This window comes from Euphorbia lathyris, chromosome 10 (assembly GCF_963576675.1).
Source record: "Euphorbia lathyris chromosome 10, ddEupLath1.1, whole genome shotgun sequence".
NCBI lineage: Eukaryota > Viridiplantae > Streptophyta > Magnoliopsida > Malpighiales > Euphorbiaceae > Euphorbia > Euphorbia lathyris.
In genome coordinates, this window is record NC_088919.1 from 50,675,875 (window position 1) to 50,820,053 (window position 144,179).

Consider the following 144,179-nt stretch of genomic DNA (forward strand, 5'->3'; position numbering starts at 1 on the left):
AAACAAACACATTAGTAGCATAAATCAAAGCATTTAAACTTAGTGTGTTTAGAATATGTATTTTAAGTTATACTTAAACAATTTTGTCAAATCAAAATTATGTGGAAAAGTGTTTCAACAAAAGTCCCCCATTTTGATGTTGGCAAAACTATTCAGCAAGGAACTCAGTATGAGCTCCCCCATGATAGTTGACCTAGTATAATTTAGCGAACTCCCCCGTAAGGGTTGAGCTACTGACTTAGTTTTACTTAAAACATTTAAAGGTTTAAATGAGTAAGTCTAAGGTCAGTTTTCAGATATAGGTCAGCTATTTCAACATATTCTATTTACTCAGTATAAAGCGGAAGGTTTAGTCATATAGAGTGCGCTGAGTAATTTATTGTTCAATGAGTTCTTATCAGAATGTTTTATAAACACATAGGTTAATGTCAAACATGTTATCAGCATTTGATTTAGTAAAATAATTTTACAAGTGTTAAACATGGCTGATTTAATTGAAGATACTTAATAACTCAGTATTTAGCAACATATATCATAACTCGGGATTTGAATAAGAAATGCAGATATGATATATATATGATAGAAGTCAGTAATTACATATTAACATATATATATATATAGATACGACAATAAAAAGATTACAACTGTTTTGGCCTATGCTGAGCTAGCCTATCTATTTCTTTTTCTTGCCTTATGACTGACTTCGCTCGTACTGACGTCGCTCATGCTGAGCTCTAGCTGCTTGCGCTTTCTCCCCCGTTTTGTCAACTTCGGGGAGCTTGAATGCATCGGTTAGGATAGCGCGAGTCAGTTCCTGAGAAAGCTCCTTTAGCTTCTCAGCGCTTTCATTTACTCCATCAAAAATGGCAACTCCATCTGCTGAGACCTCTGCGGGTATGCGGAGATCAGCAGCACTGAGCATATTGACACTGAAAGCTTGAGCTTTGGCTTGCCAGATAAGAGCTTCAGAAAGGCCAGCAAAGATTTGGTGGAATGTCTTCAAGAGAGCTGAGTCATAATGATGACGTTGGATATTGTTATGACGGATGTGGTTGAAAGATTGTTGTGCGAGAGACAGCAACTCATTTTGCTTCAACGTGTCAGTATCCATCTCTTGCTTATTTAGATTAAGCAGCCTTATAGCCTCACCGATTTGCTCTACTGAGCACTGACTGTATGACACCATTTGCTCGTTGGTCTTCAGTTGCTCAGTGTGAAGCTGAGCAAAGAGCATTTTGAGTTCAGAGGAAGTGGCGTAGTCAGTGTTCACAGCGGACAACTTCTGGACTTGGTGATGGAGAGAGTTCAGATGTTGAACTGTTGTCAGCTGTATCTCTGCCAGCTTGGCAATGGAATCCTGCTTAGCTTGCTGGGCTTGAAAGGATAAGACGACATTCAGCAGATCCTTAAGTCCCTTAACTTCGTTTAGAAGCTGAGTGACCTGGGATAGCTGGGTAGTCTCAAGAATTGAAGAGCCAGCAGCAGTAGGAGTGGAATGTTGAAGATCCCGGATTAATGTTTGCACTGAGTCGATGATCTTTTTGCCGGACTCAGTGGCATTCCGATGGACATCAGTATGACCTGAAGGAAGTGGAGTGAAAGGAGTACCCTGGTCAGTGACTGGAAGAGTATGCTCAATCTGCACTTGAGTTGGAGGAAATGTTGATTGATCAGCAGAGAGTTTAGTTGTGGAAGTTATAACCCGAACACTATCTGTGCTGACGGCAGAAGGATGGGGAGTCAGCACCATGCTTGAGGAAACAGCATGAATAGTAGACGGCTCAACCTGACTGGTTGATGTTGCTGAGGCATTGGGGTCGGCATGTTCCTGTTGAGAAGAAACAGAGGCTTGTTTTTCTAATTGCGCCGATGTAGTGGAAGTGGATTGGCGATTGAAAACCTTAAGTTGGACGGTAGAAGGGTCCTTAGATGTTTTAGAGAGGACAATGTCAGGAAGAGTTGGAAGTTGCACAGGAAGTTCAATGACTGGCTTTTCACTGGCCTTGACCAACTTTCGCCTTCTACGAGGTGGAGTGTCAGTAGGAGCAGGTTCTTCTAAGTGAGTAGGAGAGGATTCCTGTTGCTCAGTATGAGTCTGGTCAGCTTGCTCTTCAACTTGATCAACAGTGTGTTGGTCAAGTACTTGCTCAACTCCCGCAGCCAACTCAGTGTCGACATACACATCTCCACCAGCTAACCCAGTGTTAGCATCCTCAGCTTCATGTTTGCTGGCAGTTTCCTCAGAATCCTCAGCGTCATCCTGACCGCTGGCTTCTTCTTCTTCTTCTTCCTCAGTACTATCTCCATCAAGTTCTTCCTCAACTTGAGAGATGAAGTGATCATCTAGTTGGACCTCAGGCTCCTCAGACTCAGCACCTGTACCTTGACACTGGGTGAAGTGAGAGTCACCCGGTACAATGAAGTCGGTCGGTATGGCTTCCAGAGGAGTCAAGGTTGAAGTTTTCTGCTTCTTCTGAGGTTGCTCGGCAGCTTCCTCAGTTCCAGGCTCACCTTGCCTGGTTCTCTTCTCAGCTGACTTACCAGCTGACCTCTGCCTCTTTGCTGGAGACTCAACGTTTTGTGAAGGAGTCTCAGCAGTTTTCCTCTTGCGGGAAGCTGGGGCCTTAGTTCTTCGCCCTTTCTTGGGCTCAGCAGCTTCCTCAGCTTGGCCAGCAGCAGCAGCAGCAGCTTTGCCTTTCTTCAACGGCTGTCCAAATTTTAGTGCCCTCAGCGAGGATGCTGTTATCTCAGTTCCTTTAAATTTCTCCTCACCTTCGAGGTCAATTTTGTGGTCAATGAGGATTCTTGTTATTATTGACCCGAGCCTCATTGTACCAGTGCTGCGAAGGAACCCAGCAACGAGAAAGACATACATGTTGATGGGGGTGTACGTCAGCATGTGCCATATGAAGCACTGTTCAAAGTTTGTTGCTGATGTAGTGCAGTTTATCTTTGGGTAAATAAAATAACTCAGCAGGTAGTGAGCCATCTTCTGGTGCTGACCCATTGAAGAAGCTGAGACTTCTCCTGAGTAGCCATCAGGTTTGCAGAAGCTGTGTACATAATTAGTCTTGTCCTGATCTCCTGATCTTCTCAGCCTTGCTCCCTCAGTTTTTAGCTGGAGAAGATTTCCTATGTAGAGAGGGTTGACGAAGATGGTTTTGCCTTTTACCTCAGTGCACAGGTAGTCAGCGTTGTCATTGGCAACCTTGAGGTTGTGGTAAAACTCTCTCACGAGGTCAGGATAGGTTTCATCCCTGACCGAGAACAGCCCAGTCCATCCATTCTGTGAAATCCATTCGCAGAACGGCTGTTCATTCTGTACGAAATGTTCTGAAACCCATCTGGAGGGTTCAACTTTCCATTCTCGCACATTCTCAAAGACTTTGGAGTAGGTACGAATTTTCACAGTCTTTCCTTGACCAGAGTTTGAGTTTTGGCCAGTTTTTCCCTTGCTCGGCGTAGGGGGAATTCCAGTAGGTTCATCGGAGCTGGTCTTTTAGTGGCCGGCACCGGAGACATTGAAAGATAACTTAGTCATTCTTCGAAGATGGGAAGGTTTAGAGGAATTTTAGAGAGAAGGAGTTCAAAGCAGTTTCTTTGCCTTTAGAATTGATTAAGCGTAAAAAATAAAAGATGGGGAAATTCCCATAATTTATAGACGGAATGAACGGTGTGGATCTTAATCGAATCCATATGTCAGTTTTGCCTTGGGATTGTGTACCGACAAAGATCCTGGCATTTATGACACATACAGCGAATACGTCATCCTAGGGCTATACGCGTGCTTTGCATTTATGCTAACGGATCTAACACTCAGCATTTAGAATGTCAAGCGTTTGATATTCTGAGTGGTCAGTAATGCATTTACGGATGATTTTAAAGTTTAAGTTTAAATTAATTTACTCAGTGTGCAAGTTACTCAGTATTTGATGTTCAGTCAGTTTTGATGAGTTACTCAGCAAACAATCAATCATTCAGCATAGTAATTCACTCAGCATTCATATTCATTTAGCACAGGAATTTACTGAAGAGGATTAAACATACCAATTGCTTCTCTCAGTATGTTGAATTGCTCACGGGCCAGTGGCTTCATGAAGATATCTGCAAGCTGTTCGTCCATTGGGACAAAGGTCAGCTTGATCTCACCCTTGAGTACATGGTATCTAATGAAGTGATGTCTGATGCTGACATGCTTCATTCTGCTGTGTTGAATTGGGTTCTTGGAAAGATCAATTGCACTTTTGTTGTCACATTTGACTTCAATTGTCTTCGTTTGAACACCATAGTCTTCAAGCTGTTGCTTAATCTATAGGACTTGAGCAACACAATGACCAGCAGCAATGTACTCAGCTTCAGTGGTAGACAAAGCTACTGACGCCTGCTTTTTGCTGAACCAGGATACAAGACAGCTTCCTAAGAAGTGGCATCCTCCAGAGGTGCTTTTACGTTCTAGCTTATCCCGTCCATAGTCAGTGTCAGTGTATCCGATGAGTGTAAAATCATGAGTATTTGGATACCACAGACATGCGTTCACTGAGCTTTGCAAGTATCTAAGGATTCTTTTTACAGCAATGTAATGAGATTCCTTAGGGTTAGATTGATATCTAGCACAGTAGCATACTGAAAACTGAATGTCCGGTCTACTGACTGTTAAGTAAAGTAGAGAGCCTATCATACCTCGATATAATTTGCTATCTACTGACTTACCATTCTCGTCAGCGCAGAGGACAGTGTTAGTGCCCATAGGAGTGGATATTGGCTTGCAATTCTCCAAGTCATATTTCTTTAATATCTCCTTGGCATATTTGGCTTGACTGATGAAGATGCCATTCTTTCCTTGTTTAATTTGAAGTCCGAGGAAGAAGTTGAGTTCTCCCATCATGGACATTTCAAACTCAGTCTGCATTTGTTTGCTAAACTCCTTGCACATTGATTCGTTAGTTGCACCAAATATTATATCATCAACATAAATTTGGGCCAGCAGGGTATCTTTACCCTTTTTCTTAATGAATAAGGTTGTATCAGCTTTACCCCTGACGTAATTTCTAGTCAGCAGGAAACTGGTCAGCCTCTCATACCAAGCACGTGGTGCTTGCTTGAGGCCGTACAGAGCCTTTTTGAGTTTGTAAACATGGTTTGGGAACTTAGGGTCCTCAAAACCTGGAGGTTGATTTACATAAACCTCCTCGTTTATAACTCCATTAAGAAATGCACTTTTGACATCCATTTGGAATAATTTAAAATTCATGTAAGATGCATATGCACATAGAATTCTAATTGCCTCTAGCCTTGCCACTGGGGCAAAGGTCTCACCGTAGTCAATACCTTCTTGCTGACTGTAGCCCTGAGCTACAAGCCTTGCCTTGTTCCTGACTACGTTTCCTTGTTCATCCATCTTGTTCCTAAAGACCTATCTTGTTCCGATGGTCTTTTGACTCTTTGGATGAGGTACTAGCTCCCATACATCGTTTCTTCTGAATTGATCGAGCTCCTCTTGCATTGCGTTCATCCAGAATTCATCGTACTCAGCTTCAGCGAAATTCTTCAGTTCTTGTACTGAGACGAAGGCAACATTGCTGAGGTACTTCCTGAGTTGATTCCTCGTCATCAGGGTATTCCCAGCAGAATCAAGGATTGCACTCTCTGAGTGCCCTCTTGGGATCCTTATCTCTTTAGGTAGATTTATGTCTTGTGCTGTTTCTGTTTCAACAATCTCTGCAGAAGTAGATGGGTCAGTAAAAGTAATCTTAGGTTCACTCTTACTCTTGGTCAACCTTTTCGTGAATGACTCAGTAGCTGGTTCTTGGTCAGCGGTGGTTACTGAGTGAGGATCATCTTCGGTCAGCGGCTGGTATCTACCTGCAGGGTCAGTTTCGTCGAACTCTACATGTACCGACTCTTCTAAAATTTGAGTTCGCTTATTAAAAACTCTGTATGCTTTGATGTTTGTTGAGTAGCCCAAAAAGATAGCCTCATCAGCTTTTGAATCAAACTTTGCTAAGCTATCTTTGGTATTTAAAATAAAACATCTACAGCCAAAGGCACGAAAGTATCCAATATTGGGCTTTCGTCCTTTCCAAAGTTCATAGGGGGTTTTCTTTAATATAGGTCTAACTAGAGCCCTATTAAGAATATAGCATGCTGTGTTAACAGCCTCTCCCCAAAAATACTTTGGAAGCCTATGCTCATCCAGCATTGTCCTGGCTATTTCAACCAGAGTTCTGTTCTTCCTTTCTACAACCCCATTTTGCTGAGGTGTTCTAGGAGCAGAAAAATTATGGTCAATGCCGCTGGCTTCACAGAATTCAACAAACTTTTGGTTTTTGAATTCTCCACCGTTATCACTACGGATGTGAGCTAATTTTAGGTCTTTTTCATTTTCAATTTTTCTAACCAAATTTGAAAATGTCTCAAAGGTCTCATCCTTGCTGGTCAGCAAGATAACCCACGTATATCGAGAGAAGTCATCTACAATGACCAAGGAAAATCTTCTTCCACCCAGACTCAGCGGCTGGACTGGACCGAAGAGATCCAAGTGTAGTAACTCTAACGAACGTTTAGTTGAGACGATATTTTTGCTATGAAAAGATTGTTTGGTTTGTTTTCCAGCTTGGCAAGCGTGGCATAATTGATCTTTTTGAAATTTAAGTTCAGGCAGTCCCTCAACCAATTGCTTTCTTGCTAGTTTGGCCAGGAGGTCCATGCTTACATGACTAAGTCTCCTGTGCCATAGCCAGGAATTTTCTTCCTTTGATACTAAGCACACAGTTTTTGAAAACTTTTTCTCTAAGTCTAGCATAAAGACATTATCTATCCGAGGGGCAGTTAAAATTAACTCATTTGTTTTACCCTCGTATATTTTACATCCAGTAGCATCAAATATAACTTTTCTCCCATTATCACATAGCTGAGCTACGCTGAGTAAGTTATGTTTGAGTCCGCTGACTAGGGAGACAGATTCAATAGTAGGATTACCTCCGATGGTTCCTGACCCTACTATCTTACCCTTCTTATTGTCTCCAAAACTTACGCTTCCTCCTCGTTTACGCTCAAACGTGATGAACTGAGTTTCATCACCCGTCATATGCCTTGAGCATGCGCTGTCAATATACCACATCTTTGACTTCTCGGCACATCTCAGGCTTACCTGCGTTATAACTAGTTACTTTTAGGTACCCAATTCTGTTTGGGTCCTGGCTTGTTAGGCGCAACAGGTATAGCATCATATTTTATTTTATGGCGACATACATGGACAGTATGGTCATTCTTTCCACAGAAGTCACAGCTGACCTTCTGTTTAGGATTTTTTACTGACTTGTCAGCACCCCAGTGCTGAGCGTGCTAGCACACCTTAGTGGTGTGTCCTAACTTCCCACAAAAGTCACACTGGACTTTTCGCTGGGGTTTCCATCTCTGCTGAGTACCTTGGTACTGAGTTCTCAGAGGAATGTTATTTTTATTAGGAACCTTTAGTTGGTTCTGGATGGTTGTGACGTCCTTCCTCAGTTTCTTTGAAACTGACTGGACTTCAAAGACAGACTCATGTATGATTTTCATATTATCATGCAGAGTTGAATTGTCCTGAAGAAGGAATCTGAGGTCACTCAGTTTGACCTCTTCCACTTCATCACAGCGCCTGCTGAGTGCTCTAATTTTCTTATTACACTTCTTGACAAGTGTATAGAGATCACTCAGGGCATTAACCATATCATTTCTAAGCTGGGGAAGAGAAATTACCTCATTTGATTGCTCCTCATCTTCTGATAGGTCAGCATGCTCAGAGACGCATGGCTCAGCAAGTTCGTCAGCCATGAAGCATATCTTCGCTGACTCGGTGGCCTCAGTTTCTGTAGATGAAGACTCATCGCTGTCGCTCCAAGTAGCCACCATTGCTTTCTTCCCACTTTTCTTGTCTTTCCTCAGCGTGGGGCAGTTTGACTTAATATGGCCAGTTTGATGGCACTCAAAGCATGTAATGGGCTTTGAGCTGTCCTTTCTGTATTTGCTATCACTTGAGTCAGCCTTATACTTATCAAACTTTCTGTAAGGCTTTTTAGAGTATTTGTCACTCTTCTTGAATAGCCTTTTCATCTTCCTTGTGAACATAGCAATCTCCTCATCATCAGTTGAACTCCCGTCAGTGGAGTCAGCTTTCATGACAAGTGACTTCTGCTTCTTGTCCTCAGATTTTTCCTTCACCTCAAAGTTTTTCATGGATATCTGATGGGTCAGCAATGAACCGATGAGTTCGTCATATTTGTAGGTGGTTAAATCCTGAGCTTCCTCAACTGCTGTCTTCTTTGCTTGCCAGTCTTTAGGAAGACTCCTGAGAATCTTTTTGACTTGTTCTTCCTCAGTGAAGATTTTCCCAAGTCTCTTGAGCTCATTAATGATGTTGGTAAACCTTGCATTCATGTCTGAAATGCCCTCATCATTGTTCATCTCGAACAGCTCGTACAGTCTCATCTGCTGATTCACCTTGGATTCTTTTACTTTATTTGTTCCCTCGTAGGTGACTTCCAGCTTTCTTCAGATCTCTTGTGCCGACTCACAACCTGAGATTTTATTATATTCTGCAGCATCGAGCGCACAGTGAAGCATATTGATAGCCGAAGCATGGTTTTGGAGCTTCTTAAGATCATCCTCTGTCCATTTGGCCTCAGCTTTTACAACTGTTTGGCCAGCCACAACCTCGACAGGTACAAATGGGCCTTGGACTATAGATAGCCAGGTACTCATGTTTGTAGCCTGAATGAAGTTCTTCATCCTATTCTTCCAGAAGGTATAGTTTGACCCGAAGAATAGGGGAGGCCTAGTAATGGACAGCCCCTCAGGCAGTATTTGAGTTGTTTGGTTTCCAGGGAGAAACCGAGTGCTGTTTTCGCCCATGGTAGGGATCAGCTCAAGGTTGTTAGACCTTTTAGAGTGAGCTTTTAAGCTATGATACCACTTGTTGGTCCCTTATAACGTTGCAAGTATAGTTCCAAGGGGGGGGGGGGTTAGGAACTATTTAAACTTTTTTCGCAATTAGGGCAGACTTCTTTTTCTAAAGAAAAAGGTTTGAACAGCGGCGCTGAGTAAACAACAAGATACTGGCTTAGTCAACAAGTGACTAGGTCAGTTTCTTAGCTTGAGTCAGGAGATAGCACTTAGAGTCTATTCCTGAGCTCAGACGTTCAACGCGCACAACTCAACTTGACCTCTTTACTTGGTCAGTTTTTGGTTATTTTAAGCAAGCAATATAAATAAGGAGTTAAAGGTAAGAAATACTTCACTCAGCAGATTTATCCAGGTTCGGCTTCTTCTAAGCCTACGTCCTGTCCCCGGAACACGTTCCGAGATTTCAAATCCTCTACTGAGCTCTTTAAAGGTAGAGCCTCAAACCTTTTACAATATCAGCAACTGAGTATGACAAGAGTACCTTCCTCTATACTTCTACTCAATCCTAATCTCTCACTGAGTACTAAAACCGAGTACTCAGCCTCTCCTTTCTATCTCTAGAAATGATAAGTGTTTTGTCCTATACAAAGATTTGCTAAGACACTTTAGACGATTGAAACAATCACTCTAGACTTTTACACAGATATAAGAAATGTAGTGTAAGAATTTGCTTTGCTTCTTTGCTTGCAGAACTTGTAGAAATTTGGTCAGGGTAACTGCTTGATCAAGTTCTGTGTAGAATGAAGCTTGCGATGGCACTATTTATAGAGACGTCTGGGCATCGGTCATTTCGAATTTCGAAATAACCGTTGGAGGGAAATGACTATATGTCGTTGTCATCCTAACTTGCTCAGAGCTCTCGGCCAATCAGAATGGTGTATCTTCTATCCTCGGTCAGCTCAGCAGATGGTCTCTCCTTTTATGGTAAGGTCAACTGGACAGCATACTGTGTCGTCTGAACTTTGCCAAAAGAGGAAAAACTTTGTCTGGAAGTTTTCCTTTGCCAGCTGCTGTCTTGTACGTTTGTCGAGACCACTCAGCAGCTTCATCTTGAAGTTGTTCCTGAAGGTCTTCTAGATCCTTCTCATGCTGAGTTGCGTTCTGTTTAGAACGGCAACGTTTTGACAAACGCGGGCCGAGTGTACTGAGTTGTTTGACTTGGGCCTTGGCTTCCGTAATGGGCTTGGGCCATTTAATCCTTATGTCTTATAACAGTTTTAACTCAACATGGAACAAACACATTAGTAGCATAAATCAAAGCATTTAAACTTAGTGTGTTTAGAATATGTATTTTAAGTTATACTTAAACAATTTTGTCAAATCAAAATTATATGGAAAGGTGTTTCAACAAATGTTGTGGCCGATCATCTCTCTCGCTTGCAAGGCGAGCAAGGCGAATCTCCGGAAGCTATTGAGATTAAGGAGACCTTTCCCGACGAAGCACTCTACGCGGTAACATCTTTACCTTGGTATGCCGATATGGCAAACTACAAAGCCGGTAATATTCTTCCCCCGCACCTTACATATGAGCAGCGTAAGAAATTCTTTCACGATGCTAAGCACTATTTTTGGGAAGAACCCTATCTGTTCAAATCTTGTGCCGATAACATTATTCGTAGGTGTATACCGGAAGAAGAGGTTAATCATGTGCTACATATGTGTCATACCCAAAAGCCGGGGGGCCACTTCGGCCCTAGTCGGACTATGGCAAAAGTCTTACAATGTGGGTTTTATTGGCCTACTTTGTCCAAAGATTCCCAAGACTTCGTCAAATCATGTGACGCTTGTCAAAGGAGCGGAAACATTTCCCAAAAACATGAAATGCTCCAACAAGGAATCTTAGTCTGCGAACTTTTTGACGTGTGGGGGATAGACTTCATGGGACCTTTCCATAAGTCGCATAACAACGCTTACATTCTTGTAGCGGTTGACTATGTCTCCAAATGGGTAGAGGCTGTTGCCTTACCTTCAAACGACTCTAAGGCGGTAGGGAAATTTATAAAGAAAAACATTTTTACTCGGTTCGGGACCCCTCGAACTATCATTAGCGACGGGGGTTCCCACTTTTGCAACCGACAATTCGATCAACTCTTACTTAAATATGGGATTGCACACCGAGTCTCTACACCCTACCACCCGCAAACTAGTGGGCAAGTTGAGGTTTCTAACCGAGAGTTAAAACGCATTTTAGAAAAAACGGTTAACTCCTCTAGGAAAGACTGGAGCTTGAAGCTCGATGATGCTCTTTGGGCGTACCGCACGGCGTTTAAGACGCCCATCAGGATGTCCCCTTATCGTCTAGTTTTTGGAAAATCATGCCATTTGCCCGTAGAATTAGAACATAAAGCATATTGGGCGCTGAAATTTTTAAATTTTGACGTGCAGGCTACAGGAGAACACCGCCTCCTCCAACTCAATACTCTTGATGAACTTTGCTTAGGGTCGTACGAAAATGCCAAACTTTACAAAGAACGTACAAAACGGTGGCACGACAAGCACATTCAGGTTCGGGAGTTCACCAAGGGGGATCAAGTTCTCCTCTACAATTCTCGCCTCCGGTTATTCCCCGGAAAATTAAAAAGTCGGTGGTCAGGACCATACACCGTAATCAATGTACACTCCTCCGGAGCAATTGAGATCCAAGGTCCTGATAATGCAACCCTCCGGGTCAATGGCCACCGTCTAAAGATATACCGCAGCGACGTTTTTCCACAACAAGGCAAAACCACGCTCCTCGCCACACCATGAGCTTGCGCATCACCAAGGAAAGTCGAGCTACTCCGACTCTAAATGTAGCGCTGGTTTGATGCTCTCAAACCCTGTATATATCCATTCATTTTTTTTCTCTTGTTTTCTTCGTTTCACTTCACTCCCACGGAAAGCCAAATCCCAATCCGACATAATACGCGGGGCGTCTTCTTATGCACGCCCCGCGTCTTTGTGCCTCTGATCCAAAATTATGCAAGGGACACCTTTCACGCAGGGCATACCCCCTGTTATGCCCCGCGTATGAGTTCCTTTCCGTGGCTCCCAAAGTTCAGAAACTCAAACACGCGGAGCGCCCTATTCCTGCGCCCCGCGTATTTGAGTCTCTAACTCCAAAAGCAATAAAACGCCGCCCTACGCGGGGCGCCCCCCTGAGCACGCCTCGCGTAGGGCCCCTGACCACTAAGGGTCTCCTTTTCCTTCCTTACCTTTATTTTTTTTTTTGTTTTAATTTCTTTTTCCGATGCCCTTGGAATAGGCGTCACTTTAAATAACGCGGAGGGCCGTGCAACCCCGCACTTAACGTTTGTTTTGCACTAACAAAAACAAAAATAAAAATAAAATAAATACAAAAATAATTAAACTACTTTATTGAATCTTTCAAATTTTTCCCAACACGCTATCCCTCCTTCAGAAATTAATTAAAGTTCTGTTATTTGTCATAAAAAATAAAAGACGTCGACACAAGGGGATGACCTAATTAAGGAATTTTAGTCTTGGTTTTGAGATTAGGGAATTTGTGCGAAGCTTAAGTTAGTACTAAACTAAGGCATTGAGTCTTAAATAATGTTATCTCCATAATGAATTTTGAAAAGGCAATAAAAACGGGATAGTTGAGAATTTAGCGAAGACTTGATAGTACACAATTTGAACTCGAATCTTTGTGAGGTATTTTTGAGCCTAAAGGAGTTCGTACGAGAACTCCGATTCTTTCACAATTTTTCGAGAGCTTTGACTTCACTCGACTCATAGAATTTGCATCCAATACCGGGTTAAGTACACTTATTTTTGGTAAAAAGGCAATAGATGATAAAGCGAACCCACGTAGGCTAATTTTCCTTAATTTATTTTTCTCGTTTTCATTGAACATTAGGAAACCCCTTCGAGCCTATTAACCAACTTTTTTTGTTAATACCCTTTTAACATTTAACCCTTTTTCCTCTTGTTCAAATACCGACATAACCAAGTTGCACCAGAATTACCCGAAATAAGTCACGGCCTTAGCAAATGAGCACCATAAGCTTTCAAAATTTTGTTTTTGTGCCTCTATCAAAACAAAGGATACGATAAAAATAAAAAGGCATTCTCAAGCTCCACCCGAGCAATTTTGAAGTATATTTTGTAAAATTCGCCAAAGCCGAAATAAACAAAAATACGGTGCAATCACAAAACGGTATTTTTGAACTCGAGTTTCTTTAAACTAACCACTAAAGAAGCCACCCACATTACAACCCCCATCCGGGTTTATTTTTAATGTTGCCTAACCATTTTTTAGGAGGAAAAACCCGGATGAAAATGCAAATTCAACATGATCTCGAGTAAGTGCAAAGAAGAGTGCTAAAACACCGACCCACCTAAAATTGAGCGTAAGAGTGAAATCCCTTGGTGAGGTACTATCGGGTTCTCAAAAGATAATCAACCCCCGTTAATATTGCCTATTAATCTTGATCATGGAGGTTTCAAACAAGTTTCGCACTCAGTTGTTTGCGTAGGTACTTACCGAAACCTTTGCATAAAACCATAACTTTGAAATCACGCACTTGGAAAAACCAACCTTCGGTTTGTTTCTTAATTTTCTCAATCCCTTGTCTTTCGATTTCTTTTACTTGAGGACAAGTAAAACTTTAAAGTCCGAGGAGGTTTGATAGGGGTATTTTACCCCTATCTTATAGCGTGATTTACGGGTTGATTTTGGATAAAATAAATAAGTTTAATTACAAAAATAAAGTGTTTTGATAGAATAAAGAAATAAAAATAAATCTCGTACTTTCAGTTAATTTTTTGTGCTTTTGATTAGTTTAGGAAATAAAAACGTCAAGCTAACTCGGCTCGCAAAGATTTGTATTTCAGGTACGAGCTAGGAGCAAAAATCTACTCAAATACGCGAGGCGTATCATCCTTTACGCGGGGCGTGAAACATGTTGTCAGCAATAATTGCCTTATCCGCAGGCGCCATGTGGAATTGACTAAGCATACGCGGGGCATATGCCACCCTACACGGGGCGTATGACATATGTCGGAAATGATTGGCCTAATCCTGAAAGTCAGACTGCACTGTCTCCCTGAGTCAACTCTTCGTACGCGGGGCGTATAACCATACACGCGAGGCGTACCAGGCAATTCCTCAATGATAATAACTCAGAGACTCTTTTACGCGGGGCGTACTTCAGCTACGCATGGCATAAAAGCTCCAATTCAAGCAATAAAACTCCAGAGACTCAAACACGCGGGGCGTACCTTAGCTACGCAGGGCGTGCTTGAGACAACAAGACATGGAATTGGTCCACATGCAGGATATTTCTGACGGAATGGGCACTTACGCGGGGCGTAGACCACCTCACGCGGGGCGTATCATGGGATTTCTGCACCAAATAATGTTGCTCCATACTTGTACTTTGTGAAGTTACAACATTGCCCTTGCTTGATGTCTATAAATAGGAAGCTCTTGAACTTCATTTGAGACAACCAAGAAATAATTACACACTAGAGAGCAAACTATACTTGTTTTGATTATTGTTGTAGTGTAGATTCAGTTTTTGTAGCTAAACTCTCCACCTCGAGAGCTTGTTCGGTTGTTTCGGCATTCCATCGAAGTTCCATTCCACCATTCGTCACCAAGCTCGAGAGTTCCACCTCCACGACCTAGGAGACAGCTTTGAGTCCGGTTAGCTAGTTTCAAGGGCGGATTCTCCCCTTTTACGTGCTAATTAGCTTGTACTCTTCCTATGTACTAGGCTTGGTTGTATTCCATTTATATACATTTCATATTTATAATTTCATGATTTATAATCTCTATTTCCCTTTACGTGTTAGTTTTTGCTGCTTGTTTTGATATTGATAATTGATTATTGTGTAGGAGAACGCAATTTCCGACGCCATTCGGGCTATCTTTAGGGAGTTATATAGGTGTTGCCCTACCGGAAGTGACAAACCGGAAACCGTAGGAATTGACAAACCAAGGAACTTACGGGCCCTAGTTTCTAATTCCCCCGCATTAGACACGCCTTGACTAGGAATCACGTAGTCTAAGTGCTTCACGGGTCGGTCCTACTACACTTAGTCATCTTTGCAAGAGTAAATTATTATCCGTATACATTTAGAGTCGTTATTTATCGTGGTTATAACTTATCATAATTCATCCCACTTCATAGGGTTTTAGCTACATAAATCTGTGTCGCCAATAGTTAGGAATAGTGTGTAGTTGTGTCTTACTTTAACCCAAAGTAATCATCGCTTAAATAACATACGAAACCGAGTCGTCTAATACTTGTAATTATAAATCCCGTGGATTCGATACCAGGTCTTAACCGGATTATTACTTGATACGACGGGGTACACTTGCCCCTAAGTAGTCGTAGCGTCTAATAGAGTTAAGAGTAATTTACAAAGATCACATCCATAGATATAGAGTCCGCACTCATAAGATATACATTTCGTCGTGAAAAAACTCTACCACTAGGCGCCGCGCTATCATGTGGTGAGGAAGGACATGTACGTACTAGTTGTCCTAAACTGAATAGAGCTGGTAGGGGCAGAGGATTACAGACTGACAGAGCAAGTAGAGGTAATTTGTTTGGGAGAGGAAATAATCGGGGTAATGGTAGAGGTACTAATATGGGAAGAGGAGCTGGTAATACTTCTCAAGGAGCTAGGAATCAGGGTAATCAGTCAGATAGAGCTGCAACTCAACCTCGAGCTTTTGCTATGACTCCACAAGAAGCTGTTGCATCTGCAGAAGTTATCACTGGTACGATTTCTTTATTTGGAAAAGATGCTTATCTGCTTATTGATCCTGGTGCTACACATTCTTTTGTGTCTCCATTATTTATGTCTGATATAATTTGGGAGTCAAAACTTATGCCAGAATGTTTAACTGTTAGCATGCCTATGGGAGAATCTTTAGTATGTACACATGTATATCCTAATTGTGAGGTGAAGTTAGGGGAGTCTTTTATACATGTGAATTTGATACCTTTGATGGTGCAAACATTTGATGTCATCTTAGGCATGGATTCCTTATCTAAATATCAAGCAATGGTAGATTGTTCGAAAAAGAAAGTTAATCTAGTATTAGCTAGTGGAGAGGGATATGTGTTTCATGGTGAGAGAGGTGTACGTAGAAGTATAGTCACAGTTATGACAGCCATGAAAATGCTAAGGAAGGGATGTGATGCTTTCTTGGCATATGTGGTAGATAGTAATAAAGAATCTCCCAAATTAGAAGATGTGCCAATTGTGAATGAGTATCCAGATGTCTTTCCGGATGAAATACCGGGGTTACCACCAGTAAGAGAAGTAGAGTTTGCAATTGATTTGCAGCCTGGTACTGCTCCTATATCACTTGCACCATATAGAATGGCACCGGCAGAAATGAAGGAATTGAAGGTGCAGTTGCAGGAGTTATTAGATAAGGGATATATTCGACCTAGTGTATCACCATGGGGAGCTCCAGTTTTGTTTGTAAAAAAGAAGGATGGTACAATGCAGTTATGCATTGATTATCGTCAACTGAACAAGGTTACTATTCGAAACAAGTATCCATTACCTAGAATTGATGATTTGTTTGATCAATTGCAAGGAGCAACCATATTAGCTGAAGTTGAGAATTTGTGGAGTAGTGTGATATGGGTTATGAGTAAGTCATAACTTGTCTATATAGGTGATGCTGGAAAATCAGATTCGTACCTGAACCTTGTGATGCATTTTTCGACCAGATATAGGCCGAATCTGTCATTGAGTTCTAAATGAAAGTTCTTTATTTTTATCTTACGTTTCCAGGGGTTTTTGAATCGTCTTAATCGGACTCCGTATGAAAAAGTTATGCTGGAAATGACATATGTTGGTCATTTTAGCTTTAAACCAAAATTTGGTTTTTGCTTTGATTTTTCTTCTTATTTGAGAGATACTGCTAATGGTTTATATAATAAGTCAGTGGTAATGTCTCACCGTCTTATCTGATCTTATTTTAGGTCGGGTTTGACAGAATAGCCCAGGGGACCTCCATGGAACGATGTTTAATTAGATTAACCACATACATCGAGTCAGACTCAACCCAAAGGTGATGCCAATTATTCTCCCAAGCTAATTCAATCGCGAAAATTGCAGCTTGTAATTCAGCCATATAGGCAAAAGAAGGAGGGATAAAAAACGCAAAACAACCTTTGGAGAAGCCGCAAGAGTTACGAAAAATGCCACCCGCCCCCGCCTCACCAGGTGCATCAAGAGCAGAGCCATCAACATTAACTTTAACCCAGCCAGAAGGAGGCTTAACCCAAACATCATTTAAAAAGTATATTATTTTTTATGTATTTGTCCACAAATTTTATATTAATTGGTTCAGAAAATAAAAGTTTTGCGTTTTTATAATAGGTTTGATGATAAAATATGTTTAACCTAGATGAAATATTTGGGCTATTTAATTTTTTTTTATTACATATGTACAACAAAACATGTGATAAGAATCTAAATAAGACGAGACAAATACAATACCTTATGTATACACGTATCTTTGATAGTAAAAGAAATATTTATGTTTTCATGTTTTGTCAAATTTGTATTTACGGAGTTTTTTGTTCAAAGGAAGACTGGGGTTTTCGTTTTGCTAAAACCGAAGATCTTTTAGTTGGATATCGAAAAAATGACTGTTGGCGATCTTAAAATGGAAATTTTCTTGTTAGTACCAAATTGAGTATGCAACCAAATTTTTTATTTTCCGAAATCATCCTTTTCGGAGGTTTCTCTCTCTAAATGATCAATTTCTCTCTCCTCACAAAACAACGCCTAAATAATCTCAAAATTAAAAAGTTAAAGAATTAAAGTTATTTGTAATATCATCAAGTCTTTGTTTTGATATCGCCAATGCTCATTTTAATTTTGAGGTCCTTATTTTTAACAAAGCGAAAGACCTTAGTCATTTCTTGCTCGTAAAAAAAACCCCAGTCCCCGTTTGGACAAAAAAATTTCACAGGTATCTGTTTGACAAAACGTGAAAGCACCATGTTGTTTTAGACTTTTACCATAATTGATATGTTATTAGTGATAACATGACACGTGCACAAGTAGAGTAAAGATAACAAGATTTGTGACTGGGGAGAGACTTCGTTAATATGGTTGGAAATTGGTCCAGTTTGTCAAAGTTAGGTCCTTAATTGTACCATTTAGAGTATTAGAAGATAAAATCGCTTTTAGTCGATAGTTATCTCATATATATATATATATATATATATTGATGCGAAAATTCAAAATTAGGTATAAATAACAGCAAAAGGCAGTGACTGATTCATGAATATTGACCTTAAGAGGTGTTTGAGATATTCTCTTGTAATGTAAGGGTGCTCTACACATAATTTTCATTGAGTTTTTCGACGGTCTGTGTAAGCTCATCCCACCCTCCCTCTAAGTAGCCCTTGGATTTTTCACTGGCGGAAAAATAGAGATGCACGGAAGTTTTGTTGCATCGTCAGCTACTCAATTTACCTTGGAAAAACGGTTGCACTTTCACCCTCCATTAAAAGAAAAGTTTAAAAATGTTGCAATTGTATCCGAAAACCCTCTTCTCTGACTCCACCACTAGTATGAATTAGGGGTGGCAACAGAGCGAGGTAGGGATCGATACATCGCCCTCAATATTTTTTAGGGTGGTTCTGGAAAAATTTGAAATAAAATTCATGAATTTTTTTAACGCATACACGAATGTCTACGGGTGACGAAGAATCCCCAAATGGTATGAGCGCCGAAAGATAAATTGGGGAAAAGGAAGCTACTGAAATTGCTCAATTTTTCATATTTGATGTGCTCTCTAAATTATATGTTGATAATTTATCAAAAGATATATTAGGGCAGTTTTACCAACACATTAGATCAATGTATTTTAGCCTAAATGGCCACTGAATTTTATCCATTTTAACATTATTATCACTGAACTTCAGTTTTTAACAATATGGCCATTGAACTCTACATTTTTTAACACCGGTGGTCACTCAACGTCCCAAAACGACCATTGATGGGCACAAAATAAAAAATTCAAAAAGCTAATGATATTCTAAAGAACTTTAATTCTTGAAAATTTTCGTTTTGAGGTCATTTAGGTGTTGTTTGATTAGGAGATAGTGAATTTGAAGAGAGAGACAGCTCAAAAAAAAATGTGATTTTGGAAAATAAAAAAATATGGTTTCATGGTAAATGTCGTTCTGAACAACTATAATTTTTGAATATTTTTATTTGGAGGTCGTTAACGGTTATTTTAAGGAGTTAATTAGAGTTGAGCGGTCACCGGTGTTAAAAGGTTTAAAGTCCAGTGGTCATACCGTTAAGAATTAAAGTTTAATAGCCACAATGTTAAAATGGATAAAGTTCAGTAGTCATGTATGTAGTTTACCCTATTTTAGCCTTGCTATAATTCACAATAATATAATATTGAAAACTCTGGAATGAGGATAAAAAAATGGAAATAACACAATTTTACAGTAAAATAAAGGGATAAGGTAGCAAAATAGGCTTATTTTGGGTCTAACGGTTTTTAGGAAATCTCTACGTTAATTTAACCTTTTTCTACAAAAATTTTTTAAAATTTTTTACTTGTAATTAAAAATAATTTCTAACTAAATATATATATATATATATATATATATATATATAATATTATTTTCGAGATCTTCACGGCCGGTTTTTCGGAGGTAGAGGTGAAGATCCTTACGGTTCGGAGATAGTAACATCCACCGCCGCTCAAATTTAATCTTTGAAGGTAAACCTTTCCTCGCTCCCAGCCCGTATCCAAAAATTTCAGTTTTCCTCCGGCTTCGTGAATTCGAATACCCACGGTTCTCGACACCCCATATATAAATATCTTAAATTGTGTTATACCAAATAGAGGACCACGACCGTTGTCCATAGAGACCTTGGAGTACACAAAATAAAGACAAAGTCTCAATTCCCTTCCCAATTTTCTCCAACACACCACACCTCTCCTTATCTCAATTATCTAAAACAAACCCTATCAATTTTCACACACACATGTACAAAATATATGAAAAAATATTTGTTTCTTTTTTATTAAAAATTGCATTTACTAATAATTTAGAGGTCCATTTGTTTCAACTGTCCATATTTACTGTTGTTGTTAAGTTATTTGCTGTTGTTGTTAAATATTATTTGTTTTTTCTACAAAAAGTAGTTGTTTCGGAATTTTACCAAACACTTTCTATTTCCTATTTAGTATTAAAAGGTAAGAAGCAGTTCCGAAAAATGGAAACAAACCAGCACAAAATAAGGGTTAATTTAGTTTTAGGATTATTAAAAAAGTTTAATTTTACTTCTATCATATAAAACAAATCAATTTTGTCTCAATAGTAAGCATCCTAACTCAATTATACTCTTCTTTCTAGGAAATGTCACTTACTTGTTATTACTTTTAAAAGCACAAAATTTAACTAAACTTTCTAACATAAAGATAAAAATGAGTTGAAAAAAATTACCATGAAAATAAAATTGAGCTGTTTTATACAATAAGAATAAAATATATATTTTTAATAATCTTGGGGTAAATTTTGTCAATATTCCAAATAATTTTGTTTTAATACTTTAGGTAATTTACACCCATGATCTTTTAACTTTTTACTTGTTTTCATTATGACCTCTGAACTTTAAAGATGAACATTGTGATTATTGAACTTTGCACTATATTACATAATTACATTATTTACCGTTGATCAATATATGTACTCCAATAATAGTTAATCCTCTATTATAAACTTGGTGAAAATGATATTTTAAACGATTTTAATTTTAGAACTTTGGATTTTGACGTCATTTAAGTGTTATTTAGTTAGGAAATGATTGTTTAAAGAGAAAAATCTAAAAAATAATAATTTGAAAAATCTAAAATGGTAGTTAAGTGTCTGCATTTTTTTTTAATCTAGACTGTTAGTAAAGAGTAAATTTGATATAATACTAATTTGGACCAATATATATATATATATATATATATATATATATATATATATATCATCTGTTAAACTAACACCCCGTTTATTTGTTATCCATTCGTTTGTTGAAAAATATTGAATAAGAAAAAATCTTGTTTTCAAAATAATTTTTTTTTTGTATTTAATTACAATCGAAAAATAAAAAGTCACAATGACTACTTTTAAAAGGTAAAGAAAAAATATAGCAAGATTTAAAGACTAAAATAGTACAATATTTCCTCACATTCATTGTATTTTTTTCCACTAATCTAAGATTTTAGTAAGCATAAAAAAACCAAAAAAATCTACTGTACAAACAAACGGAATTTAAAATCGAAAAGTTTGCTACATAGATTGTCACGTCCGTCTATATTTCTAAAATTTATATTTTGATATTAGTATATCTTATAATGATTGGGTGTGTGAAGTTAATTTGGTGCTACGGAAAAATTTTGGAGTTAATTTGATGGTTTTATGTGTAAATTAAAAGTTTAGAGTAATTTTTAAAAGATTATATAAAGATGGAGGACCAAACGAGATCTTTGCCGAATTTGGATATATATCTATCCAAAGCCTTCCAAGATATTCGAGGCGTTATCTTCTTTTCTTTTCTTTTTATTAGTCCTTTTATATTCATCAGTTTTCTCTGAACCGTTTCTCCACTGTTTCTTTGATTTATGGAGATTCGACCGTCCGAATCACTCGAAATTGGAACCATAGCATCCTTATACATAGTTCTAAATCCTAACCGAAGAATTTTTGAGTTTCGGAAGTGTTTGGAGGGAAACGTCTTAGACAGAATTTAGCGGCGAATCGATCGGGTGTATTTTGTTCAATTAGTGACCAATGTAAGTAACTATCAACTATATTTTGAGTTTTATGTATATAGATATATATATATAATCAAAAAAATTTCAGAAATTGATATTTTAGGGTTTATACAGGTATTTGTAAATTGGGGTTTTTCACGATTTTGCTTTTTATTGTGAAATTATTGTTCAAATGAAGCTAATGACTATGCTTCTATGTGAATTTCAGATTTTACTTGATTATGTTGATTTAAGGCTTGATTTGGTTGATTATGTTGATTTAAGGCTTGATTTGGTTGATTTACATATATACATATATGTTTGTGGTTTCAATGTATATAGATATATATGGAATAAAATGAATTTGATGATTTCTTACGAATTGTTTTTGGATTGAGAAATCTGTTGCGGTTATTGTTGTTATTATTTTGGATTGAAGTCCAAATATGATTTTTATGAGTTGTGATATTTTGAAAGATAAAATGGTTTTATCCATCTAGGATTGCCAGGGGTAGGAGTTGTATTTGTAAGACCATACCTAATGGCGGTATGGCCAGAGTGCACGGCTGGTAGTCCTAACTGTTAGGCAAGGAATGAGATATAAATGAGATATCTCGATATTGTTATGATTGATGTTATGATCTACACGGGTGGAATTCGAGGATGGATACACATACACAAATTTTATTTTATGAACTTAAGTTTTGAGAATATTTTATAAGGTTTTGATGACTATCTTATAAACTTAAGTTTGAGTATATTTTATAAGGTTTTGATTAAATCCCTTTATAAAGGTATATATGTAGTTATGTTAAGTAAAGTTGGTTTTTATAGCTGATAGTTTCTTACTGAGATTTCTGTCTCACGTTTTTAAATGTTTTAATGTTTTTAGGTGAGAAAGTACAAGTATAGAGAAGATTACCGACCGATTAGGCGAGGATTGGAAGTTGTTACTTAGTGTTAGAATTATTATTAGAACCTTAGTATTTCAATTGTAATGTAATGAAGTTGGTAAATATGTTGAGGTTCTTGAATGACTAATGTAGTAAGGATATTGATTTATTGAGAATCTATATCTAAGAGGAAGACTTGAAAAGTTTGACATTTAGGATATTTGGATAATTTGGAGACTTCTAAGTATTGATTGTGATCTTTCTATTTCACGCTCGATGCTGATTGAGGTCGTCTAGGGTCGGGTGTGACATAGATATAAATTCAAGATATAATATTTGTTTGGCTCTCTAAAGTAAGAGTGTGTTTATTTCAGCTTTTCGGAGAATCGTTTAGCGTTTCACTACAAACCACAGGAAATATAGCATTCGGTTAGGTTTATATAACCGCAACGTTTAACCTTTTTTCTGGAAACTTGTAACATTTTGGAGCTTTTTATAAATAGTTGTTTATAGTCATTTGTTATTGACAAAATTATCCTTTTTATTTCCACAAAATATGTTTCTTCTTTAACATTATTTTTATTTATATAGCATAATTACCGAAAGGACAAGGTTTTATCATGTTCAATAATTTATTTTATTATTTTTATTAATTTTATTAATTTGTGTAATGCATTTTTTATTTTATAATTCATTTGTTGATTAATTTAAAACACGCCTATATTTGACATTTTAAATAATTAAACAAATAATAATAAATAGTTAATATCAACGTCAAACAACTATTAGTTAACGGCTAAACCAAACGGGTCCAAAAGCTTTTAGGTCAATTAGAACCTTAAACTATTAAAATCTTCAACTAAGCAAAAATCATCAATTCAGTCATCATTCTATGCAAAAATCATCAATTGATTCGGTTCGGTTGAACAGTTTTAGACACTTTTCTCCAAATTTATTTTGAACCAACACTAAGATTATTATAGTCTTTATCAAATAGTCACATTTACTGATTTTAGAATAGGAAGATAATTGGATGATTTTTACTTAGAGCCTAATTGATAATTTAAGAAGTTTTAGTTTAGGATGAAATATTCATGCATGGATTCAAACTTGTCACACCCGACCCCATCAAATTAACTTCACACACCCAATAATTATAATATATACTAATATCAAAATATAAATTTTAGAAATTTAGACAAGGATGTGACAAAACTCGTGGCCACAATATTAAATGGGTAAAGGTCAGCGTCCATGAGTGTAATTTACCATATATTTTTTTACAAAACAAAGTATTTAAAATTACACGTTAAGTTCTGATGACAATCAATAGCATTTCTATTTTTAAAAAAAATTGCATTTACATATTGACAAAACATATACCCAAAATTGAATTGCAGCGGTGTGAAATGAATTTAAATATCAATTTAGTTCATAAAATGTCAAATTAGTTAAAAACGTGAAATGTCACCATATGATTTATGGTCTCGATTTAGGGAGCTGTGTTTTGTGAGAATGTGTTTTATCAATATGTAAGGATAATTTTTTAAGGTAAAAATATTATTGATTATAATCAGAACTTAATAATCTAATTTATAATATTTTTTAAAAGTAATTTATAATCCTTTATTTTGTAAATAAAACATACCACATGTCTTTGGTTTTCAAATTAGGCAAACCATAAACCTTTTTTTCACGTACCTTTCCCTAATTTTTTAGTCAGTATATTTTCTTAAAGGAAATCTCTACGTTAATTTAATCTTTTTCTACAGAAATTTTCTTAAATTTTTTACTTGTAATTAAAAATAATTTCTAAATATATATATATATATATATATATATATATATATATATAATATTATTTTCGAGATCTTCACGGCCGGTTTTTCGGAGGTAGAGGTGAAGATCCTTACGGTTCGGAGATAGTAACATCCACCGCCGCTCAAATTTAATCTTTGAAGGTAAACCTTTCCTCGCTCCCAGCCCGTATCCAAAAATTTCAGTTTTCCTCCGGCGTCGTGAATTCGAATACCCACGATTCTCGACACCCCATATATAAATATCTTAAATTGTGTTATACCAAATAGAGGACCACGACCGTTGTCCATAGAGACCTTGGAGTACACAAAATAAAGACAGAGTCTCAATTCCCTTCCCAATTTTCTCCAACACACCACACCTCTCCTCTCCTTATCTCAATTATCTAAAACAAACCCTATCAATTTTCACACACACATGTACAAAATATATGAAAAAGTATTTGTTTCTTTTTTATTAAAAATTGCATTTACTAATAATTTAGAGGTCCATTTGTTTCAACTGTCCATATTTACTGTTGTTGTTAAGTTATTTGTTGTTGTTGTTAAAAATTAGTTGTTTTTTCTACAAAAAGTAGTTGTTTCGGAATTTTACCTAACACTTTCTATTTCCTATTTAGTATTAAAAGGTAAGAAGCAGTTCCGAAAAATGGAAACAAACCAACACAAAATAAGGGTTAATTTAGTTTTAAGATTATTAAAAAAGTTTAATTTTACTTCCATCATATAAAACAAATCAATTTTGTCTCAATAGTAAGCATCCTAACTCAATTATACTCTTCTTTCTAGGAAATGTCACTTACTTGTTATTACTTTTAAAAGCACAAAATTTAACTAAACTTTCTAACATAAAGATAAAAATGAGTTGAAAAAAATTACCATGAAAATAAAATTGAGCTGTTTTATACAATAAGAATAAAATATATATTTTTAATCTTGGGGTAAATTTTGTCAATATTCCAAATAATTTTGTTTTAATACTCAGAATAAAAATTCTTCGATATTTTTAGGTAATTTACACCCATGATCTTTTAACTTTTTACTTGTTTTCATTATGACCTCTGAACTTTAAATATGAACATTGTGATTATTGAAAGTTGCACTATATTACATAATTACATTGTTTACCGTTGATCAATATATGCACTCCAATAATAGTTAATCCTCTATTATAAACTTGGTGAAAATGATATTTTAAACGATTTTAATTTTAGAACTTTGGATTTTGACGTCATTTAAGTGTTATTTAGATAGGAAATGATTGTTTAAAGAGAAAAATCTAAAAAATAATAATTTGAAAAATCTAAAATGGTAGTTAAGTGTCTGCATTTTTTTTTAATCTAGACTTTGATATAATACTAATTTGGACCAAAATCAATATATATATATATACCATCTGTTAAACTAACACCCCGTTTATTTGTTATCCATTCGTTTGTTGAAAAATATTGAATAAGAAAAAATATTGTTTTGAAAAATAAATTTTTTTTTTGTATTTAATTACAATCGAAAAATAAAAAGTCACAATGACTACTTTTAAAAGGTAAAAAGAAATATAGCAAGATTTAAAGACTAAAATAGTACAATATTTCCTCACATTAATTGTATTTTTTTCCCACTAATCTAAGATTTTAGTAAGCATAAAAAAACCAAAAAAATCTACTGTACAAACAAACGGAATTTAAAATCCAAAAGTTTGCTACATAGATATAAATTCAAGATATAATATCTGTTTGACTCTCTAAAGTAAGAGTGTGTTTATTTCAGCTTTTCGGAGAATCGTTTGGCGTTTCACTCCAAATCACAGGAAATATAGCATTCGGTTGGGTTTATATAACCGCAACGTTTAACCATTTTTCTGGAAACTTGTAACATTTTGGAGCTTTTTATAAATAGTTGTTTATAGTCATTTGTTATTGACAAAATTATCCTTTTTATTTCCACAAAATATGTTTCTTCTTTCACATTATTTTTATTTATATAGCATAATTACCGAAAGGACAAGGTTTTATCATGTTCATTTTTTATTTTATAATTTATTTGTTGATTAATTTAAAACATGTCTATATTTGACATTTTAAATAATTAAACAACTAATAATAAATAGTTAATATCAACATCAAACATCTATTAGTTAACGGCTAAACCAAACGGGTCCAAAAGCTTTTAGGTCAATTAGAACCTTAAACTATTAAAATCTTCAACTAAGCAAAAATCATCAATTCAGTGATCATTCTATGCAAAAATCATCAATTGATTCGGTTCGGTTGAACAGTTTTAGACACTTTTCTCCAAATCTATTTTGAACCAACACTAAGATTATTATAGTCTTTATCAAATAGTCACATTTACTGATTTTAGAATAGGAAGATAATTGGATGATTTTTACTTAGAGCCTAATTGATAATTTAAGAAGTTTTAGTTTAGGATGAAATATTCATGCCTGGATTCAAACTCGTGGAGATCTCTAAGACTAACTTAACTACAAGTAGCTGTGTATTTACCAAACTCAAAATTTTCTTCTTGTTTGTTTTGGTACTGCTAAAAGAAAGCCAATGTACTGTATCAAGGACACCAATTCTTTAATTATCATTACTAATGATAAAAATTCACAGTAATTATCATTACTCTTTTAGCCCTATTACATATCATTACTCTTTTAGCCCTATTACATATCGTAGCTGCTAAACTCAAAATTTTCTTCTTGTTTGTTTTGGTACTGCTAAAAGAAAGCCAATGTACAAGGTTGTATGTAATATTATATACAATAGCCGTGATCGCCGGCTATATCATTCTACGTCGTCGTTTTACATGATGGAACAAGCATGGGGATTGTCGTCGCTGAACATTTGTGCTGGATTCATTGGTGGATGGTTGTACACTGGTTCAATATTATTGTAGATGGGAATCAGGTAACCTTGATTTACCGGGTTATACCCATAACCGTATTGTAGATGTTGTGGGTCAACAGTGTAGCTCTGAGAAAATATCCCGTCCAGCCAATTAGTCAGAACATATGCCGGATAATAGTCCATTTTATTTGTTACCTCCGCCATAGCACCACCGTCACCACTAGCTGCCGTCCCCGTCGCCGGCGCTGGATCTGGAGCAGGAGCTTTTTTGTTCTTCACCTTTGCTTCTTCTCCTCTTTCACCACCTTTCTCATCATCATTATTTTTCTCTCCTGCTCCGGCATCATCTTTCTTATCATCATTCTTTTTTTCTCCAGCTCCGGCTTCATCTTTCTTACCATGGCTCTTTTTCTCGCCGGCTTTGGAGCCAAAGCCTTCTTTATTGTCATCCTTCTTTTCCTCGCCTCCTCCGTCCACTTTCTGAGCATCATTCTTTTTCTCGCCTTCTCCGTCTACTTTCTCAGCATCGGTCTTTTTCTTGCCTCCTCCTCCGTCGCCGTCGCTGCCGCCGTCGACTTCTTTCTTTGCCTCGACTGTCTTTTGCTGAACGACCTCAACCGACGTCCGGAACTTCTCCGACAGGTAAGGCACGAGGTCCTTAACTGTTATGGGTCCCGCCCATATTTAAGGTCCATTTAATATTAATTTTGGCTTCTTTGAGAAGCTATATTAATGTGTATTTATTGGAATGAGTTGTATTCATTTAATATAAGTGAAGGAAGAAGAAAAGACACACACAAAAGAGATTTTCGGATTTGGCCTTTCTCTCTTTAGGTCAGTTCACGTTTTTGTCGATTCCCGGAGATTGAACCGTCGGATCGTCACGATTTTTGGACAGGAGCTTCTAGACATATTGTTCATTGTTCTCACCGTTGGGATTGCCGTTCGGAGGTCGGGAAGGTCTGTTTGGAGTTGGGGCAGATTGTAGACTGATTTCTTCTCTTTCTTGGTATTTGTCTACTTCTTGAAATCTCTTATTGTTTCATGATTGTTGGTGGATTATAAACCTTTTGTAAGACTTTATTGGGTTTGTTTTGCCCTCAATTTTATCATAATAAGAGAAGTAGGGTGGACTCCTCAAAGGTCCCGTGGTTTTTACTCTTCACACCGAAGAGGTTTTCCACGTATAAATCTTGTGTTGTTGATTGTGGTTTAGATTTCTATCCTTGTGGTTATTGTTACTGTTTTGATTTGGAACTTGGGTTGTGCTTTGGTTGATTGTTTGTTAGATTGATCCTTGTGGTATTGTTATTGGTATTCCGCGTATTTGATTGTTGTTATTGGTAACCCGTCTTTTGGGTCCTTCAATTGGTATCAGAGCAAGGTTAATTTTAAAGTTAGCTATGGAGTCTAATAGCAGTAATAGTTCCATGGTTAAATTGACATCAACCAATTATTCTATATGGAGACCTATGATGGAAGATTTGTTATTTTGCAAAGATTTGTATGACCCAATTGATGCAGAAACCAAAGAGGATGGTGGTTTGTCCAAACCAGTCAAACCAGAAACATTGGAAGATAGAGAATGGGAAAAGTTGAAAAGAAAGACTTTGGGGACTATCAGACAATGGGTTGATATTAGCATTTTCAACCATGTTTCTCAAGAGTCTGACCCATATGATTTGTGGAAGAAATTAGAAGGTCTTTATGAAAGAAAGACTGCTCATAATAAGACTTCTTTGATTAAGAGGCTTGTTAATTTGAAGTTGAAAAGTGGGAAGTCAGTTTCTGAACATCTTAGTGATTTTCAAGATATAATCAACAAACTTACCACTATGAAGATTATTCTTGATGATGAGTTGCAGGCTTTATTTCTGTTGAGTTCATTGCCAGATAGTTGGGAAACTCTTGTTGTGACTATTAGTAACTCTGCTCCAGATGGTGTACTTTCTTTGGATGTGATTAAAGAGAGTATGTTTAATGAAGAGATAAGAAGAAAGGAGATGGGAGTTGATAATTCACAAGCTCTTGTTGTTGAGAACAGAGGTAGAGGCAAGAGTAGAGGTCCAAAGAGGCGTGGTAACTCAAGAGGTAGGTCTAAGTCCAGAGATGGGAAAGAGCCTATGGTATGTCATCACTGCAACAAACCGGGTCACATAAAGAAATATTGCTACCGTTGGAAAAGAGAACAAGGCAAGAAGCAAGATTCTCAGAAGGAGGGAGATGACAAAAATACTGCAGCTGTCACTTCTAAAAGTGATGATGGTGTTTCTTTGATTTGTGCAACTAGTGAGTGTCATCATGTTGATGGTTCAGGCACAGAGTGGCTTGTTGATACAGGAGCTTCCTATCATTGTGTTCCTAGAAGGGAATACTTCTTGAACTACAAAGCAGGAGATTTTGGTAGTGTCAAGATGGGAAATCAGAGTTCGGCAAGCATTGTTGGCATGGGTGATATTCGGGTGAAGACAAGTGTTGGGTGCATGCTTATATTGAAGAATGTGCGCCATATTCCCGATATACGCCTTAACTTGTTGTCTGCAAATGTTCTTGATCTAGAAGGATTCAGACATACCTTTGGAGATGGCAAATGGAGATTGTCCAAGGGTTCATTGACAGTTGCTCGAGGTGATTTGTGTTGTTCTTTGTATAAAACATACTTGAATGTATGTTCTGGTGAGCTAAATGCAGTTGAAGAAAAGAACTCTCCTAATTTGTGGCATAGAAGATTGGGACACATGACAGATAAAGGGTTAAAACTTTTGGCAGGTAAATCTCTTATTCTTGTTGATAAATTTGTTTCTTTTGACCCTTGTGATTATTGTTTAGCAGGAAAGCAACATAGAGCTTCCTTTTCTAAGAAGTCTACAAAGAAGGAAGGAAAGTTGGAGTTGATACACTCTGACGTTTGTGGTCCTTTAGAAGTGGAGTCTCTTGGTGGCAGTAAATATTTTCTCACTTTTATTGATGATGCTACTCGGAGAACTTGGGTTTACATGTTGAAGACAAAGAGTGAAGTGTTTGAAACTTTCAAGAAGTTTCACGTCATGGTAGAAAGGGAGACAGAAAGAAAATTGAAGTGTCTTCGATCTGACAATGGTGGTGAGTACACTTCTAAAGAATTTGAGAATTATTGCTCACACCATGGAATTAGACATGTAAAAACTGTGCCTGGCACCCCTCAACACAATGGTGTAGCAGAGAGAATGAACAGAACAATTGTGGAGAAAGTGAGATGTATGCTTAGAATGTCCAATCTTCCAAAGACATTTTGGGCTGAAGCTGTTAATACTTCAGTGTACTTGATCAATCTTTCACCATCAATTCCTCTTGGCCTTGAGATACCCGAGAGAGTATGGAAGGGTAGAGATCCTACTTATTCACATTTGAGAGTCTTTGGATGCAAGGCATACATGCATGTGCCGAAAGAACATAGATCAAAGCTTGATTCCAAGACTAATCCTTGTGTATTTGTTGGCTATGGTGATGATGAGTATGGTTTTAGACTCTATGATCCAGAGAAGAAGAAAGTGGTGAGAAGCAGAGATGTAGTATTCTTTGAGCACGAGATGGGCTCAGAACTTCTGAGTACAAGGTACACTTCTACTCCAGATTTGTCTTTTGATATTACTGATACTTCTTCTGTTTCTACTCCTATTCCTATTGAGCAGCCAATAAATGAGAATGTTGAACCAACACTTGATGGTGTTGAGGAGGTACAACCAAATGAAGATGGTGATGCACCAGAATTTGATAATGATGGTGGTGGTGTACCAGAATTTGATGATGTTCCACATGATGATCAGAATGATATAGAGGATGTTCATGAGCAGGGGGAGCGGCCTGCTCCTTTGGTGGAAGAAGCATCGGTTCGAAGGTCAACTAGAGAAATAAAACCTTCTACAAAATATCCAAGCTCGGAGTTTATTCTTGTCACTGATGAGGGGGAGCCAGAGAACTTTGAAGAAGTGTTGTCTAGTAAAGACAAAAATCTTTGGCTTGATGCTATGAAGGAAGAGATGGATTCCTTGAAAAAGAATGAAACATATGTGCTTGTGAAGCCTCCTAAAGGTAAGAAGGTCTTGAAAAACAGATGGGTTTTCAAGAACAAGAAAGATGGTGACAATATAGTGAAGCGCAAAGCCAGATTGGTGGTAAAGGGTTGCAATCAGAAGAAAGGCATTGATTTTGATGAGATCTTCTCTCCTGTTGTCAAGATGACATCTATAAGAACTGTTTTAGGTTTAGCTGCAAGTCTTGATTTGGAGTTGGAGCAGCTTGATGTGAAAACTGCTTTCTTACATGGTGATTTGCATGAGGAGATATATATGGAGCAACCTGAAGGGTTTGAAGAGAAGGGAAAAGAAAAGCTTGTTTGCAAGTTGAAGAAGAGTCTTTATGGGCTCAAACAGGCACCAAGGCAATGGTATCGGAAGTTTGATTCTTTCATGACAAAGAATGGTTACAATAGAACTTCAGCAGATCCTTGTGTGTATTTTAGAAATTTCCCTGGAGGTAAATTTATTATCCTTCTTTTATATGTGGATGATATGTTGATAGTTGGACAAGATGCAGAGATGATTTCCAACTTGAAGAAGGATTTGTCCAAGTCATTTGACATGAAAGACTTGGGTCCAGCTAAGCAGATCTTAGGCATGGAGATAGTTCGTGATAGAAAAGCTGGAAAGTTGTGGCTATCACAAGAAAAGTATATTGAACGTGTGCTTGAAAGGTTCAATATGAAGAATGCCAAGCCTGTTAGTCAACCTTTAGCAGCTCACTTCAAGTTGAGTAATAAAGCTTGTCCTAAGTCAGATGAAGAAAAAGAAAGTATGTCTTCTGTTCCATATTCATCTGCTGTTGGTTCTTTGATGTATGCTATGGTTTGTACTAGACCAGATATCGCACAGGCTGTTGGTTTGGTGAGTAGATACTTATCCAATCCGGGTAAGGTTCATTGGGAAGCTATTAAGTGGATTTTCAGATATTTGCGTGGTACTTCCAAATTGAGTTTGTGTTATGGAGGTGGCAAACCGATTCTTGAGGGATATACAGATGCAGACATGGCTGGTGATCTCGATAATAGAAAGTCTACCTCAGGTTATGTGTTTACATTTTCAGGGGGAGCCATTTCATGGCAATCCAAGCTACAAAAGTGTGTAGCATTGTCTACTACTGAGGCAGAGTATATAGCAGCTGTGGAAGCATGTAAAGAGATGATTTGGTTGAAGAGGTTCCTTCAAGAGTTGGGTTTGAAGCAATGTGAGTATGTGACATTCTGTGACAGTCAGAGTGCTATGGACTTGAGCAAGAATGCCATGTATCATGCTCGTACCAAGCACATTGATATCAGATATCATTGGTTGCGGAATGTGATTGAAGAGAAAGAATTGCTGTTAAAGAAAGTCCACACAGATAAAAATGCAGCAGACATGTTAACCAATGTGGTTCCCGGAAGCAAGCTTGAGCTTTGTAATAAGCTTTCCGGGATGAGATTCAAACGTTGAAGAATTTGAGTTTTTCTTCTCTCCGTGATGGGCTGGAGGGGGAGATTGTTATAGGTCCCGCCCATATTTAAGGTCCATTTAATATTAATTTTGGCTTCTTTGAGAAGCTATATTAATGTGTATTTATTGGAATGAGTTGTATTCATTTAATATAAGTGAAGGAAGAAGAAAAGACACACACAAAAGAGATTTTCGGATTTGGCATTTCTCTCTTTAGGTCAGTTCACGTTTTTGTCGATTCCCGGAGATTGAACCGTCGGATCGTCACGATTTTTGGACAGAAGCTTCTAGACATATTGTTCCTTGTTCTCACCGTTGGGATTGCCGTTCGGAGGTCGGGAAGGTCTGTTCGGAGTTGGGGCAGATTGTAGACTGATTTCTTCTCTTTCTTGGTATTTGTCTACTTCTTGAAATCTCTTATTGTTTCATGATTGTTGGTGGGTTATAAACCTTTTATAAGACTTTATTGGGTTTGTTTTGCCCTCAATTTTATCATAATAAGAGAAGTAGGGTGGACTCCTCAAAGGTCCCGTGGTTTTTACTCTTCACACCGAAGAGGTTTTCCACGTATAAATCTTGTGTTGTTGATTGTGGTTTAGATTTCTATCCTTGTGGTTATTGTTACTGTTTTGATTTGGAACGTGGGTTGTGCTTTGGTTGATTGTTTGTTAGATTGATCCTTGTGGTGTTGTTATTGGTATTCCGCGTATTTGATTGTTGTTATTGGTAACCCGTCTTTTGGGTCCTTCATTAACTTCCATTCTCCCCTTCACCGTTACCAGATCCTTTCTATCGTCGACTGCCACGCTCTCAACTCCTGTTAATGGGTAACGTCAGTTATAATTTGAAAAAATATTTGTATAATCGCAGATATTAAAATATTCTAAAAATTTATCTACCTTTGATTTTTCTGATGATCTTCTTCATTTTGGTAATGCAATCATCACAATGAGTTCTGATTTTCAAAACTACCATAATCTGCGTCTGATTAATTAAATCCAAACGAGTTAATCACTGTAATTAGAAACGAATTTAAATTAATTATTTTATTCTTATACCTCTTCAGGTGGTGGTTTCTTCACCTCCGGTTTCTTCTCGGCGGCTTTCTCATCCGCTTTCTTCTCACCACCACCGTCGGCGTCTTTCTTCGGCTGCGGAGATACAATCTGTACTTCCTTCTTCATTTTCTTTTCCAGCCTCGCTTTCACTTTCTCAGGGTCAACCTCCCCGGTCATTGTCAATTTGTTCGATTGACGATTGGTCTTAGCCGACTCCACACCTTCAACAACAAATCACAAATTTCAATTGGCAATCCAAATCAATCAAACCAAATCAATCAATCCTATTCAATTCTCACCTTCTAAATGCTTCACCGCTCTTCTAATTTTCTTACAACAGCCTTCACAATGCATGTCGACTTTGTAAATAGAAACAGGCTTCGGTTCATCCTTTTTTTCGCCGCCGTCGGCAGTGGCGGCAGCCGCTTTATCTCCTTCACCTTTTGTCTGCTCATAAGAAAAACAAAATTAGATCAGAGAGAAACTCTTAATGAATATTTGAATCAGTAAAGTGTGATTCAAAGCCATACCCAAAAGCCGGGGGGCCACTTCGGCCCTAGTCGAACTATGGCAAAAGTTTTACAATGTGGGTTTTATTGGCCTACTTTGTCCAAAGATTCCAAAGACTTCGTCAAATCATGTGACGCTTGTCAAAGGAGTGGAAACATTTCCCGAAAACATGAAATGCTCCAACAAGGAATCTTAGTCTGCGAACTTTTTGACGTGTGGGGGATAGACTTCATGGGACCTTTCCATAAGTCGCATAACAACGCTTACATTCTTGTAGCGGTTGACTATGTCTCCAAATGGGTAGAGGCCGTTGCCTTACCTTCAAACGACTCTAAGGCGGTAGGGAAATTTATAAAGAAACACATTTTTACTCGGTTCGGGACCCCTCGAACTATCATTAGCGACAGGGGTTCCCACTTTTGCAACCGATAATTCGATCAACTCTTACTTAAATATGGGGTTGCACACCGAGTCTCTACACCCTACCACCCGCAAACTAGTGGGCAAGTTGAGGTTTCTAACCGAGAGTTAAAACGCATTTTAGAAAAAACGGTTAACTCCTCTAGGAAAGACTGGAGCTTGAAGCTCGATGATGCTCTTTGGGCGTACCGCACGGCGTTTAAGACGCCCATCAGGATGTCCCCTTATCGTCTAGTTTTTGGAAAATCATGCCATTTGCCCGTAGAATTAGAACATAAAGCATATTGGGCGATGAAATTTTTAAATTTTGACGTGCAGGCTACAGGAGAACACCGCCTCCTCCAACTCAATACTCTTGATGAACTTCGCTTAGGGTCGTACGAAAATGCCAAACTTTACAAAGAACGTACAAAACGGTGGCACGACAAGCACATTCAGGTTCGGGAGTTCACCAAGGGGGATCAAGTTCTCCTCTACAATTCTCGCCTCCGGTTATTCCTCGGAAAATTAAAAAGTCGGTGGTCGGGACCATACACCGTAATCAATGTACACTCCTCCGGAGCAATTGAGATCCAAGGTCCCGACAATGCAACCCTCCGGGTCAATGGCCACCGTCTAAAGATATACTGCGGCGACGTTTTTTCACAACAAGGCGAAACCACGCTCCTCGCCACACCATGAGCTTGCGCATCACCAAGGAAAGTCGAGCTACTCCGACTCTAAATATAGCGCTAGTTTGATGCTCTCAAACCCTGTATATATCCATTCATTTTTTTCTCTTGTTTTCTTCGTTTCGCTTCACTCCCACGGAAAGCCAAATCCCAATCCGACATAATACGCGGGGCGTCTTCTTATGCACGCCCCGCGTCTTTGTGCCTCTGATCCAAAATTATGCAAGGGACACCTTTCACGCAGGGCGTACCCCCTATTACGCCCCGCGTATGAGTTCCTTTCCGTGGCTCCCAAAGTTCAGAAACTCAAACACGCGGAGCGCCCTATTCCTGCGCCCCGCAAATTTGAGTCTCTGACTCCAAAAGCAATAAAAACGCCGCCCTACGCGGGGCGCCCCCCTGAGCATGCCTCGCATAGGGCCCCTGGCCACTAAGGGTCTCCTTTTCCTTCCTTACCTTTATTTTTTGTTTTTGTTTTAATTTCTTTTTAAGACGCCCTTGGAATAGGCGTGACTTTAAATAACGCGGAGGGCCGTGCAACCCCGCACTTAACGTTTGTTTTGCACTAACAAAAACAAAAATAAAAATAAAATAAATACAAAAATAATTAAACTACTTTATTGAATCTTTCAAATTTTTCCCAACACGCTATCCCTCCTTCGGAAATTAATTAAAGTTCCGTTATTTGTCATCAAAAATAAAAGACGTCGACACAAGGGGATGACCTAATTAAGGAATTTTAGTCTTGGTTTTGAAATTAGGGAATTTGTGCAAAGCTTAAGTTAGTACTAAACTAAGGCATTGAGTCTTAACCCTAATGTTATCTCCATAATGAATTTTGAAAAGGCAATAAAAACGGGATAGTTAAGAATTTAGCGAAGACTTGATAGTACACAATTTGAACCCGAATCTTTGTGAGGTATTTTTGAGCCTAAAGGAGTTCGTACGAGAACTCCGATTCTTTCACAATTTTTCGAGAGCTTTGACTTCACTCGACTCATAGAATTTGCATCCAATACCGGGTTAAGTACACTTATTTTTGGTAAAAAGGCAATAGATGATAAAGCGAACCCACGTAGGCTAATTTTCCTTAATTTATTTTTCTCGTTTTCATTGAACATTAGGAAACCCCTTCGAGCCTATTAACCAACTTTTTTTGTTAATACCCTTTTAACATTTAACCCTTTTTCCTCTTGTTCAAATACCGACATAACCAAGTTGCACCCGAATTACCCGAAATAAGTCACGGCCTTAGCAAATGAGCACCATAAGCTTTCAAAATTTTGTTTTTGTGCCTCTATCAAAACAAAGGATACGATAAAAATAAAAAGGCATTCTTAAGCTCCACCCGAGCAATTTTGAAGTATATTTTGTAAAATTCGCCAAAGCCGAAATAAACAAAAATACGGTGCAATCACAAAATGGTATTTTTGAACTCGAGTTTCTTTAAACTAACCACTAAAGAAGCCACCCACATTACAACCCCCATCCGGGTTTATTTTTAATGTTGCCTAACCATTTTTTAGGAGGAAAAACCCGGATGAAAATGCAAATTCAACATGATCTCGAGTAAGTGCAAAGAAGAGTGCTAAAACACCGACCCACCTAAAATTGAGCGTAAGAGTGAAATCCCTTGGTGAGGTACTATCGGGTTCTCAAAAGATAATCAACCCCCGTTAATATTGCCTATTAATCTTGATCATGGAGGTTTCAAACAAGTCTCGCACTCAGTTGTTTGCGTAGGTACTTACCGAAACCTTTGCATAAAACCATAACTTTGAAATCACGCACTTGGAAAAACCAACCTTCGGTTTGTTTCTTAATTTTCTCAATCCCTTGTCTTTCGATTTCTTTTACTTGAGGACAAGTAAAACTTTAAAGTCCGAGGAGGTTTGATAGGGGTATTTTACCCCTATCTTATAGCGTGATTTACGGGTTGATTTTGGATAAAATAAATAAGTTTAATTACAAAAATAAAGTGTTTTGATAGAATAAAGAAATAAAAATAAATCTCGTACTTTCAGTTAATTTTTCGTTCTTTTGATTAGTTTAGGAAATAAAAACATCAAGCTAACTCGGCTCGCAAAGATTTGTATTTCAGGTACGAGCTAGGAGCAAAAATCTACTCAAATACGCGGGGCGTGAAACATGTTGTCAGCAATAATTGCCTTATCCGCAGGCGCCATGTGGAATTGACTAAGCATACGCGGGGCATATGCCACCCTACGCGGGGCGTATGACACATGTCGGAAATGATTGGCCTAATCCTGAAAGTCAGACTGCACTGTCTCCCTGAGTCAACTCTTCATACGCGGGGCGTATAACCATACACGCGAGGCGTACCAGGCAATTCCTCAATGATAATAACTCAGAGACTCTTTTACGCGGGGCGTACTTCAGCTACGCATGGCATAAAAGCTCCAATTCAAGCAATAAAACTCTAGAGACTCAAACATGCGGGGCGTACCTTAGCTACGCAGGGCGTGCTCGAGACAACAAGACATGGAATTGGTCCACATGCAGAATATTTCTAACGGAATGGGCACTTACGCGGGGCGTATCATGGGATTTCTGCACCAAATAATGTTGCTCCATACTTGTACTTTGTGAAGTTACAACATTGCCCTTGCTTGATGTCTATAAATAGGAAGCTATTGAACTTCATTTGAGACAACCAAGAAATAATTACACACTAGAGAGCAAACTATACTTGTTTTGATTATTGTTGTAGTGTAGATTCAGTTTTTGTAGTTAAACTCTCCACCTCGAGAGCTTGTTCGGTTGTTTCGGCATTCCATCGAAGTTCCATTCCACCATTCGTCACCAAGCTCGAGAGTTCCACCTCCACGACCTAGGAGACGGCTTTGAGTCTGGTTAGCTAGTTTCAAGGGCGGATTCTCCCCTTTTACGTGCTAATTAGCTTGTACTCTTCCTATGTACTAGGCTTGGTTGTATTCCATTTATATACATTTCATATTTATAATTTCATGATTTATAATCTCTATTTCCCTTTACGTGTTAGTGTTTGCTGCTTGTTTTGATATTGATAATTGATTATTGTGTAGGAGAACGCGATTTTCGACGCCATTCGGGCTATCTTTAGGGAGTTATATAGGTGTTGCCCTACCGGAAGTGACAAACCAGAAACCGTAGGAATTGACAAACCACGGAACTTACGGGCCCTAGTTTCTAATTCCCCTGCATTAGACACGCTTTGACTAGGAATCACGTAGTCTAAGTGCTTCACGGGTCGGTCCTACTACACTTAGTCATTTTTGCAAGAGTAAATTATTATCCGTATACATTTAGAGTCATTATTTATCGTGGTTATAACTTATCATAATTCATCCCACTTCATAGGGTTTTAGCTACATAAATCTATGTCGCCAATAGTTAGGAATAGTGTGTAGTTGTGTCTTACTTTAACCCAAAGTAATCATCGCTTAAATAACATACGAAACCGAGTCGTCTAATACTTGTAATTATAAATCCCGTGGATTCGATACCCGGTCTTAACCGGATTATTACTTGATACGACGGGGTACACTTGCCCCTAAGTAGTCGTAGCGTCTAATAGAGTTAAGAGTAATTTACAAAGATCACATCCATAGATATAGAGTCCGCACTCATAAGATATACATTTCGTCGTGAAAAAACTCTACCACTAGGCGCCGCGCTATCATGTGGTGAGGAAGGACATGTACGTACTAGTTGTCCTAAACTGAATAGAGCTGGTAGGGGCAGAGGATTACAGACTGACAGAGCAAGTAGAGGTAATTTGTTTGGGAGAGGAAATAATCGGGGTAATGGTAGAGGTACTAATATGGGAAGAGGAGCTGGTAATACTTCTCAAGGAGCTAGGAATCAGGGTAATCAGTCAGATAGAGCTGCAACTCAACCTCGAGCTTTTGCTATGACTCCACAAGAAGCTGTTGCATCTGCAGAAGTTATCACTAGTACGATTTCTTTATTTGGAAAAGATGCTTATCTGCTTATTGATCCTGGTGCTACACATTCTTTTGTGTCTCCATTATTTATGTCTGATATAATTTGGGAGTCAAAACTTATGCCAGAACGTTTAACTGTTAGCATGCCTATGGGAGAATCTTTAGTATGTACACATGTATATCCTAATTGTGAGGTGAAGTTAGGGGAGTCTTTTATACATGTGAATTTGACACCTTTGATGGTGCAAACATTTGATGTCATCTTAGGCATGGATTCCTTATCTAAATATCAAGCTAGATTGTTCGAAAAAAGAAAGTTAATCTAGTATTAGCTAGTGGAGAGGGATATGTGTTTCATGGTGAGAGAGGTGTACGTAGAAGTATAGTCACAGTTATGACAGCCATGAAAATGCTAAGGAAGGGCTGTGATGCTTTCTTGGCATATGTGGTAGATAGTAATAAAGAATCTCCCAAATTAGAAGATGTGCCAATTGTGAATGAGTATCCAGATGTCTTTCCGGATGAAATACCAGGGTTACCACCAGTAAGAGAAGTAGAGTTTGCAATTGATTTGCAGCCTGGTACTGCTCCTATATCACTTGCACCATATAGAATGGCACCGGCAGAAATGAAGGAATTGAAGGTACAGTTGCAGGAGTTATTGGATAAGGGATATATTCGACCTAGTGTATCACCATGGGGAGCTCCAGTTTTGTTTGTAAAAAAGAAGGATGGTACAATGCAGTTATGCATTGATTATCGTCAACTGAACAAGGTTACTATTCGAAACAAGTATCCATTACCTAGAATTGATGATTTGTTTGATCAATTGCAAGGAGCAACCATATTAGCTGAAGTTGCGAATTTGTGGAGTAGTGTGATATGGGTTATGAGTAAGTCATAACTTGTCTATATAGGTGATGCTGGAAAATCAGATTCGTACCTGAACCTTGTGATGCATTTTTCGACCAGATATAGGCCGAATCTGTCATTGAGTCCTAAATGAAAGTTCTTTATTTTTATCTTACGTTTCCAGGGGTTTTTGAATCGTCTTAATCGGGCTCCGTATGAAAAAGTTATGCTGGAAATGACATATGTTGGTCATTTTAGCTTTAAACCAAAATTTGGTTTGATTTTTCTTCTTATTTGAGAGATACTGCTAATGGTTTATATAATAAGTCAGTGGTAATGTCTCACTGTCTTATCTGATCTTATTTTAGGTCGGGTTTGACAGAATAGCCCAGGGGACCTCCATGGAACGATGTTTAATTAGATTAACCACATACATCGAGTCAGACTCAACCCAAAGGTGATGCCAATTATTCTCCCAAGCTAATTCAATCGCGAAAATTGCAGCTTGTAATTCAGCCATATAGGCAAAAGAAGGAGGGATAAAACACGCAAAACAACCTTTGGAGAAGCCGCAAGAGTTACGAAAAATGCCACCCGCCCCCGCCTCACCAGGTGCATCAAGAGCAGAGCCATCAACATTAACTTTAACCCAGCCAGGAGGAGGCTTAACCCAAACATCATTTAAAAAGTATATTATTTTTTATGTATTTGTGCACAAATTTTATATTAATTGGTTCAGAAAATAAAAGTTTTGCGTTTTTATAATAGGTTTGATGATGAAATATGTTTAACCTAGATGAAATATTTGGGCTATTTTTTTTTTTTTTTTATTACATATGTACAACAAAACATGTGATAAGAATCTAAATAAGACGAGACAAATACAATACCATATGTATACACGTATCTTTGATAGTAAAAGAAATATTTATGTTTTCATGTTTTGTCAAATTTGTATGTACGGAGTTTTTTGTTCAAAGGAAGACTGGGGTTTTCGTTTTGCTAAAACCGAAGATCTTTTAGTTGGATATCGAAAAAATGACTCTTGGCGATCTTAAAATGGAAATTTTCTTGTTAGTACCAAATTGAGTATGCAACCAAATTTTTTATTTTCCGAAATCATCCTTTTCGGAGGTTTCTCTCTCTAATGATCAATTTCTCTCTCCTCACAAAACAACGCCTAAATAATCTCAAAATTAAAAAGTTAAAGAATTAAAGTTATTTGTAATATCATCAAGTCTTTGTTTTGATATCGTCAATGCTCATTTTAATTTTGAGGTCCTTATTTTTAACAAAGCGAAAGACCTTAGTCATTTCTTGCTCGTAAAAAAAAACCCAGTCCCCGTTTGGACAAAAAAATTTCACAGGTATCTGTTTGACAAAACGTGAAAGCACCATGTTGTTTTAGACTTTTACCATAATTGATATGTTATTAGTGATAACATGACACGTGCACAAGTAGAGTAAAGATAACAAGATTTGTGACTAGGGAGAGACTTCGTTAATATGGTTGGAAATTGGTCCAGTTTGTCAAAGTTAGGTCCTTAATTGTACCATTTAGAGTATTAGAAGATAAAATCGCTTTTAGTCGATAGTTATCTCATATATATATATATATATATATATATTGATGCCAAAATTCAAAATTAGGTGTAAATAACAGCAAAAGGCAGTGACTGATTCATGAATATTGACCTTAAGAGGTGTTTGAGATATTCTCTTGTAATGTATGGGTGCTCTACACATAATTTTCATTGAGTTTTTCGACGGTCTGTGTAAGCTCATCCCACCCTCCCTCTAAGTAGCCCTTGGATTTTTCACTGGCGGAAAAATAGAGATGCTCGGAAGTTTTGTTGCACCCTCAGCTACTCAATTTACCTTGGAAAAACGGTTGCACTTTCACCCTCCACTAGAAGAAAAGTTTAAAAATGTTGCAATTGTATCCGAAAACCCTCTTCTCTGACTCCACGACTAGTGTGAATTAGGGGTGGCAACAGAGCGAGGTAGGGATCGATACATCGCCCTCAATATTTTTTAGGGTGGTTCTGGAAAAATTTGAAATAAAATTCATGAATTTTTTTAACGCCTACACACACGGATGTCTACGGGTGACGAAGAATCCCCAAATGGTATGAGCGCCGAAAGATAAATTGGGGAAAAGGAAGCTACTGAAATTGCTCAATTTTTCATATTTGATGTGCTCTCTAAATTATATGTTGATAATTTATCAAAAAGATATATTAGGGTAGTTTTACCAACACATTAGATCAATGTATTTTAGCCTAAATGGCCACTGAATTTTATCCATTTTAACATTATTATCACTGAACTTCAGTTTTTAACAATATGACCATTGAACTTTAATTCTTGAAAATTTTCGTTTTGAGGTCATTTAGGTGTTGTTTGATTAGGAGATAGTGAATTTGAAGAGAGAGACAGCTCCAAAAAAATGTGATTTTGGAAAATAAAAAAATATGGTTTCATGGTAAATGTCGTTCTGAACAACTATAATTTTTGAATATTTTTATTTTGAGGTCGTTAACGGTTATTTTAAGGAGTTAATTAGAGTTGAGCGGTCACCGGTGTTAAAAGGTTTAAAGTCCAGTGGTCATACCGTTAAGAATTAAAGTTTAATAGCCACAATGTTAAAATGGATAAAGTTCAGTAGTCATGTATGTAGTTTACCCTATTTTAGCCTTGCTATAATTCACAATAATATAATATTGAAAACTCTGGAATGAGGATAAAAAAATGGAAATAACACAATTTTACAGTAAAATAAAGGGATAAGGTAGCAAAATAGGCTTATTTTGGGTCTAACGGTTTTTAGGAAAGTATCAATTTAGGCTTCACGTACAAAATAACACCAATATGGGTCTAACGTTTAGAAAATGACACCAATTTAGGCATCGATAACGGATTGGACACGTCATTCCTATTACTCTCTTAAGTTCTGATTTTTCCCCCCACATACAATTGACAAAACTTAATAGAGTAATATCAATGACGCGTCTCTTTCTGTTATCGAGGCCTCAATTGGTATCATTTTTGAAACGTTATGCCCATATTGGTGCTATTTTGTACGCGGAGCCTAAATTGATACTTTTCAAAAAACCATAAGCCTATTTTGCTACCGTATCCCTACAATAAAGGTATATGGTATGTTTTTTGGGTAAATTATACCTATGGCCACTGAACTTTATCCATTTCAACATTGTGGCTACTAAACTTTACGCTTTTTAACACCGGTGGTGGCCACTCAACTTTAACCAAGTCCTAAATATGACCGTTAACGACCTCAAAATGAAAATATTCAATAATTAAAGTTGTTCACAATGATATTTACCATGAAACCACATTTTTTATTTTCAAAAATCACCTTTTTGGAGCTTTCTCTCTCTAAAAATTCACTATTTCTCCTAATAAACAACACCTAAATGACTTCAAAACTAAAATTTTCAAGAATTAAAGTTCCTTAGAATATCATTAACTCTTCGATTTTTTTATTTTCAGACCGTCAGCGGTTGTTTTGAGGCATTGAGTGGCCACCGGTATTAAAAAGTGTAAAGTTCAATAGGCATGCATACCGTTAAGAATTGAAGTTCAGTGGCCACAATATTAAATGGGTAAAGGTCAGTGTCCATGAGTGTAATTTACCATATGTTTTTTTTACAAAACAAAGTATTTAAAATTACACGTTAAGTTCTGATGACAATCAATAGCATTTCTATTTTAAAAAAAATCACATTTACATATTGACAAAAAATATACCCAAAATTGAATTGCAGCGGTGTGAAATGAATTTAAATATCAATTTAGTTCATAAACTGTCAAATTAGTTAAAAACGTGAAATGTCACCATATGATTTATGCTCTCGATTTAGGGAGCTGTGTTTTGTGAGAATGTGTTTTATCAATATGTAAGGATAATTTTTTAAGGTAAAAATATTATTGATTATAATCAGAACTTAATAATCTAATTTATAATATTTTTTAAAAGTAATTTATAATCCTTTATTTTATAAAACATACCACATGTCTTTGGTTTTCAAATTAGGCAAACCATAAACATTTTTTTCACTTACCTTTCCCTAATTTTTTAGTCAGTATATTTTCTTAAAGGAAATCTCTGCGTTAATTTAACCTTTTTCTACAAAAATTTTCTTAAATTTTTTACTTGTAATTAAAAATAATTTCTAACTAAATATATATATATATATATATAATATTATTTTCGAGATCTTCACGGCCGGTTTTTCGGAGGTAGAGGCGAAGATCCTTACGGTTCGGAGATAGTAACATCCACCGCCGCTCAAATTTAATCTTTGAAGGTAAACCTTTCCTCGCTCCCAGCCCGTATCCAAAAATTTCAGTTTTCCTCCAGCTTCGTGAATTCGAATACCCACGGTTCTCGACACCCCATATATAAATATCTTAAATTGTGTTATACCAAATAGAGGACCACGATCGTTGTCCATAGAGACCTTGGAGTACACAAAATAAAGACAAAGTCTCAATTCCCTTCCCAATTTTCTCCAACACACCACACCTCTCCTTATCTCAATTATCTAAAATAAACTCTATCAATTTTCACACACACATGTACAAAATATATGAAAAAATATTTGTTTCTTTTTTATTAAAAATTGCATTTACTAATAATTTAGAGGTCCATTTGTTTCAACTGTCCATATTTACTCTTGTTGTTAAGTTATTTGCTGTTGTTGTTAAATATTATTTGTTTTTTCTACAAAAAGTAGCTGTTTCGGAATTTTACCAAACACTTTCTATTTCCTATTTAGTATTAAAAGGTAAGAAGCAGTTCCGAAAAATGGAAACAAACCAGCACAAAATAAGGGTTAATTTAGTTTTAAGATTATTAAAAAAGTTTAATTTTACTTCCATCATATAAAACAAATCAATTTTGTCTCAATAGTAAGCATCCTAACTCAATTATACTCTTCTTTCTAGGAAATGTCACTTACTTGTTATTACTTTTAAAAGCACAAAATTTAACTAAACTTTCTAACATAAAGATAAAAATGAGTTGAAAAAAATTACCATGAAAATAAAATTGAACTGTTTTATACAATAAGAATAAAATATATATTTTTAATAATCTTGGGGTAAATTTTGTCAATATTCCAAATAATTTTGTTTTAATACTTTAGCTAATTTACACCCATGATCTTTTAACTTTTTACTTGTTTTCATTATGACCTCTGAACTTTAAAGATGAACATTGTGATTATTGAACTTTGCACTATATTACATAATTACATTGTTTATCGTTGATCAATATATGCACTCCAATAATAGTTAATCCTCTATTATAAACTTGGTGAAAATGATATTTTAAACGATTTTAATTTTAGAACTTTGGATTTTGACGTCATTTAAGTGTTATTTAGTTAGGAAATGATTGTTTAAAGAGAAAAATCTAAAAAATAATAATTTGAAAAATCTAAAATGGTAGTTAAGTGTCTGCATTTTTTTTAATCTAGACTGTTAGTAAAGAGTAAATTTGATATAATACTAATTTGGACTAAAATATATAATATATATATATATATATATATATATATATATATATATATATATACCATCTGTTAAACTAACACCCCGTTTATTTGTTATGCATTCGTTTGTTGAAAAATATTGAATAAGAAAAAATCTTGTTTTGAAAATAATTTTTTTTTTCTATTTAATTACAATCGAAAAATAAAAGTCACAATGACTACTTTTAAAAGGTAAAAAAAAATATAGCAAGATTTAAAGACTAAAATAGTACAATATTTCCTCACATTCATTGTATTTTTTTTCCACTAATCTAAGATTTTAGTAAGCATAAAAAAACCAAAAAAATCTACTGTACAAACAAACGGAATTTAAAATCCAAAAGTTTGCTACATAGATTGTCACGTCTGTGTCTACATTTATAAAATTTATATTTTGATATTAGTATATCTTATAATGATTGGGTGTGTGAAGTTAATTTGGTGCTACGGAAAAAGTTTGGAGTTAATTTGATGGTTTTATGTGTAAATTAAAAGTTTAGAGTAATTTTTAAAAGATTATATAAAGATGGAGGACCAAACGAGATCTTTGCCGAATTTGGATATATATCTATCCAAAGCCTTCCAGGATATTCGAGGCGTTATCTTCTTTTCTTTTCTTTTTATTATTCCTTTTATATTCATCAGTTTTCTCTGAACCGTTTCTCCACTGTTTCTTTGATTTATGGAGATTCGACCGTCCGAATCACTCGAAATTGGAACCATAGCATCCTTATACATAGTTCTAAATCCTAACCGAAGAGTTTTTGAGTTTCGGAAGTGTTTGGAGGGAAACGTCTTAGACATAATTTAGCAGCGAATCGATCGGGTGTATTTTGTTCAATTAGTGACCAATGTAAGTAACTATCAACTATATTTTGAGTTTTATGTATATAGATATATATAATCAAAAAAATTTCAGAAATTGATATTTTAGGGTTTATACAGGTATTTGTAAATTGGGGTTTTTCACGATTTTGCTTTTTATTGTGAAATTATGGTTCAAATGAAACTAATGACTATGCTTCTATGTGAATTTCAGATTTTACTTGATTATGTTGATTTAAGGCTTGATTTGGTTGATTATGTTGATTTAAGGCTTGATTTGGTTGATTTACATATATACATATATGTTTTTGGTTTCAATGTATATAGATATATATGGAATAAAATGAATTTGATGATTTCTTACGAATTGTTTTTGGATTGAGAAATCTGTTGCGGTTATTGTTGTTATTATTTTGGATTGAAGTCCAAATATGATTTTTATGAGTTGTGATATTTTGAAAGATAAAATGGTTTTGTCCATCTAGGATTGCCCGGGGTAGGAGTTGTATTTGTAAGACCATACCTAATGGCGGTATGGCCAGAGTGCACGGCTGGTAGTCCTAACTGTTAGGCAAGGAATGAGATATAAATGAGATATCTCGATATTGTTATGATTGATGTTATGATCTACACGGGTGGAATTCGAGGATGGATACACATACACAAATTTTATTTTATGAACTTAAGTTTTGAGAATATTTTATAAGGTTTTGATGACTATCTTATAAACTTAAGTTTGAGTATATTTTATAAGGTTTTGATTAAATCCCTTTATAAAGGTATATATGTAGCTATGTTAAGTAAAGTTGGTTTTTATAGCTGATAGTTTCTTACTGAGATTTCTGTCTCACGTTTTTAAATGTTTTAATGTTTTTAGGTGAGAAAGTACAAGTATAGAGAAGATTACCGACCGATTAGGCGAGGATTGGAAGTTGTTACTTAGTGTTAGAATTATTATTAGAACCTTAGTATTTCAATTGTAATGTAATGAAGTTGGTAAATATGTTGAGGTTCTTGAATGACTAATGTAGTAAGGATATTGATTTATTGAGAATCTATATCTAAGAGGAAGACTTGAAAAGTTTGACATTTAGGATATTTGGATAATTTGGAGACTCCTAAGTATTGATTGTGATATTTCTATTTCACGCTCGATGCTGATTGAGGTCGTCTAGGGTCGAGTGTGACATAGATATAAATTCAAGATATAATATCTGTTTGGCTCTCTAAAGTAAGAGTGTGTTTATTTCAGCTTTTCGGAGAATCGTTTAGCGTTTCACTCCAAACCACAGGAAATATAGCATTCGGTTAGGTTTATATAACCGCAACGTTTTTAACCTTTTTTCTGGAAACTTGTAACATTTTGGAGCTTTTTATAAATAGTTGTTTATAGTCATTTGTTATTGACAAAATTATCCTTTTTATTTCCACAAAATATGTTTCTTCTTTAACATTATTTTTATTTATATAGCATAATTACCGAAAGGACAAGGTTTTATCATGTTCAATAATTTATTTTATTATTTTTATTAATTTTATTAATTTGTGTAATGCATTTTTTATTTTATAATTCATTTGTTGATTAATTTAAAACATGTCTATATTTGACATTTTAAATAATTAAACAACTAATAATAAATAGTTAATATCAACATCAAACAACTATTAGTTAACGGCTAAACCAAACGGGTCCAAAAGCTTTTAGGTCAATTAGAACCTTAAACTATTAAAATCTTCAACTAAGAAAAAATCATCAATTCAGTCATCATTCTATGTAAAAATCATCAATTGATTCGGTTCGGTTGAACAGTTTTAGACACTTTTCTCCAAATTTATTTTGAACCAACACTAACATTATTATAATCTTTATCAAATAGTCACATTTACTGATTTTAGAATAGGAAGATAATTGGATGATTTTTACTTAGAGCCTAATTGATAATTTAAGAAGTTTTAGTTTAGGATGAAATATTCATGCCTGGATTCAAACTTGTCACACCCGACCCCATCAAATTAACTTCACACACCCAATAATTATAACATATACTAATATCAAAATATAAATTTTAGAAATTTAGACACGGATGTGACAAAACTCGTGGCCAGAATATTAAATGGGTAAAGGTCAGTCTCCATGAGTGTAATTTACCATATGTTTTTTTTACAAAACAAAGTATTTAAAATTACACGTTAAGTTCTGATGACAATCAATAGCATTTCTATTATTTAAAAAAATTGCATTTACATATTGACAAAACATATACCCAAAATTGAATTGCAGCGGTGTGAAATGAATTTAAATATCAATTTAGTTCATAAAATGTCAAATTAGTTAAAAATGTGAAATGTCACCATATGATTTATGGTCTCGATTTAGGGAGCTGTGTTTTGTGAGAATGTGTTTTATCAATATGTAAGGATAATTTTTTAAGGTAAAAATATTATTGATTATAATCAGAACTTAATAATCTAATTTATAATATTTTTTAAAAGTAATTTATAATCCTTTATTTTGTAAATAAAACATACCACATGTCTTTGGTTTTCAAATTAGGCAAACCATAAACCTTTTTTTCACGTACCTTTCCCTAATTTTTTAGTCAGTATATTTTCTTAAAGGAAATCTCTACGTTAATTTAATCTTTTTCTACAGAAATTTTCTTAAATTTTTTACTTGTAATTAAAAAATAATTTCTAACTATATATATATATATATATATATATATATATATATAATATTATTTTCGAGATCTTCACGGCTGGTTTTTCGGAGGTAGAGGTGAACATCCTTACGGTTCGGAGATAGTAACATCCACCGCCGCTCAAATTTAATCTTTGAAGGTAAACCTTTCCTCGCTCCCAGCCCGTATCCAAAAATTTCAGTTTTCCTCCGGCTTCGTGAATTCGAATACCCACGATTCTCGACACCCCATATATAAATATCTTAAATTGTGTTATACCAAATAGAGGACCACGACCGTTGTCCATAGAGACCTTGGAGTACACAAAATAAAGACAGAGTCTCAATTCCCTTCCTAATTTTCTCCAACACACCACACCTCTCATCTCCTTATCTCAATTATCTAAAACAAACCCTATCAATTTTCACACAAACATGTACAAAATATATGAAAAAGTATTTGTTTCTTTTTTATTAAAAATTGCATTTACTAATATTTTAGAGGTCCATTTGTTTCAACTGTCCATATTTACTGTTGTTGTTAAGTTATTTGTTGTTGTTGTTAAATATTAGTTGTTTTTTCTACAAAAAGTAGTTGTTTCGGAATTTTACCAAACACTTTCTATTTCCTATTTAGTATTAAAAGGTAAGAAGCAGTTCCGAAAAATGGAAACAAACCAACACAAAATAAGGGTTAATTTAGTTTTAAGATTATTAAAAAAGTTTAATTTTACTTCCATCATATAAAACAAATCAATTTGTCTCAATAGTAAGCATCCTAACTCAATTATACTATTCTTTCTAGGAAATGTCACTTACTTGTTATTACTTTTAAAAGCACAAAATTTAACTAAACTTTCTCACATAAAGATAAAAATGAGTTGAAAAAAATTACCATGAAAATAAAATTGAGCTGTTTTATACAATAAGAATAAAATATATATTTTTAATCTTGGGGTAAATTTTGTCAATATTCCAAATAATTTTGTTTTAATACTCAGAATAAAAATTCTTCGATATTTTTAGGTAATTTACACCCATGATCTTTTAACTTTTTACTTGTTTTCATTATGACCTCTGAACTTTAAATATGAACATTGTGATTATTGAACTTTGCACTATATTACATAATTACATTGTTTACCGTTGATCAATATATGCACTCCAATAATAGTTAATCCTCTATTATAAACTTGGTGAAAATGATATTTTAAACGATTTTAATTTTAGAACTTTGGATTTTGACGTCATTTAAGTGTTATTTAGTTAGGAAATGATTGTTTAAAGAGAAAAATCTAAAAAATAATAATTTGAAAAATCTAAAATAGTAGTTAAGTGTCTGCATTTTTTTTTAATCTAGGCTGTTAGTAAAGAGTAAATTTGATATAATACTAATGGGACCAGAATCAATATATATATATATATATATATATATATATATATACCATCTGTTAAACTAACACCCCGTTTATTTGTATATACCATCTGTTAAACTAACACCCCGTTTTTTTTTGTATTTAATTACAATCGAAAAATAAAAAGTCACAATGACTACTTTTAAAAGGTAAAAAGAAATATAGCAATATTTAAAGACTAAAATAGTACAATATTTCCTCACATTCATTGTATTTTTTTCCCACTAATCTAAGATTTTAGTAAGCATAAAAAAACCAAAAAAATCTACTGTACAAACAAACGGAATTCAAAATCCAAAAGTTTGCTACATAGATATAAATTCAAGATATAATATCTGTTTGGCTCTCTAAAGTAAGAGTGTGTTTATTTCAGCTTTTCGGAGAATCGTTTGGCGTTTCACTCCAAATCACAGGAAATATAGCATTCGGTTGGGTTTATATAACCGCAAAGTTTAACATTTTTTCTGGAAACTTGTAACATTTTGGAGCTTTTTATAAATAGTTGTTTATAGTCATTTGTTATTGACAAAATTATCCTTTTTATTTCCACAAAATATGTTTCTTCTTTAACATTATTTTTATTTATATAGCATAATTACCGAAAGGACAAGGTTTTATCATGTTCATTTTTTATTTTATAATTTATTTGTTGATTAATTTAAAACATGTCTATATTTGACATTTTAAATAATTAAACAACTAATAATAAATAGTTAATATCAACATCAAACAACTATTAGTTAACGGCTAAACCAAACGGGTCCAATAGCTTTTAGGTCAATTAGAACCTTAAACTATTAAAATCTTCAACTAAGCAAAAATCATCAATTCAGTGATCATTCTATGCAAAAATCATCAATTGATTCGGTTCGGTTGAACAGTTTTAGACACTTTTCTCCAAATCTATTTTGAACCAACACTAAGATTATTATAGTCTTTATCAAATAGTCACATTTACTGATTTTAGAATAGGAAGATAATTGGATGATTTTTACTTAGAGCCTAATTGATAATTTAAGAAGTTTTAGTTTAGGATGAAATATTCATGCCTGGATTCAAACTCGTGGAGATCTCTAAGACTAACTTAACTACAAGTAGCTGTGTATTTACCAAACTCAAAATTTTCTTCTTGTTTGTTTTGGTACTGCTAAAAGAAAGCCAATGTACTGTATCAAGGACAACAATTCTTAATTATCATTACTAATGATAAAAATTCACAGTAATTATCATTACTCTTTTAGCCCTATTACATATCATTACTCTTTTAGCACTATTACATATCGTAGCTGCTAAACTCAAAATTTTCGTCTTGTTTGTTTTGGTACTGCTAAAAGAAAGCCAATGTACAAGGTTGTATGTAATATTATATACAATAGCCGTGATCGCCGGCTATATCATTCTCCGTCGTCGTTTTACATGATGGAACAAGCATGGGGATTGTCGTCGCTGAACATTTGTGCTGGATTCATTGGTGGATGGTTGTACACTGGTTCAATATTATTGTAGATCGGAATCAGGTAACCTTGATTTATCGGGTTATACCCATAACCGTATTGTAGATGTTGTGGGTCAAAAGTGTAGCTCTGAGAAAATATCCCGTCCAGCCAATTAGTCGGAACATATGCCGGATAATAGTCCATTTTATTTGTTACCTCCGCCATAGCACCACCGTCACCACTAGCTGCCGTCCCGGTCGCAGGCGCTGGATCTGGAGCAGGAGCAGGAGCAGGAGCTTTTTTGTTCTTCACCTTTGCTTCTTCTCCTCTTTCACCACCTTTCTCATCATCATTCTTTTGCTCTCCTGCTCCGGCTTCATCTTTCTTATCATCATTCTTTTTTTCTCCAGCTCCGGCTTCATCTTTCTTACCATGGCTCTTTTTCTCGCCGACTTTGGAGCCAAAGCCTTCTTTATTGTCATCCTTCTTTTCCTCGCCTCCTCCGTCCACTTTCTGAGCATCATTCTTTTTCTCGCCTTTTCCGTCTACTTTCTCAGCATCGGTCTTTTTCTCGCCTCCTCCTCCATCGCCGTCGCCGCCGCCGCCGACTTCTTTCCTTGCCTCGTCTGTCTTCGGCTGAACGACCTCAACCGACGTCCGGAACTTCTCCGACAGGTAAGGCACGAGGTCCTTAACTTCCATTGTCCCCTTCACCGTTACCAGATCCTTTCTATCGTCGACTGCCACGCTCTCAACTCCTGTTAATGGGTAACGTCAGTTATAATTTGAAAAAATATTTGTATAATCGCAGATATTAAAATATTCTGAAAATTTATCTACCTTTGATTTTTCTGATTATCTTCTTCATTTTGGTAATGCAATCATCACAATGAGTTATGATTTTCAAAACTACCATAATCTGCGTCTGATTAATTAAATCCAAACGAGTTAATCACTGTAATCAGAAACATATTGAAATTAATTATTTTATTCTTATACCTCTTCAGGTGGTGGTTTCTTCACCTCCGGTTTCTTCTCGGCGGCTTTCTCATCCGCTTTCTTCTCACCACCACCGCCGGCGTCTTTCTTCGGCTGCGGAGATACAATCTGTACTTCCTTCTTCATTTTCTTTTCCAGCCTCGCTTTCACTTTCTCAAGGTCAACCTCCCCGATCATTGTCAATTTGTTCGATTGACGATTGGTCTTCGTCGACTCCACACCTTCAACAACAAATCACAAATTTCAACTGGCAATCCAAATCAATCAAAACAAATCAATTAATCCTATTCAATTCTCACCTTCTAAATGCTTCACCGCTCTTCTAATTTTCTTACAACAGCCTTCACAATGCATGTCGACTTTGTAAACAGAAACAGGCTTCGGTTCATCCTTTTTTTCGCCGCCGTCGGTAGTGGCGGCAGCCACTTTATCTCCTTCACCTTCTGTCTGCTCATAAGAAAAACAAAATTAGATCAGAGAGAAACTCTTAATGAATATTCGAATAAGTAAAGTGTGATTCAAAATCATACCCAAAAGCCGGGGGGCCACTTCGGCCCTAGTCGGACTATGGCAAAAGTCTTACAATGTGGGTTTTATTGGCCTACTTTGTCCAAAGATTCCCAAGACTTCGTCAAATCATGTGACGCTTGTCAAAGGAGTGGAAACATTTCCCGAAAACATGAAATTCTCCAACAAGGAATCTTAGTCTGCGAACTTTTTGACGTGTGGGGGATAGACTTCATGGGACCTTTCCATAAGTCACATAACAACGCTTACATTCTTGTAGCAGTTGACTATGTCTCCAAGTGGGTAGAGGCCGTTGCCTTACCTTCAAACGACTCTAAGGCGGTAGGGAAATTTATAAAGAAAAACATTTTTACTCAGTTCGGGACCCCTCGAACTATCATTCGCGATGGGGGTTCCCACTTTTGCAACCGACAATTCGATCAACTCTTACTTAAATATGGGGTTGCACACCGAGTCTCTACACCCTACCACCCACAAACTAGTGGGCAAGTTGAGGTTTCTAACCGAGAGTTAAAACGCATTTTAGAAAAAACGGTTAACTCCTCTAGGAAAGACTGGAGCTTGAAGCTCGATGATGCTCTTTGGGCGTACCGCATGGCGTTTAAGACGCCCATCAGGATGTCCCCTTATCGTCTAGTTTTTGGAAAATCATGCCATTTGCCCGTAGAATTAGAACATAAAGCATATTGGGCGCTGAAATTTTTAAATTTTGACGTGCAGGCTACAGGAGAACACCGCCTCCTCCAACTCAATACTCTTGATGAACTTCGCTTAGGGTCATACGAAAATGCCAAACTTTACAAAGAACGTACAAAACGGTGGCACGATAAGCACATTCAGGTTCGGGAGTTCACCAAGGGGGATCAAGTTCTCCTCTACAATTCTCGCCTCCGGTTATTCCCCGGAAAATTAAAAAGTCGGTGGTCGGGACCATACACCGTAATCAATGTACACTCCTCCGGAGCAATTGAGATCCAAGGTCCCGACAATACAACCCTCCGGGTCAATGGCCACCGTCTAAAGATATACCGCGGCGACGTTTTTCCACAACAAGGCGAAACCACGCTCCTCGCCACACCATGAGCTTGCGCATCACCAAGGAAAGTCGAGCTACTCCGACTCTAAATGTAGCGCTGGTTTGATGCTCTCAAACCCTGTATATATCCATTCATTTATTTTCTCTTGTTTTCTTCGTTTCGCTTCACTCCCACGGAAAGCCAAATCCCAATCCGACATAATACGCGGGGCGTCTTCTTATGCACGCCCCGCGTCTTTGTGCCTCTGATCCAAAATTATGCAAGGGACACCTTTCACGCAGGGCGTACCCCCTGTTACGCCCCGCGTATGAGTTCCTTTCCGTGGCTCCCAAAGTTCAGAAACTCAAACACGCAGAGCGCCCTATTCCTGCGCCCCGCGTATTTGAGTCTCTGACTCCAAAAGCAATAAAAACGCCGCCCTACGCGGGGCGCCCCCCTGAGCATGCCTCACGTAGGGCCCCTGACCACTAAGGGTCTCCTTTTCCTTCCTTACCTTTATTTTTTGTTTTTGTTTTAATTTCTTTTTAAGACGCCCTTGGAATAGGCGTCACTTTAAATAACGCGGAGGGCCGTGCAACCCCGCACTTAACGTTTGTTTTGCACTAACAAAAACAAAAATAAAAATAAAATAAATACAAAAATAATTAAATTACTTTATTGAATCTTTCAAATTTTTCCCAACACGCTATCCCTCCTTCGGAAATTAATTAAAGTTCCGTTATTTGTCATCAAAAATAAAAGACGTCGACACAAGGGGATGACCTAATTAAGGAATTTTAGTCTTGGTTTTGAAATTAGGGAATTTGTGCAAAGCTTAAGTTAGTACTAAACTAAGGCATTGAGTCTTAACCCTAATGTTATCTCCATAATGAATTTTGAAAAGGCAATAAAAACGGGATAGTTGAGAATTTAGCGAAGACTTGATAGTACACAATTTGAACCCGAATCTTTGTGAGGTATTTTTGAGCCTAAAGGAGTTCGTACAAGAACTCCGATTCTTTCACAATTTTTCGAGAGCTTTGACTTCACTCGACTCATAGAATTTGCATCCAATACCGGGTTAAGTACACTTATTTTTGGTAAAAAGGCAATAGATGATAAACCGAACCCACGTAGGCTAATTTTCCTCAATTTATTTTTCTCGTTTTCATTGAACATTAGGAAACCCCTTCGAGCCTATTAACCAACTTTTTTTGTTAATACCCTTTTAACATTTAACCCTTTTTCCTCTTGTTCAAATACCGACATAACCAAGTTGCACCCGAATTACCCGAAATAAGTCACGGCCTTAGCAAATGAGCACCATAAGCTTTCAAAATTTTGTTTTTGTGCCTCTATCAAAACAAAGGATACGATAAAAATAAAAAGGCATTCTCAAGCTCCACCCGAGCAATTTTGAAGTATATTTTGTAAAATTCGAGATATAATATCTGTTTGGCTCTCTAAAGTAAGAGTGTGTTTATTTCAGCTTTTCGGAGAATCGTTTAGCGTTTCACTCCAAACCACAGGAAATATAGCATTCGGTTAGGTTTATATAACCGCAACATTTAACCTTTTTTCTGGAAACTTGTAACATTTTGGAGCTTTTTATAAATAGTTGTTTATAGTCATTTGTTATTGACAAAATTATCCTTTTTATTTCCACAAAATATGTTTCTTCTTTAACATTATTTTTATTTATATAGCATAATTACCGAAAGGACAAGGTTTTATCATGTTCCATAATTTATTTTATTATTTTTATTATTTTTATTAATTTGTGTAATGCATTTTTTATTTTATAAGTGATGCATTTTTTATTAATTTTTATTATTTCTTTAAGATTTCGTGGTTGTTTTATTGTCTCGCGTTGTAGCTTATGTTTGTCTGATGTGGAATCAATTGATCATCTTTTCGTCACTTGTCCGTTTGCTAGAATTATCTGGCAAGGTATTAGCTCGTTGTTTGGACGTCGGATCAACACAAGCTCGACACTTAAAGATCTCATAAGTGATGCCATAGTTCAATGTTTTAGCTCTCAAATTTATGAATTATGGGCATCTGCCATTGGAAATTCTATTTGGGCATTGTGGATTACTCGGAATAGATGCATTTTTGAGGATGAAAAACCGGAAACAGTAATGGTTTTAAGACGCATTTGGAGAGTTTTAAGAGAATCTTCTCACACGGGCCGCGGTACTACTTGGAATTCGTTAGTGGAATCACAAATTTTGGGAGAGCTCGGGATTCCTAAAAGGTATGCTAAAGGGCCGCGAATTATCCCAGTTGTTTGGCAGCTTCCTCCGAGGGATTGGACGAAGATTAACACTGATGCCTCTGTTTTGGGTTCCCCTGGACCGGTCGGGTGCGGAGGAATTTTTCGATCAAGTACTGGTTTGTGTTTGGGAGCATTTGCTTTTCCAATCACCAGTTCGTTTGCCTTCCTTGCTGAGCTGTCTGCGGCTGTTCATGCTATTGATTTGGCTTACAACAAAGGTTGGCGGAAGATTTGGATTGAAAGCGACTCTATGTATGTTGTGCAGATGCTGAAATCCAAATCCACATCGGTTCCTTGGGTAATTAGACAAAATTGGTTAAATTGTTTGACACAGGTTGAAGCTATGAACTGTGTTGTTTCTCATATTTTCCGCGAAGGTAATCAGGTTGCAGACTCGCTTGCAAACTTTGGACGGACAACTTCTAGTTTGACGTGGTGGGATGATATTCCGAGCTTCTGTGAATCGGCTTTTCTTCATAATAGGGGAGGACGGTGCTCTTACCGTTTCTCTTGATCTTGTTCTGTAATTTTTTTTTCTTTCATTCTTTTGTTTTCGTTTTTTTTTTCTCTTTTAATTTTGGTTCGGGGTCATGGGGTTGAGGTCGGGGGTGCCAGCTTTGCTGGGATGTCCGTCTTCGGCTCCTCCTCGATAACCAGCCTTTAATTAAAAAAAATTCATTTGTTGATTAATTTAAAACATGTCTATATTTGACATTTTAAATAATTAAACAACTAATAATAAATAGTTAATATCAACATCAAACAACTATTAGTTAACGGCTAAACCAAACGGGTACAAAAGCTTTTAGGTCAATTAGAACCTTAAACTATTAAAATCTTCAACTAAGCAAAAATCATCAATTCAGTGATCATTCTATGCAAAAATCATCAATTGATTCGGTTCGGTTGAACAGTTTTAGACACTTTTCTCCAAATTTATTTTGAACCAACACTAAGATTATTATAGTCTTTATCAAATAGTCACATTTACTGATTTTAGAATAGGAAGATAATTGGATGATTTTTACTTAGAGCCTAATTGATAATTTAAGAAGTTTTAGTTTAGGATGAAATATTCATGCCTGGATTCAAACTTGTCACACCCGACCCCATCAAATTAACTTCACACACCCAATAATTATAATATATACTAATATCAAAATATAAATTTTAGAAATTTAGACACGGATGGGACAAAACTCGTGGCCACAATATTAAATGGGTAAAGGTCAGTGTCCATGAGTGTAATTTACCATATGTTTTTTTTACAAAACAAAGTATTTAAAATTACACGTTAAGTTCTGATGACAATCAATAGCATTTCTATTATTTAAAAAAATTGAATTTACATATTGACAAAACATATACCCAAAATTGAATTGCAGCGGTGTGAAATGAATTTAAATATCAATTTAGGTATAAAATGTCAAATTAGTTAAAAACGTGAAATGTCACCATATGATTTATGGTCTCGATTTAGGGAGCTGTGTTTTGTGAGAATGTGTTTTATCAATATGTAAGGATAATTTTTTAAGGTAAAAATATTATTGATTATAATCAGAACTTAATAATCTAATTTATAATATTTTTTAAAAGTAATTTATAATCCTTTATTTTGTAAATAAAACATACCACATGTCTTTGGTTTTCAAATTAGGCAAACCATAAACCTTTTTTCACGTACCTTTCCCTAATTTTTTAGTCAGTATATTTTCTTAAAGGAAATCTCTACGTTAATTTAATCTTTTTCTACAGAAATTTTCTTAAATTTTTTACTTGTAATTAAAAATAATTTCTAACTATATATATATATAATATTATTTTCGAGATCTTCACGGCCGGTTTTTCGGAGGTAGAGGTGAAGATCCTTACGGTTCGGAGATAGTAACATCCACCGCCGCTCAAATTTAATCTTTGAAGGTAAACCTTTCCTCGCTCCCAGCCCGTATCCAAAAATTTCAGTTTTCCTCCGGCTTCGTGAATTCGAATACCCACGATTCTCGACACCCCATATATAAATATCTTAAATTGTGTTATACCAAATAGAGGACCACGACCGTTGTCCATAGAGACCTTGGAGTACACAAAATAAAGACAGAGTCTCAATTCCCTTCCCAATTTTCTCCAACACACCACACCTCTCCTCTCCTTATCTCAATTATCTAAAACAAACCCTATCAATTTTCACACACACATGTACAAAATATATGAAAAAGTATTTGTTTCTTTTTTTATTAAAAATTGCATTTACCAATAATTTAGAGGTCCATTTGTTTCAACTGTCCATATTTACTGTTGTTGTTAAGTTATTTGTTGTTGTTGTTAAATATTAGTTGTTTTTTCTACAAAAAGTAGCTGTTTCGGAATTTTACCAAACACTTTCTATTTCCTATTTAGTATTAAAAGGTAAGAAGCAGTTCCGAAAAATGGAAACAAACCAACACAAAATAAGGGTTAATTTAGTTTTAAGATTATTAAAAAAGTTTAATTTTACTTCCATCATATAAAACAAATCAATTTTGTCTCAATAGTAAGCATCCTAACTCAATTATACTCTTCTTTCTAGGAAATGTCACTTACTTGTTATTACTTTTAAAAGCACAAAATTTAACTAAACTTTCTAACATAAAGATAAAAATGAGTTGAAAAAAATTACCGAGAAAATAAAATTGAGTTGTTTTATATAATAAGAATAAAATATATATTTTTAATCTTGGGGTAAATTTTGTCAATATTCCAAATAATTTTGTTTTAATACTCAGAATAAAAATTCTTCGATATTTTTAGGTAATTTACACCCATGATCTTTTAACTTTTTACTTGTTTTCATTATGACCTCTGAACTTTAAATATGAACATTGTGATTATTGAACTTTGCACTATATTACATAATTACATTGTTTACCGTTGATCAATATATGCACTCCAATAATAGTTAATCCTCTATTATAAACTTGGTGAAACTGATATGTTAAACGATTTTAATTTTAGAACTTTGGATTTTGACTTCATTTAAGTGTTATTTAGTTAGGAAATGATTGTTTAAAGAGAAAAATCTAAAAAATAATAATTTGAAAAATCTAAAATGGTAGTTAAGTGTGCATTTTTTTTAATCTAGACTGTTAGTAACGAGTAAATTTGATATAATACTAATTTGGACCAAAATCAATATATATATATATATATATATATATACCATCTGTTAAACTAACACCCCGTTTATTTGTTATCCATTCGTTTGTTGAAAAATATTGAATAAGAAAAAATCTTGTTTTGAAAAATAAAATTTTTTTTTTGTATTTAATTACAATCGAAAAATAAAAAGTCACAATGACTACTTTTAAAAGGTAAAAATAAATATAGCAAGATTTAAAGACTAAAATAGTACAATATTTCCTCACATTCATTGTATTTTTTTCCCACTAATCTAAGATTTTAGTAAGCATAAAAAAACCAAAAAAATCTACTGTACAAACAAACGGAATTTAAAATCCAAAAGTTTGCTACATAGATATAAATTCAAGATATAATATCTGTTTGGCTCTCTAAAGTAAGAGTGTGTTTATTTCAGCTTTTTGGAGAATCGTTTGGCGTTTCACTCCAAATCACAGGAAATATAGCATTCGGTTGGGTTTATATAACCGCAACATTTAACCTTTTTTTTCTGGAAACTTGTAACATTTTGGAGCTTTTTATAAATAGTTGTTTATAGTCATTTGTTATTGACAAAATTATCCTTTTTATTTCCACAAAATATGTTTCTTCTTTAACATTATTTTTATTTATATAGCATAATTACCGAAAGGACAAGGTTTTATCATGTTCATTTTTTATTTTATAATTTATTTGTTGATTAATTTAAAACATGTCTATATTTGACATTTTAAATAATTAAACAACTAATAATAAATAGTTAATATCAACATCAAACAGCTATTAGTTAACGGCTAAACCAAACGGGTCCAAAAGCTTTTAGGTCAATTAGAACCTTAAACTATTAAAATCTTCAACTAAGCAAAAATCATCAATTCAGTGATCATTCTATGCAAAAATCATTAATTGATTCGGTTCGGTTGAACAGTTTTAGACACTTTTCTCCAAATCTATTTTGAACCAACACTAAGATTATTATAGTCTTTATCAAATAGTCACATTTACTGATTTTAGAATAGGAAGATAATTGGATGATTTTTACTTAGAGCCTAATTGATAATTTAAGAAGTTTTAGTTTAGGATGAAATATTCATGCCTGGATTCAAACTCGTGGAGATCTCTAAGACTAACTTAACTACAAGTAGCTGTGTATTTACCAAACTCAAAATTTTCTTCTTGTTTGTTTTGGTACTGCTAAAAGAAAGCCAATGTACTGTATCAAGGACACCAATTCTTAATTATTATTACTAATGATAAAAATTCACAGTAATTATCATTACACTTTTAGCCCTATTACATATCATTACTCTTTTAGCCCTATTACATATCGTAGCTGCTAAACTCAAAATTTTCTTCTTGTTTGTTTTGGTACTGCTAAATGAAAGCCAATGTACAAGGTTGTATGTAATATTATATACAATAGCCGTGATCGCCGGCTATATCATTCTCCGTCGTCGTTTTACATGATGGAACAAGCATGGGGATTGTAGTCGCTGAACATTTGTGCTGGATTCATTGGTGGATGGTTGTACACTGGTTCAATATTATTGTAGATCGGAATCAGGTAACCTTGATTTACGGGGTTATACCCATAACCGTATTGTAGATGTTGTGGGTCAACAGTGTAGCTCTGAGAAAATATCCTGTCCAGCCAATTAGTCGGAACATATGCCGGATAATAGTCCATTTTATTTGTTACCTCCGCCATAGCACCACCGTCACCACTAGCTGCTGTCCCCGTCGCCGGCGCTGGATCTGGAGCAGGAGCAGGAGCTTTTTTGTTCTTCACCTTTGCTTCTTCTCCTCTTTCACCACCTTACTCATCATCATTCTTTTTCTCTCCTGCTCCGGCTTCATCTTTCTTATCATCATTCTTTTTTTCTCCAGCTCCGGCTTCATCTTTCTTACCATGGCTCTTTTTCTTGCCGGCTTTGGAGCCAAAGCCTTCTTTATTGTCATCCTTCTTTTCCTCGCCTCCTCCGTCCACTTTCTGAGCATCATTCTTTTTCTCGCCTTCTCCGTCTACTTTCTCAGCATCGGTCTTTTTCTCGCCTCCTCCTCCGTCTCCGTCGCCGCCGCCGACTTCTTTCTTTGCCTCGTCTGTCTTCGGACCTCAACCGACGTCCGGAACTTCTCCGACAGGTAAGGCACGAGGTCCTTAACTTCCATTGTCCCCTTCACCGTTACCAGATCCTTTCTATCGTCGACTGCCACGCTCTCAACTCCTGTTAATGGGTAACGTCAGTTATAATTTGAAAAAATATTTGTATAATGGCAGATATTAAAATATTCTGAAAATTTATCTACCTTTGATTTTTCTGATGATCTTCTTCATTTTGGTAATGCAATCATCACAATGAGTTCTGATTTTCAAAACTACCATAATCTGCATCTGATTAATTAAATCCAAACGAGTTAATCACTGTAATCAGAAACGGATTTAAATTAATTATTTTATTCTTATACCTCTTCAGGTGGTGGTTTCTTCACCTCCGGTTTCTTCTCGGCGGCTTTCTCATCCGCTTTCTTCTCACCACCACCGCCGGCTTCTTTCTTCGGCTGCGGAGATACAATCTGTACTTCCTTCTTCATTTTCTTTTCCAGCCTCGCTTTCACTTTCTCAGGGTCAACCTCCCCGGTCACTGTCAATTTGTTCGATTGACGATTGGTCTTCGCCGACTCCACACCTTCAACAACAAATCACAAATTTCAATTGGCAATCCAAATCAATCAAACCAAATCAATCAATCCTATTCAATTCTCACCTTCTAAATGCTTCACCGCTCTTCTAATTTTCTTACAAGAGCCTTCACAATGCATGTCGACTTTGTAAACAGAAACAGGCTTCGGTTCATCCTTTTTTTCGCCGCCGTCGGCAGTGGCGGCAGCCGCTTTATCTCCTTCACCTTCTGTCTGCTCATAAGAAAAACAAAATTAGATCAGAGAGAAACTCTTAATGAATATTCGAATCAGTAAAGTGTGATTCAAAGCCAAACCCATCGATTAAAGATATACAGTGTTAAAAACATTGGTAGAGTAATTTTAATTTTAATTTCAATTACACTTAATTCAGCCAAACTTTTAATTTTTCCAAATTTATCCACCTAAAAAAATAATGTTTTAATCAATTTTAATTTTTCAATTTTTTTGATTTGAAGTTTTTTTAATGAGGGAGAAAGTTAATGTTTAGAGAAACAAAACTTCAAAAATGATAATTTTGAAAAATAAAAAATATGATTATTTAATTTTTAAAAATTTTCATTTTGAGATCGATATTGGTCAATTTGAAAAAATAAAAATTTTACCAACCACATATACCGATCTAAAAAAATGTGAAATCATGTAACATTTATTTGAAATTAACTCAGACAACTCACTTGATGTGGTTGAGTAACAAACTCCATCGCTATATCTATGTCGTCGGAACACTTTCGAAAAGCTAGTTTGCTCTTCGCATACATAGCTTTAATCATTAGATAATCTTGGAGGTCCTCCATCACCATGGCCGCACTTTTGAAATGTTTCCACATTTAGATTGATCTTCGTTCGGTGTTTGTCAAGCACTTCAAATGGGTGAGATCGATGGCCTAAAGATTTAATATAAAATGGTTTGTAATGACTGAAAATTCAACTAATTGAATAAAATTAACTTTGAAATAAGGGATGTTTGATTACCTACTTTTCTCTTTAGGTTTGCTTTTTTACTTTAAAAGAGAGACTTTTATGGATTGGGTTAGACATCATTTGTTTGTCTTTTATAGCTGAAAAATCAATCTTTTCAATCGTAACAGTCAATTTCATTGAATTTTCAGTTTCAAATTTATTTACCTTATAACCGATTAAATTTAATTTCATTGAATTTTCAAAATTAATTAAATATAGTCAAATATACATCTTACCATTTTTAAGAAAAATGCATTCCAAAATTTATTACATTATAACTGTCCCAATTTTTCAGTTTTAAAATTGTATTCCATTCTAACTTATTAAAATTCAATTAATTGTTTTATAATGGTTAAAATACATTAATAGCTTCTGAACTTATCTCAAAATGTTGATTGGCCCCCTAAACTTATAAAATGTTTTGTTAACTCCCTCAACTTGCTTAAATTAACCTATTGGCCACCTAGATTTGTTTAAAATGAAATATTGGTCTTCTAAACTCGCCTATAGTGATTCATTAGCCTATGAACTTGTTTAAAGTGATATTCATTTCAATTTGTTTAAATCTATAAAAATAAAGTCAAAACTTAAAAAATAAAGGTCTGATTCGTAATTCTATATCTTTAAAACAAATTAACTTTCTATTTTTTACACCTTTATGGCGTTTTTATAAGATTTAGGGACTTAATCATTACAGTTTAAGTAAGTTCATGAGCCTAATGAGACACTATGTAAGTGTCGGAGATAATAAAGGTTTTTGAACAAATTCAGAAAGCAACTGATGTATTATACCATAACTTTACAAAATGTAAGTCGTCCAGGCTATCTCGAAAAAAAATAATATAATACTCATGTTGATTAATAAACACAAAATGGGAACAAGAAAAGAAAGTAAAGAGTAGAATTTGTTCAAATTATACCTACAATGGGATTTGGTTTTAGAATTTGTGTCACATAAAGGATGCAGTTTGTAAATAAGAATCACAACTAAGAAGATGTTAATTTTTTCCTCAATACATACAATTAAATTGCATAAGGATGAGACCACATTATGAACAAATGAAAAGACAAACCTTTGGGCAATATGTTCAATATCCTCTTTCTGAACGACTTTAGGATCATCGAACCCAACCATATAGTTGTGTAAATCAGCAGACACAACATCGGCAATACACTAATTCATGGGAAAGACCATGGAACCACCTGCAGCACCTATATCAGCAACCCACACAAAGCCAAATCAATCCATAAACTAATATCAGAAAATTGAGATGTAAGATTAAGAGCCATAGTTCAAATAGCTTCAACAATACAATTGAAAGACGTTTGTAAAATTATAACCGTAGTAGCTTCCTCAATCCAAAAATAATTCGCATCAAATAGTCGAATTCATTTTCTCGACTCAATTTTCAAATAAATACCACAAGCATAAAATTATACTTCAAATTAATCATTTTATAATTAAAATCAAAAGTAAATACTTTAAAGAATCTATTTCAATAAAAAAAAACCATAAGTTTGACAATTTCATCAAATTAAACTCACTCAAATATTATAGAAATAGACTTAAATAAAATTTATACCAAATACTTTATCGGACTATTTTCATACATTTTTATTGGACTATTTTCATACATTTTTATCGGACTATTTTTATTTGCCATTATCACCGGAATAGTTCATGTAATACTGATCAGTTGGACTCGTGACACTGTACTATTTTTAAGTTCCAAACTCTTATACTAATTTTATATTCGATACCGTCTCTACTTGGTAAATATCGGCATTGGTCCTTGTATTTATTAATTTTAACTTTTGCTTAAAATATTTTATTCATAAGATTTAAAATAATCGAAATATTCTTATTAGATTATTTTCGGTCACTGAGATATTAATTTTGAACCGACGTAGTTAATTTGGACCAATTATACCTTTAAACTCGTAACACGGCTAAAGGTCTTAATACGGAATTTTACTTCGATAAATCTAAAGGACAACTAGTCTAAAATTTATATTTTTATATTTTATTAGTAACCTATAGGCTTGATAAATTACTAATCACAACCCTATTAAAATTTAACGCAACTACCGAAACCAAACTTACACAAAATCATACCGATAACATTTTAAAAATAATTTGAATCTAAAATACAGTTACCAAAATATTGTCGCCGAAATACTGTTTTTGGTCGCCGAAATGCCGTTTCTAGTCACCGAGAGGTCGTTGGCATCTAAATATCACCGACATCAAAAGAATTGTAAAATTAAAAAGATAACCCTATTAATTGAAAATCCATTTAATAGAACCATTTTATTATAGATAAATTCATATATATATATATATATATATATATTTAGAAAATCATATAGAAATACTAAAACATTTTCTTCTTTATTTTCTTCACGAAACTCCAAGTTGAATTGGCCCATTGAAGAATAAAAATGAATTTTTGCTAAAGGGAAAATGATTGAATAACCAAAATTTTAAAAACTAATTTTTTTTCTTTTTGATATGTCAAGTAGCACCTCAAATATAGACTTTTCTAAAGCTTTTTCTTTTTCATTTAAAAGAAACATTTTTTTTTCAAACAAACCTCTCATTTCTCCTGTACTTATAATAAAGAAGAAATTACATCAAAAATCATGTTTGAATTTTAATTTATATTTAAGTAATTCCTATATTTGTGTTTTATCATTTCTTATTTTTATTTTTAATTTTGTCAAAATTCAGTTATTTTCTTCATTATTCAAAAACCATAATTTTGAAAAAAAAAAGAAAGTGGTATACGGATGTAGTAAAAAAAATTGAAAAATATGACAAAATAATAAATTATTCTTTGAGTACGAGGAAATTATAAATATATACTTGATTCATGACTTTTGTCTAATTCACTCTATAATAAAATAGTTACATAAGTCATATGTAATGTTTTTCTTTTATTTGAAAATGGACACATGGATTATGAATTGTTGAGATATGGACACATGGCTTTTAAATATTTAAAATGGTGACATGTATATAGGACATGTGTCTTATCACATGTTACTCATAATTTTTTTAATTAATTCATAATTAGATTATAATTAATATTATGGTTATATTAATTGTGTGTTTTAATTGTCCACATGTTACTTACTATCACATATTTAAATTATTTATAGTAAAATAAATTCTAAATTTTAAATTCGTGTATATATAATTTGGGAATTGGTAAAATATCAATTTTGATCCTTTTAATTTATAACATTTTATAAAACTTTACCCAAAACTTTTAATGTACACCTAAAAACATTAAATTAGAACATAATAGTATACTTAAATTTTATAATTAACTAACACTATCTATTTCGAAAATAAAAATTTAGACACGGATGTTACAATTCTACCCACCTTAAAGAATTTCGTCCTCGAAATTCATATCGATTTTTACTTAGGACAATTAATCGTTACAATTACTTAATTATGATTTTTTTTCTTCCTAACCCACTATCGAGCTATATAATGTTCAGACTTCTATCCCAAAATTCACATTCGTAAATCACAATCCACCACTCTAGGTCCGAAGAAAATAACCTAGGCTCTGATACCAAAATGTCACACCCGACCCAAATCGGCTTCGGGTATAAACGAAAAATAGGTTAACGGGCATTCGTAAGACAAAAAGGCGAATCGATTTTCTAATAGATAAAAATTTATTTAAACTACCTAAAGTTTTATTTATTATTTGGCTTGGACTCGATAATTCTATCGAGCTTCCTACGTATCCCGAACTTCTTTTAATCTTTAAACCAGGAATCAAAGCCACGTAGTTCTACCTATTTTAGGTAGTTCTGATAGGCAGTTCTCTTAACTTATTAACTCATTTTAACTTATTGACACGTTGATTGATTCACTAATAACTTAATTATATATTTCACTTTATTACTATATAATTTAATATATATAAATCACTTTATCAAAACGAATCAAATCGAATAACGTTTTATCAAAACGAATCGAATCGAACACCGTTTTATCAAAACAAATAATGTTTCATCAAACGCAATCAAATCGAACAACGTTTCATCAAACCGACGCTTTATCAAACCAAATTCGTAATCAAATCAACGTAAAATTATATTTCAAATCATCAAGCCTTTTCAAAACGTAATACTAAATTTACGTGTGTGTCCATCCTCGAATTCCACCCGTGTAGCTGATCATAACATCAATCATATCAATAATCGAGATATCTCATTCATATCTCACCTTGCCTAACGTTAGGACTACCAGCCGTGCACTCTGGCCATACCGCCCTTAGGTATGGTCTTACAATTCTTACAACTCCTACCCCGGGCAATCCTAGATGGACAAAACCATTTTATCTTTCAAAATATCACAACATAAAAATCATATTTGATTTCAATTCAAATCTCATAAATAATAATAATAACCGTAGTAGCTTCCTCAATCCAAAAATAATTCGCATCAAATAGTCGAATTCATTTTCTCGACTCAATTTTCAAATAAATACCACAAGCATAAAATTATACATCAAATTAATCATTTTATAATTAAAATCAAAAGTAAATACTTTAAAGAATCTATTTCCATAAAAAAAATCATAAGTTTGACAATTTCATCAAATTAAACTCACTCAAATATTATAGAAATAGACTTAAATAAATTTATACCAAATACTTTATCGGACTATTTTTATACATTTTTATTGGACTATTTTCATACATTTTTATCGGACTATTTTTATTTGCCATTATCACTGGAATAGTTCATGTAATACTGATCAGTTGGACTCGTGACACTGTACTATTTTTATGTTCCAAACTCTTATACTAATTTTATATTCGATATCGTCTCTACTTGGTAAATATCAGCATTGGTCCTTTTATTTATTAATTTTAACTTTTTGCTTAAAATATTTTATTCATAAGATTTAAAATAATCGAAATATTCTTATTAGATTATTTTCGGTCACTGAGATATTAATTTTGAACCGACGTAGTTAATTTGGACCAATTATACCTTTAAACTCGTAACACGGCTAAAGGTCTTAATACGGAATTTTACTTCGATAAATCTAAAGGACAACTAGTCTAAAATTTATATTTTTATATTTTATTAGTAACCTATAGGCTTGATAAATTACTAATCACAACCCTATTAAAATTTAACGCAACTACCGAAACCAAACTTACACAAAATCATACCGATAACATTTTAAAAATAATTTGAATCTAAAATACAGTTACCGAAATATTGTCGCCGAAATACTGTTTTTGGTACCCGAAATACCGTTTCTAGTCACCGAGAGGTCGTTGGCATCTAAATAGAGATGGAAAGTCATTTGGATCGAAACATTTGGATCGATCGTCGATGAACTCATTCCACATAGAGATGGAAAGTCAGAGTTGAGGGTGCGTACAAAGGAGAGCCAGGAGAATATTAGGGCTGTAAAATGAAATTATTAGGGGGAAAGCATTTTTGTTTTCGGGAAAGATCCCCCTTTTTTTTCCAATTAATAATATATGGTCGCGGATAGATAAATGAATTGGTAACAATAATTTTTTACTTGTAACTCAAATTTATATGTGACAATTACAATTGTAACGGTAAATATAAAAAATGTTACGATCATTTATAATTGTTACAAACATTTCTTTTGTGACAAGTTAAAAGAAATTATCACAAATTATTTATTAATTATGTGACAATATATTTTATTTGTAACTAAAATATGTTTGTTATAATTAATCGTTGTAACGAAAATATTTAAAAATATGTGATAATATATTTATAATTATCGTAAAATCTAATGGTGACTATCTAAAATAATTGTTACAAATTATTTAATAATTTTTTGATAAAACTTTTTATGGATAACTAAAATATTTTTGTTATTAGTTATAATTTAATTCTTGCAAATTGATTCAAAAAAAATAAATTTAATTATTGCAAAATAAAATAGTTATAATTTTATTTGATACGAAAATAGTTATAATTTAATTGTGTGACAACTTTTTTTTTTTTTTAAATTACTATTATAAACATATATCTGTACTAAACATTAAAACAAAAGAAAGAACAATACCAAAACCATAAAAACCCTAAAATTAAAATTTCATTCGAGACAGACACAGAAGAGCCCTTGGCCAGCGCCTTGCAGTGCCGCCGCCGCCGCCGTCGACCTCGCCCTCGCCCTCGCCCTCGCCCTCGCCCTCTCCTTCGCCGTCGACCTCGTCCTCGCACTCGCGATCTCCGTCGACCTCGCGCTCGCCGTCGAAATCGTCCTCGTACTCGCGCTCACCGTCGACCTCGCACTTCGCCTTCCTCGATATCGAAAGCTCTTCTTCGACTTATCATTTGTGGTGTCCGCACCCATGTCCGCATCCGTGTCTGCACCTGAGTCGGTGCTTCATAGATGATAACTATTGTTTCAAGATCATGTTTTGATAGAGCCACATTTTTACCCATTTTTCCCTCATGAACAAAAAAGTTACTGCTTGGTTGATTAGTGTAGTCTTGCCTAGGAGAAAAGGATTCAACTGGAGTTCTTCTGTTAAATTCTGACAGTACACCTGCAGAAGTTGACCCCAAATGCTCATCCTTAACATGTGATGATACGTCTACTCTACAAATTTGTTGGAATTGGCATGTTGCTCTAGAATTGGGGTAATTGGAATTGGCATGTTGCTCTAGAATTGGTGTAATGCCTTCAGGCTGACACTGATTCAGTTAATTGAATTTCTGGCTTGGTATGAGTCCTTTTGAGCATTGTGAATAGTGACTTGTCAGTTGGACTAAAAGAAGCATCACACGTAGTTTAGGACAAAGGTTTGTTTTTGAGATCCCTTCATGATACTCTTTGTTTGACAAGATTCAGCCCCTTTTATTGCTCTTATTCATGCTCTATCTTTGTCTCTTCTTTTCTTATCTTTTTTTTAATGTTAAATATTTCAATTGTGTGGTAATCTTGAGCGAAAATGTTTTGTTAGAGCATTGAGAGAATAATATTTTTTGTTGAAATGTTACTCCATAGCTTGAAAAGCTGGTTAAGTAGGAGAATTTGTCAGTCCTTAACCCTCTTCTTCTAAAATTCGGTATTTTAATCATCTAAATACAATAGCAGATAACAATAATCTTTTGTATGTTTCTCTTCGTTGAATATTGTGTTGTTAATGTCCACAATTTTAGTGGAGAACTACCTCTTGCTCTCACTCATATGACCAAATTAACAGAAACATAAGTAATCTATCAACCTTAGCTATTGCGTATGCTAATAATAAATATATATAGAGAGATCATAATTTGCAGGCATATGTAGTAGGATTAGAAGTTACAACTTCAATGGGAAACTGCCCAGTTTTATTTAGAGCTGGAAACAACTCAAGATCTTGTAGGTGTTTCTTTGTATCAGACAATTCCAATGTACAAAACTATGGGGAAAGGTTCTAAGTTTCTTGACTTGGAAAACATGGAAAACATGATGTATTTGTAAGTCATTCTTACCGAAAACATGTAATACTTTTTCCCCTTATCTTTGAATTTTAAAAGATATATCATGTTTTTATAGTAATATTGATGAAATTTCTTTCTTCAAATTTTGACTGTTTACATTATTCTTATGAACTAGTAAGTTCCATTTGACCTATTTGTGTCAGTGTTGATTTCTACATAGCTTTTGTATCTTACCGAGTTTATGTCATCTTATATTTTGAGTACAGTAGCTTATATTTTCATACAGGCATATACAATTGAGTGGCTAAATATGTAAAACTAGTTTGTATGATTTCAGGTCTCATTTTTGAAGATGAAAAGGAGAAAAAGAACAATTCTAAGCTTTTTCTCATAGAATTCTTAGGGTGTTATATACCTGAAGTTCTATGAGCATCATTTATGAGTTAGAATTGTATCATTCATATAAGCTTAAAGCTCCTAATATTACTTGTTAAGAATAAATGGTGGTTATAGATTCAGATAAAGCTTAAAGCACCCTTTAAAGGGTAAATTTACCTCTTCACCTCTACAAAATGTTGTGTGATGGATGGCTCCTTACCTATCCATTTGGAATATTTGCCTCTTCAAGTATCAAAATGGATAATATTGTACTAAATGTAGACAATTAAATTGAATATTTACCTAACTTGTTTTTATAGGTGGCCTTTTCAGTTGGCTCAAAGTTGAATCCTATTGTTGTAAGGTTGATCATATTTGCACTCTTTGGGTTTCTATTTGTATTCTGTTGTTTTTAAATGTTAGAATACAGGGCCTGAAATCCCTTCATATCAAAATTAGCTGCTGACATTCTTGGTGGTGTTGATCACGTTTGGTGTAAGTTTGATTGGGATTTTTTATTTTGTGTTACCATTCAAATACATTTGTTGATAAATTTTGAAGTGCAATTAAAATGGTTGTAATGCGACTAATTCATTCTTTGATGAATTTATAAACCTATTTCTTTACCTTAGAGCAACTTCTGGCACTACGTTCCCTCGTGTGTCTGACCTTTTTGCTCCTGTGAATACTGATTTGTTAATGTTAAGTTTCATTTTATTTGTTTGTAGTATGTTGCTTATAAGTTGTTGTTTGAATTGGCAGACCGGAGTCATCTAAGCGGAGCTATAAGTAGTGAAAGAACAATGTATATCTCACCACTGCTAAGGATGACAATCTAAAAGGGAACAAGATCTGTATTAAAGAAAGCACTCCTTTGAAATTAAAGACTTGTCTTGCAGTTCCTCACGAATATTTATGGTGTGACTGAGATGGTCCAAAGATTTGGACTCATTTCTAGGGACTCAATTGTGTGGTTAGTCATGACTATGTAAATTGATACTTTTATTGAAATTATTGTATTATTTTAAATTTAATCAATAAAATATTTTTTTATATATATATATATATATATATTTATTTTATTTATAATTAAGCTAGCTAATATAAAACAATAATATAAAATGTATTAGTTACAATAATTTCTTTTACAGATTTATATATGTGACAATTTTAATTTTACGAAATCATAATTGTAACAAGATAAATGGACACTCATTTATATTAGTTACTATTATATTTTGTTATAAAATTATATTTGGAACAACTAAATATTGTCACATACATAAGATGGTAACAACTTAAAGTTGTCACTGTATTTAAATAATTTGTAATAACACAAAAACATTGTAATTAATATACAATTGTTACAATATAAAAACAGTGTTACGGATTTATATAGGTGACAATTTTAATTGTTACAAATTTATTTTTTTGTGACAATTAAGTAAGATTGTCACACGATTTTAGTTTTAATTAATAGATAATTTGTGACAACATACTTTGTTTGTGACAATATTTTATTTTCCAGTTACAAAAAAAGTTGTAACAATTAAAAGTAGTGTGACAACAAACTTATTATTACAAAAGTAATAATTCCTGTAACAATATTTTAATGTCACATTTGTCAAAAATATTAGCAACGGAGTTATACGTGACAACCTCCGTGACACCTACTTATCGTCACATATACAATTATGTGACAATTTTTTAGGAGTTTGTGACAATACTTGTTGTCACAAACAACCCGATTACTTGTAGTGATACTTAAAATTTAGGAAGACTAATTTTACAATAAATCTTCAAAGTTTATGGTTTTTTTTTAAAATTCAAATTTTATGTTTGCTTGTTATTTAATTAAGCCAACATTATTGAGTCATATTTAAAAATAATTTTTTTTGAACCATAAAAATAATTTTTAGTGTCTAGTTAAAAAAAGTACAACTTGTAAATTACTAGATTATAAAAGGCATAAATGAATAAAATGATGTTGAATTTCTTAAGATGAGATAAAATAAAAGTGTTTTTAAATTAAAAAGTACTAGCATATTTTTTTTGTCAATGCAATATTTAAATCGTTTTTAATTTTAACAAAAAAAAAATGCTATTTCTTAAATATGTAATTAAATTTTTAGAAATGCCAACAATAAATTACAAATGTGAATTATAAAAAAGTCACATAAATAGATAAAAAACTTATGGTAGAATTTTTAATTATAAGGACAAAAAAAAGTATTTTCAACTTTAAAAATATTGGAACACTTTGTATTGACACAAAATCTAATTTATCGTAACTTTAAAAATTGTCCATGTTTTTTTAATCTAAAGTAACGAAGTTTCAATTTTTTAAAATGTTATTAAGTGATTATAAAACACGAGACAAACGTAATTGAATTTTTAATATAAGGACAAAATGAAAATGTGTTTTCAAATTAAAAAATTACCTTAACACTTTTTAGGGATATAAAATTTCACACGTCTTTAACTTTTAAAAATGTCGATGCTTTTTCCAAAATAGCGCCATTAAATGATTATAAAAGGGGACACCAATTAAAAAACGTGGTTGATTTTTAAATAAGGGGATAAAAATTAAAAAAATATTCAAATAAAAAAATACGGAGACACTTGTTCATGACGCAAATTCTAAACTGTTTTTAATTTTAAAAAAGTGTTAATGCTTTTTTCAAAAGCGTAGTTAGTTTTTTAAAGGACCAACTTATAATAAAAAGTGTCTTTAAGAGACGGTAAAGACCGACATAGATACAAAAGTGTCGCTAAATTTTAAAATATAGAGACATATCCTCAAAAACGTCGCGAAAAAAGTGTCGTAGTAGACCTTTTTTTTGTAGTGTATATAAAATAAAATTGTAGGTAAGGAATTGTCTTAATAATGGTTCACTGCATTTTTTTCACAAAAATGGCAAATGCCTTATCCATAAAAACTCACAAGATTTCATCAGTGCTTGCATAATTATTTATATTTATGTTTATAAAAATATATTATAATTTATATATATATATATATATATATATTATCGGGCTGGATCGGGCCGATGTAAAATTGGTAAAGCTCAAGCTCGCCCAATTTTTGGCGGGCTTATACGAGCTTGGGCCAACCTGGGTCTGACAGCATTTTTATGTGTCCAAACCCGGTTAAATGTGTCACACCCGACCCTAAATGACCTCAATCGGCATCGGACCTAAAATCATCAAATGAACTCCAAATTTTTCCCGTAACACCAAATAAAAATCACACACCTAATAATTATAATATATATTACCATCAAGGTATAAATTCTAGAAATTTAGACACGGACGTGACAAAATGGGCATGGGCCTGGGCGGGCCGGACGACCGAGCTCGTTGACCCATGCCCAGGTCTATATATAAGAACTTAGAAATTTCTCTTATACTGTGTGCCTGCACATCACCTCAAAATCTGATGTGGTGTGTCATGGCAAATAGAAACATGACACCAATAATAAAAAAAATCTAAATTGAGTTTTTTCGTTGGATAAGTATAATTTATCTAACAAAACCAAATAACTTTTATCTCTCTTCTGAAGATTCAACTCCGGCAAGATTACAACTCTAGACGGTGCTGCTAATATTTTTCTGATCGTTCTTTTCCGACAATCACCACTTCTCTATCCATTTTCTTCTTCCACTACCTTTGATCGTTTTTCTTTGTCTTTTTTTTGGTCGCCGTGACAATAACTCTACTAAAAAATCTTTCAAGTTTTTTGGATCTGGATTTTTATTTTAAGTCTAGAAAAAGAAAGATGTTTTTTAGAAAACCCATAAAAGATTTGAAGTTTTTGGATCTGAATTTTAATCTTTTTTAAAAGTTTTAGTTCAAAACCAAATTGAATTGAAGTTCATACAACCACCACTGATGAGTTTTAATTGGATTTATACATATTTTAAAATGTTTTTGGATCTGAATTTTAATTTTTTAAAAAGTTTTAATCCAAAACCCAATTGAATTGAAGTTCATACAATCATATCTCTGTGTCTTTGAGATGAGTGAAACTCAGGTAAAAAAAAGAGGAAAAAGGATGAAAGTGGCGGTTTCAAGAGGAAGGTCATGACAAAGGCAAATGGAAGATAAGCTAAGTCAATTAATGGTTGTCACGTCCAGGTTTAAAAAAATATAATAATTTTTAATCTTTTATTAGTCAACATAAATTATAATATATCGTTTGAGAGTGTTAATTAATTGGGTTTAATTTAATGGTTTAGTTGTAAATAAAAAGTTTTGAGTTAATTTTATAAAAACGTTATAAATTAAAGGGGCTAAAATTAATATTTTTCAATTATTAGTATAATAAGTTGTAGTTGAAAAAATACTTATTAAAAAGAAAAGGTAAAGAATAATTAAGAATAATTAATTAATTATATTAAAGTAGGTGGAGTAGTTTTGTCTTCATAAATTCATACATGCATGTAAATATATATGTGTCAATTAGATATATACACATGACTTTTATATAGGTGTATGTATCAACTATTTATAAAGCATGGTTTTTACATGTACATGTGTCAATTAGATAAATCGAAGGCTTAATACATTAGTTGTCCCCTAAACTTGTCCAAAATAGTTGATTGACACCCTAAACTTATATGGTGTTCCTTAGCCTCCTAAACTTTCTTAAAGTGTCATGATTAGGTCCCTAAATCTATAAAAACGCCATAAAAATGTACAAAATAACAAGTTAAGTTGTTTTAAAGACATATAATTACGAATTAAGCCTTGACTTTTTTAAGTTTTGAATTTTTTTACGGATTTAAACAAATTGTAATGTAGGTCACTTTAAACAAGTTCAGGGGGAAAATGGATTACTATAAGCAAGTTCAGGGAGCCAATAGGTCAGTTTAAACAAATTCAGATGGCCAATAGGTTATTTTAAGCAAGTTGAGGGGGCTAACGAGACGCTATGTAAGTTCAGGGAGCCAATCAATCTTTTTGGACAAGTTCAGGGGGCTTTTGATGTATTAAGCCAAAAACGAAAGTTCCAATAATACATCATATATATAATATATAATATATATGAAAGAGGGAGATTTTGGGTGTTGCCCAATATATGTATAAGTTTATGCCCAGGGCCGGTCCTGAGAATTAATAGGCCATAGGCAGAATAATAAATAAGGGCCCCCTGATTAAAAATATTTAACATAAAAAATATTTCAGTACATAAAATTTCTTATTTATCTACCTATTAAATGTATTTGTTAAAAAATTAAATCAATTGCCACATGTATATATCGCACTCAAAAATTGTGTTATTTGGCAAAAAAAATTAACAAAATCGATTAATTTTTCATCCAAGTTAAATGTCACTTATGGAACTTTAAGCGGAAAATATTACAAAATGGTATGACAAAATTTTGCATATCACAAAAGCCAAAATATCAGTTTAATTCTTAAATTAACCTTCAATTTTTATTCAAAATATCAATTTGACCTTTTTTTAATTTAAAATATTAATTATTTGACCCTTTAAAACCTTTTTTTTAAATGACCCTTTGAAACCTAAATAATTTATAGGGCTTTTTACATTAATATCACAATTGGTTACAAAATTACAATTAAATCATATCATCAAAATTAATTTTCAATATATTATTAATTTTCACGGTAAATGCTATGTTTATTTTGTTTTTAACAAAGTAAGTTTTATTTATGTGTTTTCACCATTTGATTAATTTTCTAATCCATCATCCAATTGTGAAAACACCCAAGTAATGGTACTTTGTCAAAAACAAAGTAACCATAGAAGACACCTAATTTTCATATAAAAGAAATAAAGTATGATTTTATACTCAAATTAAAAAATTTAGACTCTAATACCTTAGTAAATATATGCTATCCCCTTAATTTATAAGCCATAATCTTTAAAATATATTAAAAATAATAATTTTACTAGTTTGACATAATTGTATATTAGTTTTTTTTATAAAAAAATCTTCATATTAATATATAATTTTACTAGTTTGACATAATTGTATATCAGTTTTAAAAAAAAAATCTTCATATTAATATATATATTTTTAGAAAACCAAATATTTGAATATATTTTTTTTTGGAAAAAAACATGCAGTTTGTGGGGGTCAAACTAGGGCCCTTAGAATTGAAACAATAAACTTCAACCACTAGGATACTCTTTAGTTTTGGTATAAATATTTACCGCACACATATATATACAGTTGATAAAAAAATTTTAGGCCCCCTTACAGCCATGGGCCCTAGGCCGGTGCACCCCTGGCCTAGGCCCAGGGCCGGCCCTGTTTATGCCTTGGTATTATACTAATTGAGGGGGAAATGGAAATATAATTATAGAGAAAAGGAACTTTAAGGCTTCTCAAATTAATGGTAATTAATTCCTCACATTTCCTTTCTTTTAATTTAACTTAAGATTCAAGCATACTAGATGTGCTTAATTAATGTATATATTTAATTGCTTAGAGTTTTTAATGAGTTGTTTTAATTAAAAAATTGATCCTTCCAAAGTTTTGATTGTACTCAATTAACCATGTGGAATTAATTAGGTCATTAATTAAGATTTAAAGTATAAATTGAAAATATATAAAATTTTATACTAGTTGTCCTTTGGATTTAATAATGTGAAATTCGGTATTAATAGACTCTTAGCAGTGCACGAGTTTAAATGTATAATGAGTCAAAACATAACTAAGTCGGTTTAAAATTAATATCTCAACGACCGAAAATAATCCAATAAGAATATTTCGATTATTTTAAATTCTATCAATAAAATAGTTTGAGCAACCTTAATTTATGGAGTTAAAATAGAAGGATTAATACTGATATTTATCAGTTAGAGTCGGTATATAGTAGAATATAAAATTTCTACAAGAGTTTGAATAAAATTAGTAAAAGTAGACTTACGACCCATAACGAGTCTAACTGAATGAACGTTGTGATTATACTTGTTTTCGATTGCAACCTTATGGTTTAAAAATTTACAAAATGGTACCTTGAGGTTCATTCCATTATCAAACACATATCATATTGACTAACGGTGTTAAAAGTTAAAGGAAAAAGAGTTAATTTGGTCCTGATATTTATTTATTTTATAAATTAACCCTCTTATTATCTAATTAGCACAAACAAACCCCAAAAAGAAAAATAAAAATCAAATACACCTTCTTCTCCACGTCTCTAATTTTTTACTTTTTTTCTTCTTTCTCTCTCTAAAAATGCAAAACCCCACGAAGCTGTATCACATTAAAGAAACACAAACCTAAACTTCTTATTATGAAATTAAAAAAGAAATCGAATTATTCAGAAAGTAAAATCTAATGTTTATAATTATTGAATTCATGCATCAGAAATCAAAGAGTTGTTATAAGCAAAGAAACAAACAAATAATTAATAATTTAATCTGTTCAAAAAAAATAATTAATAATTTAATATACATCACAAGACAAATAAAAATAAAAGATTAACTCCAAGGTCAAACAACAGAGGTTGTGCCCAGTTGAAGAGGTTAAAATACTTCATTCCAAATCATACTTGGAAGAAGAGGTTTGCTCGAGAGTTATCATAATCTTAAAAAATGTGGATTTTTAATAGAATATGAATTAAAAATTAGTTTTAAAAATATAGTTTTTAATAAATTATTATAAAATGAGGATTAAATATGTAAGATTATAACCGACATGTCAAAATTATTATTAACTGTTACTTTAACCCTTCTAAATATTAATTATGTCTAAGATATTTAGTGTATTACTGATACAAATTCTTTTAAAATGCTAAAATTAAATCTGCTGCCTATAAGTTAATCACAATTTACTTTTATCAAATTGTCTAAAATAACAGACCAAGCGTACCTTAAGAGATGAAGAATTAGGGTTTTAGCTTCCTATAAAAAGGCTTAGCCCTAATCACAACACAAGGTTGAAACATAAAAGAAAAAGGTTGCCTCCCCTTGCTTCATGTGCCTCCTCTCTCTCTCTCTCTCTCTCTCTCTCTCTCTCTCTCTCTCTCTCTCTCTCTCTCTCTCTCTCTCTCTCTCTCTCTCTCTCTCTCTCTCTCTCTCTCTCTCTCTCTCTTCACTTCAGTATGTGGATTATTCAGTCTTTCATGGCTAACGTTGTGTGCCACTACAAGAAATCGTTTATTTTGTGGGGAAATATTTCGCCACTAAATACTATCTTTTCGCCACTAAAGGCTTTAGTGGCGAACTTAGAGTTCATCCTCGGTTCGCCATCCTATAGGCGCCACAGTAGGTACTTATGGGGAATTGCACTTTCGCCACAATTGGATATCATATTATGACGACATATATATCCTCACTCATCTCATTTATTTCCCCACTGATAAATATTTCATTGGGTTTAATATTTAGTTTTGTGGGAAACAAATTCGCCACTAAAAAATCATAGTTTGTGGGGAACATAATATATTGCCACTAATAAGTGACAATGTGTGACGAAAAATTTGACATAATTGATATATATATATATATATTATGTGAAATACCTATTTCGCCACTAATAAGTGACATTGTGTGACGAAATATTCGTCACAATTGATATATATCTTATGTGGAATATATATTTCGCCAATGATGAGTTACATTGTGTGTCGAAAAGTTCTCCATAATTGATTTATATTTTATAGGGAATATTATAAATTCGCCACAATAAAAATGTATAACTGTGTAAAAATCGCCACAAAACATATAAGTCATTTTGATAAAAATATAATTCCCATAAAATATAAAAATATATATATTAATGAGAATTTAATCTCAAATTCATTAATTGATTTTGATTAATTTAATTTGATATTTCTAAAAAAAAATATGATATCTTAACAAAATTATAATAATAAAAGTTTATAAATTAAACAATAATAATAAAACAAAATTCATCATTAATTAGCATAAAGTTTGAAATTGTACAACCAATCCTAAAAAGCATTTAACAACTTACAAAATGCACTAGCTAGTTATATCCACGGTGTGTCAAAAAGATTACATCAAATTCATCTTAATATGTTAAGATAATTACAAAATACCAATGTATCCATAAATATTTACTTTGAACCGAAAACCTGTCAAAAAAAAAACAGCAAATCAAATCAGAGAAACACTTATTATTTAAGCAAACTAGAGTCTTGTTTTTTCATGCATTATTATTAACTATTCTTTTGCAAAGAAAACTATTCAAGTTTTCCAATGAAATGCAATCATGATTCAAAAGCCAATTCATAGAATTACATAAAAGATATTTTACTTATATTGTTAAGCCTTGTGTATCAGTATATGATGTGCCTATTGAAAAACGACACATCCATACAATGCTTATACACTTTCTTTAATGATGTCTAAAGTATATATCAATTTTATTAGTAACAAGATCTCATCACCCTCTTGACAAAATTTTCAAGCACAAAGAGATCATTAATTAAAAAGAGCATAACACACAATAATATAACATTGACTTTATCAAATATATTAAGACCAAAATTTACCTTTTATAAGTTGACCTTCGTCAACAAGGTCAAACACATAAACTAGTAATTTCTGATAAAGTCTAATGTTCATATGATAGCCAGAAGTCTAATGTTCATGTGATAGCTATAAGTCCAATAATTGGTTTCACATTGGATGTCAAATTGCCCAAGAAAATATGATAAATTCACAGCAACTTGTCTAATAGATGCTAGAAATGCAATACACTAAGGCGTCACTATAGTATCCTACTCCAGTATCCAGAAATTCACATATGAAAATGTGCAGATGTTTTAGCCGATTGTCAGTTACTAGTCATGAAACAGGGCTTACATTCTTCAATTTATGCCTTGTGATATATAACAGCAAAACAGGGCTTACATTCTTCAATTTGTAAGCTTCACATATTATATTGGCTTAAGGTTTAATTTGCAACCTATTCTATATATTAGAAGTCAATTAGATACACATTCTTTTAAAATCAACAATTCAGTCTCCAACCTATATCAAAGCCACCAAATAGTAAAAACCAAAAAAAAGAAGCATAATTGGGTGGAATAAATAAGATATACCAACTCAAAATCGGCCATTTGCGAGGAAGTTATCGAAGTTTTAGGATTCCTCCTTGGCAAAGTGACTGGTTATGAACTGAATGAAGGAAAAATATTGTTAATGAACACATATGAGGAGGTTCTATGGTAGATATAGGTTTAAGCATATGAATTACCAAAATCTGAAATTGAAATAATACCAAAAACTACAAAAGAACAAAGTAGGTTGCTCAAAGTCTGATGCCCTCTTAATTGATTGAGGATGAACAAAGACGAAATCGGTTAGGATCAAGCGAGAAGCATCTCATACTGAAAATTACTTTAGTCACTTGCATATTAAATTTGTCTGCCTAACTTTATGGCATCTTATGTTTAACGAAGATTCTGACTCCTTGAAGATTCCGAGTCCTTGAAAATGTAAATTATGGCATCTAAAAAGTTTATTTAGATAATATAATTTAAAAAAGGAAAAGAAGGACTATACTTTTCTTTTTCAAAATCTACTGAAAACTCCAAGTGTGTAGCATGATGAATAAACTATAGTTTCTCGGAAGGTATAATTACAAAAATTGTAGGATGTTACAGTAAAAATCCCACATCAAGATGAATTTACAACAAACTCTACCAAACCACTCAGAATTGATGCTTATACGGTTCCAGACAAACAAATAACTAAAATTAATTAGAGGTATCAGTAAGATAGGACAGACAAACCATAATTCGTACTAGGAAACTACACATTAAATTATCCGGTGATTAAAGCAATTCGATATTTGACAAAACAACCAAAGCATATGCAATTCCAAGTACCAAGAACCTCGAAAGACTATTTCAAAGTGTTCTTTTGAAAACAGAGATAGAAAACGTGGTTACCTTAGAACACGGTTTACAATTTCTTGTTTTTTTGTTCATAAGTTAATGCCTACTATTCAATCAACTTTGAGCATTCTCATTGGACACTATGTCACAGACAGAAGATATGGATATCCCAATGATGTTGTAAAATTCCCTGAAATAAAAACAATATTAGTCATATAAAATCAACTTATTTTGAGTGGAAGAAACGAGAAACCTGCATTTGTTATTGCTGGAGGATTCAGATCAAACTGTTCTCCAACATGAGGCAAAAAAGAAGTTCCCAGATAGAGAGAAATGGGGTTGTTATCATTATTAGAAACATGAACCAGCCAGAGCAACCAACACAAAAAATTTGTAAAAAACAGTATCACGACTAATGAGCATACTCATCAACAAAGAGAAAATCATGTACATCCACAAAAGCTCTGAAGTGAGAGCTGACTGAGATAGTTACTAGAGTGACATTTTAGTGTTAAATATTTGCACGAAAAGTAAAATTCTGGAGTTAAATATATCTCCCACCTTAATCTAGTAATTGAGCACTTTGTTGACCAGAATAAGATAGACAAAATCAAAAAACTTTTAACTCCACCAAACCTGCCCAGTAACCTTTTTCCGCTAGAGGCACATATGTTTGGTAAGTTGGTCATCCTTGAAGAGTCTCCAGTCAAAAACTCCAATTACAACCTAATCCTGGTGTTGCTCGATTTAACCAAAGAGAGAAATTTCATTAGAAATTTCTACTAGATGATTAGAAGAATGTTAAACACAGAGAAACATTTACCAATAGAGTGTATGTCTCAACAAATCTTGGTATCCAATCCGAGAAGGATAAATTTTTGGCAAATTTCCCTCTTTATCATCTTCCACTTTAATTCCCACATTCTGTTGCCATAATATAATGAAAAGTCATATATCTAAACCATAAGAGATTAAAAAATTGATAATGAAGTCATAAATTTTAATATGCAGTAATTAGAACTATAATAGAATTGACAGCATTTAAACTCATAACTTCAGAATAACACTTAAAACAAACTTTAACTCCTAATTAGAAATCCAAATCTAATATTAAGCAGAAAATTAAAACTTTACCTTGGAGAGAGAGAGAGAGGATAGTAGTCTGTTTCAATTTGAAGCATACAGAAAATGATACGAATCTAAATGACAAAAATGGATGGAAGAAGGACCCACTTCCATGATTTGTTAGAGAAACCAGTTTTCGGATTTGTTAGAGAACCCACTTCCGCGATTTCGAGGCCAGAAAAACTCGATCAACCACTAATGTGTGGGAACCCTGTCAAATTACAACATTAGAAAGGAATCAAAACCAAATAGTGATGCAGCGAAATTAAACAGACTTTTGTCCTAAACGGTTGTTCGCGCACGAACAATGCTTAAAACCCTTAACGATCGTTGAATCGCGCACGACTAGCGAAAATTGGAAAGAGAGAGAATAAACTCTGAAATTTTATTAATCAATAACTGCCTTACATAAGGTGGGGGTCGAGCCGTTATATAGGCTGGCCAATAAAACCTAATCCGAAACCTAAAAGGAAAAGCAATAAAACAGGAAAATAACCGAAAGTGCGATAAAAACACAAAACGCCGTTTTGAGGCCCTAAACGACCTCGGATGGCTAAAAAACACGTCCACCATGGGTCTATAGACCCATGGGTTTTATTCAATGGGCCGAATCCAATAAAATTAGGGTCCGAAATCACTAAATTCCAACGATCCCGTTTTATCTTCAAAATCTCAGTTTCGGGTCCGCTTTCTCCAAATAGTTCAAGGCCCGCTCCACTTCATCATTCTCCCCTGGGTGAACAGAATTCGCCCTCGAATGGTCATCATCAGAAGAATCCCCAGAAAAAGGAATCAGGTGCTTCACATTAAAAACATCTGCAGTGCGAATATGACTAGGCAACTTCAACCGGTAAGCATTTGGGTTGATTTTCTCCACAATCTCCACGGGCCCTATCTTCTTAGCAGACAGGTTGTTATAATCTCCCACGGAGTACCTTTCCTTAGTCAGGACAGCCCAAACAAAATCCCCAACTTCGAACTCTACGTGGCGACGCTTCCTATCCGCATATTTCTTGTAATTGCTGGCTGCCGTCACAAGATTATCATGAACTTGCTTATGCACCTCCACCAAGCTGTTCACAAAAGTTTCTGCCTTCCCATGCACGCGCGTCTTATCTGGTAATGGTACCAAATCAAGTGGACCTCTTGGAACAATAAAATAAACCACAGCAAAAGGACTGAAACCCGTACTGCGATTAACAGCATGGTTGTGTGCAAACTCAGCTTTGCTCAACAATACATCCCACGTTTTAGCCTTGTCACCAATCAAACAACGCAACAGATTGCCTAAGGATCGATTCACAACTTCAGTTTGCCCATCAGTTTGAGGATGGTAGGCAATACTAAAATTCAATTGTGTATTGACCATTTTCCACAAACTACGCCAAAAATGGCTAACAAATCGAGTGTCTCGGTCAGAAACGATAGTTTCTGGCAAGCCGTACAGCTTATAAACCTCTCGGAAGAACAATTGGGCTACTTGAACAACATTAGTTGTCTTTTTACAAGGAATAAAGTGTACCATTTTTGAAAAACGATCCACCATAACAAAAATAGAATCATTGCCTCGTTGTGTACGCGGTAACCCTAACACAAAGTCCATACTGATGTCTACCCAGGGCTGTGTAGGAATAGGAAGTGGACGATACAACCCTGCATTAGTAGCTGTTCCCTTCGAAACTTGGCAAACGCGACATCTCTGTACCAATTTCTCCACTTCTTTTCTGATAGAAGGCCAGAAGTAATTGGCCTGAACCAACTGCAATGTACGATCCCGGCCCACATGACCTTCTCCATGCAGCTCTTCAATAATTTTTAACCGCCAACTACAATCAGGGACACACAACTGGTTGAACTTGAATAGAAAACCATCTTGAAGGTGGTAACCTGTACGCTCTCGGATGGCTAAAAAACACGTCCGCCATCGGTCTATAGACCAATGGGTTTTATTCAATGGGCCGAATCCAATAAAATTAGGGTCCGAAATCGCTAAATTCCAATGATCCCGTTTGATCTTTAAAATCTCAGTTTCGGGTCCGCTTTCTCCAAATAGTTCAAGGCCCGCTCCACTTCATCAAATAGTTTAAGAGACGGTTGATTCTCAGGTTATTGTAAAAGAGAGAGAATCGTTTAACTGGCCTTGAAGGACCTAAGACGATGCTATTTCTAGCATCCAAGAGACCTAATCTCCAATTTCAGGTTACCCATAGAAATCAGATTTTGATTTGAGTTTCCACAAAGAGAGAATGGGAGGTTAGGTTTTTTGATGATGAGAATCGCAAAAGAGATAAGATGTTTCCCGAACATATCATAAAAAATTTAAGTTTTTTCTATTGAGGCGCCTAAAAATGGCGCTCTTTTTTTCATTTTATTATGGGGATTTTATCAATTTTCCCACTGATGTTTTCATAAATCAGTGGTGAAATTAATATTTCCCCATTAAATTTTGATGATTTTTTCTCTTTAAATCTTTTTCTTTTTTAATTCATTGATCTAGTCCTATATAATATGATAAGTGAGTCATTTTTATAATTTTTAATTTACATAATAAAATTTTAAATTCTAAAGATGAATTTATGAATAATTACTTTTTTTAAAATATTATGAATAATTACTTAAAATGATTTTAAAGGGGAAAATCATAAATTTCTCATAAATACACTATTGTTTAGTGATCCTGTTAAAAAGTCTTCACTAAATGCATACACTATTATGGGGAATAATGTAATTCGCCTTTATGAAGAGTTTATGTGGGGAATTAACATGTTCGCCACTAAAACATGTCATTATTTTGTGGGGAAAACTTTAAATTCCACATAAAACATATCTAATTTTGTGACGAATTAAGTATTCATCACTATAAATTATGATTTTATGCAGAAAAAGTGTTTGGTTAACTTCAGAATGTTCTAAATATTATTGGGAACAACATTAATTCTTGGACTTTGCTCAAATTCCTTACCGTTTAGTCTCTATAAATTACGAAAGTATATAGTTGGGTGAAATTAAGGAAAATAATTAAGTTGGGTTAAAAAATAATTGTTGGATCCTCATTTAAATAAAAAAATCAGAATATATAATTTTAAAAATAAAGGTTGAAGGGAGATTGGACTAAGCATAATTAATTAATTATGCTCTTAAGATTATTGGTTAGTTAATTTGGTTGATATAAGTATTATGAAAATGAATTATAAGTATATATGTTTATATGTTGTTTGATGATGAGTAATTTTGGAAGTAAAGTGTTGGAATTACTGACAGTTATGGAACTGTCGGATGATTGATGTCCAACCGGGTTGATAAATTGTAGTCTATGGAGTCCCGGTTTGGACTTTGAATATTTTTGAATATAGAAGTGTATTTTATTGCAGAGTTAACCCTAGTTATTACTAGGAGGATGTTCGTTTTATAGGGGAGACTCTGCCGAATTTTCGGTAGACAGTCTGTAAAACGAGACAAAATAAATTTTAATATTTCCCTAAACATATATAAATTCTAAAAATAATATTATCTCTTTTAGATACTTAACTGGTAGGAGGAGCAGCAGTACCTGAAAATTAGGACAGTCGGCTAGGAGAAATTTGTGAGTTAATTATATGTTATGCATTTTTAATTTAGCATTTGCATTCATAATAAATGATTTCATGATATTTCAATTAAAGTATTATTTTTACTTATAAAAGTATTTTATTGTTTATAATAATTTATACGTAATTATTTGTGGATAAATACGTGTTATGGACATGCTTCCTGGTGAGCGGCATCAGGACCTTGTGCGCACAGGTACTATCGGGTTATTGGATATTGATGATACTAATTTTGTGAATGTTGTGATATATGGATAAGCTCGGTTGAGATATTCTCGGGCTATATGATCTGTGGATTTTGGATTTAAGTGAGGCTGGGTACGGAATCGGTTGAGTTATTCTCGGTCCTCCAGCTAACTGGGCGTGTGGTCGGTTGAGTTATTCTCGGTCCCCCAGTTATTGGATAAAAGTGATATAGTGATTATTGGTGGATTATTAGATTGGGTATTGAGGTTTAGGGTCCAACACACGTATTAAACCACCTATATATTTATTTATAAGATAATTTTATGAAAAGCATATTGTGTGATCACTTATATTATATATATTGTTATTATTATTGTGTGTTAACATAAATGTTAAATTACTCATGCATTGCATATAATTAATTCACTATGGGAGGTTTGACTCCTTTAATTTTTCAGGTAACTAGAAGTCTGTTGCAGCCCACGGTATTTCTTCGGGCAGCACATCTATTTTATTATGTATGACTATTTAAGAATTATGTTAAAATTTATATTCTAGACCACAGTACCAGTTTGAGGATTATATTGTGTGTGAATTGAAGGAGTTAATATTAAATTATGTTAACACTATTAGTAAGGTTGATTTTATATTATATTAAGGCTTGCTACGGGTTCCGATAGCTTGAGCTTACCCGTTCCCTAGCGCCGGTCACGGTCCGTGGGATGGATCGTGACAATATCATTTTATGTGGGGAATAAATAAGTTTCCCACTGAAATCTCATGATCAGTGGTGAAATAAATATTCCCCGCTAATCTATTAATTTTAGTGGCGACTAATATTTCTCCACTGGTTGCCTGTTATCGGTGGTACAAGATCGTGGTGCTAAGATCCGTTTCCGCTACTCTGAGAGATCTACAGGTTCTGCGATTCAAGAAAGTATGCCCGAACTTGTATATCTCAAATGGATTAATTGTCGTTTATATCTTCATTAGTATCAGACCCACAGATTTTGTACTCTGTGTTTTTTTGTATCCATAGATATGAAGAATTTTGTGAGATCATTCAAAAAATGATCGTATTGATGTGTTTATATATATTCTTGATTTTGTTCTTGGTTTTTTTTAGTATAAACATGTTTTTTTATTAGTATGATCTTCTTATCAATCTTGTAACATCCGTGTCCAAAATATAATCTTTATACGGTATTTTTATCGCATTATCAATATTGTATTATCTTTTGATTTATTAATCAACCAAGTGGATGTTACAAGTATATGATTGGAGTTTGTTCAAATTATTTTTATGTGCAAATTGAGGAATTGGGAAAAAGTTTATAATTAATTAGTGACCTTTTGTTAAAAATTAAAAATTATAGGTTAAGTTAAAAATAATAAAAAAAAAAACTAATTTCGTGATGCACCATAGTTTATAAGAATGAGTGCAATCTTAATATAATTATAATATATTATAAATTCTATATTATATAAACATTTTTTTGACACATGTATAAAAATAACTAAAAATCTTAATATAATAAGTTATAAATTTATGACAAATGTAAACCATGTGTCTAGCATCAGGATATTCTTATTGACACATGGTTTATCAAATTGTTAAAAATTGACATATGGCATATATAATTTGATGAATAAAGTTTTATTCTTTATAAAATTCCTATATAAGCTTCATATGAATTGGGAGAGAGATCCTTTGATCTATCGTTTAGATTAAGGAGAATGTTGGGGTGAGTAAATTATTAAAAGAAAAAAAAAATATACATAATCATTATATTGGTCTTGATATTTAAAGAAAGTTTGGAGAGGAGATAAATAAATTGTGTTTTTCTCGATTCAATCGAACCATGAAGAAATAGTATACGGAACCAAACTTCTGACAGTGGCGTGAATCAACGACTATCAATGGATCACATCGACGAATTTTTGGTGACCAACGACGACATTTCGGTAACGAAATTTTATACCCAAATTATTTCGATAGTTTTGGTAAATTTTAATAGATTTACGATTAACGATTTAGCGTCTATGAATTACTAATAGAATATAAATTTTAGGCTAGTTGTCCTTTAGATTTATCGAAGTGAAATTCCGTATTAAGACTTTTAGCCGTGTAACGAGTTTAAAAGTATAATTGGTCCAAAATAATTAAGTCGGTTTAGAATTAATATCTCAGCGATAAAAAATTAATCCAATAAGAATATTTTAATTATTTTAAATTCTATAATAAATATGTTAAGCATTTTAATTTTTAGAGTTCAAATGAGTTATAAATTAAAAATGACTCATACCGATATTTGCCAATCAGAGTCGTAATATAGAGTCGTAATATAAAGGTTAGTACAATACTTCGAATATAAAAATCTATACGGATAAACTTCTAGCTGTGTTACGAGTCTAACTGAACCTTCGGTCAGAATTAACGGTACAAGTTTAGTATTATAGATTACAATTTCAGTGACGAACATAAATAGTCTAATAGAAACGTTCGGTTTAAAATTTAATTTTATATGATAATTAAGTGGCGTTAATTTATCGAATTAAAATACCTTGAAAATAGAATGACTAATACTAATATTTATCCAGTAGAGTCGGTATAAAGTCGAATATAAAATTAGTACAAGAAATTGAATTTAAAACTAGTTCAAATAAACTTATGACAATATAACGAGTCTAATGGTGTACTCGGTCTAAATTAATTATATTAGTTTAATGTTATACGTAACTATTCACATGACAGATAAAAATAAGTTTTAGTCTTAAACTATTTAAGTGGTTTTGAATATGTTTTATTAATTGTTTAAAATATATTGTTTAAAATATTCGTACACTTTTGATTTTCATTATTTAAAGAATAATTATTCATTATCGTAGTATTTCGGAAATTTGGTCGAAAGAAATGAATTTGACAATCTTATGTGAATTGTTTTTGGATTGAGGAAACTATTTCGGTTATTGTTAACATTTATGAGATTTGGATTCAAATCCAATATGATTTTTATGCTGTGATATTTTGAAGGATAGGTAAAATGGTTTTGTCCATCTAGGATTGCCCGAGGTAGGAGTTGTATGAATTGTAAGACCATACCTAAGGGCGGTATGGACAGAGTGCACGGCTGGTAGTCCTAACGTTATGCAAGGCGAGATATGAATGAGATATCTCGATTATTGATATGATTGATGTTATGATAAGCTACACAGGTGGAATTCGAGGATGGACACACACACAAATTTTGTATTACGTTTTGATAATGTTTGATGATTTGAATTATAATGTTTTACGTTTGTTTGATTACGAGTTGATTTATTAAAGCGATTTATTTGATTACGACTTGGTTTGTAAGCGATTTATTTGATTATGAGTTGGTTTGTTAAAGCGGTTTATTCGATTTAATTCGTTTTGATAAAGTGATTTATATATATTAAATTATATAGTAATAAAGTGAAATATACAATTAAGTTATTAGCAAATCAATCAACGTGTCAATAAGTTAAAATGAGTTCATAAGTTCAGAGAACTACCTAATTAAGAGAACTACCTAAATAGGTAGAACTACGTGGCTTTGATTCCCGATTTAAAAGATTAAAAGATGTTCGGGATACGTAGGAAGCTTGATAGAACTATCAAGTCCAAGCCAAATAATTAATAAAACTTTAGGTAATCTAAATAAATTTTTATCTATTAGAAAATAGATTCGTGTTTCAGACGGATAGGCGTTCGTTATCCTATTTTCCCTTCATATCTGATGCCGTTTAGGGTCGGGTGTGACAAATCTAAAATAAGTTTTTGATCCGATTTAGAAAATTTTATCAAAAATATGTTTTTGATCTTCTATAAACGATTGAAACTCAAAAGGAATTCATATTTTTCAAAATTGTTCAAGGTCAGAATCAGCCTTGAGATGCGTGTTTCTCGAAAAATCTATTCACAGATTGAACAAACATCTTTTTAAATTCGTTTTTCGACATTCTGTGTAAGCTCACCCCCACCCTCCCTCTAAGCATCATTTGGATTTTTCACTGGCGGAAGAAGAGAGATGCACAGAAGTTTTGTTGTACCCTCAGCTACTGAATCTACTTTGGAAAAATGGTTGCAATTTCACCCTCCACTTGAAGAAAAGTTTAAAATATTGCAATTGTATCGGAAAACCCTCTTCTTTGACTCCACCACTAGTATAAATTAGGGGTGGCAACGGAGCGAGGTAGAGATCGATGCATCGCCCTCAATATTTTTTAGGGTGGTTTTGGAAAATTTTAAAATAAAATTTAAGAATTTTTTAACGCCTGCAGGGATGTCTATGCATGACGAAGAATCCCTAAATGATATGGGCACTGAAGGATAAACTGGGAAAAAGAAAGCTACTCAAATTGCTCAATTTTCCATATTTGATATGCTCTCTAATACCACGTCGAAAGAGAAAACTGCATATTATATGTTGATAATTTATCAAAAGATATATTAGGGTAGTTTTACCAACACATTAAACCAATTTATTTTAGCCCGATAAATTACATCCATGGTCACTGAATTTTATCCATTTCAACATTATTATCACTAAACTTCAGTTTTTAATAATATGGCCATTAAACTTGACATTTTTCAACACCGGTGGTTACTCAACGCCCCAAAATGACCGTTGATGGGCTCAAAATAAAAAATTCAAAAAGTTAATGATATTCTAAGGAACTTTAATTCTTGAAAAATTTCATTTTGAGGTCATTTAGGTGTTGTTTGGTTAGGAGATAGTGAATTTTTAGAGAGAGAAAGCTCCAAATAAATGTGATTTTGGAAAATAAAAAATGTGGTTTCATGGTAAATGTCGTTCTGAACAACTTTAATTCTTGAATATTTTTATTTCGAGGTCGTTAACGGTTATTTTAAGGAGTTAATTAGAATTGAATGGTCACCGGTGTTAAAAGGTGTAAAGTTCAGTGATCATACCGTTAAGAATAAAAGTTTAATAGACACAATGTTAAAATGAAGAAAGTTCAGTAGTCATGTATGAAATTTATCCTATTTTAGCCTTGCTATAATTCACAAAAATATAAAATTGAAAACTTTGAATGAGGATAAAAAAAAACAGAAACAACACAATTTTATAGTAAAATAAAGGTATATGGTATGTTTTTTTTTAGAAAACAAAGTATTTAAAATTACACTGTTAAGTTCTGATGACAATCAAGAGAATTTACCAAACACTTTCTATTTCATATTTAGTATTAAAAGGTAAGAATCAGTTCCGAAAAATGGAAACAAACAAGCACAAAATAAAGGCTAATTTAGTTTTAAGGTTATTAATAAAGTTTAATTTTACTTCCATCATATCAAACAAATCAATTTTGTCTCAAGTCAATAGTAGGCATCCTAACTCAATTATACTATTCTTTTTAGGAAATGTCACTTACTTTTAAAAGCATCAAATTTAACTAAACTTTCTAACATAAACATAAAAATGAGTTGAATAAAATTGAGATGTTTTATAAAATAAGAATAAAATATATATTTTTAATAATCTTGAGGTAAATTTTGTCAATATTCCAAATAATTGTGTTTTTAATACTAAGAATAAAAATTCTACAAGAATGATATTTTTAGGTAATTTACAGCTATGATCTTTTAACTTTTTACTTGTTTTCATTGTGATCTCTGAACTTTAAAGATGAACATTGTGATTATTGAACTTTCAACTTTGCACTATATTAACATAATTATATCATATACCGTTGATTAATATGTGCACTCCAATAATAATAGTTAATCCTCTGTTATAAACTTGGTGAAAATGATATTTTAAACAATTTTAATTTTTGAACTTTTAGTTTAGACATCATTTAAGTGTTATTTATTGAGAAAATGGTTGTTTAAAGAAAAAAATCTTAATTGTCAGCTAGGTGTGCGTAATTTTTTTTTTTTTTAAATCTAGACGGTTAGTAAAGAGTAAATTTGATATAATACTAATTTGGACCAAAATCAATTTTATATATATATATATATATAACTTTTTTTAAATTTTGTTATATATAATAACATACCGTTTGTTTGTTAAAAAATATTGAATACGAAAAATTTTTGTTTTTTTTCGGTATTTAATTGCAACTGAGAAATAAAAGGAAATCATAATAACTACTATTTTTAAAAGGTAAAAAAAAAAAGATAGAATTAAAATTCAAAAGTTTTCTACATAGATATATAAATTCAAGATATAACATTCATTCGACTCTCCGAACCTTTAAAGTCAATTAGAATCGTAAACTATCAAAATCTTCAACTAAGCAGAAATCATCAATTGAGTCATCCATCCTAAGCAAAAGTCATCAATTGATTTGGTTCGGTTAAACACTTCTAGACCCTATTTTTTAAATCCATTTTGAGCCAATACAAACGTTATTATAATCCATATCAAATAGTCACAATTACTAATTTGTGCTATTTAATTATTTCTTTATTACATGTGCACAACAAAACATCTGATAAGAATTTAAATAAGATGAGATAAACACAATATCATATGTATATACGCATCTTTGATAGTAAAAGAAAAATTTGTGTTTTCATGTTTTGTCAAATTTGTATTTGCGGAGTTTTTTTATTCAAACGAAGACTGAAGTTTTCGTTTTGCTAAAACCGAAGATCTTTTAGTTTGATATCGAAAAAATGACCGTTGGCGATCTTAAAATGGAAATTTTCAAGAATTAAAGTTGGTTAGTACCAAATTGAGTATGGAACCAAATTTTTTATTTTTCGAAATCATCCTTTTAGCAGGTTTCTCTCTCTAAACGTTCAATTTCTCTCTCCTCACAAAACAACACCTAAATAATCTCAAAATTAAAAATTTAAAGAATTAAAGTTATTTGTAATATCATCAAGTCTTTGTTTTGATGTCATCAATGCTCATTTTAATTTTGAGGTCTTTATTTTTAACAAAGCCAAAGACCTTAGTCATTTCTTGGTCGTAAAAAAAACCTCAGTTCCCGTTTGGACAAAAAAAAATCACAGGTATCTGTTTGACAAAACGTGAAAGCACTAAGTTGTTTTAGACTTTTACCATAATTGATATGTTAATAGTGATAACATGACACGTACACAAGTAGAGTAAAGATAACAAGATTTGTGATTGAGGAGAGACTTGGTTAATATAGTTGGAAATTGGTCCAATTTGTCAAAGTTAGGTCCTTAATTGTACCATTTAGAGTATTAGAAGATAAAATCGCTTTTAGTCGATACTAGAATGTTTTTGTACCTTATCTCATATATATATTGATGCGAAAAATAAAAATTAGGTATAAATAACAGCAAAAGATAGTGACTGATTCATGATCCACTGACATTAAGAGGTGTTTGAATATTCTCTTGTAATATATGGGTGCTCTACACATAATTTTCATTGAGTCGTTCGACGGTGTGTGTAAGCTCACCCCCACCCTCCCTCTAAGCATCCCTTGGATTTTTCACTTGCGGAAAAAGAGAGATGCACGGAAGTTTTGTTGCACCCTCAGCTACTGAATCTACCTTGGAAAAATGGTTGCAGTTTCAGCCTCCACTTGAAGAAAAGTTTAAAAATGTCGCAATTGTATCCGAAAACCCTCTTCCCTGACTCCATTACTAGTATAAATTAGGGGTGGCAATGGAGCAAGGCAGTGACAAAGAATCTCCAAATGGCATGGGCGCCGAAGGATAAATTGGGAAAAAGGAAGCTAGTGAAATTGCTCAATTTTCCATATTTGATGTGCTCTCTAATACCATGTCGAAAGAGAGAATTGCATATTACATGTTGATAATTTATCAAAAGATATATTAGCTAGGGTAGTTTTACCAACACATTAAACCAATGTATTTTAGCCCGATAAATTACATTCATGACCACTAAATTTTATTCATTTTAACATTATTATCTCTGAACTTCAGTTTACTATTACATTCAATTACACCTCACCTACCCTTATTTACTATGACATTCAATTACACCTCAAAACAAACAAGATTAGCTACCCTCACTTACTTTAAAATACCCGCATCCAAACAAGTTGTTACACCAAGCTTAAACTCAGGTCTACATTTCTCACTATTGGGTTTTCTTTCTCCACGACAAGTACTTGTACTGGGGCAACAGAATTGACTGTCCTGGCAGGCAAGCATTGCGAGTCTTGTGAGGGTTTGGGTCACCAAGAATCCAACCTCAGGTGTGCCCTTGAAGAAGCTTTGTTCTTAAACAGGTATATATATATCATTTCGTTTTCCTCAGGTTTCTATATATTTTAGTGATTTGATTTTATAACTTTCATCAGATGTTATTTTGAGTTCTGCTCAATCTTTAGATGCTGGGGAAGTTTGGGAACTGCTAATTTGAATTTATGTTTCACTGGTTTTTAATACTACTACTTGGATTTGAGAAAGGAAAATTGTACTAGAATTTGAAAATTTTAATTTCTGCAACTTTTCTTGTTGCAGGACCTTTGTGATGCCTTCTCAAATTTGCATTAATCCAATACACAATAAGGAGGCGATTCTTCATCATCTAATTAATTAAATTTTAGAATTCATCCAAATGGACCTCCCTTAACCACTACTTAAGCACAATAATTCTTGATTATCATTACTAATGACAAAAATTCACAGTAATTTAATTCTCCTTTTAAAGGATATTTACTCTTTTAGCCCTATTACATAGTATTATATACAATAGCAGTGATCGTGGTTTTACATGATGGAACAAGCATGGGGATTGTCGTCGCTGAATGGATGGTTGTACCCTGGTTCAATATAATACCTTTGTTGCATGTGTCCATAATTGTACACCGGAATTTGATCATAACTGTATTGCGGCTGTTGCGAGTGAACAGTGTACCTCTGAACAAATATCCGGTGCATCCATGAAGTTGGAACATATGGCGGATAATAGTCCATTTTATTTATTACCTCCCCCATAGCACCATCGTCACCACTAGCTGCCGTCGCCGGATTTGGAACTGGAGCTGGAGCTTCTTTATTCTTCACCTTTGCTTCTTCTTCTCCTCTTTCATCGCCTTTCTTATTCTTTTTCTTATTCTTTTTCTTTGCTGCTCCTGCTCGGGCTTGATCTTTTTTAGCATCACTCTTTTTCTCGCCGGCTTTGGCGCCTTCTTTATTATCATCCTTCTTTTCCTCTCCTCCTCCGTCTACTTTCTTAGCAGCATCATTCTTTTTATCGCCTCCTCCGTCGCCACCTCCGCCGACTTCTTTCTTTGCCTCGTTTGTCTTCGGCTGAACGGCCTCGTCTGTCTTGGGCTGAACGGCCTCGTTTGTCTTGGGCTGAACGGCCTCTTCTGTCTGTCTGTTAGCAGCATCGTTCTTTTTCTCGCCTCCTCCGTCGCTGTCGCTGCCGCTGCCGCCGCCGACTTCTTTCTTTGCCTCGTGTGTCTGCGTCGATTAATTAAATCCAAATTAGTTAAATAACTTTAATCTTCCATCCAACACATCGTAATCAGAAACGAATTTAAATTATTTTTTTTATTATTATTATACCTCTTTAAGTGGTGGTTTCTTCACCTCCGGTTTCTTTTCGGCGGCTTTCTCCTCTGGTTTCTTCACCTCCGGTTTCTTCTTACCACCACCGCCGGCATCTTTATTCGGCTGCGGAGATACAATCTCTACTTCCTTCTTCATTTTCTTTTCCAGCCTGGCTTTCACTTTCTCAGGGTCAACTTTCCCGGTCACCGTCAATTTGTTCGATTGACGATCCGTCTTCGCCGACTCCACACCTTCAACAACAAATCACAAATTTCAATTGGCAATCCAAATCAATCAGTCCTATTCAATTCTCACCTTCTAAATGCTTCACGGCTCTTCTAATTTTCTTACAACAGCCTTCACAATGCATGTCGATTTTGTAAACAGAAACAGACTTTTCATCCTTCTTTTCGCCTCCGGCGACGGAGGCGGCACCCTTTTTATCTCCTCCGCCTTCTCTCTGCTCCTAAGAAAAGCAAAATTGCGTCAGATTAGAAATTAGCTCAAAGGTAAATTAGCTCACCGCCTTGTGTAAGCATTGGTAGAGTAATTTTATTTTATTTTATTTTATTTAGTCAATAAGTTGTTAAAAACATTGGTAGAGTAATTTTAATTTGAATTTTATCCTAACATCATAATATTAATTAGGCTAATTTTACTTTTAATTTCAATTACACTTAATTCAGTCAAAATTTTATTTTTTTCAAATTTATCCACCTGAAAAAATAATGTTTTAATCAAGTTTAATTCTTCAATCTTTTTGGTTTGAGGTTATTTAGGTGTTGTTTTTTTTTATGAGAGAGAAATTTAATGTTTAAAGAGAGAAAACTTAAAAATGATAATTTTGAAAAATAAAAAATTTGGTTATTTAATTCTTAAAAATTTTCATTTTGAGATCGATATTGGTCAAATTTGAAAAAATAAAATTTTTACCAACCACATATACCGATCTAAAAAAATGTGAACCCACGTAACATTTATTTGAAATTAACTCAGACAACTCACTTGATCTGGTTGAGTTTCAAACTCCATCGGTATGTCTATGTCGCATAGTCTGGAACACTTTCGAAAAGCTAGTTTGCTCTTTGCATACATAGCTTTAATCATAAGATAATCTTGGAGGTCCTCCATCACCATGGCGGCACCTTTGAAATGTTTCCACATTTAGACTGATCTTCGTTCGGTGTTTGTCAAGCACTTCAAATGGGTGAGATTGATGGCCTAAAGATTTAATATAAAATGGTTTGTAATGAATGAAAATTTAACTAATAGAACAAAATTAACTTTGAAATAAAGGATGTTTGATTACCTACTTTTCTCTTTATGTTTTCCTTTTTACTTTAAAAGAGAGAGTTTTATGTGTTGGGTTAGACATCCTTTGTTTCCCTTTTATAGATGAAAAATCAATCTTTTCAACCGTAACAGTCAATTTCATTGAATTTTCAAAACTGATTAAATATAGTCAAATATACATCTTACCATTTTTAAGAAAAATGCATTCCAAAATTTATTACATTATAACTGTCCAAATTTTTCAGTTTTAAAATTGTATTCCATTCTAACCTATTAAAATTCAATTAATTGTTTTATAATGTTAAAATACATTAATAGCTTCTGAACTTATCTCAAAATATTGATTGGCCCCCTAAACTTATAAAGTGTTTTGTTAACTCCCTCAACTTGCTTAAAGTAACCTATTTTCCACCTAGATTTGTTTAAAATCACATATTGGTCTCCTAAACTCGCTTATAGTGATTCATTAGCCTCTGAACTTTTTAAAGTGATATACATTTCAATTTGTTTAAATCTATAAAAAAAGAAAAAGTCAAAACTTAAAAAATAAAGGTATGATTCGCGATTCTATATCTTTAAAACAAATTAACTTTCTATTTTTTACACCTTTATGATGTTTTTATAAGCTTTAGGGACTTAATCATTACACTTTAGGTAAGTTCATCAACCTAATGAGACATTATGTAAGTGTCGGAGATAATAAAGGTTTTTTAACAAATTCAAGAAGCAACTGATGTATTATACCCTAACTTTACAAAATGTAAGTCGTTCAGGCTATCTCGGAAAAGAATAATATAATACTCATGTTGATTAATAAACACAAAATGGGAATAAGAAAAGAAAGTGAAGAGTAGAATTTGTTCAAATTATACCTAGAATGTGATTTGGTTTTAGAATTTCTGTCACATAAAGGATGCAGTTTGTAAATAAGAATTACAACTAAGCAGATGTTAATTTTTTCCTCAATACATACAATGATGAACTCAATTTATTGGATATACTAATCAATTTATATTTCATATGGGTCTGATTCGAAGATTAGCATAAAAGCTTGCTTTTTTTCCAATTAATAATACATAGTAGCATAAAACTTTAAATTTTTTTATACGCACAAAATTTTAGTTTTGATCATTAGTGAGGAATGTGACACTTATTAAAACTACTAAAATCATACACTTTTTTTTTTTGAACCCCTAAAATCATACACTTATTAAAACTGTTGAGTGTGTGTTAGCTCAATGGTTGAGCAGTTGGGAGCAGCAGCAGAGGACTCATTAGGGCCCAAGTTGGGTTCAGATAAGGCTTGTTCCTTTGGATCAGGAACAAAGGCTTGATTTTCCTGAGTTGAGGGCTCAGTTAGTGGAATGACAATTTGGAAGAGTGGGAAGGTGATATTGATTTCTGATGGGTCAAGAGGAGCGGTATCAGCATTGTTGCCTCATCAACGAAGTGAACCTTTGGTTTATTGCTCTTCTTTTTGTATTTTTTCTCTCGGCTTGAGCGATGGTGTTTGTGTTTAGGATAGGAGATTGGTGGTAAAGGAGGAGTTTGGTTTGTTTGAGCAGGTTCCTGCTCAGTGTGAAGTGGTTCATCCTGCTGTTTAGTGGATGGGTCACTTGTGAACGAAATGGAGTACATAGCAAGTGGTTGTTGACCCGGAGTAGAGGTAGAAACATGAGTGACCTCAGTAGCCATCCCTTGTGATTTGAGGAAGTGAGAGTCCTCGGGTATCGCAATGGCTAGCGGCTGAGGTGTCAGTGGCTTGACCCTTGTATTTTTTTTTTCTTTGGAGGCTGCTCATCCTCTAAATCCCCAGTAGTGGGCCGTTTCTGCTGCGTCTCAATAGGAGTAGGCTCAGAGTCAGGTTTAGAGACTCTGACCTTCTTAGTTACATCCTTGGGGGACTTGGGCTCAAGAGATATAAGCTCATCAGCCTTTCTTTTCTTGCCCTTACTGGGCTTGGCAGCTTCAGTGCCTTCGTCCTTCTTTCCTTTCGGCACTTGCATTCTGCTGTGTGCAAGAGTCTAGAGACACAACAGTGATCTTCGTGCCTTCCCCAGCCTTCTCACCTTCAAGATCTATCTTGTGGTGCTTAATGGCTGTAATGAGTGAGCATAGTCTGAGCTTCATCGTACTGCGTTGGAACGCATCGACCAAGAAGACTAGCATACGGTTACTTCTCCAACATGTGCCAGATTATGCACTGCTCGAAATTGGACGCATATATGGTTGAGTTGAGTTTTGGAAAGAGGAAGTTGGTTATCATATAATGGGCTTACCTATGAGGTTGGGAGAGGGAAGTGGTGGAGAATTCACCAGTAAAGGGAAAAATATCCTACTGTTACGGGAAAGGAAAAAATAACAAAACTAGCTAATGGACAAAACGTAGTACAACTAATAGTACAACTAATTACAATTATTTATTTTGTTGGGCCCTAACTTGGTTAATGGTTGTTTTGTATTATTTGGGCCTAATGTAGTTGGACTGAGTTTAGCATATTCTTCCGCTAAGGCAAAATAAGAGATAAGAAATTATTTTCTTAAAAATTTAAAATAAAAAGTATAAAAATATCTATATCATTACAAAAAAAGAGCATTTCAGTCATGACTTCAGAAATGTTAGTGTAATTTTAATAATTGAATCACTTTTAAACATCATTTAAAAAGTATATTATTTTTTTATGTATTTGCGCACAAATTTTATATTAATTGGTTCAGAAAATAAAAGTTTTACGTTTTTATAATAGGTTTGATGATGAAATATGTTTAACCTTGATGAAATATTTGGGCTATTTATTTATTTCTTTGTTACATGTGTACAACAGAACTTGTGATAAGAATTTACATAAGATGAGACAAACACAATAGCATATGTATACACGTATCTTTGATAGTAAAAGAAATATTTGTCATTTCACGTTTTGTCAAATTTATATTTTTGGAGTTTTTTTATTCAAACGAAGATTGGAGTTTTCGTTTTGCTAAAACCGAAGATCTTTTAGTTTGATATCGAAAAAATGACTGCTGGCGACCTTAAAATGAAAATTTTCTGGTTAGTACCAAATTGAGTATGAAACTAAATTTTTTATTTTCCGAAATCATCCTTTTCGGAGGTTTCTCTCTTTAAATGTTCAATTTCTCTCTCCTAACAAAACAACACCTAAATAATCTCAAAATTAAAAAATTAAATAATTAACGTTATCTGTAATATAATCAAGTCTTTATTTTGATGTCGTCAATGCTCATTTTAATTTTGAGGTCCTTATTTTTAATAAAGCGAAAGACCTTAGTCATTTCTTGGCCGTAAAACAAATCTCAGTCCCGTTTGGAGAAAAAAAAATTCTCACATATCTGTTTGACAAAACGTGAAAGCACCAAATTGTTTTAGACTTTTACCATAATTGATATGTTATTAGTGATAACATGACACGTACACAAGTAGAGTAAAGATAACAAGATTTGTGACTGAGGAGAGACTTCATTAATATGGTTGGAAATTGGTCCAATTTGTCAAAGTTAGGTCCTTAATTGTACCATTTAGAGTATTAGAAGATAAAATCGCTTTTAGTCGATAGTTATAGAATGTTTTTGTACCTTATCTCATATATATATTGATGCGAAAATTCAAAATTAGGTATAAATAACAGCAAAAGGAAGTGACTGATTCATGATCCATCGACATTAAGAGGTGTTTGTGATATTCTCTAGTAATATATGGGTGCTCTACACATAATTTTCATTGAGTTTTTTGACGGTCTGTGTAAGATCCTCCCTCTAAGCATCCCTTGGATTTTTCACTGGTGGAAAAAGAGAGATGTACGGAAGTTTTGTTGCACCCTCAGCTACTGAATCTACCTTGGAAAAATGGTTGCAGTTTCACCCTCCACTTGAAGAAAAGTTTAAAATTGTTGCAATTGTATCCAAAAACCCTCTCTGACTCCACCACTAGTATAAATTAGGGGTGACAACGAAGCGAGGCCAGGATCGATGCATCACCCTCAAAAAAAATTTGAGGGTGGTTCTGGAAAATTTTAAAATAAAGTTCAGGAATTTTTTAACACCTGCACGGATGTCTACGGGTGACGAAGAATCCCCAAATGGTATGGGTGCCGAAGGATAAATTGGGGAAAAGGAAGCTACTGAAATTGCTCAATTTTCCATATTTGATGTACTCTCTAATACCATGTCGAAAAGAGAGAATTGCATATTATATATTATATGTTGATAATTTATCAAAAGATATATTAGTGTAGTTTTACCAACACATTAAACCAATGTATTTTAGCCCGATAAAATGTAACTATATATAAAGGCACAAAATCTTTCATAAAGAAAGTAATCCTAAGTTTGTTTAAGTAATTATAAAGTGTTCATACAAGCATGAAGTGAGACTGTACTTTATAATAAGATCAATAAACTTAAAATCAACCCAAGTCAAGTAATATGTTATATGGGTTGACATATTACTGTTGAGACTTGCATGTAATACTGTTTTCTATCGAGACAGAAAGCTGATCTCATAAGCTTTAGATATTTAGATATCTAGACAGTTACATGGATTCGGTGAAGAAGTTCATTAGGATTGGGACCCGACTTGAGATAACAGCATGGATTAATTTATCTAAAAGTGTCAACTGTTCATCTCATTTGTATTAGTAGGTATAACTAATCCTCAGACTCAAACATTCGATAATTAGTGATTCTGGATTATGGAGTCTGGTACTTTGATTCTGTGCGAGCACGATCCAACAGGTGAGAGCCTGGGGTGTGTGAGAGCAGGGTTGGGTATCACACAAAGTAATTGCAGAATAGTTAATGTCAGATTGAGCATTCGTCACTCCCGATAAATGGGAGATATATCCAAATGGCCGGTTGTGGTGAATTAACTGAAATCCTTACAAGGTGATAGAGTTAAGAGTAGAAATAGAAATTTCACTTAACTTATCTTTCAAAGTGAATTCAACATGTACAAGTAAAACAGACTCTTCGCTATATGTAACCTTGACATGTTCCATGGTTAAAAGGAATTGACCAACACGATATAGTTGATGAAGGATCGTATTATACTGCACCCAATGCTGAAAGGTTAACGTCAGTTATCAACCTGACTTCTTAATTGCTCTGGGAGAATATCATAGGTTCTGCTAGTAACAGCTCACGACGGTTGTAGACACCGAGTCGGAGGACCTGTGACGAAAACCTGTAAACAAAACGGTCGAAGCGGTTGATTCCGGAAGTTTTAAAACAAAAATATGTAATGAGAAAAGAAAAATTAATGTGAGTCGCGGTCGTAAAGTGGACGGTATGCGAGTGCTCAACGACGTGGTGCGAGCGCCTAGCGGCAGCCGACGCGTGTTCGACGATGGTTGGACGCGCGCCCGGCAGCGCGGGGCGCACGCTCGACGTCCGTTGGGCGCGCATGCCCGGCAGCGCGGAGCGCGCGCTCGACGACCGTGGGGCACGCACGCCCGACAGTGCGGGCGCACGCTCGACGGCCGCTGGACAGACGCGCCCGGCAGCCGTTGGGCGAGCGCCCAGCGACGTTGGGCGGACGCCCGACGATTGTCGGGCGAACGCCCAACTGAAGTTGGGCGTTCGCCCAACTAGCTTGGGCGTTCGCCCAAAGTTCCGGGGATCCGTTTGCCTATATAAGGCACGGATCCCCATGCATTTTAGGGGAGGACTTTTGGGAGAGAACTTCTCACTTTAAACATTTTTAGAGAGAGAAAATCTTTTTTTTGGGAAAAAACATTTTTTTTCCTAAAAATTCCAAATTTCCTAAAAGTTAAAATTTTACCAAAAGCACCGGAAAAAGCACGATTCGGGGGATCAACCGACTTCAACCGTCAATACCGAACTTGAGGTATTATCCGAGGACTAGACTCGTTTTATTTTATTTAATTTATTTCTTTTGTTTATTTATTTTTATGTTATAATTTTATTTATTTAGTTATTAATTTATTTATCACGTTTTATTTAATTCTTCGTATTTATTTATTTTTATCCCGTGTTAAATAAAAATTCGGTTTTGTTTTTAAATGAGAACCTCGTTTTGATATCCCAATACGAACCGTGATCCGATTAAAAGGTAGTTCGGGTATTAAAAAACGTTGTAATTATAAGTTTTTTGAAAAGATATTTCCGAATAACGTTTTAAAATAAAAACGTCGTTTTAGGAGTTTCCGTTATTGACTATGATCCATTTTTTGTAGTTCGGAAATCCAAAACGATTGAATTAGACTTAATTTAAAGCTTTTGAATAAATCTGGAAGTAGTTGGAGTGCTGCTGTAATTTTCCGTTTTCTGTCACTAAAGTCTGTTTACCGACGAATTTTCCGTCGGTAAAGCTGCTGAAATGTAAAAAATGCTGTTTTGGTCCCTCTTTCTCAACTTTTAAGCTTTTGGTCCTTTATATATATATGGATATTTATGTAATATTTACTTTCAAGTTGTTTTCAAATACTTTGTACATATTGTTATTTAATGTGTTTATAAATTATTTTTCATTAATTGGACTTAATAAGGTATATGTATATATATATATAGATTTTTCTTTTTATTTTCATTTAAATTAGACATATTTGAGTGTTTTGGGAATCTTTGGGATTATTTTCTATATATCTTCATCATATATCATTTTGGGGGGAGAAACTAAAGGCTAATTTCTTATCTATAAACCTTATTCATTTTTTATGTTTTTTATTAGAATAAGAATTCATTATACTTATTAAGTATTTTCATCACTATTTTCATTTATTAATGTATATTATTTTCTCTATTGTATTTTAATGGGTATTATTACTTATTTTTGTATACATGTATATTTATATATATTCCTCTATTTTCCTACTTATATGTATAGTCGTTTAAACATATTTGATTGAGTAAATTTGGCTTTGATTTGTTAATTGTTGTGATTATGATAATCTTAAAGGTTAATGGAGTGAAAAGGGGAAAAATGAAACACAAAAAGAGAGTTTAATTTGCTTGCTTAAATTTAGAGTTTTCTAGATATTCTTAAAAGTGTAAATAATGTTTTCTTGACCTCTTTAAATCGTTTTTTTAAATCCTCACGTTTTAAACCTTTATCTGTTCCAACGACGGATTAAGCGAGCCTTGTAATTAAAATCGTTTTCCATTGTAAATAATGAAGTTTTGAATCGTTTTCTTAAATGATTTGTACAAAATAAATTGACTTGTATGCCTAATCATGTTTTCGGGGTAAAATTCTTTATTCCACGTCTTCAAACGCTTGAGTCGTTCCAACGGCGATTCAAGTAGACGCCATGTAAACCACCGGGGTTTTGAAATGTACCTAAATCATTCCAACGGCGATCGAGGTACGAACCATGTAAATAAACTCGTTTTCGGGGAGTGAGTTTAGTATAGAGCTAACATATGAATCTAAGCATAAGACACATTGTAAATAAATCAATTCTTCCTTCTCCCCATCTCTCTATTATAAATTTATGCAAAATGGGTGATTCTTTACCAAAGTGGCTTTTCCATAATATATGCTCAAAACGATTTTCAAAACGAGAAAGAAAAGGTTTCAAATGAATTTTAAACTTAAAGAAATATGCGATTAGTCCGTTATCGCCTAACACGCTGAGTAGGAGGCCGGTGGTTCATAACCGGGCGATGTCGGGGTGCCTAGTAGCCTTTCTCCGGAAAGGAGCTAGCCTTCTCGGCTCGTACCTAAGTTTCCCGAACCCTCACCGGTCTCCCGCAAGGGATCGGTGTTCATTTTCCCATTCGTGGGTGGCGACTCTTCCATACTCCGAGCTCCGGTCCTGCCGAGCAGCTTGATTCCACGATTGGTTGCTTTCGGCGCCAATCACCGCTTACGTCGCCATGAGGTGTCCACCCCCCGGTCCGCCCGGGCGAGGCCATTCGGCACCTCGTCTAACAAGTGGCGACTTTGCTGGGGAAGCGAGAAATTTGATTCCGGAAGGCGTGTATTAAGCCATTAACGGGGACGGATCGTATTATTTCTTTTCGTATGCATTTATGTGCATTATTGCAAACCTTTTGGGTAATTTCCGCGAAACCTCTAGCGAGAGTCCATTCGTCGCTCGAAAGAGGCTAGTGTAAGTTCCCCCTTACAGTAAGGCGCCAAAGGGTCCCCATCCATTCGTTAGGGGCGAATTTTTGCGGTCCTGTGAGGTCCCGCGATCAGCCGTGTCAGCATATAGTAGCCTTAGAAGTTGCCATAGGATTACCCGTTACCATTTTTGATGTGATATATAGATCAGTTCGTGTTTTCAAATTGCCATGATACGTGTCTAATCCTAAAATATGCAAAGAAAAAGAAACGATGCGTTAATATATACTCTTAAACCGATATACAAACTACCCCAAAACATCGAAACGATTCGAACTAAAGACGACTTAGTCATCTCGTATGAATGAACTTGTGCGACCCGCCTGGTCCCTTTCCGTGTCCCGAAGAAGGCACATGTTCAGGAAATACGTTATGACGTAAGCACGTATTAGTATGAATTGGTTTGGTATTAAGGATAGTTATATCTCGATTTAAAAGACTATATTAACAGTAGCCGTTATTCACATTCTTTAAATAGGTTGGGATAAAACGAGATTATGACAAAATGAAAACAAAGAACGTTTCTATTTCGAATGACCCCGTTGTAACGTAAAGAGTTTCGCAAACGTGGCCCGTCCCTTCTGAATAAAAGAAGAGCTCTTACGTTATGCCTTGTGTCGTTCTTAAGAGAAATGGACGTGTCCGCAAAAGTGACTAAGAAAATAAAAGAAAAGCAAAGATAGACAAACGACCAAAGTCATTCTATATCTACGATATATATCCATCCCGAGGGTAGTTAAAGAAAATGAACCAATGTCGTTAAATACATGTCTCGAACTGGTATATACGCCGCTTAAAAATCACAAAGCCGAATTAAACCAAACCGCATAATTGCGCCATGTGGACGAGACTGTGGATTTGACTAATGGCTCGATCATTTCGACCATTACCAAAACTACAAGAAATATGGCCCGACCTGCGTGTTTGTTCAGTTCATGCTAAAGTGAAAAGGATGGTAATATCCCTGCTTCGAATAAACATGCGATTCAACGAAACGTTGATTTTCTATAACCACGCTAAGGTGATATATCCCGTAGATTGGAAGGAATAAAGAGTTGTTAGCCGAAAGAGTACCGTGCGCTCAAATAAGACTCGCCGTCTTTTCACGTAGCCAAAAAGAGCAAACGGGTTCTTAACGCTAGAAACAAACACGTTACGCGATGAGTCCGTTCCTTAAAATAAAAAGTTCTTTCATCACTGAATAAGCATGCGGTTACGTCTCTCGATAGATCAAAAAGATCCCGTTGTAATCCAAAAATCGAGACACGAACCCACGTGAATAAAAGGGAACGAATCATTGTCAATAACGAATGATTGGACTAAAAGAATAACTCGTACCACGTCTAAAAACCGAGATGCGCTCAAAGGGAGTCAAAACCCGAGCTAATGCGTCTCGCAAAATGACAAAAGACGGGTTATTCCGACAGGACAATCCATTTAGTCGATATCTTAGTCACCAAACGCTGATACGTTAAAACGAACTGTATTGTCTGATGAATAATTTACTTTTCCGCAATAATCGACGGCATCACGCGTCCCCTGGACCGCAATGTGAGCCCCAAACCAAAATCCTAGGAAAGAGACTTGGACCATCGAGTGTGTGGAGGAATAAGGGTGGAAGAGAGATGTTGTGATACGTGTAATTAGACTAACGTTTGTTCTTCTTATCTTATATATCCGTAAATAAATAAACGCACACACCACGAATCATGCATATAAAATCATGCATACATACTAATGGATACCGTTCGCACAGACGTCATCATTAAGCGGTTGTGGTACCGAGAGAGCAGTCGGCTAGTCAGGCAGTTTTATCGGCTACAGATTGACAGTTCTGAATCGGCAATTGTGGCTTCTGATTCGTCTTCATCCGGGTATACTCGTTCTTCCGTCAGCATGTCTGCGACCGACGAAAAGGTGGCCGGATTGGAAAACTCTGTGAACAACATTAATGAGCAGTTAGCCGCGATAGTGGCCCAGATAGCTAAGTTGGCCATGAAAGATGACAAGAGTGGTAGTAAGCACGCTGAGAATGAGGTGAACGATGGTCCTCGCTTTGGGAATGAGGATGACTATCAGGATTATATCCGAAAGCAGCTGGAGAAAGAGAAAGCTAAGGAGGAGGAGTGGAAGCAACACATCACTCAAGAGGTGCAGGATCTACATGGGGGAAGTTCCGGGAGTCAGGACTTTTATAACTTGAAGAACTGTTTATCGGCAACGGCTTTGCCTTTGAAATTCCGGCTCCCTGACATGAAAAAGTTCGATGGAACTGGAGATCCCACTGCCCACATGAATCAGTATGTTGCTGTAATGAAGCACACGATCCTGACGGAGGATCAAGTCCTGGGGTTGTTTAACACTTATCTGGAGGGGGCTGCCCTCACATAGTTTCATGCATTGACAATGGTGACGAAGAGGGATTGGAAAGAGTTAGCAAAGTCATTCATCGCTCAGTATAGCTTCAACACCATGCTTGAGGTCACTTTGAAGGAGCTAGAGAGCACTAAGCAGCAGACTGGGGAATCCTTTTCCGATTTTTTAAGGAGATGGAGGGCCAAGGCCGCGGTCATGAAACAGAAGCCGCTTGAGCAGGATCAGATCCGAATGGTAGTTGGTAACACATTGCCGTATATTAAGAATTAGCTGCGGTATATGCCTTTTACCGATTTCAATCAGATGTATAGTTGTGCCTTGACAGTTGAGGGGGACGGAGAACCAAAGAAAGCTTATACCAAGTGGACGAAGTCTGGATATAGTGCCCGAGGGCCAAGTGCGAGCACAAGATCTGCAGCAGTGAAAGTGCTTGATCTTAATGCTATCGAAAAGAGGCAGTTCGCCAAATTTGATCAGACCTACGCAAAAGTCTTCGAACGATTGCAGAAAAAGGGGTTGCTGAAAGCTCTTACTCCTTATAACAAAGCTCCACCTTCTCCACAGATACAAGCTAGGGGATACTGCGAATTCCACAGCAGTTATGGGCATACTATTGAGAACTGTGAGAGGTTGAAGCACGAGATCCAAGATTTGATTGAGGAGAAGAAGATAGCTGATCCTTCGTTAGCAAACCCTTCCACTAGGCGTAATCCATTGCCTAATCATAGGGTGAGCATGATCGGAGTCGGTCTGGAAGAAAGTGTAGTGATGGAATCCTTCAAGGAAAACGAAGAGGAGTTGTTGGACTCCGACGAAAAGAGCAATGTAGGAAATGGTCTATATGTGTCCTTCCTTGGCGAGGAACAGGAAGGTGAACCGATGGATGAAGGTTTGGACGGTGGAGCACCGCATGATGAAGATAGCGCCGAAGAGACTGGGGAAGGGTCATCTCGAACTATTGTGCCAGAATTGGGTCTGTTTAGTGGCGGAGAGAATCCTGATGTGCACTTGCGTGAATATATGCGTGATATGTTTGTTGAATCCTTCGGGGTGGACGAGATTGCTCAGTGGTTCCACCATTCGCTGATAGGCGAGCCTTTGGGGTGGTTCCACTCATTACCCGACTCTTGCAAGCATGATTGGGATCGATTGTCAGATTTATTTCTAGAAAAGTACCAAAGAGCTGAAGACAGGACTGCAGAGCACTTCGTGATGCATATCGGACCTATCAAGCGTCCGCTACCGAGGGTCAGTAAGTACAATGGCAACAAAGATCCCATGGAACACCTTCACTTCTACTTATCGGCCATGGGGCCTTTGGGTTTTAAGGAAGAAGAGATCACCAGTTTGTTCTGTAATTCATTGATGGATGAGCCGTTGATGTGGTATATGTCACTCCCGATGCATGTCAAGACCGATTGGGCGGCAATGACAAAGAGGTTTATCAAAGAGTATACGGTATGGATGCTGGCGGATCAAACCCATGATTCCCCCTCTTATCAAACACCCGAGGCGGTGTTGGCAATGCCTAGGTATGGTGGATACCAGGATCCTGTTGAGCACGCGAGGTTATTCCGCAACCATATGTATGACGCCGGGTTCCCGCAATGTGAATTATATGAACATTTCCCAGAAACCCTAAGGGGAGAAGCCTTGTTGTGGCACCAAGGCCTATCAGAGGAGGAAATGGGTCATTGGATACCGCTTAGGAGTGCTTTTGTAGCAAGATATGAGATGTATGTTCCATGGACGGGATCCCTGGAAGATCTGGATAGGATCAGGCAATTCTCCGAGGAACCTTTTGTGGACTATGCTAGGAGGTGGAGGCACCGTTATGAGCAGTGTCACGAAACAATGAGTAATAAGGTGCAGCTTATGTGCATATAAAGAGGAGCCATTCCGTTGGCGGCAAGAAGGATGAGTAGAGTGTCCCTCCGGGATTATGATGATCTGATAGGTTGGGCGTTGTATGGATCGGCGGATCCTTTTCATTTAAATCCGAACGTTCCTCACGTTATGGATCTAATGATTGTGGACATTTGGGAAAGTTCCTCGGACGAGGAAGATATTAATCGGAGGATTCCTATCAATATTTGGGATGAATCTGATGATGAGCCGGAAATCGCCGTCATGACAAGATCAGGTCGAGTGGCCGAAGGAAAGGCACCTATGGTGGAGGCTGAGATAGGGGAAGGGTCGGCTCCCAAGCCGGATGACCAAGTTCTCGAGCAGTTGAAGAAGACACAAGCTAAGTCCATGGTGTGGGAAGTTTTATGCCATTCCAAGTACACCATCGTGAAAACCTGATGAAAGAGCTGCAGAATTTGGTTATTTCTACCGATACTGAGCCAGCAGCGTTGGTAGGGGCAATTATGGCTCGAAAGAAAACTGAAATCACGTTTACCGATGAATACCTCCCAGAAGAGGGGAAGGCTCACAACAAGCCTTTGTATATCCAAGCTGAAATCAACGGGAAGAAGACTAGTTGTGTGATGGTTGATGATGGATCAGCCATTAATGTTTGCCCGCTGAAACTCTTGTCTAAATTGGGAGTGAAAGAGGAGACTTGACGGCCTCGGAAACTGTGATCAGGGCTTATGATGATAGTCGTAGGCATATCGAAGGGGTTTTTAAGGCCAAGTTGAAAGTGGGGCTGCTTGAGGAAGAAACAGAGTTCACGGTGCTGGATATCTCGGTAACCTTTGCTGTATTATTGGGACGCCCATGGTTCCACAAGTTGGGAGGTGTGCCCTCCACGCTCCACCAAATGATCAAATTCCCCTTCGGGGAGGAGATAGTGACAATCAGAGCGGAAAAATTGAGCTCAGTGGCGGCATTGGGAATTGAGCCTCAGCTTTTCTCCGGGTTCCAAGTTTCGGGAATCTACGAGTCTAGCATGACCACCGATGTGGTGAAGATGATGAAGGGAGGATTCATCCCTGGTATGGGCTTGGGAGCACACCATCAAGGATTGCCGGAATTTCCGAATTTCAAAAGTCAGAAAACCCGGAGGGGTTTAGGATATGAGCAGGGAGGTTCATCCAACGCGAGTAGTGAAGGGAAAGTGGGCCTAAGGAAGTATTTCATGAAGGAGGGGCATGGAAAGGTTTATTCAGGGACCCCTGAGTCATGGACTAGCACCGAAGGAAAGATTCTGCCAGGATTCGAGATCTTCAATGTTGTGACTGACTGGGGCAAAGGAAAGGCAAGTTGCATTGTCGAGGAGATTATGATGTTAGACTTGAATGCTGAGGAACAGGTCATCACTATTGAGGCAACTACGGGAACGGTGGATGAGCCCAGTACCTCCAAAGCTTATGAGAAACCCGAGAACCCCGATGATGAAAATTGTATTACTGCTTTATTTGAATCTGACGATGTACTCGCCAACACTATCAATGAAATGAATTCTGATTTTGCTTACTTGCTTGATGTTGATCATGATCATTCCATGCATTCTCATTCATATAACATGCCTACATTTGAAATCAATACAATAGAAATGTCAACTTTCAATCTTGGCACGGATGAAAATCCTAAACTTATACAAATTGCTCAAGAATTAACTATTGAAGAGAGGAAAGAATTTGAGAGAATAATTAAAAAATACGAAATAGTGTTTGCTTGGACATATGAAGACATGCCAGGAATTGATCAATCAATCGTAACTCACCGTATTCCAACATACCCCGACGCGAAGCCCGTGAAGCAGAAACTCCGACGCATGAGACCGGAATGGGCAGATAAGATCAGAGAGGAAGTGAAGAAGCAGTTAGAAGCAGGGTTCATCGAAGTAATCGACTATCCCCCTTGGATCGCAAATGTAGTGCCCATCGCAAAGAAGGATGGCAAAGTGAGAATGTGCGTCGATTATAGAGATCTTAACAAGGCGTGCCCCAAAGATGAATTCGCGTTGCCTCATATTGACGTGTTGATCGACAGTGCAGCATCAAGCGTCTTACACAAAAATGTGGACGGTTTCATGGGCTACATGCAAGTTCAGATGGCTGAGAAACACAAAGCGAAAACCTCTTTCACAACTGAGTGGGGAACATACTGCTATAGGGTGATGCCGTTTGGTTTGAAAAATGCCAGGGCAACTTACCAGCGAATGGCTACAGCACTGTTCCATGATATGATACACAAGGAAGTAGAAGTTTATGTGGATGACATGATGGTCAAGTCGGAGACAAGAGAGGGGCATTTTGCTGCACTCGAGAAGTTTTTGGCCCGAATTGCCGAATTCAAGCTGAGGTTGAACCCGAAGAAGTGCTTCTTTGGCATTTCATCGGGGAAAATCTTAGGCTATGTGATCAGTAACAAGGGAATCGAGGTAGATCCCGACAAAGTGAAGGCCATACGGGAAATGCCGGCACCAAAGAATGAGAAAGAAGTGAGAGGATTTCTGGGACAGGTTCAGTATATCAGTCGGTTCATAGCACGACTCACTGCGATCTGCGAGTCGATCTTTAAGCTGCTACGGAAAGATCAACCCACGGTTTGGAATGATAAGTGCCAGCCAGCAAGCATTAGAGAGTGTTCGGAACTATTTGTCTAATCCACATGTTCTGAGACCGCCTAAACTGGGAAGACCGCTTCTCCTTTATGTGGCGATTGAGGAGCGATCTATTGGGGCAATGTTGGCTCAAGAAGGAGACACCGGTGTGGAGCACGTGGTGTATTATCTGAGTAAGAAGTTCCTGGAATACGAGCTTAAGTATAACATGATCGAAAACACGTGCGTGGCAGTAGTATGGCTAACAAAGAAACTACGGCACTATTTTCAATCTTACAAAGTGATCATTATTTCCCGGATGGATCCTGTGAAGTATCTGTACCGAACTCCGTCTCTAACAGGGAAGCTAGCCCGATGGTTGTTGCTTTTGTCCGAATTTGATATTGAATACGTAACGAAGAAGGTTATCAAGAGGAGGGCTGTAGCAGAATTTCTGGCCAACCAACCTCTGAATGCAGAAGAGGAAGAGATAAGCTATGAATTCCCCGACGAGCACTTGAACGCAATAGAAGTTATGCCTTGGAAAATGTTCTTCGATGGAGCGGTTAATTCAAATGGAGCCGGGGTAGGAGTACTACTTATCTCACCAGAGGGAGAAAGGGTCCCGATGGCAAAGAAGTTATCCTTCCCTCTCACTAATAATATGGCCGAATACGAAGCATGCATCTATGGGTTGGAGTCATTAGCAGCACTAGGAGCATCATATGTTGAAATTTGGGGCGACTCAAAGATGATCATCGAACAGGCGCAAGGAAACTGGGAAGTGAGGGAAGAAAGGTTACGTCCATACCTAGACCAGCTAGAAGGGTTGGCACAAAGATTCAAGGAATGTCGTTTTTATCACATCCCTCGAGCACAAAACCAGGCAGCGGATGCCGTTGGTATTGAGGAGATCTCACAAACCATGCTACGAAGACGTAATGCTATTAGGGGCAGATGAAAAGCCGTGGTACTTCGATATCGTGAACTTTATGAAGAGTGGAACATACCCGGAAGAGTCGGAGCTTAGGGATCAAGCTGTGATTAGAAGGTTAGCTCAGCAGTTCGTCATCCACAACGACTTGCTTTACAAAAGGCACATCGATGGGTTACAACTGAGGTGTTTGGATGCGGGAGAAGCCTACGAGGCAATGGAATCAGTACATTCGGGAATTTGTGGGGCCCATATGGGAGGAGCGGTGTTAGCAAAGAAAATCATAAGGCAAGGCTTCTATTGGCTCACCATGGAAAAAGATTGTAACGATTATGCGAAGAAATGCCACGATTGTCAAATCCACGGAGATTGTAGTCATTTACCAGCCATGGAATTGCATGTATTAGCGCCTATCTGGCCATTTGCGGCTTGGGGCATTGATATCATCGGAGAGGTGAGGCCTAATGCTTCGAATGGGCACAAATTTATTGCAGTCGCCATTGATTACTTCACCAAGTGGGTAGAGGCAGAGTCGTTTAGCAAATTGGGATCCAAGCAGATGAGAAAGTTCATTGAGAAACACTTGATCACCAGGTTCGGAGTGCCTCATCACATCATTACGGATAACGAGGTCTAGTTTCAGGGGGAAGTAAGAAGTCTCTTCCGAGAATATGGCATTGAACATCACAGGTCTTCTCCGTATCGTCCATAAGCTAATGGCGCAGTAGAAGCAGATAACAAGAACCTTAAAAGGATTCTCGTAAAAACAGTAGAATCACATCGGAATTGGCATGAGCAGCTCCCACTCGCGTTATGGGCTTATCGCACGACAGTTAGAACCTCGACTGGGGCAACGCCGTTCTCCTTGGTATACGGTGCAGAAGTCGTTCTCCCGATTGAGATCGAAAAGCGATCGTTGAGAATCGCAGTGGAAGCAGAGATTCCCGAGACGGAATGGGTGAAGAAGCGATGTGAACAATTAGTGTTAGTAGACGAAAAAAGGATGGAAGCCCTTTACCATGTGCAGTTATATCAGAGAAGGATGGCCCGAGCCTTCAATAAAAAGGTCAAGGCCCGCCCTATCAAAGAGGGAGACTTGGTGCTGAAACAGATCCGTATGACACACACCGACCCGAGGGGCAAGTTTAAGCCTAAGTGGGAAGGACCGTTCTTCGTGAAGAAAATCCTGAGCAAAGGGGCGGTGAAGCTTACCACCGTGGACGGTATGGAGTTCTCCGAACCTACCAATCTGGATAGGCTTAAGAAATACTTTTCGTAAAAAAAAAAGAGAAAGAAAAATTCCCGATAGGTTGAAAACCCGCAAAGGGTGACCTATGCAACAATCAGGGACATCCCAATGGGTGAAAACCCGAAAGGGCACTCATTTGAAAATTCCGGGATAGTAAAAGGAGAGATGAAAAATCACCGGGATCTGAAAACCGAAAGGCGGATCCTGGCAACAGTAGTTATATCTTGAGCAATTACAAAAATAATGTATAAGAGGCTAAGTATTTCTGTTGTTTGTAAATAAATAAAGGCATGAATATATTTGAAGAGAATGATTGGAATCATCATAATCTACTGAATGCATGGTAATACGAATCATGAGTTATACATTTCCTACTTTACTTTTCACAATAAAAAGCCTACATACTATCCACCCCACTCCCTATACATAAGCTATACATCGGGGTAATCCTAATAAAAACTACAAAGCTATACATGATAAGCCTAATAAGGAGGGACATCCCAGTAGGCCTCAAAATCCCTCAGATGTGACGCCCGCTCCGCAGATAGGGCCTCCTCGGCGGCTCGAAGTTTCTCCTCGGCAACGTGCGCCCTCTCCTCAGCAGCAAGGCGTCCGGTAGTCTCCTCCCGCACCCTCTCCTCAATAGCAAGGCGTCCCGCAGTCTCTCTCCGCATCACCTCTGACTAGTGGTCGTTCCTCTCCCGATAAACCTGGCCAACCCTGGCATCGGACTCCTGCACCGACTCGCTCCGTCTCCGCTCATGTGTGTGAATATCACTCTGAAAAGGAAAAAAAAACAAATATGAAAAAAAAGAAATACTGGCGAGAATAAAAATCATACATACATATATGCATACATCCCACTACACTAAAATAAAGTAATAATACATACCAGATGGTCAGCGCAGCGCAAGCTGAGTCGATCTCAGAGGTAACCAGACAGCCCCACATAAATCGGTGCAAGTCTCTCTCGAGGTCTGGGAAGCGTCTGAGGGGTCAAACGGTACCCTCGATGTAAAGACCGGAGGAGCCATCTCGACACCGGCGTAGGCCACCCCGGACTCGTCATAACAAACAGTCGCGAAATCCCTCCCAAAGTCCGGGACGGGTACGCCCAAAGGGGACCTCTTCGGTCGGGCGGCGCTGGAGGACTCGCCAACGTAATATGGCGGCTCACTCGCAGACGTCTGAGCTCGGGCGCCGTCGAAGAAGTCTGACATAGGAGCACTCCTCCAGGAACCCTCCTGCAAATAGAGACATAATAAATACCACTAACTATCTCGTAAATAAAGATAAATAGGCTGAACCACTCACCGGGACCTCCTCCCGACCAAAGACTGCAGCGACAGCCTCCCGCGAAAACATGTCTGCCACAGGGTCCACCTCCATCGCCGCCGCTGGGGCATCCCTCGCACTCAACAAGGTCGATAGGTAAGGAGCACGGCCCCCGGCATGAACCCACACATCTCTACCAACAAAGCGGCGGGTCAAATCCTGACGAATGACCGACAAGGGCATGGTCCGCACCGCAAACATAGAGACAAGGATCTCGCCTGGTGACCAGTGCGAGGCCCTAACCCTGGTGATGCCCCGGTCACCCAAATACCAAGCCCGCACGCAAGGGCCGGTAAGCACACTCTGCTGCTCCTGGATCAAGGTAACATACGCGTAATCGGGACCGTAGTCAAGGTCGTCCCACCTGAATTTAATCTAAAAACACAAAGAAAAGTCAGGTCTGATCAAACAAGAATCTAGCACGAGTAGAAGATATTTACCTGTCCCAAAGTCCGCGAATCAATCCAATCTAGGAGCTGCACCACCGTCGGCCTCTCCTCGGTACCTAAATCGAACTCTCTCCATCGAGCCATGAGTGGGGGCTTCGGCACCCGTGGCCTGCGCCGATGCTCGCTAGGAAGAATCCGCCTCTCGTAGGCCCAAACCTGCTCGTGAAAACAAAGGTTACGAACAGAAAGCGCGAAGAAGATAAAAAGGGCAAGTCAAGGATGCACCATGTAACAGAAGAGCAAAGGTGTAGCCTCCGAAATCCTTGCGCTTCCGGCAAGTCGAATCCAAAAACTTGTACAAGAAAGCTAGACCCGCTCCCGCCCAATCATAGGACGCCACCGCATCCATATCGCTGAAAGCTTGAATGAGACCTGCATGAATCGTTCCGCTTTTGGTGCGGAAGATCGTCTCGCTCAAAGCATATATCAGGAAGCTGCGGACGGCCAAATCGGTGTCGTCGGTCCCGTAAAAGTCCCTACGACTCAAAAGCCCCAATGTAGTGATGAACTTCGCCGGGGTGGATTTGGCGCCTGGATAAACTCCCGGCCCAATCAAAGCATCCAATCTAGCACGGTCAACTCGCGGGCGCATCGCATCAAAGGAAAAGGGAACCGGAGTGCTACTCCCCCGCAGCCCAGTCAATAAAGAGAAATCTCTGGGCGAGATGGTCATCTCCCCGAAGGAAAGGTGAAAGGTGTGGGTCGAGTCTACCCATCTCTCGCATAAGGCTCGTAGGCCAAAGCGGTCGCACACCCCGTTGGCACGGGGCAGCGCTAAAATAAAGGGCTCAAAGCCCAGCTCTCGCACACGGGCTCTTGCCGCGGCGCCTAACATAGAGTACCACGTGTGAATATCCGCTGTAGTCCCGGAAATACCGATAAACTGGAAAGAACGGAACAGGTAAGTTTAAAGGTTGTTCCTAGGCTTGCATCTGATGAAAGCACGTTAATGTAGCTACTCTTTCGGTCAAATCTAACCTAGAGACATCTTGTCAATTTAGACCGTCATTTTGTGAAATCTCTACCTTGGGGTTGTCTGCATAGGATTTGATTAATTCTTTATTCATTGGCCTATTCGCGTACATTAGTCAAGTTTTTACTATTCACATGCATTAGTCAAGTTTTTACTATTCACGTGCATTAGTCAAGTTTTTACTATTCACGTGCATTAGTCAAAGTTTTTACTATTCACGTACATTAGTCAAGTTTTTACTATTCACATGCATTAGTCAAGTTTTTACTATTCACGAGCATTAGTCAAGTTTCACTATTCACGTGCATTAGTCAAGTTTTTACTATTCATGTGCGTCAGTCAAGTTTTTACTATTCACGTACATTAGTCAAGTTTTTTACTATTCACGTGCACTATTCACGTTTTTACTATTCACGTGTACTATTCACGTTTTCACTATTCACGTTTGTTCTTACTGTTGGCATGCATCGTTTGTAGTTTTACTATTCACATGCATATAGTTCGCATGCTTACAAAAGATAAATAAAGGTTACTTGCAAGCGAAGAAATTCATGTTTTCTAACTAAAAGTATTCTAAGGCAATCTAGAAGTTAGCATGCAAATCATGCTCAAATAGGGATACTAAAGCCTATAATTTTAGTCAAAAGACGAGGAAGTAAGAAAGTACTTACCTGGTTACAGCGGGTCCGGCTCAGATGTGTTGCGGGGTCTTGAAAAGGGTCCACTGTAGTAAGGTTCACGAAACCCGCTTCCATGCCCTTCGTGCCATCATATTGGTCCAAATCCATCCCGAGAACAATCCGAATCAAAAGTTAGAGAGAGAGAGAAGAGAGAGAAGGTGTGGGGTTGAAATGAAACCCCACCACCTTATATAGAAAATGGGAATGGCATTTCCGTAGATAGTGAAAAAGGTACGATGTGACATAAATGTAAAAACTAAATAATCATTTACCAGGTGTACAGACCTCCGATTTGCAGTCCGTTTCAGCCTGCGCTTCTGCCAGACAGTGACCAATACTGTGAAGACAAAAACTCCAGATGACAGCTGATCTTACAAAACAGTGACACCAGTCAAAATATAGACGACAGTCGATAGAAAAATAATTTAGTTTGAATCATTCCGGACTAAAAAGACGCTCCTATCGAACCATTCAAATCTCCAAGACACTAGGTCCAGTGAGAAAATACAGACAACGGTGTTTTAAAAGAATTCAGAATTGTTAGAAAGAACCTTTGCTTTTGAGCCGTTTTACCCGCGGTCGTGGACCAGGGTTGCTTTTGAGCCATTCTACCCATAGTCGTAGACTAGGGTCGCTTTTGAGCCATTTTACCCCGGTCGTGAACCGGGATTGCTTTTGAGCCATTTTTACCCCGGTCGTGAACCGGGGTCGCTTTTGAGCCATTCTACCCATAGTCGTAGACTAGGGTCGCTTTTGAGCCATTTTACCCGCAGTCGTAGACTAGGGTCGCTTTTGAGCCATTTTTACCCGCGGTCATGGACCAGGGTTGCTTTTGAGCCATTTTACCCGCGGTCGTGGACCAGGGTTGCTTTTGAGCCACTTCCCCCCCGGTCGTAGACCAGGGTCGCTTTTGAGCCATTTCCCCCCGGCTCGTAGACTAGGGTCGCTTTTGAGCCATCTTACTCGCGGTCGGGCACCAAGGTTGCTTTTGAGCCATTTTTACCCGCAGTCAACTTAGGCTAGGGTCCGTGAGAAGAACATCCGCCGGCGGCCGATTCAAAGGCAAGGACAGAAAGGATCGAGAACGACGCCGGAACGCGCAGCGCAAAGGTCAGGTATTCTTCCTCCTACTCTTTACGTGTCTCTTACTTTTATATATTTTACATTGCATGTGTTGCGTTAGCAAAAAACGTTTTCAAAACACACAAATCACTGTCAAAATAGGAAAGTAGGGGCAACTGTAGACACCGAGTCGGAGGACCTGTGACGAAAACCTGTAAAAAAAACGGTCGAAGCGGTTGATTCCGGAAGTTTTAAAACAAAAATATGTAATGAGAAAAGAAAAATTAATGTGAGTCGCGGTCGTCAAGTGGACGGCTTGCGAGTGCTCAGCGACGTGGTGCGAGCACCTAGCGGCAGCCGACGCGTGTCCGACGACGGTTGGACGCGCGCCCGGTAGCACGGGGAGCACGCTCGACGTCCGTTGGGCGCGCATGCCCGGTAGCGCGGAGCGCGCGCTCGACGACCGTGGGGCGCGCACGCCCGACAGCGCGGGCGCACGCTCGACGGCCGCTGGGCGAGCGCCCAGCGACGTTGGGCGGACGCCCGACGATTGTCGGGCGAACGCCCAACGTCAGTTGGGCGCGCGCGCCCAACTGAAGTTGGGCATACGCCCAACAATAGTTGGGCGTTCGCCCAACCATGTTGGGCGTTCGCCCAACTGATGTTGGGCGTCCGCCCAACTGACTTTGGGCGACGCCCAATTTTCTTCAGACATCGCCCAAAGTTCCGGGGATCCGTTTGCCTATATAAGGCATGGATCCCCATGCATTTTAGGGGAGGACTTTCGGGAGAGAACTTCTCACTCTAAACATTTTTAGAGAGAGAAAATATTTTTTTTGGGAAAAAACATTTTTTTTCCTAAAAATTTCAAATTTCCTAAAAGTTAAAATTTTACCAAAAACACCGGAAAAAGCACGATTCGGGGGATCAACCGACTTCAACCGTCAATACCGAACTTGAGGTATTATCCGAGGACTAGATTCGTTTTATTTTATTTAATTTATTTCTTTTGTTTATTTATTTTTATGTTATAATTTTATTTATTTAGTTATGCATTTATTTATCACGTTTTATTTAATTCTTCGTATTTATTTATTTTTATCCCGTGTTAAATAAAAATTCGGTTTTGTTTTTAAATGAGAACCTCGTTTTGATATCCCAATACGAACCGTGATCCGATTAAAAGGTAGTTCGGGTATTAAAAAACGTTGTAATTATAAGTTTTTTGAAAAGATATTTCCGAATAACGTTTTAAAATAAAAACGTCGTTTTAGGAGTTTCCGTTATTGACTATGATCCATTTTTGGTAGTTCGGAAATCCAAAACGATTGAATTAGACTTAATTTAAAGCTTTTGAATAAATCTGGAAGTAGTTGGAGTGCTGCTGTAATTTTCCGTTTTCTGTCACTAAAGTCTGTTTACCGACGGATTTTCCGTCGGTAAAGCTGCTGAAATGTAAAAAATGCTGTTTTGGTCCCTCTTTCTCAACTTTTAAGCTTTTGGTCCTTTATATATATATGGATATTTATGTAATATTTACTTTCAAGTTGTTTTCAAATACTTTGTACATATTGTTATTTAATGTGTTTATAAATTATTTTTCATTAATTGGACTTAATAAGGTATATGTATATATATAGATTTTTCTTTTTATTTTCATTTAAATTAGACATATTTGAGTGTTTTGGGAATCTTTGGGATTATTTTCTATATATCTTCATCATATATCATTTTGGGGGGAGAAACTAAAGGCTAATTTCTTATCTATAAATCTTATTCATTTTTTATGTTTTTGATTAAAATAAGAATTCATTATACTTATTAAGTATTTTCATCACTATTTTCATTTATTAATGTATATTATTTTCTCTATTGTATTTTAATGGGTATTATTACTTATTTTTGTATACATGTATATTTATATATATTCCTCTATATTCCTACTTATATGTATAGTCGTTTAAACATATTTGATTGAGTAAATTTGGCTTTGATTTGTTAATTGTTGTGATTATGATAATCTTAAAGGTTAATGGAGTGAAAAGTGGAAAAATGAAACACAAAAAGAGAGTTTAATTTGCTTGCTTAAATTTAGAGTTTTCTAGATATTCTTAAAAGTGTAAATAATGTTTTCTTGACCTCTTTAAATCGTTTTTTAAATCCTCACGTTTTAAACCTTTATCCGTTCCAACGACGGATTAAGCGAGCCTTGTAATTAAAATCGTTTTCCATTGTAAATAATGAAGTTTTGAATCGTTTTCTTAAATGATTTGTACAAAATAAATTGACTTGTATGCCTAATCATGTTTTCGGGGTAAAAATCTTTATTCCACGTCTTCAAACGCTTGAGTCGTTCCAACGGCGATTCAAGTAGACGCCATGTAAACCACCGGGGTTTTGAAATGTACCTAAATCGTTCCAACGGCGATCGAGGTACGAACCATGTAAATAAACTCGTTTTCGGGGAGTGAGTTTAGTATAGAGCTAACATATGAATCTAAGCATAAGACACATTGTAAATAAATCAATTCTTCCTTCTCCCCCTCTCTCTATTATAAATTTATGCAAAATGGGTGATTCTTTACCAAAGTGGCTTTTCCATAATATATGCTCAAAACGGTTTTCAAAACGAGAAAGAAAAGGTTTCAAATGAAATTTAAACTTAAAGAAATATGCAATTAGTCCGTTATCGCCTAACACGCTGAGTAGGAGGCCGGTGGTTCATAACCGGGCGATGTCGGGGTGCCTAGTAGCCTTTCTCCGAAAAGAAGCTAGCCTTCTCGGCTCGTACCTAAGTTTCCCGAACCCTCACCGGTCTCCCGCAAGGGATCGGTGTTCATTTTCCCATTCGTGGGTGGCGACTCTTCCATACTCCGAGCTCCGGTCCTGCCGAGCAGCTTGATTCCACGATTGGTTGCTTTCGGCGCCAATCACCGCTTACGTCGCCATGAGGTGTCCACCCCCGGTCCGCCCGGGTGAGGCCGTTCGGCACCTCGTCTAACAACGGTATTCCGTTATATATTATATATTGCATAGTCCGGAAGTACGTTGTGACTTTCGAAAACCTAGCTTTCACTTTGTATACATAGCTTTAATCTGATGATAGTAATATTTTGGCTTTAATCAAATTGAAAAAACATAGTACAACTAAGGGTGAATTACATAAACATCACAAATGATCGTAATATTTTGGCTTTAATCAAATTGATAACTTTTATTTGTATTATATCAAATATGTTCATTTTTATTTTAGAAATGTCATACACTAAAAGGTAACCACCGTCTTTTAACCTTTTTCAAAATAAATAGTTATTGATAACTTCCCTATTAACAACATTCAAAATAAGATTTGACATAATCATAGATTTTTCATGGCATGTGATTTTCCGTGTAATTTCCTCGTGTCAAATACATGAATATCATAATTAAGTACAAAATTACAACTAAGTCATATCAACAAACTTAATTCTTAATATGTCATTATTATCTATATATTATGATTTTACATCATAATTTAAAAATTCTAGACTCCAATTCATAAATCATAAATCATAAACCCTAGAAAATATATTTTAGACTTCTAATTTATAAATTCTAATCCTTAAAATATATTAAAAGTAATTATTTGACTAGTTTGATATAATCCAAAATGATGACTTGACATAGTTGTAAATAGTTTTTAAAAGATGAATTTGTGTGTAATTTTCCCAACTAATTACAATTGTTATTTTGTTGGGTCCTGACTTGGTTGAGGGTTGGTTTGTATTATTTAGGGCTAATGTAGTTGGACTGTTTAGCATATTCTTCAAGGTAAAATAAGAGAAAAGAAATTATTTTCTTAAAAGTTTAAAATAAAAAGTATAAAAATATCTATATCATTACAAACTAACAGCATTCATTCATGACTTCATAAATGTTAGTGTAATTTTAGTAGATTTTTTTTAATAGAAATTGGGACGAGACAGAGCTTGGGCGGGACGAGCGTCCGTGACCCAAGAACTGAAAAATCCGAATATATTAAAAAAAAGAAAAGTTTGAGTTAAACAAGAAGAGGGGAAGGAGGACAAACAAAAAGAAAAAATATAAAAGAGAGAGTTAGGAGAATCTTAGATGACTAATATTACAAATTTCATCATCAATCATCAAGTGATAAAAAGCAGGAGCAGAAAGCCACCAATTAATAGCCCAAGAGAAAAACCCCAAACTTTGCAAGAACGTCTGCAACTCTGTTTCCTTCCCTGAAAATGTGAGTAGAGAAAATGGTCATCCTTGAGCAAATTTGAGACAATGCAACCAATTTTGACGAATAGCCCAGTGGACCTCCATGGAACGATGTTTAATTAGATTAACCACATACATCGAGTCAGACTCAACCCAAAGGTGATGCCAATTATTCTCCCAAGCTAATTCAATCGCGAAAATTGCAGATCGTAATTCAGCCATATAGGCAAAAGAAGGAGGGATAGAAAACGCAAAACAACCTTTGGAGAAGCCACGAGAGTTACGAAAAATGCCACCCGCCCCGCCTCACCAGGTGCATCAAGAGCAGAGCCATCAACATTAACTTTAACCCAGCCAGGAGGAGGCTTAACCCAAACATCATTTAAAAAGTATATTATTTTTTATGTATTTGTGCACAAATTTTATATTAATTGGTTCAGAAAATAAAAGTTTTGCATTTTTATAATAGGCTTGATGATGAAATATGTTTAACCTAGATAAAATATTTGGGCTATTTATTTATTTTTTTATTACATATGTACAACAAAACATGTGATAAGAATCTAAATAAGATGAGACAAATACAATACCATATGTATGTTGGTCCCTTGTAAGGTTGCAAGTATAGTTCCAAGGGGGGGGGGGGGTTAGGAACTATTTAAACTTTTTCGCAATTAGGGCAGACTTCTTTTTCTAAAGAAAAAGGTTTGAACAGTAGCGCAGAGTAAACATCAAGATACTGGCTTAGTCAACAGGTGACTAGGTCAGTTTCTTAGCTTGAGTCAGGAGATAGCACTTAGAGTCTATTCCTGAGCTCAGACGTTCAACGCGCACAACTCAACTTGACCTCTTTACTTGGTCAGTTTTTGGTTATTTTAAGCAAGCAATATAAATAAGGAGTTAAAGGTAAGAAATACTTCACTCAGCAGATTTATCCAGGTTCGGCGTCTTCTAAGCCTACGTCCTGTTCCCGGAACACGTTCCGAGATTTCAAATCCTCTACTGAGCTCTTTAAAGGTAGAGCCTCAAACCTTTTACAATATCAGCAACTGAGTATGACAAGAGTACCTTCCTCTATACTTCTACTCAATCCTAATCTCTCGATGAGTACTAAAACCGAGTACTCAGCCTCTCCTTTCTATCTCTAGAAATGATAAGTGTTTTGTCCTATACAAAGATTTGCTAAGACACTTTAGACGATTGAAACAATCACTCTAGACTTTTACACAGATATAAGAAATGTAGTGTAAGAATTTACTTTGCTTCTTTGCTTGCAGAACTTGTAGAAATTTGGTCAGCGTAACTGCTTGATCAAGTTCTATGTTTTGTGAAGCTTGTGATGACACTATTTATAGAGACGTCTGGGCATCGGTCATTTCGAATTTCGAAATAACCGTTGGAGGGAAACAGCTACATGTCGTTGTCATCCTGACTTGCTCAGAGCTCTCGGCCAATCAGAATTGTGTATCTTCTGTCCTCGGTCAGCTCAGCAGACTGTCTCTCCTTTTATGGTAAAGTCAACTGGACAGCATACTGTGTCGTCTGAACTTTGCCGAAAGAGGAAAAACTTTGTCTGGAAGTTTTCCTTTGCCAGCTGCTGTCTTGTACGTTTGTCGAGACCACTCAGCAGCTTCATCTTGAAGTTGTTCCCGAAGGTCTTCTAGATCCTTCTCATGCTGAGTTGCGTTCTGTTTAGAACGGCAACGTTTTGACAAACGCGGGCCGAGTGTACTGAGTTGTTTGACTTGGGCCTTGGCTTCCGTAATGGGCTTGGGCCATTTAATCCTTATGTCTTATAACAGTTTTAACTCAACATTGAACAAACACATTAGTAGCATAAATCAAAGCATTTAAACTTAGTGTGTTTAGAATATGTATTTTAAGTTATACTTAAACAATTTTGTCAAATCAAAATTATGTGGAAAGGTGTTTCAACAAACTCCCTCATTTTGATGTTGGCAAAACTATTCAGCAATGAACTCAGTATGAGCTCCCCCATGATAGTTGACCTAGTATAATTTAGCAAACTCCCCCGTAAGGGTTGAGCTACTGACTTAGTTTTACTTAAATCATTTAAAGGTTTAAATGAGTAAGTCTAAGGTCAGTTTTCAGATATAGGTCAGCTATTTCAACATATTCTATTTACTCAGTATAAAGCGGAAGGTTTAGTCATATAGAGCGCGCTGAGTAATTTCTTGTTCAATGAGTTCTTATCAGACAATGTTTTATAACATATAGGTCAATGTCAAACATGTTATCAGCATTTGATTTAGTCAAATAATTTTACAAGTGTTAAACATGGCTGATTTAATTGAAGATACTTAATAACTCAGTATTTAGCAACATATATCATAACTCGGGATTTGAATAAGAAATGCAGATATGATATATATATGATAGAAGTCAGTAATTACATATTAACACATATAGATACGGCAATAAAAAGATTACAACTGTTTTGGCCTATGCTGAGCTAGCCTATCTATTTCTTTTTCTTGCCTTGTGACTGACTTCGCTCGTACTGGCGTCGCTCATGCTGAGCTCTAGCTGCTTGCGCTTTCTCCCCCGTTTTGTCAACTTCGGGGAGCTTGAATGCATCGGTTAGGACAGCGCAAGTCAGTTCCTGAGAAAGCTCATTTAGCTTCTCAGCGCTTTGATTTACTCCATCAAAAATGGCAACTCCATCTTCTGAGACCTCTGTGGGTATTCGGAGATCAGCAGCACTGAGCATATTGACACTGAAAGCTTGAGCTTTGGCTTGCCAGATAAGAGCTTCAGAAAGGCCAGCAAAGATTTGGTGGAATGTCTTCAAGAGAGCTGAGTCATAATGATGACGTTGGATATTGTTATGACGGATATGGTTGAAAGATTGTTGTGCGAGTGACAGCAACTCATTTTGCTTCAACGCGTCAGTATCCATCTCTTGCTTATTTAGATTAAGCAGCCTTATAGCCTCACCAAGTTGCTCTACTGAGCACTGACTGTATGACACCATTTGCTCGTTGGTCTTCAGTTGCTCAGTGTGAACCTGAGCAAAGAGCATTTTGAGTTCAGAGGAAGTGGCGTAGTCAGTGTTCACAGCGGACAACTTCTGGACTTGGTGATGGAGAGAGTTCAGATGTTGAACTGTTGTCAGCTGTATCTCTGCCAGCTTGGCAATGGAATCCTGCTTAGCTTGCTGGGCTTGAAAGGATAAGACGACATTCAGCAGATCCTTAAGTCCCTTAACTTCGTTTAGAAGCTGAGTGACCTGGGATAGCTGGGTAGTCTCAAGAATTGAAGAGCCAGCAGCAGTAGGAGTGGAATGTTGAAGATCCCGGATTAATGCTCGCACTGAGTCGATGATCTTTTTGCCGGACTCAGTGGCATTCAGATGAACATCAGTATGACCTGAAGGAAGTGGAGTGAAAGGAGTACCCTGGTCAGTGACTGGAAGAGTATGCTCAATCTGCACTTGAGTTGGAGGAAATGTTGATTGATCAGCAGAGAGTTTAGTTGTGGAAGTTATAACCCGAACACTGTCTATGCTGACGGCAGAAGGATGGGGAGTCAGCACCATGCTTGAGGAAACAGCATGAACAGTAGACGGCTCAACCTGACTGGTTGATGTTGCTGAGGCATTGGGGTCGGCATGTTCCTGTTGGGAAGAAATAGAGGCTTGTTTTTCTAATGGCGCCAATATAGTGGAAGTGGATTGGCGATTGAAAAACTTAAGTTGGACGGTAGAAGGGTCCTTAGTTGTCTTAGAGAGGACAATGTCAGGAAGAGTTGGAAGTTGCACAGAAAGTTCAATGACTGGCTTTTCACTGGCCTTGACCAACTTTCGCCTTCTACGAGGTGGAGTGTCAGTAGGAGCAGGTTCTTCTGAGTGAGTAGGAGAGGATTCATGTTGCTCAGTATGAGTCTGTTCAGCTTGCTCTTCAACTTGATCAACAGTGTGTTGGTCAAGTACTTGCTCAACTCCCGCAGCCAACTCAGTGTCGACATGCACATCTCCACCAGCTAACCCAGTGTTAGCATCCTCAGCTTCATGTTCGCTGGCAGTTTCCTCAGAATCCTCAGCGTCATCCTGACCGCTGGCTTCTTCTTCTTCTTCTTATTCCTCAGTACTATCTCCATCAAGTTCTTCCTCAACTTGAGAGATGAAGTGATCATCTAGTTGGACCTCAGGCTCCTCAGACTCAGCACATGTACCTTGACACTGGGTGAAGTGAGAGTCACCCGGTACAATGAAGTCGGTCAGTATGGCTTCCAGAAGAGTCAAAGTTGAAGTCTTCTGCTTCTTTTGAGGTTGCACAGCAGCTTCCTCAGTTCCAGGCACACCTTGCCTGGTTCTTTTCTCAGCTGTCTTGCCAGCTGACTTCTGCTTCTTTGCTGGAGACTCAACGTTTGTAGTAGGAGTCTCAGCAGTTTTCCTCTTACGGGAAGCTGGGGCCTTAGTTCTTCGCCCTTTCTTTGGCTCAGCAGTTTCCTCAGCTTGGCCAGCAGCAGCAGCAGCAGCTTTGCCTTTCTTCAAAGGCTGTCCAAATTTCAGTGCCCTCAGCGAGGATGCTGTTATCTCAGTTCCTTTAAAGTTCTCCTCACCTTCGAGGTCAATTTTGTGGTAAATGAGGATTCTTGTTATTATTGACCCAAGCCTCAGTGTACCAATGCTGCGAAGAAACCCAGCAACGAGAAAGACAGGCATGTTGATGGGGGTGTACGTCAGCATGTGCCATATGAAGCACTGTTCAAAGTTTGTTGCTGATGTAGTGCAGTTTATCTTTGGGTAAATAAAATAACTCAGCAGGTAGTGAGCCATCTTCTGGTGCTGACCCATTGAAAAAGCTGAGACTTCTCCTGAGTAGCCATCAGGTTTGCAGAAGCTGTGTACATAATTAGTCTTGTCCTGATCTCCTGATCTTCTCAGCCTTGCTCCCTCAGTTTTTAGCTGGAGAAGATTTCCTATGTAGAGAGGGTTGACGAAGATGGTTTTGCCTTTTACCTCAGTGCACAGGTAGTCAGCGTTGTCATTGGCAACCTTGAGGTTGTGGTAAAACTCTCTCACGAGGTCAGGATAGGTTTCATCCCTGACCGAGAATAGCCCAGTCCATCCATTCTGTGAAATCCATTCGCAGAATGGTTGTTCATTCTGTACGAAATGTTCTAAAACCCATCTGGAGGGTTCAACTTTCTATTCTCGCACATTCTCAAAGACTTTGGAGTAGGTACGAATTTTCACAGTCTTTCCTTGACCAGAGTTTGAGTTTTGGCTAGTTTTTCCCTTGCTCGGTGTAGGGGGATTTCCAGTAGGTTCATCGGAGCTGGTCTTTTAGTGGCCGGCACCGGAGACATTGAAAGATAACTTAGTCATTCTTCGAAGATGGGAAGGTTTAGAGGAGTTTTAGAGAGAAGGAGTTCAAAGCAGTTTCTTTAAGGTTTGGGGTGGAAAATGTGGTGTATATGGATGAAGGAGGAAGGTGGTGTATATGGATGAAGGTAGAAGGTAGGGATGGAAGTGGAAGAGATGATGGAGAGAAGAGAGAGAGTGTTGGAAGGAGAGAGAAGGTGTATGGAGAGTAGAATGAATGCTTGAAAATGGATGGATGTAGTGTTAGAGGGTACCTCCTTATATAGGCAAACCAAAGGGCATTTTTGGAATCATAAATAGTAACCAGGGGTATTTTTGGAATCATGAATAGTAACCAAGGGCAATTTTGTCTTTGTGAATAGTACTGGTACAGTATATCCACATGCCAGCTGCAATGTCTGTCTCCAAAATTGTCAGTGGTCACGTGTTGGAATCTTCAAATAATTTCATTGGAACACAGTTTTCTGAAATCTTCAAAAATCTTCAGATATCTTCAATCTTTGGAATCTTCAAAATCTGCAATCTTGGAATCTTCAAAATCTGCAATCTTCAAAATTTGGATTTTGGGGAGTAATTGTCCCTTAAGTTTTGCCTAAGTACCATTTAAGGTAACTTAGCGGGATCTTTTTTTTTTATTATTTTTTTTTATTATTTTTTTTTAGAAACCAGAATTACCAAACATGCTAAAGTGATCATAGTCGGAATCATTATCACTCAAGTTAATTGCTGGTTCATCCTGGTCCGAGTCTAACTGGGATTGGGGAAGGTATTTTCTGAACAAAGCAGTCATCTCTTCAGGGGTTTTTGCTGCAGCTAATTTTGAGGCTAAGTGGGATTTCTCGGCCAAAAATTGTGCTTGTCCCAAAGAAATGGTTTTTTCAGGTATTTGTTTGGAAAGTGGAAGGAATCGATTCTCAGTGAACTGTATTTCTCCAGATTTTCTAGTAGGATTTTTCAACCATATATCCATTTTCTCAACAGTGAGACTATGAGGAATCTTGAATTTGTCCCACCATCTTACTAGAAATCTCCTTTGAATCAGTGAATTTCTATAATTTTATGCATATTGTACCTTCGAAGCACCTACCCAAGCAAAGTAAAATTTCATGCAAAATAAAGCCAATGGAGAGAACCTTTTTTCCTCCTCACTGGGTTTGTAACCCGCCTTAATTTTTTTGTAACAAGTAAGAATTCTGTCTTGGAGGATTTGCTCAACGCAACCCCAATGTTCCCACCATTGTTGGAACCAAAGAGGAAATTTTTCTGGATCACAAGCGGTATCAAAAAAGATAAGCCAAGAATGTTTTCTCCCAACATTATTAATCAGGAGGGCATTCCACCAGGCCTGTTGGTATTCCCAGTAATTAAAAGGAGTCTCATAAAATTCTTCTTCTTTGTATTCCACAGGAAAATACACAGGTTCAGACAGTGGGTGTTTCCAGTCTATCGGAGAAATAACCTTGTGAATTTTTACTGTGGAATATGCTGGGTCTGAGTGTTCAGATTTCCAGTAAAAGTGTTTGAAAGAAGCAGAATTTGTGACAGTAAGAATTATTTCATAATATCGTGAAGTCTTGTTTAAGTCCCATGATTTGAAAAACCAATTTTTACCAAAAGCTTTTTCAATTGAAACTTGAGGATCTTCATGATAAAAGCCTTTTTCTACAGAAAGAACATTTTGAAATGAATTCTTGACAATAAAATCACTTGGAAAAGTTGAAGGAATTGGAGAAGGGACAACATGTGTGAAAGCCACTTGGGAATTTTGAAAATTGGAATTGGAGATTGTTTTTTGGGTATCATGAAAATATTTTTGGGAAGTTGAGATTTGGGAACTTAAAACATTTTTAGAAATTTCATGAGAAAGGGCTTTTGTTGAAGAAGATTCTCCTTTCTCAGGTTTTTGAACAATTGGAATCTCTTCTTTTGGAGTCTGATACTTGACTAGAGCTTGTTGAAGCTCCGGGGATTTTGCAAATGTTTCTGCCAACCATTTTTGGATTTTAGGGTCCAAACCTGATTGGTTGGTATCTTCAAGAGTTGATTCTTTCTTTAGAGCGGCATCTCTCCATGTTTTTATTTTTGAATCTTCATCAGAATTTTTATTGGAATCTCTCCCAGTGATTGTGGAATCTCTCCCAGTGATTTCTTTTCCTTTATTTTTCTTCGGCATGGCTGGAATTTTGATGGAATTCACGGGTTAGGAAGTCAGGAATGGAATTTGTATCTCCTTTTATAAACTCAATATCAAAATCATAAATGTTTAAAATTGCTTGCCATCGTGCAAAAATCTGTTTTGATGCAAGGTTTTTAACATCCTTTTGTAAAACTTCTTTTGCACTTTTGCAATCAATTCTTAAAAGAAATTTTTGATTTAGTAAATCACTTTGAAATTTGTTTATACATAAAACAATACTCAAAATTTCTTTTTTAATTGTTGAGTAATTTCTTTGGCATTCATTCCAATGTCCAGAGGTGTATTGAACTATGTGTTCTTTACCCTCGGAAACTTGTTTAAGAATTCCACCATAACCTAGGTTTGAGGCATCTGTTTCTACAACCTTAGGTAGGGAAGGATCAGCTAGATGAAGACAAGGAATCTCTAAGACCTGTTGTTTGATTTTTCTAACAAGAGCAGTATGCTCTTCAGTCCATGGGACAAGATTCTTCTTGAGTCTATCATGTAATGGCTTAGCCATTCTGTTGATATTGGGACAAAAATCAAGAACATAATTAAGGCTTCCTAAAAACCTCTATAATTGATTTTTTTATCAAGAATCCTATCGGGAAATTTTTGTGCAAATTGAAGGGATCTTTCAATTGGTGTGATAGTTCCTTTGGATATGTAGTGTCCTAAGAACCTGATGCGAGTTTGGAACAAGGAAATTTTCGATTTCGACACAACCAAACCATTTTTCTTAACAACATAGAAAAAGGTTTTAAGGTGTTTGAAATGTTCTTGAATAGAATTTGAAAAGATAAGAACATCATCGATGTACACAATACAGAATTTTGAATAATCATTGAAAATGTCATTCATAATTCTTTGGAATTCAGAAGGGGCATTTTTCAAACCAAAAGGCATTACATTCCACTCATACTGACCAAAAGGAACAGTAAAAGCAGTTTTGTACATATGAGATTTTGAAATTTGAATTTGCCAAAATCCTGATTTCATGTCAAATTTCGAAAAAACATAAGCAGAATGAAGTTTTTGCAAAAGATCTTTTTTATTTGGAATAGGGTACCTAATCCATCTCAACGCCTTATTCAAAGGTTTGTAATTTATTACTAACCTAGGCGTTCCTCTCTCTATTTCAGAATTTTTATTGACATAAAATGCAGCACAACTCCAAGGGGACCTTGATTTTGAAATTAGACCCTTTTGTTCTAATTCCTGAATTTCTTTTCTACAGTATTGCTCAAGTTCTTGGTTCATTTGAATTGGCCTAGCCTTGGTTGGAATTTGTTTCTCATCAAAATCAATTTCGTAAGGCAAGTCAACAATATGTTGTTTTCTGTCCCAAAAGGCAGTTGGAAGATCAGAACAAATTTCTTTTTCAATCAAGTTTTGAAATTCAGAAATTTTCTGTTGGATTGAAGGATTATTTATCTGTTCTTCAAACCGTTTGAAAACAACATCTTTTTGGAGAGATTGAAGATGGTAAGTTTTCCCTTTGATTAAAACATTTAAGGAATTTTCATGAATCGAACAAGCTTTGATTAAATCGAGATTCCTTGTTTGAGGTTTTTCGATAAATTCAAAATTTAATTTTCCATTTTCTGTTCTTGAGGAAATTGAATCTGCTTTCACCTTATAAGGAGTAATCAGATTCATGAAAGGAGTTCCCAAAATGACACTGTGTTGAATAGCACTGACAGAAACGAACCAAGTTTTTAGGAGAATATCATTATTTAAAATCGAGGCTTCCGTTTTTGAATCAACAATCAATTTGGAATTATTTGCAGCAGAAAGCCTTTCATTTGTTTTCTCTAAAAACTCTTTTGGAACAATTCCTGATTTTATACAATTTAAATCAGCACCAGTGTCAAAAAGTGCAATGGTATCGATTTGGAAATCTTTTGAAAAAACAAGAGTTATTTTGATAACATATTTTCGGGTAGTGATTTCCCGTAAAACAAAGAGAAAATCAGTTGGAATCTTTTCAACATTTTGAACATTTTGAATTTCATGGGAAGAGGTTTGACCAATCTCAGTTTCTTCAGGAAAATCAGAAGAATCAGAGGTATCTTGAAGAAGTTTCGAAATTAATTCAGAATCCTTTCTTTGCTTTTCTTTAAGTTCTCTAAGCTCAGATTTTATTTCCTTGATTTCCTTTTGTAGTTCTTAAATGCTTGTTTTTTCATTTAAGATGGGTTTTTTCCTTTTATTTAGAATTTTGGTGAGATCGTAGGCTCATTTACTGGTATTGGGTAAAATGGAAGTTTTCTCTACCTTTTTATCTTCTTTTCTCTCTTCTTGGTTGTCTAAGGATCTTAAAAGTTTATTTAAAAATTCTCTTTTGAGTTCTGGGTCTCCTATGTTGTTAATGATATCTAAAGTCGTACTTTGTTCCCTAGTTAAAACATTAATTTCAAAAGAGCTCGTAGAGCTAGTTGCAACGATTTCATCTAATTGAAGGTCTTGGTTGTTTTCAGATGATATTGAAGAAAGGTTTTCAGAATCAGAACTAGAGGTATCGGAAGAGGAATCAAGAAGTAGATTGGAGATTTTGTTGGTTATTTCATCATCTAGTTGTAGTTCATGTAGTCTTTTATTGAATTTACAGAATTTCGATGTATGTCCCTTTCTATGGCATCTATAACATGTAATATCTCTAAATTTATTTTCTTTGTTCTTAATTTCAGTTTTCTTTTGTTTGTATTTTCTCGGTTTCCTATAGTGAGATTTTCTATAATAATCATCTTGGGACTTTTGATATTTTTTCATGAATTTCTTGGGTTTCCTATAAGCATTTCTCCTAGAATTTTTGCTACAATTTCCTGGGCAAGTTGATGTTGAGGGTTTATTTATGTTGATGTCAAACTGATTACAAAAAGTTCCTAATTTGGACCTAGTTTTCTTAAGTTCCCATTTTAGATGTTTTTGTAATTTCATTTCTTGGCAAATTTTTAATCCTTCCTGTTGGGTTAGACTAATCAGCTCACCGTAAGTGAATTTGTTATAAGGAATTTGGTGTCCATGTGTTTCTCTAATTTTGTTTCTAACTTTCTCACCTAATTGGGTTGGTAAGCCAGCCAAAAACTTTTCTTTCCAAAAGGGTTGATTTGAGTCTTCTCTAAGCATTACTCTAGTTAAAAACGTATTTTTGTACCATTGGAAATCGCTAAATTTTTTACACTTCAAATTTGATAAAAGTTCAGCATTTTTATCTTTTAAATGGGAGGGATCTCCTATGAAATGAAGAGAAATTGTAAGAATTAGAGTGGCTACGGCATCTTGAATCGGGTCACCATCATCATCAAAGATTGGTTCATCATTTTCATCTATCTTAATGGCATCTAAAATTTCTTCTTGCTGTTGTTGTGTGAGATAGTAATCCCACCAACCTTTCAGTTGCCCTGAAAATCCTGCTATGAGGAGTTCAGCAACTGTCCTATCCTGGGTACCAGGTTGAGTCTTATAAGCATTGGCAGCCATGGTCATCTGTTGTAGAAGACCAAGAATTTCATACTCAGAGAGTCCATCTATGTTCCAATCATAGACAGAGGTGGCATTGAAACGAGATTGAGATAAAGGTTTAGCTGTATTGATATCAGGGGCAGGGATGATTTGCAAACGGTCTTGTGGAATCCTAGACCAATGAAGTTTATTAATTTCAGGAGTGACTTCTTGGAATTGTTCAATGAGACTTTCAGTTTCAGAGTCTTGAGTTATGACATTAACTTTACTGGCCGAATGGGGAGGAGTATCAGGGATAATTTGAGCGGAATCTTGGTTGGAGTTGGTACTCGTAGGAGTCATCCTACTTAATTGATCACGAATGGCTTTAATGTATTCAGATTTGCTATCTTGGATATTTTTTGAACTTTGATTTGTCATTTGATATGGTTTAAAAATGGGATTTTGGATCTTAGGTTTGGTAATGGGTTTGGAGGAATCAAAAACTATAGGTTGTTTATCAAGGTGTTTTTCTATCCTATCTAGTTGTCTTCGTATTGTATTCAAATTTGTATTGGTATAGTTATTTTGGAGAATTATATTTTTAACATTGGTTTTGTCATCATTACTGGGTGTCTTATAAGGAATCGCTTCTACCTTTTGGTTATTGTGATCTAGCCTTATACCCCTAAGTGGTGGATGAGTCGATTGAACTTTCCTATTATCTAACATTTCCCACTCAGGTGCCTTATTTCTAAGGGTGATTGGGCTAACACAATTTCTAAAAGGATAATCAATGGAATTTTTTGAAGCATAAATTTCAAACCAATCAAAAAACAAAATATGAACTTGATTTTGATTTACAAATTCATAAAATTCATTTTGAATTGCTTTTCTGGAATCCATAAAAATTTTAAAAAACCATGACCTTTTTTCAATGTTATTTTCTGAATAAAAGTCATCATGAAGAAGTTGTTTGTTGATATTAAATTCTCTTGAAATCACATTCAATTCATTAAAAACATTTTCTGTGACGGCTGAAAACGTTGGGCTTGTAGGTAAGTCCGTTTCAGGAACGTGAGATTGATCATGTTGGTTTTGGGTATTATGGGTCTCCTCAATACGAGCTTGAGTTCCAGAACTCTCTTCTCTATTAGGATTGTCATAAACTACCCTGGGTATCACTGAGGTGAAATTTACACCTCATAAAATAGAATCGGGAATCTGAGAAGTTGAATGTCTTGCCATATTTGAGTATGGCAAATTTATAACAGATGACAAATTAGTAACTCTTCCTAGGTCTATGGTATCTGAGCCTGGGGGGTATATTTATAGAAAATTCGTGTTTATTTTGGAAAGATCTTTTGTAAGAATAATTTATTTTCCAGAGTGTTTTTTCCTAAGCTTGTGTCTGGGTAGTAAGCCAGTGGAAAGGCTGTGAAACCAATAAATAGAAAAAACAAAGATAATAATGGGAATATGAATTTGATTTATAAATTATGAATTTTACAATATATATATCAGAGTGTTCTGGTATCAGAGCCTGGGGGGATATATTTATAGAAAATTCGTGTTTATTTTGGAAAGATCTTTTGTAAGAATAATTTATTTTCCTGAGTGTTTTTGCCTAAGCTTGTGTCTGGGTAGTAAGCCAGTGGAAAGGCTGTGAAACCTAGAAAGTGCTTTGGATTGTAAGGAAAATAATTTATTATTGCAAACAATCTTTTTAAAATGGATGCATTTTTCTGTAGAACTACCTCTACAAATTCTGTATCAACCACTTCTTCTGATTCCAAGAAAATAATAAACTGTGAAGAAATAGTAATAGAAGATTTTCAAAAATCAATAGATAACTGGCAAATTCCAAAGAAACAAAAGGATGAAATTTATGAAACTTCTAAATTTCATTTTTTCAAAACAAATTTTACAATTAAGACTGAAGAAAGAGACCTTCAATTAACAAAACCTTTTGAAACAATAAATCTACTTTCTCAACAGTCTTTGAAAAAACATCGGGATAAAATTTTTAAATATATCCATATAGGTTTAATCCAAGTCGGAATTAAGCCTTTGACCAAAGAAGGACTAGATACCTCCATCCTTGCCATCCTAAGAGATGCTAGATTCACGAACTTTGGCGATTCCCTATTAAGTTCCGTAGAGTCTAGTCTCTGTACAGGTCCAATATCTTTTGAATGTTATCCCAATTTTACTATCTCCTTAAATGATAAAAATATTTTGAAGTCTTTGGTTTTACAAATCAAAACTCACAATTATAGAATGCTTGAAGGGTCAATTCCAGTTGCTTTAATCTATAGAATTCACTATAAGGCCATGATGTCCGCCTTTGCCACTAAGGTAAAATTCCATAGCAAGAAGGGTGAAACCATCCTTCTACAAACAGACTTAACCAAGTCAAACACTGTGATACCTAGATCTATACTTTGGAAGGAAGTTACGCTTCCTGAAGAATGGATATTGGAAGGGGTAAATGAACCTCGACCAGTTAGACCATTAGTGACTCCCAAACCAAACTCTGAGTTGAAACATATAACTCAGTACCAAGATGGGAAAGTTAAACTTTCATTCCATCGACATTCTACCAGCAGTAGATATTCAGATAATTCCTCGGTCTCAGATACCATAGACCTAGGAAAAGTTACTAGTTTGCCATCTGTTATAAACTTGCCATACTCAAATATGGCAAGACATTCAACTTCTGAGATTCCTGATTCTATTTTAAGAGGTGTAAATTTCACCTCAGTGATACCCAGGGTAGTTTATGACAATCCTAATAGAGCAGAGAGTTCTGGAACTCAAGCTCGTATTGAGGAGACCCATAATACCCAAAACCAACATAATCAACCTCACATTCCTGAAATGGACTTACCTACAAGCCCAACGTTTTCAGCTGTCAAGGAAAATGTTTTTAATGAATTGAATGTTATTTCAAGAGAATTTCATGTCAACAAACAACTTCTTCATGATGACTTTTATTCAGAAAACAACATTGAAAAAAGATCATGGTTTTTTAAAAATTTTATGGATTCCAGAAAAGCAATTCAAAATGAATTTTATGAATTTGTAAATCAAAATCAAGTTCATATTTTGTTTTTTGATTGGTTTGAAATTTATGCTTCAAAAAATTCCATTGATTATCCTTTTAGAAATTATGTTAGCCCAATTACCCTTAGAAATAAGGCACCTGAGTGGGAAATGTTAGATAACAGGAAAGTTCAATCGACTCATCCACCACTTAGGGGTATAAGGCTAGATCACAATAACCAAAAGGTAGAATCGATTCCCTATAAGACACCGAGTAATGATGACAAAACCAATGTTAAAAATATAATCCTCCAAAATAACTATACGAATACCAATTTGAATACAATAGGAAGACAACTAGATAGGATAGAAAAACACCTTGATAAACAACCTATAGTTTTTGATTCCTCCAAACCCGTTACCAAACCTAAAATCCAAAATCCCATTTTTAAACCATATCAAATGACAAATCAAAGTTCAAAAAATATCCAAGACAGTAAATATGAATACATTAAAGCCATTCGTGATCAATTAAGTAGGATGACTCCTACGAATACCAACTCCAACCAAGATTCCGCTCAAATTATCCCTGATACTCCTCCCCATTCGGCCAGCAAAGTTAATGTCATAACTCAAGACTCTGAAACTGAAAGTCTCATTGAACAATTCCAAGAAGTCACTCCTGAAATTAATAAACTTCATTGGTCTAGGATTCCACAAGACCGTTTACAAATCATCCCTGCTCCTGATATCAATACAGCCAAACCTTTATCTCAATCTCGTTTCAATGCCACCTCTGTCTATGATTGGAACATAGATGGACTCTCTGAGTATGAAATTCTTGGTCTTCTACAACAGATGACCATGGCTGCCAATGCTTATAAGACTCAACCTGGTACCCAGGATAGGAGAGTTGCTGAACTCCTCATAGCAGGATTTTCAGGGCAACTGAAAGGTTGGTGGGATTACTATCTCACACAACAACAGCAAGAAGAAATTTTAGATGCCATTAAGATAGATGAAAATGATGAACCAATCTTTGATGATGATGGTGACCCAATTCAAGATGCCGTAGCCACTCTAATTCTTACAATTTCTCTTCATTTCATAGGAGATCCCTCCCATTTAAAAGACAAAAATGCTGAACTTTTATCAAATTTGAAGTGTAAAAAACTTAGCGATTTCCAATGGTACAAAAATACGTTTTTAACTAGAGTAATGCTTAGAGAAGACTCAAATCAACCTTTTTGGAAAGAAAAGTTTTTGGCTGGCTTACCAACCCAATTAGGTGAGAAAGTTAGAAACAAAATTAGAGAAACACATGGACACCAAATTCCTTATAACAAATTCACTTACGGTGAGCTGATTAGTCTAACCCAACAGGAAGGATTAAAAATTTGCCAAGAAATGAAATTACAAAAACATCTAAAATGGGAACTTAAGAAAACTAGATCCGAGTTAGGAACTTTTTGTAATCAGTTTGATATTAACATAAGTAAACCCTCAACATCAACTTGCCCAGGAAATTGTAGCAAAAGTTCTAAGAGAAATGCTTATAGGAAACCCAAGAAATTCATGAAAAAATACCAAAAGTCCCAAGATGATTATTATAGAAAATCCCACTATAGGAAACCGAGAAAATACAAACAAAAGAAAACTGAAATTAAGAACAAAGAAAATAAATTTAGAGATATTACATGTTATAGATGCCATAAAAAGGGACATACATCGAAATTCTGTAAATTCAATAAAAAACTACATGAACTACAACTAGATGATGAAATAACCAACAAAATCTCCAATCTACTTCTTGATTCCTCTTCCGATACCTCTAGTTTTGATTCTGAAAACCTTTCTTCAATATCCTCTGAAAACAACCAAGACCTTCAATTAGATGAAATCGTTGCAACTAGCTCTACGAGCTCTTTTGAAATTAATGTTTTAACTAGGGAACAAAGTACAACTTTAGATATCATTAACAACATAGGAGACCCAGAACTCAAAAGAGACTTTTTAAATAAACTTTTAAGATCCTTGGACAACCAAGAAGAGAGAAAAGAAGATAAAAAGGTAGAGAAAACTTCCATTTTACCCAATACCAGTAAAGGAGCCTATGATCTCACCAAAATTCTAAATAAAAGGAAAAACCCCATCTTAAATGAAAAAACAAGCATTCAAGAACTACAAAAGGAAATCAAGGAAATAAAATCTGAGCTTAGAGAACTTAAAGAATAGCAAAGAAAGGATTCTGAATTAATTTCGAAACTTCTTCAAGATACCTCTGATTCTTCTGATTTTCCTGAAGAAACTGAGATTGGTCAAACCTCTTCCCATGAAATTCAAAATGTTCAAAACGTTGAAAAGATTCCAACTGATTTTCTCTTTGTTTTACGGGAAATCACTACCCGAAAATATGTTATCAAAATAACTCTTGTTTTTTCAAAAGATTTCCAAATCGATACCATCCCACTTTTTGACACTGGTGCTGATTTGAATTGTATAAAATCAAGAATTGTTCCAAAAGAGTTTTTAGAGAAAACAAATGAAAGGCTTTCTGCTGCAAATAATTCCAAATTGATTGTTGATTCAAAAACGGAAGCCTCGATTTTAAATAATGATATTCTCCTAAAAACTTGGTTCGTTTCTGTTAGTGCTATTCAACACAGTGTCATTTTGGGAACTCCTTTCATGAATCTGATTACTCCTTATAAGGTGAAAGCAGATTCAATTTCCTTAAGAACAGAAAATGGAAAATTAAATTTTGAATTTATCGAAAAACCTCAAACGAGGAATCTCGATTTAATCAAAGCTTGTTCGATTCATGAAAATTCCTTAAATGTTTTAATCAAAGGGAAAACTTATCATCTTAAATCTCTCCAAAAAGATGTTGTTTTCAAACGGTTTGAAGAACAGATAAATAATCCTTCAATCCAACAGAAAATTTCTGAATTTCAAAACTTGCTTGAAAAAGAAATTTGTTCTGATCTTCCAACTGCCTTTTGGGACAGAAAACAACATATTGTTGACTTGCCTTACGAAATTGATTTTGATGAGAAACAAATTCCAACCAAGGCTAGGCCAATTCAAATGAACCAAGAACTTGAGCAATACTGTAGAAAAGAAATTCTGGAATTAGAACAAAAGGGTCTAATTTCAAAATCAAAGTCCCCTTGGAGTTGTGCTGCATTTTATGTCAATAAAAATTCTGAAATAGAGAGAGGAACGCCTAGGTTAGTAATAAATTACAAACCTTTGAATAAGGCGTTGAGATGGATTAGGTACCCTATTCCAAATGAAAAAGATCTTTTGCAAAAACTTCATTCTGCTTATGTTTTTTCGAAATTTGACATGAAATCAGGATTTTGGCAAATTCAAATTTCAAAATCTCATAGGTACAAAACTGCTTTTACTGTTCCTTTTGGTCAGTATGAGTGGAATGTAATGCCTTTTGGTTTGAAAAATGCCCCTTCTGAATTCCAAAGAATTATGAATGACATTTTCAATGATTATTCAAAATTCTGTATTGTGTACATCGATGATGTTATGATCTTTTCAAATTCTATTCAAGAACATTTCAAACACCTTAAAACCTTTTTCTGTGTTGTTAAGAAAAATGGTTTGGTTGTGTCGAAATCGAAAATTTCCTTGTTCCAAACTCGCATCAGATTCTTAGGACACTACATATCCAAAGGAACTATCACACCAATTGAACGATCCCTTCAAGTTGCACAAAAATTTCCCGATAGGATTCTTGATAAAAATCAATTACAGAGGATTTTAGGAAGCCTTAATTATGTTCTTGATTTTTGTCCCAATATCAACAGAATGGCTAAGCCATTACATGATACACTCAAGAAGAATCCTGTCCCATGGACTGAAGAGCATACTGCTCTTGTTAGAAAAATCAAACAACAGGTCTTAGAGATTCCTTGTCTTCATCTAGCTGATCCTTCCCTACCTAAGGTTGTAGAAACAGATGCCTCAGACCTAGGTTATGGTGGAATTCTTAAACAAGTTTCCGAGGGTAAAGAACACATAGTTCAATACACCTCTGGACATTGGAATGAATGCGAAAGAAATTACTCAACAATTAAAAAAGAAATTTTGAGTATTGTTTTATGTATAAACAAATTTCAAAGTGATTTACTAAATCAAAAATTTCTTTTAAGAATTGATTGCAAAAGTGCAAAAGAAGTTTTACAAAAGGATGTTAAAAACCTTGCATCAAAACAGATTTTTGCACGTTGGCAAGCAATTTTAAGCATTTATGATTTTGATATTGAGTTTATAAAAGGAGATACAAATTCCATTCCTGACTTCCTAACCCGTGAATTCCATCAAAATTCCAGCCATGCCGAAGAAAAATAAAGGAAAAGAAATCACTGGGAGAGATTCCACAATCACTGGGAGAGATTCCAACAAAAATTCTGATGAAGAGACAAAAATAAAAACATGGAGAGATGCTGCTCTAAAGAAAGAATCAACTCTTGAAGATACGAACCAATCAGGTTTGGACCCTAAAATCTAAAAATGGTTGGCAGAAACATTTGCAAAATCCCCGGAGCTTCAACAAGCTCTAGTCAAGTATCAGACTCCAAAAGAAGAGATTCCAATTGTTCAAAAACCTGAGAAAGGAGAATCTTCTTCAACAAAAGCCCTTTCTCATGAAATTTGTAAATATATTTTAAGTTCCCAAATCTCAACTTCCCAAAAATATTTTCATGATACCCAAAAAACAATCTCCAATTCCAATTTTCAAAATTCCCAAGTGGCTTTCACACATGTTGTCCCTTCTCCAATTCCTTCAACTTTTCCAAGTGATTTTATTGTCAAGAATTCATTTCAAAATGTTCTTTCTGTAGAAAAAGGCTTTTATCATGAAGATCCTCAAGTTTCAATTGAAAAAGCTTTTGGTAAAAATTGGTTTTTCAAATCATGGGACTTAAACAAGACTTCACGATATTATGAAATGATTCTTACTGTCACAAATTCTGCTTCTTTCAAACACTTTTACTGGAAATCTGAACACTCAGACCCAGCATATTCCACAATAAAAATTCACAAGGTTATTTCTCCGATAGACTGGAAACACCCACTGTCTGAACCTATGTATTTTCCTGTGGAATACAAAGAAGAAGAATTTTATGAGACTCCTTTTAATTACTGGGAATACCAACAGGCCTGGTGGAATGCCCTCCTGATTAATAATGTTGGGAGAAAACATTCTTGGCTTATCTTTTTTGATACCGCTTGTGATCCAGAAAAATTTCCTCTTTGGTTCCAACAATGGTGGGAACATTGGGGGTGCGTTGAGGAAATCCTCCAAGACAGAATTCTTACTTGTTACAAAAAATTTATGGCGGGTTACAAACCCAGTGAGGAGGAAAAAAGGTTCTCTCCCTTGGCTTTATTTTGTATGAAATTTTACTTTGCTTGGGTAAGTGCTTCGAAGGTACAATATGCAGAAAATTATAGAAATTCACTGATTCAAAGGAGATTTCTAGTAAGATGGTGGGACAAATTCAAGATTCCTCCTAGTCTCACTGTTGAGAAAATGGATATATGGTTGAAAAATCCTACTAGAAAATCTGGAGAAATACAGTTCACTGAGAATCGATTCCTTCCACTTTCCAAACAAATACCTGAAAAAACCATTTCTTTGGGACAAGCACAATTTTTGGCCGAGAAATCCCACTTAGCCTCAAAATTAGCTGCAGCAAAAACCCCTGAAGAGATGACTGCTTTGTTCAGAAAATACCTTCCCCAATCCCAGTCAGACTCGGACCAGGATGAACCAGCAATTAACTTGAGTGATAATGATTCCGACTATGATCACTTTAGCATGTTTGGTAATTCTGGTTTCTAAAAAAAAAAAAAAAAAAGATCCCGCTAAGTTACCTTAAACGGTACTTAGGCAAAAATTAAGGGACAATTACTCCCCAAAAATCCAAATTTCGAAGATTGCAGATTTTGAAGATTCCAAGATTGCAGATTTTGAAGATTGAAGATTTTTGAAGATTCCAATAAGCAACATTTGAAGACTCCAGAAAACTGTGTTCTAATGAAACTATTTGAAGATTCCAATCTTTGTTTAACACGTGACCACCGACAATTTTGTAGACAGACATT

The 144,179-nt window shown here is 35.6% G+C and overlaps 2 protein-coding genes across 2 annotated transcripts; both read right to left on the bottom strand.

Moving 5' to 3' along the window:
* Positions 1-52,117: 52,117 nt before the first annotated feature.
* On the bottom strand, positions 52,118-54,264 carry LOC136208127 (heavy metal-associated isoprenylated plant protein 5-like). The gene is made up of 6 exons (XM_065998945.1): positions 54,202-54,264; positions 53,440-53,587; positions 53,141-53,361; positions 52,982-53,066; positions 52,573-52,899; positions 52,118-52,386 (listed from the first exon to the last, which is right to left on the bottom strand). Exons 1-6 carry the CDS (start codon positions 54,262-54,264, stop codon positions 52,118-52,120), a joined length of 1,113 nt encoding a protein of 370 aa, XP_065855017.1.
* A 7,873-nt stretch (positions 54,265-62,137) lies between these two features.
* On the bottom strand, positions 62,138-98,025 carry LOC136208128 (heavy metal-associated isoprenylated plant protein 3-like). Its single transcript, XM_065998946.1, has 7 exons — positions 97,867-98,025; positions 97,177-97,327; positions 96,966-97,112; positions 62,881-63,006; positions 62,582-62,802; positions 62,423-62,507; positions 62,138-62,340 (listed from the first exon to the last, which is right to left on the bottom strand). Exons 1-7 carry the CDS (start codon positions 98,023-98,025, stop codon positions 62,138-62,140), a joined length of 1,092 nt encoding a protein of 363 aa, XP_065855018.1.
* Positions 98,026-144,179: the final 46,154 nt, after the last annotated feature.

Coding starts and splice junctions, on each gene's coding strand:
- LOC136208127 (XM_065998945.1), bottom strand. CDS start 54,264: ATGCGGTACGCCCAAAGAGCATCATCGAGCTTCAAGCTCCAGTCTTTC. Junction 53,362..53,439: donor AGCGGTGAAGCATTTAGAAG/GTGAGAATTGAA, acceptor TTGTTGTTGAAG/GTGTGGAGTCGACGAAGACC. Junction 52,900..52,981: donor GATAATCAGAAAAATCAAAG/GTAGATAAATTT, acceptor ACCCATTAACAG/GAGTTGAGAGCGTGGCAGTC.
- LOC136208128 (XM_065998946.1), bottom strand. CDS start 98,025: ATGTGGAAACATTTCAAAGGTGCCGCCATGGTGATGGAGGACCTCCAA. Junction 97,113..97,176: donor AGCCGTGAAGCATTTAGAAG/GTGAGAATTGAA, acceptor TTGTTGTTGAAG/GTGTGGAGTCGGCGAAGACG. Junction 63,007..96,965: donor GCCGAATAAAGATGCCGGCG/GTGGTGGTAAGA, acceptor AAGGAGATAAAG/CGGCTGCCGCCACTGCCGAC.